The sequence below is a fragment of the Erithacus rubecula genome, assembly GCF_903797595.1.
Source record: "Erithacus rubecula genome assembly, chromosome: 15".
NCBI lineage: Eukaryota > Metazoa > Chordata > Aves > Passeriformes > Muscicapidae > Erithacus > Erithacus rubecula.
This window is the reverse complement of record NC_136667.1, coordinates 15,663,308-15,800,251: the sequence shown is the minus strand read 5'-3', so window position 1 is coordinate 15,800,251 and position 136,944 is coordinate 15,663,308. Positions and strand designations below refer to the sequence as shown.

Genomic DNA, 136,944 nt, shown 5'->3' with positions numbered 1-136,944 from the left:
TGTCCTCTGCCCTGCTGTCCACCAGGCACCTGGAGAAGGGCTGGGAATCACTCGGGGCTCTCCACAGGAGCCCGGGATTGCCCCGGAGCCCGGCCTTACCCGCCCAGGTTGATGAAGGCGTAGCGGGGGGACGAGCTGCTATCGGGGGTGGCAGTGGCCACGCACTGATCCACAAAGAGCCGCAGGGGCACGTGGCCCTCTGAGGTGACATCGGCCTGGAAGCGGAGGCTGTCCCCGAGCTGGAAGCCATTGGAGAGCCTCTCCCTGCTCCACTCATCTGGAATGCAGATCCCAGGGAATGGGGTCACTGTGGGGACTTCCCAGGAGAGTGGGATCTCAAACATGCAGCAACCCCCATGGGGTGGGTTTCGCTCCCAGGATGTCCCCAGGAGCCGGGGGACACGAGGCCACCAGGGCTGCACCCACCATCCATGAGGCGCAGGGAGAACCGGAGCCGCTCCTCCGCCGCCACCGTGGAGCGGAACGGGGCCCACGTGGGGTGCACGGCGCCGCTGCTCACGTTGCTCCTCCTAAAGGGAAGCAATGGGAATTGCCTGGGGTGGCAGCAGCACCTCGGGGCCATGGCAGCACGGGATAGCCCCCACCACTCACCTGGGGTAGTGACATTCGATGGGGACCTCGGCTGGGGTGGCCCTCACGATAAGGGGGTTACCAGAACGCGTGGGTTTGTAGAACAGGGTGGTTCTGTAGATCAGGGAGTCCGGGGTCACCTGGAAGGAGGATTTGGGAAAGGAGGAAAAAAAAAAAAAAAAATCAGGAAAACTAACTCAGCACCATCAGGGACTGTGCTGGACAGAGGTCACATTCCCAATCCTACAGAGCTTTGTGCTGGCATCCCAACAAGGCACAAGAACCTCCAGGACCCACTATAACTCCTGCATGCAATCCCAAACCCACTGCTGGGTGTTCACCTCAACCAGGATATCCATACCCCAAAATCCACCCCAGGCCCGGGCACTCCTCACCCCAAACCCACCAGCACCTGCACCAAGCTACCTCCAGGGGTGACACCTTCCTCCCGTGGCCACCTGGCCACGGTGTCACTCACCTGCAGGGTGCTGCCACACTCGTGCAGCGCAGCCACGAAGGTGACGAAGGCCTGGGCGGGGTTTGGGGACAGGGGCGGGCAGGATGCCGTGCCCAGGCTCAGCTCCGCTGCCCGCACCGGGCGCCCGGTGCCGAAGAGGTCCCGGCTCACGGTGACCGCCAGCTGCCCCTCCTGGCACCGCACGGCCACCGCGGGGTGTGGGGACAGCGCCCGCAGCTGCGACAGATCCACCCGCGCCCAGGGCTGCGACACGGAGGGGACACGGCCCCGGGAGGAGTCACCCCGCAGCCGCCACGGCCCGGAATTCCTCGGGGGAAAACCCCAGGGATCAGAGGATGCGGCCGAAGCCAACACCCAGCAGAGCAGAGAGACCCCAAAGCAGCTCCCAAACCCCATCCTGGCCTCAGGAAAAGCAGCGCATGGCAAAGGGGCTGCTCGGGAGCTTTTTATGGGAGCATCCTGGGGGATTTCCCCGCTGGGATGACGGGATCCAGCTGGGATCCCAGTCGGGATAATCAGATCCAGCTGGACATTCCGCTCGGGATAACGGGATCCAGCTGGAGATTCCACTCGGAATAACGGGATCCAGCTGGGATCCCCCTGCAGCCGTGAATTGTCCCGTTTGTTCCACGTCCTGCTTGGCTGCGGTGGCTTCAATGTCACCCGTGTCCCCCTCGCTCCCTGAGCCGATTGTGGCGAGCGAGGCTCTCCTGGATATTTCCCCCCCGGTCTTCCCGGGAATTCCCTAAAATCCAGGCGCTGCATTCGGAACTGTGGATGTGCCAACTCCACCCGGGCGCTTTGGGATCCGTCCGTGCCCGATTTCCCTGGAATTGCGCCTGGCTAATGATGGCACATAACGAGTTCATTTGCATGGAAAGCAGAGGGACAGAGCTGGTCAGGGCTCAGCAAGCGGAATCCAGAGATTAATTAGCCGGCGTGTGTTAATTGGGCCGATTGGCAGTGCCGCTGGTGGGTACAGGACGGTGACAATGGCTCTGCACAGCTGCGGGAGGGGTTGGGGACACTCAGGGGAGTGGCATAGCCTGGCCAGGGTGTCTCCGTTCCCTGCGGGCATTCCCGGAGAATTCCCACTCCTCCTCCATAGGGATGGAGAGCTGGGAGGGATTTTGGCCTCGGGATTTATCCCTTGTGGGGATTTTTACCGGGAAACGGAGCTGGAGCATTTAAGTCCCTCTTCCAGGATCTGTGGGATGCGTTTGGGATGAGATACTTGTAGGGAATGAACCAAGTTCTGACGTAGTCCGGATTCCTGGTGGAAATTCTTGTTTCAGATCCTGGTGTCCTGGCTTTGTCCCAGGTGTTTTTAGGGATGATGAATAAATAATGGAACACGGAAAACTTCCCTAGGCCTCTCCATGAATTCCACAGGAACGGGGCACATCCCAGCCTGGCTCATCCTGAAGCTGCCCTGGAATGTTTTATCCAGGGGGATGGGGCTGCACTGGGGCCTCCAGAGGGATGGGATGTTCCTGCATCCACAGGGATCCATGGGGATGGGAGATGATACTTCTGCTTCCCATTCCCCATCCCAACATCAGGAATGGCCCTGGAAATCCAGGATTTGATCTGCCGAACCTCTGTGGGACCCAGGTCCCCAGGGATGGGTGCTTGCTCCCAAAGCCCTGTTCATGCTATTCCAGATGGAGGGATCCAGGATCCCAGAGAATCTCGCACAGCTCCATCCTACGCTTTCTCTTTCCAGTGTTGATTTCTCACTCCCTGGAACAGCTCAGCACCTCTGCAGGTGAAGGTCCCAGCCCTGCGGGTCACTCTCTGGTCAGTGCAACAGCCCCAAGAGATCTTCCATCCCGAAAGGTGTCCCCAGCTCCAGAGCAGCCAAGCCCTGCCCCGAGGGTTCACTGGGGCGGATGCAGGAGCAGTGCTGTGCCCAGGAGGAAATGATCGCAGCCCTTCCATTCCGTACAAACACAGCTGAGCCCAGAAGAAGCCGAGCCCTCCCTGAGCCCTGTCCTGCTGCCCTGCTGCTGCCCTCCACCCCTGGGGCGTTTCTGCACCGCTGCTCCTGGGTGATGCTCTCCTCTTGCCCAGCAGAGCCGAGTGCTCTTCCTTACGGATATTACACTCGGCTGGCCCTCGGGAGCTCTGCTGAGCCTCTCCACAGCTGCTCCTCGAGCAGAAGCCCGTGTGTGGGGCAGCATTAAGGCAGGAGAACATATGCTCCAGCACGGGGACAATGAGCCACTCACTGAGCCAGCGGGGCTGTGATGAGCCATTGTCATGACTGATGGCATGAGGACTCTGGGGGGAGACAGATTTTCACAGCAGATAAGCGCTAATGAACAGAGAAATAACTTCCCGTGATGAGGGAGATGCACAGAGTTCCAAAAGCCACAGTCCTGCGAGGAAGGAAGCACTTGATTGCCAGCAAGGCCATGGAGCAGCACCCGGGCAGCAGAGCTGAGAAAGTGCATCTTCCTGCTGGGCTGGAGAGCAGGGGAATGAGCCAACACTTCAGTGGAGGAGGAGGAATAAGAGCACGAGGGGTGGCATTGGAACAGAACAGGCTCACAGGGCTGGGGGCTGCACATCTGCCCTGGTGCTGCAGAGAGAGCCAGAAAACAGCGAAGATAAAACAGCATCTCCTGCAGCACCCAGAACCCCCTGCAGAGGGAAACTGAGGCACGGAGCCAAGGAGTCATTCCTGCAGTTTGAAAGCTTTGAAACTCCATATTGGTCTTTGCAGCTCACAAGTTGGTTCCCATCAGGAAACTCTGCTGTCTAATATTGGCTTGAGCACATGCCACAGCCTGGGAGGAAGCTTTGCCACAGGAGCTGCTGCTGAGCCACCTTGTATTAGAATTTACTACAGCTCTGCCTGGAAGCCTGCCCCGTGCCTTCTATTTTTAGCTGCAGGCAGACTTATTCATATCAGTCAGTGCAGAAACTCTGGTCCTTTCACAGCTTTGGTGCAGTAATTCAGGGCCATGCATGAAGCCAGGTTCTCAGCTTTGAAGACAGCTCACCAGGATAAATAATAAACCCATGAGCTGAGTGGTCTTAGAGCTGGGGGGACACAGGGTGTGCTTTGCTAAAGGCATTCTCATCACACACATTTCCACAGGATCACACCACTGCTCACGTGCAGAGCAAAGCAGGGACTTGAATGTGATTTACCAGCTCATAAACTGCAAGGAGAAATGGGATGAGAGAGAGGCAGGGTCCAGGGGAAGTGGAAACAGCTCCACAAGGTTCCACACTGTGGTGGCTTCCCTGCCTGTTAATTATTTTATCTTAGAATGCTTTTAGAAGAGAACTTCATTAGTGCTAAGTAAAAAATGTGTGCTTTTACAGCTGTAAACATATGGAGGGTAAATCTCAGAGGTCTGCAGGACTCAGGGTGATTTGAGCAAACCAATGCAGCAGCAAGATACAGATGTTTGGTGATGGAGCTCCCAGCCAGCCAGACCTTGTTGTAATGACACTTCAACACATTTCCTCCTTCACGTGTGTGACAGCACGTGCCAGATCTACTCAGGTAGCTGACAGTGTGACAAATAAAAGCTCTCAGCAGTGAGATTGATACTCACCTCCTCCCCAGGAGTGCTGGCATTGCCCACTGACATCATCACTACACTTCATGGCAGCTAAACTCAACCTTGGCAGAGGAAACCTGAGGAGGAGACACACAGACACTGTTAGTCCAGTGCTGAGTCCTGAGCAGGTTGATTGGGACTGATCTTGGTTGCAGGGTCAGGAAATTGGAACAAGCCCTTGAAAAGCCTGGAAATAACAAGGCTCTGGGTCACCCGGGCCCAGCAGTGCAGCACAGAGGGCAAAAACAAAGAGCAACCATTCTGGGAATGGGAAACCAGGGTTAGTGCCACTGGTGCCACCAGTCCAGCAGCACCACGAGGAGGAACAAAGTAAGAAATCAAAGGCAGGCATTTATCTGGGCAATACCTGTGGGCTCAACCCCACCAGTTTTCACAAGAAGGAAACACCTCACTGAGCATTTAAGTGGGATTCATCCCTCCTGGCTGCAGTGCTGATTCCTGCTCCTGTCTGCAGCACTCAGGGAGCCTGAGGCTCTTTGCTGCAGGGTGCTGCAGCCAAAGAGGTGCCAGGAGGGTCCCCAGGCTTGCACACACTGCTGGTCCCCATGCATTGCCCTTGGTCACTCAGGATCACTCAGGATGGCACCTGCTGAAGGCAGCCCTGCCCTCCTGCCCCGAGGTGTCAGCAGAGCAGATGGAACAAATGGGCAAACGCTGCCTCTCCCATCCACTCACTTCCCAGGAGAAGCAGTGTCAAATTAATGGACAAAAAGAGCCAGAAACAAAACAACAAGGTGTGTGTGAGCACATTAAGTCTTTTTCCATCCCCAGTTTATGCTTCAGCTGCTACCTTGAGACTGACACAGAAGCCAATGTGCCATTTGCTCCACACAGCTCCTGGGATCTCCGTGGCACCATTTATGCTTGGGTAACTCAACTTCTGGAGGCCATTAGGCAGGGTAATTTCACCAGTTCCTAAGCAAATGCCTGGAGGGCTCCTTGCAAAGCACAGCTGAGTTATGGAGGAAATGTTTGTTTGAATCCTAAGGAGAAATATAATGACTGCTTTGTAGTAAAGCACATTCAAATCAGCCCCACTTTGGCTGATCAAGGCACAATCTCAACAGCACTCTCCAAGAAGAAATACTTCTGATCCAGAAAGTGAGCTTAACATCCTTGTGGAAGAGTTTTCATCAACTGACAACATCTATTTTGGGAAAAATTAGCTCACAGCATCACTCAGGTGCAGACTTTAAAACAAGGGCAATTTTTTTCTATTTTCTATTTTTTTCTCCCTTTTTTCCCTTTCTTTGTTTGCTTTTTATTTTTTGAAAAGGCACTTTCCATTTGATGGGCCCACCTCCACTGAGATGCCAGCTGGCCAAACACATCTGGGGGCTGTAACCTGTTTATTTGTTGGTGTGTTGGTGAGAACAACCTCTGCAGAACAGCTTCCACATCTGTGTGTGGGTGCTGAGCCCTGAGCAGGGTGGTTGGGACTGATCTTGGTTGCAGGGGTCAGGAAATTGGAACAAGCCCTTGAAAAGCCTGGATGTAACCAGGCTCTGGGTCATCCAGCAGTGCAGCACAGAGGGCAAAAACAAAGAGCAACCATTCTGGGAATGAGGAACCAGGGTTAGTGCCACTGGTGCCACCAGTTCAGCAGCACCACGAGGAGGAACGAAGTGAGAAATCCAAACAAAGCACTCTGGGTTCACTGGAAACTTGTGCAGCAAGGAGAAATCCCTGGTGGGATGTCTGCACTGATGTTCCCAGAAGGACACAGGTGTCAGGAGGGGTGGTTCCCAGCCCATGCTGGCTGACAAGCCAGCTCTGGAAGTGGCAGCAGCTGGAAATTTGTTGAATCTCACTGTTTGGAGTTGCAGGCCCTCCTCAGCAATGTCTCTCACAGGAGGATGGGTGTGCTCCTCACTCTGCCTTGGAAATGGGAAAACAGAGGCAGAGAGCTGCAGCAGTGGGTGAGAACAGCCAAGTTCATCCCTTGGCTGATGGATCTGAGCCTGAGCCTGCAGGCTGTCTCTTCCAGCTCTATACCTGTTCCTCTGTCCAGCCAGGCACCTGCAAAACTGCTTTCCTCCAGCCCCACCTCTCCTTTCACACCCTGCCTTTGCCACCAAACAGGGCAGGAGGGAGGTGGCTTGTTGGAAACTGTCCCTGCACCATCCAAACTTTTGAATATGTAACAAGCATTGCATTCTGATAGTTGTCTGGGGACCTGACAGAATTAATTAAAAGAGAAGGAGGCAGGACAAGTAGGAAAGGGGCTTGTGGAGAGCAAAGGCTGAGGAGATGCAGGAGGAAGACGGGGCCATCAGTGCTCCCACTGCTGTCTTATCCAGACACAGGCTTGGCCTTGGCAGCTGCCAGCACTTTGCTGCTCCTCTGCACGTGCTCCTGTGTGTGATGGCACACAGATGTTCCAACCAGTGTCAGTGCTGTGCCCTGGACCTGCTCAGGCAGAAGCACATGGCAGCAGAGAGCAGGAAACAAACCCCAGGAAACTCAGTTTCCTCTGGCTGTGGGACGAAGTGTGGGGCTGACACAGGCAGTGCTGCCCTTGGGCTGAGTGTCCTGACAGAGGAGCCTGTTCAGGTGGAGGCATCAGTCCAGGAATTGTCCAGCCTTTGAGCAAAGGATTGTCTCAAAAAACAAAGAAAAAAACCAAGAAAACAACTCTTGTATGCAAGTTTGGGTTGAAATCCCTGGTCCCCTCCAGAAAGGGGATTCTTCACCCCAGCAAGCTCAAACCTCTCAAGCAGTGAGTGAGGAAGGAGGACTTGGCCCCTCACTTTGATCTCCTCTCCCAGGGGCTGTGCTGCCCCCAGTGCAGAGGGGCTGCTGGGTGGGGAGCTCAGTTCCAAGGATGGCACAGAGTGTGATTTGCCTTTGGTAACTCCTGCCTACCTTCCCCTGATGTTTAGGGGCTGCTTGATCTGCGTGGGATTTTTTCATCTCCAGCACTGACAATGCTCTAATACTGCCTGTGCTTTTCTTTGACTCTAACCAGAGCCCTGAAGTTGTTTCTCATCTCAAACGCTCCCAGTCAATCTGATTTTCAGAAAACACAGCGTGTCTGGGGAGAAACCTGCAAAATATAGAGCACATTCACCATTTGCATCTGAATGTTGAAAATCCCCATCACTCCTCTATGGCACATCACATCAGCACTACACCCGCCATGAAATATTCATGGCCATTTATTATGATGTTGTTTATTATCCTCATAAAACTTTCCAGCAATCAGTTTCTTTATTTGTTCAGCCTGCAAAATGGATGGGTCCTTTTGTGTCTCCTTCAGTGCTGGCAGTGCTTGAATTAACCCAGGGCCCCTGTCACCATAAGAACAACGCCTCTACTACCCAAGCCCATCCCAGACTGCTTGTGGCATCAACAGAGCACTAATTAGGAAATGTAGGGTGACCATGATACACTCTGCCTGTATTAGGTTGCTGGGATGGAATGAAATTCAACCCAAAATTGACTTTCTGAGCCCAGTGGGACAGCACAGGGAGCAGAGGGATTAAACTGTGCTGCCAGTGCTGTTTGGGTTGGGAGGGCAGTGGGACACAGGGCTGGTCTCACATCCTCCCTGTGAGGTTAAAAAAGAGAAGGGAAGCACTGAGTGAGGACAGCTCCTGGAGGTTTTATGGCAACTGCCAGATTAATGTTAATGTAAGCTGCTAAAAGATTTTCAAGTGGATTAGTTCTCCATTTCCTCCTCAGCACCCTGAGGGTCTGGTGCTGGAGGAACAGACCTGAATCACCTCTGCAACCACAAAGTCCCCTCCTGGCAACAAAGCAGAGGCAAGAGCTGGACCTGGAGGGAGCGTGTAGAAAGAGAGAGATACTTTCTGGAAGAGATTCAGTTTCTTTATAGCAGCTCTTTATAGCAGGACACTTTGTAAGAGTGCCCATTCAGAAAGCTTTTATTGCTCCTGCCAGAGCTTGTGAGCCCTGCCCTTTCTGTGAGGAGGGGAGTAAAAAAAGATCTCCAAAGACAGCAAGAGCAAGAGCTCTCCTTTCACAGGGATTGCAAAGCTGAGTCTCAGTGGAGTGACCTTGATACAACCTCTTGTTTCAAACACACAGCAAACATTTCTGTGTTGAACAAACTGCTGCAAGACGATTCAGGCTCCTCTCTTGCCAATGCTGCTTTTCCCCAGAGCACAGTGCCTTCCAAAGCAAACTGCATCAGCCTCAGAAAAATAAATAAATCTACTTTTCACATCATTTCATCTTCTGATAACAGTAATGAACTCAGTCTGAGGCATTACTGGGAATTAATGACTGCCTGCCTCCTGAGTCACCAGCTCTTCATTGGTTATCATAAATTCCCAGGAACCACTGTGAACCACACATCACCCAGTAAGCTGAAAATAAAGAACCCCGGGGCAAATATCCAGCTGCTAGTGACACCTGGAAACCTGGGAAGGGAGATGAGCTCCCAGATAAACACACTGCTCTGCCCTGATGGCTCACTGGGGGCAAGCACCTGGAGCAGCTTCCTGGGGCTCCCTGCAGGATGCCAAACCTGGTTCTGCATCACTCCCAAATCAGTCCAGCTGAGAGCAGCTGTCCTGGGTTGCAATACAGGATGTGCCCAGCAATGTGGATTCTGTCCCCATCTGCTGCAGCCGGGTGGGGCAGTGCCCCTGATCTCCTGACACATATTATCTGCTAATGGGCCATCTTTAAACCAGCTGGGCAATCATCTTTATCTTTCCACAGCCCATCCTCCCTCCAGCAGATATCTCCTGTTCATGGCCAGTGAGTCCCAGTGCATGACTGATAAAATTCCATCATCCCACTGGGAGATGCTCCAGCCAGGGCAGGAGCCAAGCCTTTCCTACCCAGAGAAAAACTGAGATTTTGGACACCAAGGTACCTTCTTTCCACTGGATTCCAGAGGAAAGCCAGATCCTTCCACATCATCCCTGCACCTTCAGAGGAAACTGCACCTTCTCCAGGAGCACTGCTCCAGCTGAACCACATCTGCCACTGCAGGAGGATGCAGCCACCATTGAATGGGACTGCTGCCACCACCCTGACTGACTGACGGGTGTCAGCTTGGATTCTGACTCTGGCAGGGTTGGGATTGTTCTTTGTAATATTGCATTTCTATTTTAATTTTCCTAGTAAAGAACTGTTCTTCCTAATTCCCATCTCTTTGCCTGGGAGCCTCTTAAATTCAAAACTATAATAATTTGGAGGGAGAGGGTTTACATTCTCCATTTCAAAGAGAAGCTCCTGCCTTTATTGGCAGACACCTGTCCTTCAAACCAGTACAGCAGCACACACCACCCTTGGGGAGGTGCTCTCTGGGTAATTAAACTCACACTGAGTGTCTCACCTTTAACCTTTTTTCCTGGCTAACTCTCTCGATGCTCTTGTCTGATAGATTAAAGAGCCTCTCTGAAGCTGCCCCTGGACACAGGCACTTCCAGACCATTATCATATCACCTCTAACCTGCTCTTAATAAACCAAAAGAAAATGCTTTGTTGCTGAAGCCAAGCTCTGCATCTCACACCTGCTTGGCAGTTAGTGTCACATGCACCAAGCTTCTTGGACTTTGTGCCTTTCAGATCACACAGCTTTCACTGGGGGAAGAAGAGTGGGTAAAATTGGCACATCTCTCTCTATTTATTTAAATATCGAGATTTCCTGCTCTCCCAGTTGCAAATGTAAATTTTGTGTACTTAGATCCAGTAATTAGGGTTAATGACTAAAGAGCATTTGGAAATTGTGCAATTTGTGAAGTCCTCCATCAGAAAGCACTGATTAGGTTTGCTTCTCCTTTTGAAAAATACAAATTTCTGTCACCAGCTATTCATGGGACATGTCTGCCTGGGCTGCTTGTCTCAAGAAATTTAATTAAATTTAGTTAAATTTAGTTAGATTTAGTTATCATGTAATAATTACTCAGATTTCAGTGAGTTCCAGCACTCTTCTGGCAGAAAAGATAGCGCTATGGCCAGGAGTGGAATGTTTTAATCTGGAGGAAATGCAGCTGCTGCATCAAACCAAAAAGGCTGAGCAGCTCCACTCCAGCCCATAGCTGAATTCATTTACTGTTGGGTCTCACTTTTGCTGGAGTCATCCATCCAAACCACTTATTCTCCAAGGACAATTGCTGTGCAGCACGGGCCAGAGCAGGAGAGAGATTTGTCTCCTGACAGATTATCCCCAGGGAGAACCAGCACAATGCTCCAGGGCTCAGAGAAGATGAGGCCTGAAAAATAATTCTGCACTCCAAATGTGTTCTTGTCCCTCTCCACAGGCACCAGCCCTGCCCTGGAGCCCCTCAGAGCAGAGCTGGGCATGCAGGGGCTCCCAGACCAGCATCCATCCCACTGTGGCAAGTGGGACATGGATGTTGGCTAGCCCAGTGGCTGTACCTGCATCCCTCCAGGTCTGTAATTTTGGCAGCTTGGGCTTCCCAAGCAGTGGGGTGTGAAAGCAGCACCTTATAAAACATCCCAGTCCCAATAACACTTCTAAATCAGCTTCCTGGGATGCAGCTGTAACAAACCCCCTGGAGAAGGTTTTATTGGTCCTTAGTTATGAGCTTTGGCACAACTCTGCATCTTCCCTAGAAAAACAGCAAGGAGGAGCACTCCAGCACTGCACCACCTGCAGCTACCCAGGGCTCCCACGAGTGCAACAACTGCAGCCCACTTCTAATTCTCCAAACACCCAGAAATCAACAGTTTCAGCCCTTTCCTCTGCTGTTTTTCTGGTGGTGACCTGTGTAAAATTGGTTGAAGCCGCCTGACACACCAGCTGCTCCCAGGTTCCCTGCTGCAACCCTAAGGAAAGCCAGGTCAGCAGGCCACTGACTGAGAGGTGAACAAGTCCCTAGAGGGGGAACCTCATGATTAAGAGCTCTTTAACCAAACTGAACCCCTGCAGGATCAAAGGCAGTGGCTGGAAGGCTGGAGATGCTCAGAATGGTTAATTGTGGGAGCAATTAGCCTCTGCAAGAATCACCAGGTACACGATGGATTCTCTGTGTCTGGAAGTGTTTAAATCTCAGTGGAGATCTTTGGGAAAGATAAATTTATGTCTGACCAGGGTGGTTGGGCTTAAGACAGGAATAGCCAATTTTATGCAAGAAGAGATAAACAGAATGGTCTTTTGAGCTGGAAAGTCTCTGAAATCTATGAAACTATTAATAGAGAGTGAGACATTTCTAGTGGGTTTGACAGCTAGATGACAAATCTGTGTTAAATTCCACAGGATCCAAAGAAACTGCTCAGCCTCATTTTCTGATATCCTCCAAGGGGTTTCCCAGTGGGGGATTTTAGCTTTCCATTTTTCAGCTTTAGAATAATTTTCCGAGTTGGAAAACTTCTCGAGCTCCCTCCTCTCACCTCCTCCTGCTGCTGCATCCTCTCCTCTGTCTGGAGAGTACATGCCAAGCTGTGTGTGGGTGAACCCCTGGGAGAGGCAGCAGCAGAGCCATCCCACATGTGTGAGGAACACAGCAGTGGGCACAAGTGGGAGAAGCCAAACTTTGCACTTTTCCAGCCCAGAGTGATCTCAGAGCCAGGGCATCACCCCCTTGCCAGCCCTGGAGAAGCCCCACAGCACAAGGAGAGAGGGGCTGCACACATTTTGCTTCTCCCAGAATAGTTTGTTGTCAATATTTCCCTTTTTTACTCTGCTCTGAAGGCTGATCTTCCCAAACCCACCAGGGCACAGCAGCTGTGCTTGGGGCTGCCTTATCCCCCTCCAACAACAAAAACAGTCCTGAGGCTCATGGCATGCTGCAGGTGATTAAGAATTAATTTAGTTAAGATTAATTACTGTTTCCAGGACCAATTGTTTCAGCCAAGGCTGCTGAGTTTGGTATTTTATATGTGTATTGAAAAAATGGCAGAAAATTGAAGATGAAGAGTAACTCCCAGTCAGTCATCACCTTCAGTGGACTTCCATCCCCACCAAAATTGAAACTTCTCACTAAGAAAATGCGGCACCCTCCCTCCCAACCTTCCTCTGCTGTGCTTGCTTAGCAGTGAGACTCTTCAGGAAAGCCTGAAGTACAAGGTTTGACCCTCTCCAGTATTTCTTGCCTGTCTTGAACTCAGCAGCTCCTTAGCAAGATCAAGGAGAAAAAAAAACAAGGGTCAATTGAAAATGGAAGAAATTAATAAAAAGGCAGATAGGCCCATCAATACTAATAAAAAATATAAATGTTTAGGCTATTAAATGTAAAAGCAGTCATCCTCTGAATTTTGGTGGGGCTTCCTGACAGGCATGACAACAGGACCCTATATTGGAAAAATCTGCTCTCTTATGAGGCTGCCAGTCCTTCAGAGAGCAAAGAGGTTAATGAAATAGAGGTAGAAAAAATTGCAATGTTTCCTGTACTTCCTTGTAATTTAAATGTGTGCTAAGTACTGCATTCTTCTAGAAATCCCAAGTGGAAGAAGTAAAATAACAACCACTTGAAGGATTTAACCCAGAAGTCCACAGCTGAATTCATATTTATAATATGAAAGTTGTATAAACACATGGAAACACTGAGGAAAAAAATACATAAGCAGCAGCCACTGCTGAAACTTCTGGAATGGGATAATTTGCAGAAGAACCCAAAACTCAAGACTTGGACAGGCCTTTTGAAGGTGACAGCCCCACTCCTTTCAAAGGGGATTGTGATCATCCTCTGTGCACAACTCACTGTGCAGCACAGCAGGGGCAGTGGGGAAGGGGTCTGGTGGCACAGAGCTGGATTTCAAAAGCCAGGGAGGACTCAGCCCTTGAGTCCTGCAGATCCTGAGGCTCTGCCTGTGCTGAGCCAGCCCAGCCTGGCTGAGGATGCTGAGCCAGGGAGGAGGATCAGCTCAGGAAGGGCACAAAGATCTCTGGAAATGGGGCAGCTCTGGGCTCTGCTGAGCTGCACTGGGATGCAGGAGTGAGCAGGCAAATCCACAGGGCACATCAGCTGAAGCACTGCTTCAGTGGCCATTAAAATCACCCCATAACATTTCCACATGTGTCTTGAGGCAACCTGTGGGGCAGCCCAAGGTGACTGGGGAGGTGACCTCCTGCCATGAGAAGAGCCTCCAGATCACCCCCAAGGTTTCCCTGCCTGTCTGTGGCTGCCTTTTTCCTGCAGATACCACCCAGAGGGTCAGCCTGTCACTGCCCATCTCCTCTCCCTCCCCAGCCCTCTGCAGGAGCTGGCTCTGCCCACGAGCACAGCTGGAAACCTTGCCTCCCCTCCTCAGGAGATGTGTCCTGGCAGTGCACTGACACAGCAGGGCCACAGCTTCTCTCTCTTACTCCATGGGAGCTGTTCCTGCCCTGAGAAAGAGCAGAGGGGAGAGATGGATATGGAGACACAGCAGTGCAGGAGTGAGGGAGCTGCTTGCACTCAGCTCACAGACACTGCCGTGCCCAAACTGCAGATAAGGTACTGGATTGTCCCCTAGAGACACACTGTCCCCTCCTGTCACCCTCTGTCCTGGCCCTGGCAGCCCTGTGAGATGCCTCTCCCAGGTTCTAAGTGACACAAACACCCTGGAAATGCTGAGCTAACAAACAAACCCTGGCTGGGATTCTGGCTTTGCCCACAAAGAAACTGGCTGATAATGACACAGCTGTCTCAGGCAGCAAAGATTTTTCGTTTGATTGGTTTTTCATTCTCTTTTTTATTTGTATCTTGGTTCTTAGCTGGTTCTGAGCACAACCAGGAGTCTGCAGGAGGGGCCAGGCTGCAGTGGGTACATATCAACACAGCCTTGCTGATTCAGAGTGACCAAGCATCTGATAGGAATCCTCCCAGATCAGCAACGTGTGCTCAGTGACTACTGGCACTGCAGAAGTGGAAACCAGGCACAAAGACCCTACAGATGTGATTTCTCATCCCTCTCTGTGGCTTGAGCCCTGGAGCCACAGGGATGGGCAGCATTGCCCAGCACTCCCAGCCACATCCAGGGTGAGGTTAGGGAAAGGCAGATGCTGTGCCAGCTCCCTCTGTCCTGCAGGAGCAGGGGACCCTGTCTGAAAGACAGCAAGAACTTTGGGATCCTTCAGGTCACTCTGGAAGTAGCATTTGCTTCCAGCTCAGCTGACCCCTGCTGCCTCAGTGATGGGGCAGGGTTTGCAGGGCACTTTAACAACCCAGATCCTCCTGTTCAGCTTCTCATGCAGTTTTGGAAGCTGCTATGCCTTCACCCAGGCTGAGTTTCAAAGGCACCAACACCACCAAAAACCAAACCAGGTTCCTATAGCACTCATTAATGATGTCTTGGTCTAAGATAAGGCTGTAGAAAACACTGCTGTTCCATGTCCATCTGTCTGCCCTCCCTCTTGCCCACTAGCTGTGAACAGCTTGCAAGGGAAAACATGCCTGAAAGCTCAGGTGTGCTCCTGACTTGTGGCTGGGAGACACCTGTAAATCAGGGCTTTGCACAGCAGATCCTTCTGGCCCTGCTTCCTCTCTTGCAACAGCAGCAGAGGGTTGGTGGAGCTTTAGAGCCAGCAGACAGTAAATCCACATGGCATTCCCTGCATTGTGTGAAGATTCATGGCTGTGCTCTCTGAAGGTCAGCTTCATCTGCTGCAGGCAATTAGGGATAATCTATGGCTGCTGCTGCTGCTGCTCCAGCCCTGGCCGTATGCTCCTTGTCAGCACCACAGCATTGCTGAAATAAAAGTCACAACTGGTCAGTGTCCTGGAGAAATGCTGTGCCAACAGCAGGAGGCAGAGCTCTTCAGGTCATGATGGGCTCCCAGAGAACTTGAATTTCTGAAGAGCTGAGAGCTAACAGACAGGGACTCTAAGAGTCAGCCTAACCAGCAACCCAAGCCAGGTAACCATCACCAGAAAGAATTATACCCTAACCCTAAACCTTGGGAGGCATTTGTTGAAGTTGTGATGATCCCAAAAGTCAGTTACTAAGGGCTATGGGATTGTTTATGTTAATGTCTCATACACATTCCTAACCCTCATTTCCCAATTAGTTATCTCCACTCCCAGTTTCTAGAATGTTCTCCCTTCCTTGTATCCCCATTGGCCCTCATTTAATGCAGTGTCCCACCCAGCCTACCCCACTGATCCCTGCCTTCCCTTACTCCACCTCTGCACTATTTTCCCCTATATCCTAACCCCTAACCTCAAGTCCAACCCCTCTTACCCCATACTTACACCCTAGACCTTCCTTTATCTGAGTCTTGGACCACTGGCTTCAAAAAAGAACTTGTTCCCTCCATTATCATGTTCAGGTTTTCAGGCCTTGTCCCACATTTGCTTTTCTCATTATTAAAATACTTTATTTTATCCAGTCATTGTACTGCTCTTTGTTTGTTTTCACCATTCCTACCCTAAAAATAGGAAAATCAGGAAACCCAAAAATATTGCCAGAGACCATCCTCACCCCAACAAGGGACAGCCACCACTTCTGTCCCAGCACTGTCCCCACAGCCCTTTGCCTTTTTTCTTTTATATATTCTCTGTATTTTTTACACAGATATTTTCAGCTCTGTACCCTGTTGTATCTGTGACTAGTTTTTTCAGTACTTCTCCCTATCTTTTTCCCAAGCAGAAAGACAGAACACATTCCAGAGCCACCATCCTATCTTGGTTCTTTCTGGGAACCCATGATGAAAAACAGCTCTTTGAGACACATTTCCATCAACAAAGCTTAGCTCCATCTGAGGAGGGAGGATTTAAAAGAGGCTTGAACTGGGAGAGGGATTTCATCACCACTTGTGCTCTTAATTGGTGATTTTTATCAATTATGCTAATTTGCTAAACTTATAGAATTGTATTTACCCTGTGGGGGAGGGTGGGCATTTCATGGATGGAGGCCTCCAATAAATCCAACCTTTATATTGCCTTCTATACTAATATTATTTTGGAAGTGTGTTGGGTTTTTTTTCTAGATTCTTTAAGGCATCAATGCAATTCTCTCCTTTGCATGCAAGACTTGGAGGACCTCAGGGCTTGGGGATGGCATGAGGCAAATGGGCTGTTCTGAAATGGAGGCACAAGGGCAGGGAGAGGTCCCAGATGCCTGACAGACCCTAGTGCCACACTGAGTATGCTGAACTCTGGATTCAGTAAATAACTCTGAGATCTGAGCCTGAAACCCTTGTCTTAAAGTTATTTTCTCATGGTTGCTCACTTGGTAACATCTCTAAGCAGGGTCTCTGCAGAAGGGGCATTGGGATCCCACATCATTTATACCACTGAAAGCAGCAACAGAGACAAAACTACAACCCTGACCTGCTGACCCACAGCTGGGACCAGAGTCTGAGAGTGCCCTTCCAGTGCTTTGGGTTCTGGCATTGCAAAAATTATCACAGAACAGCATATCCTGCCAATGAAGCTAGCATTAAATTCACAAGAGTTTTCTTAAGAAAGCAACCCCAGGTGGTGCAGGCAGGTTTTCACCAGGGGCTGGCAGTGCAGGGCAGTGGTGATGAGGTCCCTGCTGGAGCCACTGGCAGCAGGGGAAGGATGAAGGGATGGGAAATGGGGTGAGCTGGGCACGGTCCCTCCTCCCAGCCCCAGCAGGGAGCAGGAACTGGGACATGCTCTCCCTCTAAATTGTCTCCATGGGAGGAGGAGGCGGATGAGTTTCCAGTCTCCCTGGCCCTGTCTCTCCCTGTTTGTCTGCTGTGGTTTTGAGCAGCCCTCGGGGCTGTGTTTGGAGAGAGGGTTTCATCGGGCAGAGGAAAGGTACAAAGCCGAGTTAATGAGAACGATTATTCAGTGACAGCTGCTGCCACTCACCTCCTAACGAGTGTAAGGTACAGCCTTGCAGAAACAAGGCTTTCTCTGATGATTATGTTCAGGAGATTAATTTAGGAAACAATGCTTAAGACCTGTGGTGATCTTATTTGAAATCTAGTCAATGAGCAGGCAAGTGTAAGGGGAAAACACACCTTGTTTAAAGTTCAGGTTCTGGGGCTGGGCTGGGGCAGAGCAGAGATGTGCAGTCCTTGCTCTGCTGTCCCTGGGATGCTCCCAGCACCCTGGGTATGGGCAGCCACAGGGGATGGTCCACCTGCAGCTCAGCAAGGCACAGCCTGGCTGCAGAAGCATTTTATTGCCTGACAGCTGCAGGCCGCAAATCAAATCCTCTGTCTAAAGCCCAGGGCTGGGGAAGGACTGGACCACGAGCTCCTGCAGGGAACAGTGGCCCTGTGTGTCCTGCAGTGAGACTCCTCTAGAGCCACAGTCAGGTCTGCTAATGGTTATCCCTGTGTCCATGCCTGAGAACTGCTCATCACCAGCCTCCCCACACAGGCATGAGCTGCCCAAGCTCAGCACACAAAGCTTGCCATTTAATGTCCCCATCAAGCCACAGAGAAACCAAATGGACTGGAAAACTGGCCCAGGATCAGTGCTTCCCTTCCAAACTGGCACCCACGGGATGCAGGACTCCTCTCCTTTCCCAGCCTGGCATCCCCAGCACTCCCTGCTCTGCCAGGGGCTGCTGCCTCTCTGCCCGTGCTGCAGCTGCTGGGGTGGCTGTCCCTGCTGCTGGCACAGCTGCTGGGGGGACACAGCCCCACTGCACCACCCTCAGCTCCCTTTGGCATCACAGCCCTGCCACCAGCTCAGACAGATGGTGAGCCAGCCCAGCTCCAGCTCCTGGGGCTCTTTGGCCACTACAGAGAGCTGCTCAGGCCAGCCCAAATTTGGCTGGCAGGTGTCCATGCCCCAAATGCAAATATTTGGGCAGGAGTGCTGAGAGCCCAGTGGGTGAGATGTTTCCTATCCAGACCAGGGAGGGATGTCTGCCCCACAGCAGCTCCTGGGATTTCCTCACCTGGAGAAACCAAACCTGATGCTCAGGAGGCTTCACAGGCTCCTCCTCAGCTGCATTTTGGGCATCCACACTTTCTGCCAGGCTGGTCTCGCTCCCAGGGCAGTATCCCAAAGTACTGGCTGTAGAAATTTGCATTTCCCCTGCTGGCCTCCCTTTGAAACCATTCCTTGGGTTTGTGGCTGTGACCCCTGAGCTCCCACTGTGGTCTGTAGGGAGCAGCCAGTGCCAGTGAAACCCTGGCTGCTTCCACAAAGCTCTGGGTATTTTCTGCTATTTTCTACAGTAATATCTTTCAATTTTACCCCTTCTTCACACCCTCTTTCCCCTCTGGCCAGTCCTGGATGGAGGCTCTTGGAAGGGCTGCAGGGATTTTACTGCTGCCTTCAATTCCCAAGGCCCAGGAATGAAACCAGTCTTCCCCTATACAAATCCATAATATTCTTTGCACAGAGCCAGTGCCTGGGGCAGTAAAACTCCCATCACTAATCCATACTACTCCCCTCCTAGAGAATAGAAAGCAGTGGGGTTACCATGCTCTCAAGGGATGATGAAACCATTGTGGTCTTCTCTATATACCCAAAAAAAATGCCTTTATCAGCCTGTGTTTTGGGCCAGAGGTCTGCAAAAGGCCATGCACTTAAAAATGAAATAAGAAGCCTTGAAGAATTTTTATTTGCTATCTCTGCTCACAGGCAATTAGAGGAGCAGGACATGAGGTCTGGTTTTCTGCAGAGGCTCTTTCTTTTTCTTTCTTTCTTTTTTCTCCTTCTCTTTCTTTCTTTCTTTCTTTCTTTTTCTTTCTTTCTTTCTTTCTTTCTTTCTTTCTTTCTTTCTTTCTTTCTTTCTTTCTTTCTTTCTTTCTTTCTTTCTTTCTTTCTTTCTTTCTTTCTTTCTTTCTTTCTTTCTTTCTTTCTTTCTTTCTTTCTTTCTTTCTTTCTTTCTTTCTTTCTCTCTCTCTCTCTCTTTCTCAATTTGTTTTAACTGCATACCTCTTGTACCACAGAAATGCATCTTGCATGAGAATTAAAGACAGAAAGAACACTCACTCCATAAAAAGTCTAATCAATACCACTGGACAGCCAGAGCCAAAACCCTGTCAAAAGTGAGCTGGGAATTCAAAGAAAGTAACAGATGCCATTCAAAACCCCAAGGCATGACAAAGGGCTGAATCATGCCCTGCCTGGCTGAACAGCCCTGGCAGGATGGGAGCTGTGAGACCAGGGAATTCCTCAGCTTTGGACACCAGGAGGAAGGTGGGGGAGGAATGGAAACCACAGGAGCAACAGGAGGGAGAAGTGCCCAGGCAGCACTGGCAGTGTGACCCTGCTCCAGGAGAAACAGGAGGGATGAGACAACAAGGGCACAGCAGTGAATGGCACGTGGGAATGGGGGCAGCAGGGATGTGCAGGGGACATCACCCAGGGATGGAGCCAGAGAGTGGGGACAGCAGGAGCCACCAGAAAGGGAATAACAGAAGGATTTATGGGCACAGCCACAATGAGAGCCAGTTATCCGTGACCATCCTAAATCTTGTCAGACAGAGGATGAGAGGGACCATCTCCAGTGAACAGGGTGGAAGAATTACCAGCACATTTCCACAGTGTGATCACAAAATGAGCCCCCCATGCTGGTGGCTGCTCCCTGGGCAGGGGACTGTGCCTCCAGGGCTGAGCCACCCCTCAGAGAGGAGGGAGGGAGGTTAAATAACACCAGAGGCACTGCAAAGAGGCCCAGCATCTGTCCCAAAGCCCAAGGAGGCTCAGGATGCTGCCAGCCTGCACTGAAGGGCTCAGGTGGTGACACCAGCAGAACCACACACTCATTCTCCCAAAACACTGCATTTCCAGCCCAGCTGTTGCAGTGCCCCTTGTCCCAGTCCTGGGAGAGAGGAGAGAGCCCCACAGCAGCACCCAGGGGCTGGGAAGGTTCTTTCCTTCCCAACAGCAGGTGTACAATCCTCTGCCCACGCTCAGAGCTCCTCTGTGGCTGGGTCCCATTGCTCAGAGTGTGCTGGGGGCACACACACACTGCCCTGCCTGCTCTCCACACTGCCCAGCTCTCAGCCCAGCCTCAGGTCCTTGCACAGCTGACAGAGCAGCCAGATACGAGTCCAGCTCACAGATATGCCCACTGGGTACAGCTTTCACAGCAAGGACTTGGGGAATGTGAACTCAGTCAGCAACAGAGCAAACCCTCTCCCTGAGCCTGGGGACATGGGTCACTGCCACCTCCCAGGGGCAAGGAAGGCTCCAGCCAGGGCCAGGGGGCATGGAAGGAGCAGTCACACCCCTGCAGCCCCCATACCCACAGAAGGGAGCTGCCTGCCTCCCCCTCTGCAACCAAGCAGCCTCATCATCTGTCCCCAAGAGATGGAAGAAATCAGGTAAGCAATGTCTACAAGCCCATATGGACGGGCTGGGACGCTGCCCAAGCTTCAGCTCAAAAAAAAAGTGCACATTTTCTGGTATAAATATTTTGGTTTGCCTCCTCCTCGCCAGCCCACGGGCTCCAGCACAGGAAGCACAGCAGCAGCCCTCCTCAGAGTCTGGCAAGAGGCTGATCCCCACAGTTACCAATGTGTGCTGCAACACAAGCCCACACACACTGACCTGGCTGCCCACATCCTCCCAGGCTCTGCCACCGAGGAGAGAGGCTCCTGGCAGGGTGCAGCCAGGCTTGCAGTCCCTGGAAGATGCTGCTTCCCAAAGAACCTCAGGGACTGCCACCTTCAGGACCAAGGACATGCCCTGTGACACCATCCAGTCCTGATGGGGCTCTTTGGTACCTTTTGTTCCTGTCATCTCCCATGAATAAAAGAGCTGATTCCTTTCCTTTTAGCAGCCTAAAAGCATGGAATCACAGGTTTGTGTTGGAAGGAACATTAAAGATCATCTCATTTCCTCACCCTGCCATGGGCAGGGACACCTTTGGCTATCCCAGGTTTCTCCAAGCCCTGATCAACCTGTCCTTGGACACTTCCAGGGCTGGGGCAGCCACAGCTTCTCTGGGCACCCTGTGCCAGGGTTTCACCACCCTCAGAGGGAGCAGCACGTCCTCATACCTAATCTCTAGAAATGCTTGCTCTGAAATTCAAACAGTGGCTGTAAAGCAATGAGGGATCTTTTCCACCCTGGCACTCCCAACATGAGCCCTTCCATCAGCAGTGGAGCATCTCCCCAGGTCACATCCACTCTGCTGAGGGTCCTGTCCTTGCCCCACACATCCAGGGGCCCCCCACTCCCCAGTCTCTTACCCTTTTCTCCTCCCAGTACCATGGGAGAAGCTCTCAGTCACCAGAGCTGCTCTCTGCATGGCAAAAGCAGGGTCTGAACATCAATAGGTAGGAGCAGGTAGGGAAGACAGGGATGTGTCTTTTTTAACCACCAGAGCACCCGTGGCCACATGTCACCAGTGCTGAAAATAAAGAGGACCAAGCTGCCACATTCCCACAGAACAACAGTGATTAAATCCAGGTGATGTCCCCAAAACTTTCTCCAAAGGCTTAGGAAAATATGATGGGAATTTGGTGATGTGGAAATGTGTTCATTTGATTAAACAGGAATGGAGAGGAAATCCATCAGGGCCAATCTTCACCAAGTCCTCTTGGAACAAGAATGAGAGGGAAGGAGAATTTGTCAAATAAGAGTATTAAAAGCAGGTTGTCACCAGTGCACACTTTATCTTAATTCTTGAGAAATGAGTTGTGTAGGGTTGATATGGCCAGAAATGTGTATTCTGTCACCATCTGTTGGAGTGGGTGGGGCAGTGACCCTCATCTCTGTGGCACATATTATCTGCTAATGGGCCATCTTTAAACCAGCTGGGCAATCATCTTTATCTTCCCACAGCCCATCCTCCCTCCAGGAGATATCTCCTGTTCATGGCCAGTGAGTCCCAGGGCATGACTGATAAAATTCCATCATCCCACTGGGAGATGCTCCAGCCAGGGCAGGAGCCAAGCCTTTCCTACCCAGAGAAAAACTGAGATTTTGGACACCAAGGTACCTTCTTTCCAATGGATTCCAGAGGAAAGCCAGACCCTTCCATATCATCCCTGGAGCTTCAGAGGAAACTGCACCTTCTCCAGGAGCACTGCTCCAGCTGAACCACATCTGCCGCTGTAGGAGGATGCAGCCACCATTGAATGGGACTGCTGCCACCACCCTGACTGACTGACAGGTGTCAGCTTGGATTCTGACTCTGGCAGGGTTTGGGATTGTTCTTTGTAATACTGCATTTCTATTTTAATTTTCCTAGTAAAGAACTGTTCTTCCTAATTCCCAATCTTTGCCTGAGAGTCCCTTAATTTCAAAATTATAATATTAATTTGGAGGGAGGGGGTTTACATTCTCCATTTCAAAGAGAAGCTCCTGCCTTTATTGGCAGACACCTGTCCTCCAAACTAGGACACTGAGTTTAAGTCCTGCCTCCCCCAGGCCAGCCTTGGCTGTGGGTGCAGCTGGGCAGACCCAGCCCCTCACCTGCCCCAGGGACAGACTGGGAGCAGCTCTCAAGCTGCTGCTCTGCTCTCAGACATCCAGAGCAGGACACCCAACCTGCAACACTCACTCAGACAGTGCCTCCCTGCGTGTGTGCTCCACAGCTACACACCCAGAGCTAAACCTGAGCTCGGGATCTGCACTTACCTGGGCAAACATTTGTTTTGTGCTCTAACAGCAAGGTGAGCCTGCTATTCCCCTGTGCAAACATCAGCTCCTCAGACATAAGCACTTCTGAGCTGTGCTGCACTCCTCTCTTGAAACAGCCACTTTCTGTGTGAAATCCGCTGCATTCTCCTGTGTCAACTGAGTCAGGGCTCAAGGCTGGCCTGGGCTCCTCTGAAATGGCTCTTGTGGACAGGAATAGTTTGAGGGTGTTTATTTATCCATTTTTAGATGCACTCTGCTCCTTGTGCCATCTCAGTGGATGGGTCTGCAAGGCAGGAGCAGGAGGAAAGGATGATCAACAGAGGAGAAAAAGGGCTAAAACACACTGGGTTTATCCTCTCAAGCTAATGTGGTACCTGTCTTGAAAGAGAAAGGCAAAAAGAATTAAGTAATTTCCTCTCTCTGGGCTTAGTGCTGTTCCTCCCTGGGAGATGGTGACCAAAGCAGAAACATGTGGGGAGTGGGAGGAACCAAAAACAGCTAAAAGTGAGTCCTGGAAATAGGAAGCATGAGGCTGGAGGGAAGGTTTCAGCAGAGCTCCCTGCAGGGCAGGTTTGTGATCCATCCCAGGGTCCCATTTGTGACTGATGCTGGGGTTTGAGGCTGCTCTGGGGCCAGCAGGAGCTGCACAGCCCAGCAGCCAGCCTGGGCAGCCTGGAGCCTGGGAGGGGAATGAGCAGCACAGTGTGCAGGGCTCAGGCTCAGGAAATGTTTGCACTGCCCAGCAAGGGCTCACCCATGGGGAAGGGCCAAAGAAAAAATTATCTGAGTCAATGAGTCCAGGAAAGCTTTGATACACTCTGGGTGTGACAACACCTGGGAAGAAAGATGTTTATGGGGTCTAAATGTCAGCTTAGACATTCAGGAAATCCAGCCTCAACAGATGGTGGCACTACACAAGCCCCCAGCTGCTGTTATTTTCACTGGAAAAAATTTTATCATGACTTTTCTTTGTGGTTTTAGGCTCCTGTCAGGACATGTTTGGTGATGTGTGGGTGAGTTATCACCATCCAGCCCACTCTGGATGCTCATTTGGATTGCTCAGTTATTCTGAGCTGCCTGCACTGGCCTGGCACAGGACTGATGGTCCCACAGCTCTGCTGCTCATGTTTCTGTTGAGATGTAAATGCACATAATGCTAGAATGAGCCCACATCAAGGAACTGGGATGAGAAGGAGAAGTCTCCTGTGCCTCCTATAGCACCTAGCTCACCCTGTGCCACAGGATGGGGCACTGTCGTCTCTCTATAGGTAGGGAAGCAAAGGCAAGAAAAGTAAAATTATTTGCTCAGGATCACTCATCAGAAGGCTCTGCACATTCAGGAGGGTTCAAAAGGAGCAGAGAAGGGCACCTGAGTGAGCTGGTGAATGGAGGACACATGGTATAAAAGCATTGTAGAGGAACAGAGCTTGCTCAGCCTTGATAAAGCAAACTGGCAGTGATGTGATTTTTTCTCTATAAATACACCTGGAGGCCAAACACCAGGGAGGGGGGGAAAGCTATTTCAGCTGAAGGACGATAGTGGCACATGAAAACATCCATATTTATGTCTGAGGAAGTGAAAGAGCAAGTTATGGGGAGAGGGAAGGGAGAAATGGATGGCCTGAAGGGTAGGCAGAGGAGAGCCAGGCAGGGCCAAGCAGGAGCTGCCTCTCCCAGGGAAGGATTCCTGTAGGAGCAATGCAGAGCTCAGGGTCCTCACCCTTCCTGCAGGATTAGACAAGTGGGAGAAGAGAGGGGAAGCAGGAGCAGGGTTATGGAGGAGAGGAAGAGATGTTCAGTCCTGGCCTGAGCAGGGTGTTAGGGGCACTGGGGAAGAAGCTGAGTGCCAAACTGCTCCTCACTTTTTGGAAAAACAGATGCCTGGGCCCACAGGAGAAGCTGATGCTTTCCACACACACTTGACAGGGAAGATTCCTTACATCCTGGGTTGTGCATGGGCCAGCAAGAGGTACAGAACCCCCCAAAATGTCACCAAATGTCACCAGCACACCCTGTGCTCTGCTGTCCTCTTGGCTCAGAGTCAGACATTGCTTTCTCACCCCCTCTTCTAGGAGCAAGCTGGGATTTCCATAACCATTAAAACCAAGCCTTTGTTATTAGCCCTGTGAATTATTTATCCTGTCATAATTAATGCAGGGCTGTTCAGGGCCGTGGCAGAGCTCCCCAGCTCTCCTGTCAGCAAACAGCAGCCCTGCTCACCATCAGACATGCAGGGATGGATCAGCACTCTGCTCACTGCCAGCCTGGTCAGCACAGTGCCCTGGGCATGGACACTCCCCTGGGGGAGCAGTGGGATGAGCTGGGGGTGGCAGGGAGGGAGGCAGCTCCCAGGGAGCACAGCTCATCCCTCCATCCCTGCTCTCAGCACTGAGCAGAGACACTGAGCTGCCCCCACATCAATCTCTCCCCTCAGGCTCTGGATTTGTGGCTGCCCCCTCTGTTTTCAGGTTTGGGCAGGATGAGCCCCTCCAAGCCCTCCTTGCTTTTCAGAGATGCCAGCTGGGCTGCAGGGACACTGACCCCAGAGGAGATGCCCACCCTGCCTGGCTCCCAGGGCCATTAGGAATCCACCAAGGGCTGATTCCTCTGCCTGGAGTGGCTTCACAGGTTTTAATCAAATGCCTGCAAAGAAGGAGGGAAATGAGGAGTAGCTTGCCTAATTAATAAAACAAGAGGAAACCAACAGCTGCTATGGATCTGCTGGACTCTTTTGCTCATTGCTCAGACCAGCCCTTAAGAAGTAAAGCAATTTCAGATTATGAGGCATTCTCAAACTCAGCAGGCTTTTAGGCAGAGTTGTGCTGGGAACCCGGGGAGCAGGATCCCCTAAGGACAGGTACCACAGGCACTCTGTTACAAACTCACTGATTGACACAAAAACCAAATCCAGGCTTAGTGCAACAAGTCGAGCTGCAGGGTCCAACACCTGGATGCTGTTACTCCTAATTCCACCAAAATCCCCTCCCATTAACTTCCCCCTGCCAGGCTGGGTCCTCCAGGACACTCTGTACCTCAGCATCCCAGTTCTGCTTGTTTTACACCTTTTTCCTTTTCCAAAACTGCCACTCATAGATTGCAGTGACAGGGCCCAGACAAAAGCTGGTCCCAATTGCAGCTAAGCTGATTTAAACTCAATATATGAATACAGAGCACATAAATTTGAACAAGAAGTTGTAAGGGCAGCAGTTTTGCAGCCTGGCTCCATGAAATTGCTCCAAGCAGCCTTTCCCTGGCTCAGGTGGTGCCTGAGAAAGGATGATGCCAAAACATGCAATGAACTGACTCTGCCAGGGAGGTCTGAACCCATGGCATGGGTGGAGCTGCTCCCATCCCACTCAAGGGGTTTAAAACAAGGAGAGGAAAAAGGAAGCATTGAAACTTCTTGTGTGGATTAATGCTGACCCAGCAGTGAAGTGCACTCATAATCACCCTTCTCTCATCTGATATTTCTCTTATTCGAGGATCTTTCTGGCTCCAACATCTATTTCTCTGTCAACAGCCCTCAGTGCATCTCTCTTGCTATCTTTAGGCTCAGTTTATTGATCCCTCATTCCTATCTATCCATCTCATTCTTTTGTGCCTGTCACTCGATTTACTGCAGGACACCTCTCCTGCTTTACAACGTGCAGCTCATTTCAGCCCCTTTTTTCCACATTTCCCCTTCCCTGGTGAGCAGGGACGTGAGGCAGGGAGCTGCTGGGGGGCCTGCAGTGCCCACCCAGCTGGGAGATGAGCAGCCTGGCACACAGAGCTGCTTTCTGTGCAGAAGCAGCCCCCTTTTAGCAGGTCTGGAACATCCCCTCGACCACTCCTGGGAGGGAGTTAAATATAAACCAGCACAGGAGCTGTGGTGTCAGACCTTCTGCCCTGCCCGTCCTGCTGTGGCACACCTTATCTGAGGAGATTAGTCAGAACTCTGTCCTAAAGCTGCCTCTGAATCCCAAACACCAGCCATACCCTTGGAGATAAGGGCAGTGTCAGCACCCTCAGTGCTGCTGGATCACAGAGCAAGGAACAAGGAAAGGCAGGTGAATGCAGGGGAAAAAAAGACTGAGAAAAGGGGGAGGATGAAGGTGTGCCCTCAGAGCTGCCCTGGTTTTGTTTTCACCTTTCATGTCTGGAAAGGTGAACTGGGGAAAGAGAGGCCAGGAACAAAGCTCCATCACTTACCCTGGCTGGTTAACTTATTATCCTTAATGTGTGCCATGCTGTGGCAAGCAGAACAAGGTGAAGGGTTTCCTGCCTCAGAGCAGGGAATAAAGTCCCTCCTGCTCAGCAGACAGCCACTTTTCAGAGGGTTGAAGCTAAGGGATGCCCAGACTGTGCAGACACCTCTCCCCAGGCTTGGCAGGGCTGAGACCCTCACAAAGAGAAAACCAGATTTCCTAAGGATGGATTATAACTCCAAAGCACCCTGCCCTCCAGGCTGAGCCCAGCAGGGACACACACAGAGTCTGGAACCACCTGGAAAACCAGCTGAGAGACCAATGCCTCAGCCTGAATTTTGAGTCAGAAAATCTCAGGGAATCCCCAGATCCTGAACTCACCACGAATACAACGTGGAGCAGTGATAAAGGCTGAGCTCCATGAAAACATGGCCAAGGGAGCTGCCAAACCTGGCACCCCTCTCAGTGGGAAAGATACACCTCAGGGCAATCATTTCTAGAAAAACTTAGGGGGTTGCACTGAAGAATGACCTCTAGAATATCATCCATGAGAGCACAGCACTGCAGATGTGTCCTGAGTCACAAAATCCTTGTGCAGCAGAAATCTCAGGGCTGAACCTCATGACCCAAAGCAGCTGAGGGGCAGAAAAGCTGCTCTCTCCATTCCTCTGCCTGAGCCAACACATTGCCCCTGCTTGGGCAAGCAAGAAACAAAGATACTGATGCAAAAACCATTTTTTGTCCTTCTGACAAAGCCACAAAAGAGAGAGATGAGGAAACAGCCATTCATGGCAGATAGAGATTGAAGAAGATTCATGTCCCCAGTAAAATCTGTCTCCATGTTGTAGTGCCAGCAATTCAAATGGAAATTGTTTTTACAGAAAAAGGACAATAACAGGGAGGCTGCAAGGGCACATGCTTGTTTAAGAAGTCCTGTTGAGTCCTTGGGAAGAAAAGGAGAGAGAGAAGGGAAGGGAAGAGAGAGAAGGGAAGAGAGAGAAGGGAAGGGAAGGGAAGGGAAGGGAAGGGAAGGGAAGGGAAGGGAAGGGAAGGGAAGGGAAGGGAAGGGAAGGGAAGGGAAGGGAAGGGAAGGGAAGGGAAGGGAAGGGAAGGGAAGGGAAGGGAAGGGAAGGGAAGGAAGGGAAGGGAAGGGAAGGGAAGGGAAGGGAAGGGAAGGGAAGGGAAGGGAAGGGAAGGGAAGGGAGGGAAGGGAAGGGAAGGGAAGGGAAGGGAGGGAAGGGAGGGAAGGGAAGGGAAGAGAGAGAAGGGAAGGGAAGTTACTCAGCCTTAATTAGCCTCATCAAATATTAATCTGGTAATTTCTCTGAATTTACACAGAACATTAGCAGCATCAACACAACTCATGTGCTGCACAGCAAAGCCAGGAGCTGCCATGGCAGAAGCAGAACATGCTGTGCTGGGACCAGAGGATGGGTTCAAGGGTCAGGGCACAGAGCTCCAGCAGAGCTGGGGGTCACTGCAGCACTCCCCAGGCCAGAGCTGGGTTTGGAGGTGGCAGCTGAGAAATTTTCTGGGCTCAGGAGGCAGCACAAGCTGTGCTGGTGAGCAGGTGGGAAACACCTCAGCCTGAGGTCTGCCAGCAGCAGAGCCTCATCATCCTCCTGTCCAAAAGTGAGGCTGGAGCAGGGAAAAGGAGTGACAGCCTCCATGCAAACAGGTCTGTCAGGCTGAGCTCCCCAGGAAGCACAAGCTCTCTGTGTCTGACAGAAAGCAATCAAGCCAAGGCCAGCTTACAGGGAACCTTTGCCATTGCTTTGCAGTGGAAAGATTTCCATAAACTGCTGGTTTGGTTGTTTTTTTCATGAGGCATTTTGTCTCAATTTGTCTTTCCCTAAAGGTCATTCTTGCAGACAGCAGCTCACTGGCTCCCATCAGTCAGAGGCTCTGACAAACCAGAGGATCTGTCAGACCACATTTTGCCTCCCAGCTACATTCAAGGTTTTACATCCAACATTTTTAATTCCCCTAATGGAGTTTTCCCTTCAAGGCTAGCACACTATCAGAAACCAGGGAGCACCAGCACAAGGCAGAACATGGCACAGGAAAAGTTAAATCTTGCAATCCCTGTTACTGTCAGGGAAATGCAGGTAGGCACAGCAGGAAAGATCAGAGCTTCAGGTAAGAGGGAACAGAACCACCCCAAATTTAGGAACATCCAGATAATGGTGAGATACACAGGGATCACAGCAGCTTGAAGAGGAGTCAGGCTCTGTGTGATCAGGCAGGGAAAGGATCAGGAGATGGCAGAGCCTTGTCTGGAGCAGGACATGTCCCTGTGTCACCTGCTGGCTGCAGAGACCCTGGTCACACGGTGTGGGGTCCTCTTCCAGCCCTAAGAATGGCAAAGAAACTCCACAAGAAACTTGTTCTGCTCCTGTCAGTCCTTCTGGAGGGCAGCACCTGAGCAGGGACTGCAGCTAGATGACCAAAAATCCTGCACATGGCAGCACCAGCTCCAAGGAGAGTTGTGTCAGCACACAGCATCAAGTTTACACTTAATTTTACACTTAATCATTTACACTTGCTTTTGTTGAGGTGCTGGAAGGCAGGCATGAGCTGTGCCTGGGCTCACAGGTTTATTTCACTGGGGGTGTGAAAGGTGGCTCTGGATACCTCAGGACAGTGACCTGGACCTGGGGACCAGAGATCTCAGAAATCTCTGTGCTGTGGAGCTCAGCACCATATTGTAATTCAAATACAATATTCAATATTATAATTTGAATATTATAATATTCAATCTTCTTGTTCAAAATAATCATATAAATAAACTATTTAGAAGCTGTGGTAGGGTGAACCCCCTAATGCCCCAGAATAAGCTGCAGAGCATTTCCAGCCTGAGTCTGGAAAATGTGGTCAGAGATGATGTGGTACCCCCAAATCTCAGGGATGGCAATGCAAACTTGTGAGCTGAGCAGAATCCCCCTCTGGAGCAGCAGGAGCCTGGGACAGGAGCTGTCCTATGGATGTGCAAGGGAACAGATCAAGTCAGATGCCACACAAACTTGCAGAAAAATTAAGAGTGACATTAGCATAAAACCTGTTGAAAAACACATAAAGCCTGTCCCAAGAGGAAGAAGAAACCCCCATGGTGAATGGCACAGTGCTCCTGGCAAAGAGCTGAGGAGGGTGGTGGCTCCTTGTCCCTTCTGGAGCCCAAGGCCCCTGGGGGAGCCCAGTGCCAGGGGCACAGGGGAAATCCTGGCCCTGCCTTGCAGAGCAGCTTGAGCTGCTGATGGCATTTGTTAGGTATTGATTGCACAATCAATAGGCTGTCAGTGTTAGTAGCATTTTAACTGGACTAATAATAACAACAACCATTCATTGCATTTTTGGTTATGCTGCTAAAACTTTTAATCAGACAAACAATAAGTTTGGGCTTGGCATAAGATTTGGTTTTTGGTAGATAACACCCTCCAGCTGGGCTAACACATTTCTGTGCCACCCTGCCTCTCAGAGGGGATGAGTTCAGGATATCTGACCACAGGAAAGAGCTCAGCCCCACACCAACCTGATGCAGGGTCCATCCCTGCCTTCTCCACCCCCTGCAGCCCTCCCCAGGATGCTTCTGGGGACAGCCCCCAAATTCTGCCCCAGTGTGGGGCTGCTCAGCCCTGGCAAAGCCCCTCTGTGTGCCCATGACCTTCTCAGTCCAGAGAGTTTTCCCACCATGAAGATACAGAGGAGACTGGCCAACCAGCACAGAGCTGCTTAGCCCCAGGTCCCTCATCTCAAATAGAGACTTCATTCAGCTTCCCCCAGCAGCCCAAATAAAAAAAAAAAAGCCATGCATTTCTCATTTCCTCTGCATGCCCTCCCCTTCAACTCCTCTGACCCCCTGTCCCAGTGACTGGCAGCATCTGAGGGCTTCAGGGGCAAGAAACAGCCTGTGCTCACAGCCCACCCAAGGTAACAGCCCAACACAGCATGATCACTTTTAATTTGCTTATCCAAGCAATAAAGCAGAAATGAGGAATGGCAGCTAATTAAAATTATTGATTAATGTGGCATTCAAAACTACCCAGACCAAGTCAGGGTTGGGAAGGAGGGATGAGGAGCTTGGAAAAGAACAGGGGAGCAAGACTGCAGTGCTGCAGTCAAGTGTGTCCTTGCTCTCTGTGATTCCTATATGGGGAGGACTCCTCTGGTCTAACAGCCCTCTCCTACAAGGCACCAGCCCCAAGACTCTGGGTCTTTGCTTTACCAGAAAAATCTCCAAGATTCCCATTCCCTTGGCTCCATGTGTTTGATTTGCCCCATGTATTTTTAAGGCTGGCTGGCATCAGGCAGACAACCAGCCAGAAACGGGGGGAAGCACAGTCAGGATGTGTTTCTGCACTGAGGCTCTCAAAGGTCATGCAGAGCCCTCTGACCTTCACATCAGCACAGCAACACAGGGGAGATGTTTGTCTTTGTGACTCAGGTACATGCAGGATGCCTGGGGCCAGAAAATCCAGACAACTTCCAGCTCACCTGCTCTGCTCACCACTGCACAAGATGGTTTTCTAAACCAAAGTCAGTGTCTGTCACTCACATGGGGAGTGGGAAAGAGGGGGGGACATCACCAGGGCCTCAGGTGTCTCTGAGAGAATTGATGGGAATGGATTCAAGCTGAGAGTGGGTTTAGATTAGCTATTAGCAATAAAATTTTTCTGTGAGGGTGGTGAGGCACTGGCACCAGAGAAGCTGTGGATGCCCCATCCCTAGAAGTGCTCAAGTCCAGGCTGGATGGAGCTCTGAGCAGCCTCTGTCTCTGTATACAACAGCAGGGCTGGAACCAGATAATCTTTAAGGTCAACCCAGGCCATTCTACACTTCTATGAAGAGGAAGATGCTCATGACAAGAGCTGTGGTTGCCTGAGCCTGGCCAGTGTGGGTCTGTCTGGAGGGGAAGGTGGCTGCTGAATCCTCTCTTCCCACAAGGGTAAAATCTTTGCATCTCAAGAGACAAGCCAAGTGAGGAGCATCCAGACAGTGCTGTGCCAGAGACAGAGCTGGGAACAGACTCAGCAGCATCCACAGCCACTCATGAGGTAAGAAACTGTCACTCTCTCTTGCTCTTAATTGCCCATCCCATCATCTCCCCATCCCTCTGTGTTGCATAGCTGCCACCAGCTGTACTCATGGGATCATAAAAGAGCCAAAACTCTGGCTGAATGCTTGTTCCCTGTCCCTCTGACCTCACACAGCAAGCAGATGCCACCATGGAGTACAAAGAAGCAGAGTCCCCAAGTGCATCATCCCCATCTAAGCACTTGGAAACAAAGAGGAACCTGCAGGAAAGGACTTCTGCTCTGAACATGCTCCAAAAGCCTCTCAGAGAAGGGACAAAGTTCCTTCTCATTTTTAGAACTGCCCTGGCAGCCTCCTCAGGGAGGTTTGCACCCACACCTGGGCATGGACCCTGGGGGATCTCCATCCTCTGCCTGAGGTGTTGTCAGTGCTCCCTCTGAGCCCTGTGGGGACTGCAGGCACAGCTCGGGCTCCTGCTGCTCTGCTTCCTCTCCTGCATTCCCCACGAGCAGCCTGCTCCTCCCAAGCCTTTGAGGACCATCCTGCCCTGCCAAGCACCCAGGCAGCTCTGCCCAGAGCACAGCCAGACACAGAGAGGGCCAGTGGCCACTCCACATCACCCTGCCCCCATCCCACCCCACACCTGGGGATCACAGCGCTGGAGGGGATCAAAGATCCTGCTACAACTGCAGGTAATCCACCCAGGCAAGCAGGCAGAGGGATTCACTCTCTGTGACAGACTTTATCTGGCTCCAGGAAGGATAAACCTAAATCCTCTCCTGTATTTCCCCTCTACTCTCCAGTCCAGAAGATGTAATGTGACATGTGGCCAAGACCAAAAGGCAACGTTTAGGAACAAGCAGGGCTGGGCTGAGGAGAGCACCAGAGAGTGCCCCATGATGGGACAGAGATTTCACCCTCAGAAGCCCCAGGCTGGTGGGTCAGGGGGAGAAGGGCTGTTGGGAAGATCCCAGGATCTTCCACTCTATCCCTCCAAGGGAGGTGGCTGGGATGGCTTCACCTCCTGCTCACCCATCACCCTGAGCTGCTGTCATGGCAACACACACTTGGATTCAGGATGGAACAGGTACTTCTGCTTGTTTACCCGAGAAGGAGGCAGCACCCTGGTATTTGGAACAGGAGAGAAGAGGGGGAGTGAGCCAGCAGTCAGCACAGGAGCTCACAGACAGACTGACCTGGGCCTGCATGGAGTGCAGGTCTGCAGCCCCCTGCCACCCACCAGAGGGGTGCAGCCTTCATCCACTTTGGTTCTGCTGCTCATGGCTGGGAGATGTGCCCATGGGGATGGGGACAGTCCCCACACCACTGGGACCCCACATGAAGATGGGTGATAGAGGGCTTTGCCTGCACAAGACAAAACTGGGGCATGCTGGGTGCTCAGCACCAGCTTTGCCCTCCAAAGAGGGGACCACACCTCGGAAAGATCCTCTAATACTCACCAGGGGCTGCAAAGGAAACACAGATTGCCCAGTGCTCTGGCAGCAGCTCCTGCCTTCTCCAGCAGTTTCCCAAGAGCAGCCCCAGGACACAGCACATCCAGCACCACCCATGGGCCAGGAGAGCAAACTGAGAGCTGAGCCTTCCTTTGGAACCTCATCCTGCCTGCAGGAGAAGCAGGCACTGCTTTAATTTCAGAATCCAAAGGAGCCTGAGCAAGAAATTTCCTCCTCCAGGGAACAGCTGCATGGGAGGCTGGTGACCTTCTACACCACCTCCACATGCCAGCCCCTTGAGTCAGTGCCTCACTCCTGGGATAGCAGCACCAGCCCCAGCAGCAGCCCTGGTTCCCCTGTGTGCAGAGGAGGCAGGAGCTGGGGAAAGAAAAGCTGTCTAGGAGCTCTGAAAGAGGTCCAGGCAGGAGGGTTTGGAGTTGCCTCCAAACTCTCCTGATTTTCAAGAGATTTGGGTCCAACCATCCCATAGGACAGACACAGAGTGGTCAGGACAACAGAGCAAGATTGGAGCTTGCCCCTGTGCTCCACACCATTCCCCTGGCACACAGATCCTCTCACCAGGCCGAGCCTGCTGTGCTTCAGGCTTCATGCCAGACCCCGGGCTCAGAGCCAGACCCTCTCTGAAATCCCTAAATCCACTGCTCCAAACTCACACGAACCTTGTTTACAGCTTGCTGACCAAACTTAGCTCTGGAGAATGGGCAAAGCCCTGCTGCCCACAGCCTAAGCAGAGGCTATTTTGGGGCTCACTCACTACCACCAAAATGGCCTCTTCATGAATACCTTAAGAAAAACAAGAAGCAGGCAGCTGGGAGGCAGCAGTTATCACCAACTGTGTCCTGGCAGGCTCTCTCCATTTTCCCCAGCTGTGAAATGGGTACTTGCACTTCCCAGAGGTCGATGAGAGCTTTTTCTGGGTATCATCCAGCAACAATCATTTCGTTCCTGGAAGTGATGCTCACAGGGGAGGGAAATCCAGTATGGCACAGTCACGGTTGATTCACCTGAGCATCCCAGGCCTTTTCCTGCAGCTGGTGATGTACATGTTTTACTCTGGCATGACCTCTTCCAAAGTCAATATATTTGCTCTGTATTTGATGTCTCCCACCCACAACACAGGGCTGAGAAAATCCCCTGTATAACAGAAGCTATCTTCGGAGAAAGCTGAAAGAAGGAAATTATTAATTATATATGGACAAGGCAGCTCAGTACATTGTGGCACATGGGCACATTTCTGCAGGGCACTGAGCAGACCCTTTCCGTGGGATTTTCCTCCTGGATGCCTTTGGCAGCTGCCTGCTCCCCATCTCCAGGAGAGCCTCAGGGAAACCACCTGTGAAATGGGCAGCAGCCAGAGCTGGGTGTGCTGAGCCCCATGTCCGCCCTGCCGGGAATTCAGGCAGCCTGCAAGAGCAGCTGTGCCATTGTGTGCTCTTCCCGCCAACATCTGCCTGTCCTGCTCACTGAAAAAAACCATGGAGCTGCTGCTAATTTCATTAGCAGGCCCGTCAAGCAGTTCATCAATCCATGATTTCCTGGCTTGCCGCCTCGAGGAAACAAGCGGGATCTGCTCTGAATTCACAAAGCCATCCCCTGGGGTCATTTGTCTGAAGGCTTAAAATTTCCCGAGTGCATTATTATCTCGGATTAAAACTGGGGGAGGGAGGTCTTGATTGGTTTTGTCCCCATCCCCGGGAGCGAGGCAGACCTCCCTGAGTCTCCCCAGCAGCTCCCGACCTGTGCGGGGCACGGACGGAGCGGAGCCCCGGGCGCGGGTCGGGGCGGCGAGGGGAGGAAAGGACATGGGGAAACACCGGTGGTGGCACTGCCAAAGGCTTGGCTCTCCGCCCCGACCGGCTGCGAGCCCGCACCGAGGGTCCCGCATGCAGGGTCCCATCCGCTCACAAGGAGGGTCCCCCACACTGTCCCCTCGACCGCACAGAGATGTCGCACTGAGGGTCCCCCCTCTCTCACGGGGGTGTCACACTGGGGATCCCCCCTCTCTCACGGGGATGTTGCGCTGGGGGTCCCCTCTCTCTCAAGGGGGTGTCACACGGAGGGTCGCCCCTCTCTCACGGGGATGTCACACGGAGGGTCGCCCCTCTCTCATGGGGACGTCGCACTGAGGGTCCCCCATCCCGCACAGAGATGTCGCACTGAGGGTCCCCCCTCTCTCACGGGGGTGTCACACTGGGGATCCCCCCTCTCTCACGGGGATGTCGCACTGGGGGTCCTCCCTCTCTCACGGGGATTTCGCACTGGGGGTCCCCTCTCTCACGGGGGTGTCACACGGAGGGTCCCCCCTCTCTCACGGGGGTGTCACACTGGGGGTCCGAGGGTCCCCCCCCATCCGGCCCGGAGGGTCCTGCGCGGGCTCGGCGGTTCCGCGGGACACAGCGCCCTCTGCCGCCCGCCCGCCGCACCCGCAGCGCCGGGATGGGGAACGGGAACGGGCGGTGCGGGAGGGAACGGGCAGGGCGGGATGGAACGGGCGGTGCGGGGAGGGAACAGCGAATGGGCGGTGTGGGAGAACGGGCAGTTCAGGACACCAACTTCAGCCAAGAGCATCTTGATCGTAAAAGGAAAAAAACACCAATCTCAGAAGAGCTACAGTTTAATTCAGAGATGACAAGAAAACTTTTGTTCTTACCTCAACTTCTAATTTTGGTAATGTAAACGTTCCTACCCCTACAATCCCAAAAAGCAAGGCCATTATTTTTAAGTGGAAAATGTTCATTTAAAATACAGACAGGCAGTTTTAGGTTGGAGGGAAGGAAAGAACAAAGGAAATACTCTCAGTTTTCCACGATGAACCCTTCTGGATTGATATTTCCCCATGTGTCCTTCCATCATTTTAACCAAACTCTTGGCTCAATTTGAACCAGAACATGAATTCCCTTCTCTACCAGATATTCCCCTGCTTGGAAACCAAGCCCAGCCTATGTATGCAGTGGGCTCACAGGCACAGAACCAAGAAATGAAGTGTCATTCTCCAGTGCCAGCACCTGCCCTGTGCCCTGAGGCATGAGTTACACTGCTGCTTGCACTGGTGCTGAATGCTGCTGCTGCTTGCAGGAATTTGGGGCTGTTCCTGCACTGTCCCCTCCCCATCAAGCTGCTTACACCATGGAGCCCCCAGGGCTGCAGCACAACCCAGCAGAGCTTTGCTGGCACCCTCAGCGGTGCCACGTTTCCACCCTCACACGTGTCCCTGTGGCTCTGCCACTCATCTCTCCTCCAGAAGGCAGGGGCCTTTGCAGCCTGCAAAGCCCCAAAACTCCCACTGAGTACAAGAAAACCCCCTGCCTAAGAAAATAAATGTGTTCTGCACTCTCTCCAAGCTACCCACAGCAAAGCAAATATGGGCACAGTTGGCTCCCACCATGGCTTTTTTCCTTAAAAACATGTTATTTCAGTCAAGCCTCTCCTGGGACATGTGGCTGTCATTAGATAGAGGAGAGAGACACTCTCTGTGTGACTCCTGCTCGTAGCACTGCCAGCACTGCACCTCTGCATCACATTTGTCATGTGAGACAGCCACAGCCCAAACAGGAATCACGCTGCTTCCACAGCAGGAGGGCTTGGGAACGCTGTCCCCAAGGAGGTGCAGTGCTCAGGGCGCCAAACCACCTGCACCAGGTGCCCCTGACAGCACCAAACAACAGCAGAGAGGCAGTGCCCTGCCAGCTCAGTGCCTCAGCCAGGGAGGTGGCCAGGGCAGTGACCCAGACCCTCTCCGCAGATGCCAGAGGCACAGTTTGGCTTTCTTGGCAGAGTTTGGGGATCTTGTGGGTAAAGAGCTTCTGGGTGCAGACTGAGCAGTGTTTGCAGACACTCACTGAGGACTGATTGCCTGAAGTGAGTTATAAAGGTTGAACCCAAAAGGCAATTAAAAAAAAAGTGACAGGTGAGAGGAGGAGCCGGGACAACCCCCTGATCTGGTGCCACCTCAGGGGCTGCCATCCAGGCAGTGCCAGCAGCAGGACCTGAGAAAAGGCCCTGGCAAGGCAGCCACGGGTTTCTGTGTTTTCTGCCTTGTGAAACAGCAAACACTGTCTCAGCACAAGGTCAGACATCATCCAGCTGACTCTGTTCCCCTTCACTGCATCCCACCAGGTGAAGCTTTTTCCTCATCCTCAAACAGACTGTCTGAGCTATCAGAGAAGAAATCCTCCAGCTCCTCCTGCCTCATCTTGGACTCCAGAGCACTGATGCGCTGCTTGAGCTTCATCTGGGCGTCATTGTACTCAGCCAGGAGCCGGCCAAAGCGGCTGTGCAGCGTGTCCAGGCTCAGGGCCACCCTGTCCAGCCTCTCCTCCATGCTCTTCCCTTCTGTGCTTTCCTCTGCAGCTGACTCATCCAGCAGCCCTTCCTTGATTAGGATCTCCCTGCCACGCTCCTCCAAGATCCTTTTGGCATCAGGGTACTCTGTGACTGCTTCCATGAGATCTTCCTTTGACAGGCAGAAGAGATCAGAGTAGCCCAAGCTGCGGATGTTGGCCGTGCGCCTGTTGCCCATTTTGCTTCCTTTGATGTTGAGGATGCTGATCTCACCAAAGCAGCCCCCTGCAGTGAGCAAAGCATACTGTGTCATCCCATCCTCTGCCACCACGGCCAGCTTGCCCTCCTTGATGATATACATCTCCTTCCCAATGTCCCCTTTCCTGCACACGTAATCCCCTGGGCTGAACACCTGAGGCCGGAGCTTCAGCACCAGCTCCACCAGCAGTCCCGCCTCGCAATTCTGGAAAATCCTCACCTTCTTCAGTGTCTCCAGGTGCACATTGATGGCAATCTCTGCCCTTAACTTATCAGGGAGGTTCTTGAGGACCTCCCGTTCGTCCACTGCCTTCTTGTTGGTCCACAGGTAGTCGAACCACTTGATGACTTTGGTCTCCAAGTCCTTGCTCACCTTGCGGAACTGCATGTAGTGTTTGACGGCGTCGATCCTGGCCTGGAACTCTGCCCTGGTGGCATTCATGTTGGAGATCATGGAGCCCACGTTCCCCACGATGGTGGCAAAGATGAGGACGCCGATGAGGAAGTCAAAGATGACGAAGAGGTACTCCTCATCCCGCACAGGGGGAGGCGTCTCCCCGATGGTGGTCAGCGTCAGCGTGGACCAGTAAAGGCAGTAGACGTACTCGCGGGTCAGAGAGCCGTACTCGGGGTCTGTGACGTTGGGATAGACCCAGCTGTCCTCCCCAAAGCCTATGGCCTTGGAGATGGCATAGTAAATGCAGGCGTTCCAGTGGATGATGACCAGGATGTAAAGAACCAAGTTGCAGATGCGGAAGATGTTGGGGTGGCTGGTTCTGGTCTCGGTCCTGTCGAAGAACTCAAACATGCGGGAGAAGCGCAGCAGCCTGTTGAAACGCAGCTCGGGGCAGTGCAATCCCACCCAAAAATAGACCAGGTCTGTGGGCAGGGTGGAGAGCACATCCAGCTTGAACTGGAGTGTGTGGATGTAGTTATCCTGTAGCTTCTTTGGGTCCTTAACCAGGAGGCCCTGTTCCAAGAATCCTAAAGAGAAGCAAAATTACAGGATTATCTTGATTTAAGTTTGACTTTTCTGCAGGTTTTGTGAGCAATAATTTATGGTATGCCATGGATTTGCGTGCATAAATACACAGGGTCACCCAAATATTACCAGTTCCTGCTCCACTCAGTTTATCACTTCCTCTGGCAAAAGCCACCCTAAGATATAACCCAAGGATTTAGTCTGTAGCCACAAAATAAAAGGAACACAAAGGTTTCCATCCTCCAGATCATTAATTATTGCAGTTCTGTCAGCAAACGTGCAGCCAAGTGCTGCCTTCCGAGAACATTAAATTCTGCCATTTTTCCATGCAGATAATTCATTAGCTGAGCTGATGCAAAATCAGAGATACAGACCTTCAACCATGCCCGAATACTAACAGTAATGCAGGTAATTTTGTACAATTATTCAAAGGTGAAGTTGAAAGCTGGGATGATTAATCTTTCATATTGAAACTTGCTCTGTTTCTCAGATCTTCTAATTAGATTCTTTCTCTGGAGACTGCTTCGCACTAGTGAACGCCAAGGTAGGCAAAACCTTTCTCCTAATGGAAGTGTGGATTTGGCCTGTCCCTTGCAGCTCATCTCCACTTTTAAGGGATTAAAGGAAAGCCAGGATGCTGCTCCTGCTCACCTGTGTGCAGGCGGATCACTGTGTCCCCGAGATACAGAGCATCTGAGATGTAATCTAACACCAGCCACAGCACAAAATAGGTCTTTTGCAGGTCAGTGAAGCAAGCCCTGGAGGAAGGTCATCAAACAGGGTGTGAGACCACAAATCCCCACATCTTCTCTAATTATTACAGCTGATCCTGAAGCACCCAGCTCTGCAACAGAGCTTGGCCACCGGGCACTCCTCTTCTAGGAATGAAAACTCCCTGCTCTGAAAAATCTGCCCTCCCTTGATGTAGGTAAAGCAACATCTTGAAACCACCTTCCAAATGACCCTGAAACCAGGACAGCTGGAATTCACCACTCTGAGTTCACGGTGATAGTGGAGGGTCTCTTTCCTTCCCGTGCCCACCAACCCCATAACACCAGCATCAGTTTGATCCTGGCTGAGCCACAACAGGTGATGAGGAGGGTCAGAGCAGGCAGGAACCCTACAACAGCTCACCTGGCTACGAGCAAGCACCAGTTGTAGAGGACAGGAACTGCAATCACACCAAGCCAGTGGTAATACCAGTCCCCTGCAGGGTCCACCACAAAGAACAGCCATTTCCTCCTGGAAGCAGAGAGAAGAGCCAGAGCTGGCAGTGTGTGTGGAAAACAGGGCTGGAGTGAACAACCTGAGCCACATCCTTCACACCTTCAAACAGAGCTGCAGCTTGGGTGCCAGTCTGTACATCAAACCAATCCCAGCAGTGCCGAATCCCAGCAATTTTGAGTTCCTTTATCCCTAAAACTGAGCTGAGAATGCAGCAGAAGAGGAAACTGTGGGATGGTAAGGCAAAGCAGGTGGCCCACATGACACAGCACCCCAGTGGCAGAGCCAGGAACAGATGTATGGAAGAGGGTGAACAGAAAAGTTCTCCTGAGGTGACATGTCATTGCATCTCCCAGGTGAGGCAGGGACCAGTGCCAGGCAGATCTGAGGAGAAGATTAATTGGAGCAGGAAGGAAAGAGTGCTGCACATCAGTGGCAGCACCAGGAGGGGCAGCTCAAGCCCCAGAGCAGTGGCCAGGGGGCAGCTGGCATGGCAGGGCTGCCTCCTGCAGTCTGCACAGCCCAGCTCCAGCCTTTGAACTGCTCCCAAGTGTTTGATCCTGCTCGTCTTGGGACTCTGAGATAAGAAGTGTGTGCTCCACTTGCCAGATTCACTGGAGGAGCTGGGGAAGAGAAACTCTGTGGCTGGGCTGATAGGCTTATAGCAGCCTGGTGGGGCAAAACACCCTCTCCCTCCTTCCCTCACTCCCTCCCAGCTTTTAAACATGCAAAACTCCCTCCAGTGATAGGAAAATAAACAACCCACTTGCCAACAGATTCCCCATGCCCACCCCATTGCTTCTGGCAGCTTCAAAGGCAGAACCCCTGCCTGGAAATCTCCTTTCCCTGGAGCAGCCAGTGGCTGGAGTAGGGGACTGGCATTCAGCACAAAGCCAGCTCCAGTCCCTCATGTTCACCCTCTGTGCACTCACAGACAAGTGGTGGTCCAGCCTCCCCATTAAAAAAGGCTTATTTTTAACCAGAAAGTGCAGTTTGAACATTTATTTGTTGTTTGGTTTTGTTTTTTTTTTTTTTGAGAAAGGGACTCTGCTGCCTAGGACATACAGCACTGCCACAGGGGAAGCTCTGACTCACCTGCAGCCAGCCCAGAGAGATGTAGCACCCACAGCCACTAATAACATCAACAGTGCTGTTAATGATGCTGGTAATTTCAGCTTTAAATCACCAGTGCTGCCATGACAGGTGACCACAATCACTTATACTACACTGACAACACGATCAGGGCTGGAAAAACAGGGCTCTGGGTTAAGAAGAAGAGGGAATAATCATCTGCCTCTTCCCAAAGGCTTTGCACTCTGACCTGAGGACCTAGAAAACCCCAGAATCTCCCACTGCATCCCCAGAACCCCCTGGCACTGAGCAGCCCTTCCACAGAACACTCCAGCTCCTCCTACTCATGAACAAGCTCCTCTTAACCCCACAGGGCAGAACAGTATTTTCTTCCATTACTAGTAAAGACCAAGATACAAGGCTCAGATTATTTTTCTCCTACAGAAAACAATTATTTCTTGGTGTTTTAATTACCATGTGCAATGGTAGGGTCCAGAGCAGTCTGTGACTTTGCCCTCTAATTAGCCAGCAGAAGAAAAGCCAGGTTATTGCTTCTCACCAGGAGTGTGAGCTGAGGAGATGAAAGGGCTGGATTTGAAAGAGCCTTTTCAGAAAGCTGCTCTTTGTGGGGGCACAGGCAGCAAACACTCCCTTCATCCTGCAGATGGTGAATGGGACTGGCAAATCCCAGGTTTGTGGTTCCAGGGTGGGGTGCAGTGGTTGCAGGGTGCAGTCCTGCACCCCTTGGCTTGTGTCCAGCCCTTCATGTGCACAACCTGCAGGTGCTTCTTATTACAGACCCAAGGCTGGCTCCAAAAACAACCCTAGTGTGGGACTGGTATGAAATTGAGGAGATCTGATGTGTTTCCCACCAGGGCATGGACCAGAAGGGAGAAAATCCCGTGGCAGAGGGACAGACCACCAGGTGCTGTGTGTCAGCAAAACAGCCCAGGCTGGCTGCCCCAATAGGGCTGGAGAGGGCAGGAGAGACCCTTCCCACCACTCCATCCCATTTCCTTCTTTCCCATCCCCACAGGGACCCTCCCAACCCCACACACAGCTGATCCCCAGCCAAGGACAGACAGAACCACAGGAAAAGAACCCTACTTTTTGTTTAACTTCTCAGTCTCCTCATCCTCAGGTCCATCCCCAGTGCCTGCAGCCACTGTCAGGACCTCAGGGCCCTGAAAACGCTCCAGGAAGGGGTCTGGCCTCTGCTGCTCCTCGTGCAGGCTCTTGTTGGCCCAGTCCCTGAGCACCAGCACCAGCCGGACTATCCTGGGCAGGGAGAGAGGCAGACACAGAATTATTAACAGTGCAAGGACAGAGCAAAAGCTTCAGACCCATCAAGGGAGCTGCAGCTGAAAGGAAAACTCTCACAGCTCCCTCTCAAGCACTAGAATTATTTTTCCCCCCTTTTAGCAATGATGTGGGACCAAAACTATACAAGCAGTAGAGACCACCCTGATAGAGTTCCACAATTTCTAGCCCAGCCCTGCTGTCAGTGTCATGGGAATATGAGGAGCAGTGGGTGACTGAGGCAGAGGGAAAGGAGCCTCTGAGCCCAGTGGGGGTGAAGCCATCCCCTACCAAAACCCTGTCCATGGGCACTGGGGCACAAAAAGCAGCATGCACAGACACTCATCCCTGCATCCCATGAATTCCAAACAGCAGAAGGGGATCCTGACCCCACAGGAGGCCCCAGTGTCAAGGGCAGGCTCACCCCATGCCAGTGGCACACACAGGTACCTGGCCAAGGCTCCCTGGCCTCGGAAGGCATGCTCAGCCCTCTGCTCCCCCCCATCCAGGCTGGCTCCTCTCTGCAGCTCTGAGGTGCTATCATCCTGGGTTGAGCAGATCCTGCAGTGGGGGAAAAGGGGGGATCACATCCACACTGTGCCACCATGGCACTGCCACAGCCAGGCACACTGCAGGAAGCTGGCAGCAGAGATTGGGCATCACAGCCATGCCCATGCCAGGCCTTTCCCTCCCCTGGCCCACCACAGCCCCCCTCAAGCAAAGCAGGACAGCCTGACCTGCTGGTGCTGAGCCCTGTCCCCCCGGTGTCAGCCCTGGGCTGGTGGTTGGCTGGGGAGCTGTGCAGACCATTGCTCTTTGCTGGCATCTTCAGTGTGAGAAGACCACAGGAAGACAGCCAGGGACCTGCAAAAAGACAGAACAGCCACGAGCAAACACACACAGGACACATCAGACACGGTTTGAGCACAGAAATCCAGCACAGCCTGAGCAAAGAGGGTCAAATACCACAGCATGGGGTGCACCATGATTCCCATGACTCCATGAGGAGTCTCTGTACTCTCCCAGAGATCCTACAGCTGCCTGGGGCTATGATGGATGCTCTCCTCATCTTTCAGATTCCTGTGTGTTCACAGGAACACCTCTCTTTCCTTCTCTTCCCTGGTTTTTGCTTACCTCTCCTCTGCCTTTCCTACTCCACTTGCCTTCTGTTGCCTGGCCTTACCTGTCCCTCCCTTCCCATTCCTTGCCTTGTGTACTCCTCCTTTTCCCTGCCTCTCCCTGCCCCTCTCTTGCCTTGCCTTTCCCTGTCCAATTCCCTCCTTTACCTTGCTTGCTTTCCCCTCCCTTGCCTTGCCTGCCTCCTCCTCCTCCTCCTTTGCTTTGGGTTGCCTTGCCTGGCCTTTCTCTGCCTTTGCTTTTCTACCTTCCCTTGCCTTTCCTTTTCTATCCTCCCTTATCTTGCCTTTTCTACCCCTGCCCTGCCTCCCCACCCCTCTTTGCCTTTCCTTTCCTTGCCTTCCCCTCCCTGCTCCTGCCTTGCCCTGCCTGCCCCTCCTTTCCACACCTCCCCGGGCCAGCGCTGCCACCCCCCAGGTGCCACCAGCGTCCACTTACGAGTCCAGTGTCCCCGCAGCCTTGAGCGCTGTGCTGCAGCCTCAGGGGCTGCCTGGGGAGCATCCCTGCCCCAGGAGCTTCCCGGGGCTGCCTGCGGAGCTTTGAGAACACGAAGCTTGCAGAACAAGCAGAGGTGCCCGGCGGTGGCAGCGGGGACAATGCACACAGCCGTGTGTCTGTCACCGCCCTGCTCGTCCCCCGAGCATCCTCCGTGCCCTGAGACACTGACAGCAGCCAGCCTTGTGTCTAGGGATGAAAGGGGAGGAGGGAAAGTGCAGCTCGGGGATGCTCCATTTCCCTGTGCAGGTGTGCCCTTCTCCCCCACCCATCACCTGTTCAGGGCTGGAGGGACCCCAGGAACTCCAGGACAGTGCTCAGCTGGAGATCACAGCCACCCTGAGCAGCTCTGTACCCAGTCCCCACTGTGCACCCAGGGACAGGCACAGCCAGCACCCCCAGGTGGGCTCAGGTCCTGTCACACCAGGGGATGCAGCAGGGTTCTGCTCCCACTCCCCTCCCAGCCCCTGCCCGGGGGAAAAGCAAAGATGGTGACTGTTCCCCTGCTTCAGAGGCTGTGCCACAGCTACTGCCAGGATGGAAAACTGGAAAAAGTAAACAAATTTTAACACCCTCACATCCTCTTACCTCTTCTCCTGCTGGCAGAGCAGGGGACCAAAAGTGCTGGAGTCCCATCAAAGAGAGCTGCAGAGTTTGAAGGTGATCATGAAATGTACTTTTGACCAATTTCTGCCCTCTTATTTTGCTCAGGAAGTCATTCTAATACCCAGTTAGCAAAAAACCTGCATCCCCAAGGCAATAAGGAAGAGGTCAGTTTTTGTCTCTCCCTCCAGGGTGTAACCATTTGCAGTGGCTGAGGCTGGATCCATCCCTGATGGGCACATGGAGTCCTGCACCTTGTGCAGGGCTGATCTGAAAGCACCAACACAGAAAAATCTTTCATCTTTGCTATCAAAGGTTTACCTTTTATTTTGCCCTTCAAAGCCTCAAATTTCACTTGTTCTGATCTCACTGAGCACCTGGGCAGCAGGGAGTCCAAAGGAAGACACAGAATCTCTCCTTTGGCTGGGGCTGTGGCTCCTGGGTGAGCCCCCAGCAGCACAGGATGTCACCCTGCTCTTGTCCCCACATCACAGACTCCAGGTGACATCTCACCATGAGCACTGGCAGCAGCTCCCCCTTCCAACTCTCTTTTTGCTCCCTGCCTGCAGCTGCCTCCAAAAGGAACATGGGAACTCCAGGAGCTGCTCCCTCGAGCACCATCATGCACAAAACACTTTATTTGCTGTGCAAGTTGTTGTGGCAGCAGCCCTGGGGAACACCCAGCCCTGCCACGTGTGCTGCCTTGGGACAAAGCAGCCAGGAGGAGGCAAGGAAGAGAAAAAAAGGGAAATAAAAGCATCAGACTCCAACAGGGACAGCATTAACCAGAAGATTTTCTCCTCATGATTCCCCATCAGCCAGGGCAGCTGGGGCTGAAACACCCACAAGCAGGAACCTCACCTGTTCCCACTTACTGGGACACCAGGATCAGACTCCACAGAAAAGAAACATGTGCAGAACACACAGAGTTTATTAAAATATGCATTTTGTGGTCAGTGTTTCCAGATTTACACCAGAATTTATGCCTTACATAGAAGTCATATTATATCTTCCACAACCTGTCATGAGCACACATCCAGTTTGACCACCTCTCCTCCCAACACCTTCAAGCCACGCTTTGAAGGTGGTGTACCCTCCCAAATTCATCCCTTCTCACCCTAAAATACAGCTTAAAATAAACCCCAAACACAAGCTTCCTCCAAAACACATTAAAACCTCTCAAAGGAGAGAAACCAGCTAATTTATCTCACACTCTTTATACACAACAGTTGTGTAAGGTCCTCTGGTGACCCTGACCCCAACCCTGGGCCACAGGAGACACCCATGTGTACATCCCCCTGCCACAGCACAGCACACTGAGCCCACCACACCATCCTGGCTCTCATCTGCAATAAATCCCAGCTCAGCAATCAGCCACAGGTTGAGACCTGCAATTACTTTGGGACAGTTATTTATTAGTCACTGTCCAGCTGCCAGATTCACAGTCACGGACGCTTGATGTGGTGTCAAGCAGAAAACACCCCAGCACTGATGTCTGTAAATAAGCTATTGGGACATCTGGATGACATGTAGATCCAGCTATAATTAGGTACAGGTGACACAGAGAGGTCCTGTTAAGCCTTGCCAAAACCTGCCCCCAGGGCCTGCATGCACAACTCCAGCAGATGTGCTGGATGAACCAACAAAAACATCTCAAAGTCACCTCAGAATTGAGTGTTACTAAACTCTAGAGAAGGGAACAAACAGAAAAGCTGTTGAACTGAGCTTGTTTGTGGCTAAAGAGCATCTGGGTCAGGGATTTCCCTCACCCATGTTTTTGCACCATCACTGAAGTTGCAGCCTGGCAGTAAAACCTGGGAGAGATTCCCCCACACCCCTCTGCCACAGGGAGCCTAACAAACACCTATTTTCCCTGACCTATTTGGTGCTGTTGCTGTTGGTATGAGGTTTTATAACCCACAGAGTCACCATGGGGAGGTTTCCCATGTAAATCTCTCTGGGATAAGCCCAGATGTCAGCAAGGCTCTGACAGTCACTTTGGACTGAACAAACCTGCTGTGGCTGCAGGGGTGGGAGCTCCTGGCCCCTCCAGTTTAGTTTAGAAAGTTTAGGAACACTCAGTCACTGTACAGAAGATGAGGAATTGCCCACAGCACTTGGCTGAGAACTTTTATGGGGTCAGAGTTGAGATGTTCAAGGTGGGATGTGGCCAGGCTATGACTGGAGCAGAACCCCATGTCCACAAACACCCCACACCTCAGGTTTGCATCTCCTCTGGCAGCCTGAGGGCAGCTGCACAGAACAGTGTCAGCCACAAGTTCTAGGGAGACCTCAGCCCTTCACAGCAGCTTCTCACACCTCCACTGCCATCAAGGTGTGAAGGACACAGATTCTTGAGGGCCCACAGTGCAAAAAGCAGTCCTAGTCAGGAAAAAAAGAGTTTCACTGCTGGCAAGTACACGAGAAATGCTCCTCTGGCAGGTGAGCAGGGGAGGTCAGGCAGGGGCTGTCATCTTCTGAGCCAGAGCCAGGTGTTGATGAGGCAAGCAGAGATCATCACAGAGTAGAGCAGAGCCTCCTTCTGCCTCCAGGCATGGCACTGCTCCTCCAGCACACGCAGCCTCCCCGAGATCCTCGCCAGCTGCAAGGGAAGCAGGGGCACTGTCACTGCTGCACCCCAGAAAACTGGATTTTTTGAGATTTCTGTGCTTTCTGGCACTGATCCCATGGAGAACACTGCTTTTGACCTGAGCCCTTGGAGAAGGCTTCAAAATTTGAGTGATGGAGTTAAAATCACAGGTGTGTAGTTAAATAGAAGTGTGTGATTTCACATAGTAAAATGTTTTAAATATGAAGCTTTTGTAATATAGTAATAGGTGTGGGACAAGATGGAGGAATTTGGGTGGTGTCCCTTTCTAGTGCTCATATTCCTTCATCATGGTTTCAAGTAGTAGTTTCTGGTTGGACAGTTTGTGCTGCACTGAGGGACATGGGAATTTAGTTATTGGGTTAAAAGTATAAATAATATAAATATATTAAGTGTTAATTCTCTACTGGACAGTTCAACCTTGTAACTAGCTAAGTTCAGCTCAGTTTTGCTCATTTCTAGCTGGTGGCTAGAAGTGTTGCTGAACTCCCTGTACTTTTGATAAGATTTAATAAACAACCAAGCCTGAACACAAGAAAGTCTGTTTCCTTCATGTGTTTTTTAATCCTCTAAGTGAAGACAGAAGAGATCCAGACAAACCACTAATTAAGTGCTGCAAAACACCACCACTGTTTCATGTCAGCACCCCAGAAGCCTGGGACAGCAAAGGGATGGAAAGATGGGAGCTGCTGCCTCCTTCAGGTCTTCTAAAGCAGCAGCTACCTCTGTGTGAGAGGAGAAAGAGGCACCTCAGGGCTGCAGCAGATGCTGCAGGAAAAGATTCCTCCCATCAAAGAGCACCTGAGCCCCTCTCAGTGTCACCAGAGGGGTCTGGCTGTGTCCTGCAGCCCCTCAGGGTAGGAGCTGGATGGATTATCACAATATAAACCCTCTCCTGCCTCTCTGTAAGGTGGGACCAGCTTGACAGCACCAGCCCACCAGGACTGAGCAGCTTCCCCCCTCACCCACCCTCTGTGGCTCCCCCAGAAAGCATCTGCAGCCCTCCAGCCCCATCTCACCTGCCTCCTCATCACTGTCACCTCTGTCACCCCAGCCTCCTCCAGGGTGCTCTCTGCAGCTGGGATGGGCTCCTGGCAGCTGGGGAAGGAAAGCAGAGATGAGGTGGACAGGCACTGCTCCTGGGGTGCAGCTGACTCCCCACAAATGCAGCACAGCCAGGGGGAGCTGAGCCATGCAGGGAGTGAGCCCCAGGCTGTGCTGCACCAGGAGAAAGCAGACAGCACCTGCACAGCATCCTCTCACCTCCTCCTAACCCCACCATGCTCACTGGTACCCTCCAGCTGCCCCCAGAGTGCTCAGGACAGACAGACAGCTCATGCCAAGGCAGCTAACAGCAAACACTAGCTTGTATTTCTCCAGAGGTGCAACACAGAGAAAACAGATTTGCTAAGCACCCACCCTCTGTAGTCCCAGGGATGCACTGAGGGCTGGATAAAACATCTTTAGACCCAGTCAGGTAGACAGACATCACAGAATCAATGCTGAAATGGAGGGGTGATCCTATTCACATCAGCAGGTGAGGAACTGCCATCAGCTGCAGGGAACTATCACTTTTTGCTCTTATAGCCAACTTTACCTGTAATTTGGAACATAATCAAGCAACCCAAATGTTCACCACTTTCTTCTCTCCCTGGAAACACAGAGCTCCCCACTGGAATGAGATGCTGCCCTGGCAGAGGCAGCACAGACCACTGATCCCCAGAACAGACCCTGGAGGCACAGCCACTGAGTCACAAAATAAAGTAGATCCACAGTGAGAAAAACAGAAATTCCTGTCATCATAGGCTAGCCCAAAATCAGCTGTTCTATAACCAAACCCCCCCCCTGTGCACACAATAACTCACACAGGCACTCACTGATCCCACAGGGGTTAACAAGCACCTAACCCCATTCCTTGGACACCCTGGGGAGGAGAGGGGGTTTATCCCTGTTTGTAACATGATGCTGATCTCACTGAAGACAAGCCAGAGGAGCAGGTAAAGATTCACTGAATCCCCTTCTGAAACTCCATTTGTGAGATAATGCCTCCATAAAATGCAGCTGCAGTGTAAAATGACAGTCACAAGAGAAAGAAAATGCAATTTTCCCCAGTAGAGAACCATGAAAAAGGACACATCCTGCAGCTTTTGACTCAGAACCCCAGTTGATACAGGTGAACACCCTTTAAAGCAGAGACTAGAAATTGCCTTCTGGTGACTCACACCCTTCAAGAGGTCACTGTCAGCCAGGTATTCCAGCCTTTGTCTGAGACCAGCCTTGACTAAAATTTCAGGACAAACAGGTCAGCACAGTCTTTTTGTTTATTTTATTGTTGCACAGGGGTACAAAGCTGTCATATTGAAGAGATGTCTGCATCTAAAGGGATGTAAAGTACTAAGAAGAGGTGTTTGAGGGTGGCTGGTTTCAAAGGGAGATCAAGGCCTGGGGAGAAGCCCCAGAGTTATCCCACTGCATTACAGCAGCTCTGCAGACTACCATGCCCTGAATGTCCTCCACTGCTGGAGGGAGGAGGAAGAAGGTCTTTTGTAGCCACTAACCAGATCTCTTGGTCATTAAGAAATTAAAATGATGTTTGAAGGCAGCCTCAGCCTACAGTTTTTAAGAGCAGAGACATCACTTTGGATCATCAGCAAGCATCAGCCAGCTGGGGAGGGAAGGTAGGATGTGCCACAAATGATGGATGTGATGATGGATGCTGGTTCTCCTCCCTTTCTGCCTGGAGGCTTTGCTCAAGGAGAATGAGAAGTATTTAGATGTTCCTCCACTGCTCAGCAGCCTTAGAGCAGTGGGGACACCTTAAGGATGTCTTTGAACAAAGAGAATTTACTGCAGCGGCACAGATAAGGGTGTGGAGATGGCTTCTCCAGCACATCTGGAAGGATTGAGGCCATGCACATCTGCTCCAGGGAGCACAAAGGGACACCACAGCCTGGCCAGGGGCTTTGGCTGTGGGATGAGTGCTGCCAGCTCCTGGAAAGGCTAATTAAGAGTGATCAAAACACAGGCAAAGGTGCTGGAAGCCTGCAGGAGAGGCTGTCTCAGGGACAGCACCTGGATCAGGCTGGGTGCTCTAGATTTTGGTTCCTTTCACACACCCCTCTCCAACAAGCTATGAAAGCATACAGAAAAATCAGTTCTTGCTTAGCAGCAAGCCCCCAGCAATGCCACAGCAGCACTGGGTCACTCAGGGTGCCCAGGATTAATCTGAGCAGCAGACTCAGCCTGGCTGGGTTAGTGAGCTGCACCCAGAGCTGGCAGACAGGACAGCTGAGAAAAAGCCCAAGGCAGTCACACAGGAGCACCCTGCAGCCCACAGCTCACAGAGCTCGTGCTGGCTCATGCCTCAGCAAGGCACAGCAGTCCTGGCAGAGGGACAGAGAGCTGGCTCAGGACTAGCCAAAGTCACCTGGACTGTGCTGGGGCTCGCAGGGAGTCCTGGACACGGTGGAAGAGCACCTGGCCCAGCAGGCACATGGTCTGGAAGATGTTCTGCATGGAGTAGATCCTGCCTGCCTCGGTGAGGAGGGGGAGTGGGGCACTGGGAGCAGGCAGAGGGCACGAGTCTGGCCTGGGTGCACACAGAATCACACCTGTTACTCCCTGGTCTCACACAACAGGGCACAGCCTGGCATCAGGCACTGCCCCTCATCCCTGGCACCCAGACCCTGATGGCATCAGCTGGGAGAACCCTCCCCAGCAGCCCCCAGACTCAGAGGCAGCCCCTGCTTCCTCCAAAGCCAACCATGGCTGTGTGCCATGCTGCTCTCCTGCCACCCAGGACAGCTCTGGACTTACGTGGGACTTAAGTGGGACAGTAGTCTCTGCTCCAGGAGTTCCCCCACTGCAGAGACTCTGGAGCCCCAGGCCATGAGCAGAGGCCTGGGGAACAACACAGCTGCCTCCAAAGCTGCCCAGCACAAACATCTGGCACCTCATGGATGAGCAGGACTTGCCAGGAACTGCACTGCTGTGATGTGGATCCCCCATGCCCCTCTCAGGACACCAACACCAGCTTCAAACCAGCCCAGTGAGAGGAGATGCTGCTCCCCACCCACCCTGGTGCCTCTGGGCCCCTGCTCACCCCTCATGCTGCTGTCCTGGGCTGTGCAGGGCCAGCTGGGCACAGTCACTCAGGGTCCTGTCCCTCCGTGACCTGCTGCTGGGATGGCCCTGTGGAATCAAACACAGCCAGGTTAGCACAGAGCTGGGCCCAGCCTGCTGCCCTGTGTGGGCTGTGGGGCCACTCAGTGCTGGGGGCACTACAGGAGCACCAAGCTCCTGCTGCTGCTGCAGGTGGGACAATGCTCAGAGCAGAGTCCCCTGCACCAATCTGCTGATCTGAACTCTAGCCAGATCAAAACCCCTGAACCAAACCCATCCAGGATCAGCTCTTGAATTTCAGGGAGGTTAAAGCACTTGAGGAGGCAGAACAGCAACTCCAGCAGCAAATCAAGTCTTTGCCTGCCCATGACTCTTTGCAAGAGTCTCACACAAGTGTTAAAATCTGCCTTTGGCTCTGATCCCAGATCCCTTTGCACTGCTGTGATGAACCAGCTCTAGCTCACACTTCATCAGGAAGAAAAATAGGTTGAAAAAGGACTTTGAGAGTAGCAGCAGCAGCAGCCAGTGGTGGGACTGCACCTACCTTAGCCCACCCCCTGCCCACAAAACACAGCAGCAGATGCGGCTGAATCCAGGTGCCAGCACACAGGTGTGCACTGGTTCTGGGTCAGAAACATCTCTCCTCCCAGCCCCCTCATCCTAGTGTCCCCAGGGAGATGAATCCCGGCGTGGAGCCCCCTGCAGATGCCCAGCGCGGGGCGGCTCCCGCCCTGCGCGCCGTACCGACCGCCGGCGGCGCTGGGCGCCGGCTCTGCCGGCTGACGGCAGCAGGGACACGTCCCCCGAGGGCTCTGGCGACACGTGCACCACCACAGAGGGCACCTTCCTCGGCTGGCTCAGCAGGACTGGCCTCAGACTGGTGTCTGGTGTCTCTGCAGAAGGGAGAGAGGGGAGAATTAAGCCAACCTGAGTGGCCTCAGGAGAGATGCACCCACGTGGAGAGTCACTGTGCTCCAGATGGACAAACACTGTGCCCTGGGGTTTTTGGACAGCCCGGAGAGGCAGAGCCATTGCTTCAGAACAGCAAAGTTTCAGAGCTGTTCATCAAAGACAGAGCCAAATGTCCTGCATTCCAAAACAGGGAACCTACAGAGACATGGAGGGAGATGCCTCCACATTTTGCTCCTCAGCTGTTGGAATTAAGGCCCCTCCAGACTTCTGCTGGTGACCTTTGCCCACCTCTTCCCAAGCCATCCACCATCCTGCCCTACATTCCTGAAGAAAAGTGCCTGCATTATCTGACCCATCCTCTCCTCCAACAAAGCAAATCAGATTTATAAAAGGGTCACACTCCCTAGGATGTTGTGCCCCACCAACGTCCAGTCACCCCAAAAGCCAACCCACGGCTCTACCTGCCAGAGAAATCCTATCAGGGATGTGCATCCGAAAGGACACAGGGACATCCTCTGTCCCTGTCCTCCTGTCCCCAGGGCTGCAGCTCTCTGCCACCTTCAGCCTGTTGGGAACCTGCATCCTTTGGTTGATGGCTTCTGTGAAGAGCAGGTCACAGCGCCCCCGGCTCAGGTCCAGTCCCCAAAGTGGCCACATCTCTGCAGGTGTCCTCAGATGTCCTGGGGTGGTCACAAAGAGGGAAAGAAAGCTGCAAAGTGGCTACAGGAGCAGCACTTCCAAAAGTGACAATGGGCAGCTTTTCTTGCACCTGCACAGGGACAACACCAGGTGCTGTAAGAGCTAAGATACAGGCAGAAACAGCCCAAAAGGCAGAGACAGATTTATCTGGGAGAAGGGGATGTCCCACAGTGCCCTGGCAGGGACAAGGTGTCCTGGGAGCCATGTATGAGCTTAGCACCCACTGCCTCAGCTGACAGCAGGGAAAGGGCTCAGCACACAGTTCACTGCACCCTAAAAACTAGTGAAAAAATTATTATTATTCCAGAAGGAATGTTTTTTTGGAGATCACATTCTTGTGTTCATACACACCTTTGAGTAAAAATTAAAGCAAAACACACTTTTTGGTGATGAGCTTCCAGGTGACCACAGGAAAGGTTTTGGTGCTCAATTTTTTCCCACACACACACATTCACTGCAGTATCCCCAGGGCCACACCCCATGCTCCCCACGATCCTGCACTCCTCAGGTGACCCACATCCAGCCAAGGAGGGACTGAGCAGAGCTGCCAGATGCTGAACCACCCTCCCAAAGGGGAAGGAAAACCACACATTCTCAGCTTGGAGCAGAGCCCCCAGCTCAGCTTTCTCAGCAGCAAGGAGGGACTCAGCCCCAGCTCTCACTGCTCCTGGGAGCAGCTGACAGCAGGACCAGGACATGGGACACAGACACCACCTGGGGCTTTGCAGCTCTCAGGACACACAGTGGCCCCGTGCCTCAGTTTCCCCTTTGCCAAGTCACAAGTTTTAGAAGTGCTCTGGGGCCACAGTGTCCAAAGACTTTCACTGAGCTACACAAGCAGAGGGCAATCAATGTACACTTTTGGGAGAGAAGCCCCAAAGTCACCTTCCTGGCTTCCAGCGTATGCAGTCTTTATTCCCTCCCAAAAAAGCTGCAGCTGAGGAGAAAAGTCCAACAAGCAAGAGGTGCTGAGGCTGGAAGAACCCAGCCTAACCCCAGTGCTACCCAGGCACTCCAAACATGCATGCACAGCACCCCTGCACCCTCCTTGCTGGCACCTTTTGATCTCACTGTGCCCAAAACGTCCTTCTTTGCTTCTAGGAAAAAAAAGTCTCCACCCTAAGAGGGGCCAGCAGCAGCCAGGGCTGCTCACCACCCCCCTTACTGCTGCTCCTCAGGACACTTTGGACCCCCTCACCTTCCCCAGCCCCCTGCAACCCTTTAGGACTTCACCCAGGGGAAGCCCTTTAGGATTTTTCACCCAGGAGCAGAAGGAAATCCCTGGGGAAGGATCACAGACCCATCCCCTGCACCTGCCAGGCCTTGAACTGGGTACAGGAGGGTGGCAGAACCAGCTCAGCACCTGCCATAACCAGCACTTCCAGTGATTGCTCACCTCGTGCTGCTCCCTCCTCCTCTACCATTAAAAACCTTTTAATTACACAGGGATGTGCCCAGCATCAGCAGTGGTGATTCCCTGCTGCCAGCTCTGCAGACAATGCATCCCTGTCCCACACTGGGTCTGTCCAGGAGGCACTGCTGGGGACACAGTGGAGATCCCCACCACCCTGCCCTTGGGTCTCATAACACACCCCTGCCTCTCCCAAAACTCCAAAGAAAGTGGATTTTTGTAGGCATCTCCTACTCAGAAACAGGACAGTAATTCTGGGATGGCTCCAAAATGTGTCAGTCTCACAGGAGAAACCTGGATCAGACCCCCAGCCAGGGTACAGCACCATGGAGACACCACCAGGTTTCTCCACATTTTTGGTGCTTCAGAGGAGTGAACACCCTGTGTTGCATTCCCAGCCTGTTCTCTGGGAAACCAGCATATATTAATAGCAGTAAATCTGGAGAGGGCAGATCTGTTCATTTTCTAATCACCTGTGAAACCATTGCATCTCCCAAGGAACAGAGGGATGGGAAGGGGTGAGAAGCAGGCTTTGAAACTAAGCTATTAAGAAAGGGAAAAAAAAAATCAGCTGTCAGAAGTCATAAAAACAAAATGTTTAAGTGGTTGGATTTCCTCTTTAACTTTCTTTAGGGCTTTTTGGAGCTCTTGCCAAGCACCCCCAGTCGCCTGGAGAGGCTCAGCCTCTGCTTTGGCACTTCTCCTTGGATTTGCAGTGACGGCGAATTTCCGGCTCGCTAAGCCGGAGTAGGTTTAAGTCCTGCAAGCCAGGAAAACCTGCCCTGGGGAGGGAAACTCCACAAGCTCCCTCTGTCTGCCTCTCTCCAGCCCAGGCCACCCCAAACAGGGGACGAGCCTGGTCCAGCACACCCCGTTCGCCTCTCGGGGTGGGGAGTGGAGGGAGCAGTGGGTTTGCTCCGGCTCGGGGTGAGCCTTGTCCCGGCAGAAAGGGGACATTGGCAGGGAAAGGGGCAGAAAAGGGACACCGGGAGGGAAGGGGTTCCTCCCCCGGCTGCCCCGGGATAGCTCCGGGCACACCGGGCGCTGATCCCGGCGGGGACGGAGGGGACACACGGGAGGGGACATGGCCGGGAAAGGCACAGGGGGGTCCCAAACCCTCCCGGTGGGGCCATTCCAGCCCTGCTCCGGCCCGTGCGCACGGACAAATAGACACTGCGGGACAGGGGAGGGACACTTACTTTTATCGCAGACCGACGCAACTTGTCGGACCTGTAAACAGCCGCGCCCGCCGCCGGGACGGGGCGGTGCCGGCGGGGGCAGCCCGGCCCCCCGGTAATTAGCCCTGCCCCTGGTAATTAGCCCGGCCCCTGGTAATGAGCCCAGCCCCCTGTTGTCCAGCCCTTCCCCGAGTGTCCAGCCCTTCCCACGGTGTCCAGCCCTTCCCCGAGTGTCCAGCCCTTCCCCCTGTGTCCGGCCCTTCCCCGAGTGTCCAGCCCTTCCCCCGGTGTCCAGCCCTTCCCCGAGTGTCCAGCCCTTCCCCCGGTGTCCAGCCCTTCCCCGAGTGTCCAGCCCTGCCTCCCGGTGTCCCTCGGGTTTCTCCTCGCTTAAAGCCGCAGCCGGCAATTAACACGTTGCGACTCATCCTGGTGCCACCTCTCGAGGGAATCCTCCCGTCTCCCTGCTCTGCCTTGCGCTGGAACACAGGGATTGCTCTCTCCAGGGGCAGAGCCAAACCCAGGACCGTGTCCCCGTGTCCCCGTGTCCCCGTGTCCCCGTGTCCCCGTCCCCGGGACTGTCGCGGACAAACCCCGCAGCCCCCGCCCCGGGGCCGGAGCTGATCTCTGCCCCTCCGCAGCGATAAAATGATCCTTTGGGATTAACGGCAGTTTTAAACACTTCTGAATGGGGACAGGGTCCAGGACCTGACCATAAAATCTGGGTTTGAAAGGACTTAAAATAAATCCCTCGCTGCCCTAGTCTTGCTATTTAAAGGGGATTATCTAAGGGGTTTAGGAGCACACACAGGACAGCAGGACAACCTGTGCACCTCAATCCCCTCAAAGACCCTCAGAAAACCTTTCTGCATCTCACCTGCCAGCAGCTCAGGGGTCACAGGACACCCTTCAGGTTTCTCACCACACACCCAGGTGAAGTTCAGAGCTTCAGTTGAATGTATGGGGTTCACTGCCAGATGCTCTTATCCTCACTGGGGAGGGTTATTGATGTCACTGTCCCCACAACACCCTTCGTGGGAAAAAGTCACCCTGTGCCACTCAGACAGTGAGGGTTTTTTAATAAATACCTTTTTTTTTTTTTTCTTGTTTTTTTCTTTTTGCACAGAAATATACCAAGTTTTACAGAATACAAACTGCAGGGATAATGACCGAGCATCAAAGACAGAGGATGCAGAGCACCCTTGTGTCTCCCTCCAGTGTTCCCCAGGTCGCTGTCAGGTCTCCCAAAACCTGCTAAGGCTGGGGAGGGGACAGAGGAGGTGCCAGCATGTCCTGCCCAGGAGCAGCCACACTGGGGAGCCTCAGCTCTGGGCTGAGGGTACCAGCTGAGAGCATCACTGGGGCCGAGAGGGATGCAGGCCACTGATGGATGGACAATAGCCTTTTGGTGCTGGTGGACTCTGGTGCTGGGGGAACACCAGGTGGTGGCAGTGCTGGGAGGTTCTGGGCTGCTGCTGAGGGCTTGGAGCACAACCCTTGTGTTAATCCATCAGACATGATTGGGGAAGGACAGCCCCGTTGTCCAGGCAGCTGCCCAGGGAAAGGGGACACTGATCCCACAGCAAAGCACCTGGCTCTGCCATGCCCTGCCCTCACAACCACCCAGGCAGGGCTTGGCCCTGCTCCTGACTGTCCTATGGCTCCCACCTGTGTCAGCAGGACTTCCATGCCACAGCCCTGCACACCAAACACTCAGCCCACCCGAGAGGTCAGGAGGAGAGTGGGGTCTCGCATTCCACTTTAGCTGCTCTGGAGGACAAAGAGCCCCAAAGAGAGGGGCCAGGCAGGGCAGAGAGGTTTGGGGCAGGGAGAGGAGAGGTTTGGCCTGTCTGCAGGCTCTCAGCTCTGGGGCAGACACCAGACAGGCCACGCTCCAGGAGAGAGTTGAATCCCCATCACTTAAAGCCATGAGACCACACTTGGCTGGGGGTCAGAGACAATCTCCTTGGCCAGTTCTGCAGCAGCCAGACCTCCAGCTGCTCAGCACCCACAGGGGGAAAGCAGAGAGCATCAGGAAAAGGCTCTGCTACTCCAAAGTCACTTACCTCAAGTACCAGACCACCACACAAGCCCTTTCTCCCTTTCTAAAGGGATCTAGGAGATCAGAGAGCACCGTCCTGACTGCTCCTCCCTGATCACCACACAGCAAATATCACTACAGGCACCACAGTGTGGAGCAGGCTCCCCACTCCCACTGGGCAACAAATCCATCTGGGGGAAGCACCATCTCCCCACAGAGCTGGCCCCACCAACTGCAGGGATGGACAAAAATTTGCCACACCCATCCTGTATCTCCATCACCTAATCAGAACCCTGAGCAGTAGAACAGGGTCCAGTGAGGACATGGGGTGAGGCTAAGCAGCAGCCCAGGGAGGCAGCAAGGCTGCTCTAATCATGGGAAATGTAATGTCTGTTTGAGGGGCAAGTGAGGAAATCAAATGCACCACGGGGAGACCCCTGCATTGAGCCAGGAACAAGCCGCTGCTCTGCTCTGGCTGCTACAGCACTTACGTGAGTAGGGAGGGAGGGGCAGGAGGTGGCTGCGGGGCCATCCCACAGCCCTGCCTCACCCCACCTGGGGACACCTATTTTTGGTTAGGAGGGTAAGGCTATTGTGTGATGGCACCAGATCGTACAGGTGAGATGGGGGCCTGACGGACACCTTCGGGGGTCCCAGGCACGGCGAAGGGAGGGTGGCTGGGTGCGTGTGAGTGTGTGCAGAGGCAGGAGGGAGGCAGAGCCGCTATTTGCCCGCGGCAGGGGCGGTGGCCACGATCTCCTCGTACTTGGGCGGAGGCTCGCTGTAGGAGACGCTGGTCTCCTCGCCGCTGCTGCTCTCGGGGTGCCCCGTCACCTCCTCGTAGGAGGGCGGGGGGGTGGCACTGGACAGTCTGGAGAGCACGGAGACGGAATGCTCAGGCGGGCACAGGGTGCTGTCTGGCTGCGGGGCGCCCCCGGCTCTGCCATCCCCGTTTGCCCTGCTGCTGGCCTCCCGCTGGCACTGGCTCTCCCCTTGGCTCTGCGAGCGCTCCCGGTACACCATGACCCTGGGGAGGCTGCGGCCCGTCCGGCTGGCCAGGTAGCGGCTCTGGGCGTAGGAGGGGCGGTGGCGGGTGGCTTTCTGCAGCTGGCACCTCCAGATGATGAAGAGGGCGATGACTATGAGGAGAGCCACTCCCAAGAGGGGCACCACCACGTACATAGCGTCAGAGCGCTCCGTGCTGTGCCCGGGGTCCTTGACAGAGTACACAGAGCTGGTGTAGCCTTTCCAAAACTCCATCTGCAAGGGGAACAGAGGAACGACATCACGTGCTGCAGGTGGGAGAAGGACCCCACCCACCGCCAGCAATAATCACTGCCCTCCCCACGCCCACAAAAGGGATGTTCCCGGGACTGTGTTAGTTCCCACAGAACCTCAGGTTGAAAGGGTGGGAACTAACACAGAAAGTCATGGGAACATCCCTCAACAACACCAAATTTACTCCACACTAAAATTTATTCCACACCAAGCTCAGCCTAGAGAATCATGGACAACAATACACCTGCCCTGGGAGTGCCAGCTCAACCTGCAGCTGTGGGCAGGGCATCCTGGCAAAAGCAAGGTGAGGCCATTGCCTGGGAAGGGAAAGCCATGCTGGGAAGTGAGGCCACAACACGCTGCCTGCAGCCAGAAGAGGACAAAGGGAACAGGAGAGGCTGTTCCCCTTGCGCTTTCCCCGTGCCCAGCCTGCTGAGGTGTGAGCCCTCCCACACGCAGGGAACACGCACCGTCTTCTCCTTGTTCTCAAACACCTCCTTGACCTCCTCGTAGCTGCAGACCTCCTCCATGCACTCCCGCTCGATGGTGCCCTGCCGGATCTCCTCCAGGAAGCCATTGGCTCTGGGAAAGCGTTTCAGGAGCGAGTGGGCGGTCCTGGCCCCCAAGAACACTGCAACACACAAGGCAGAGACGTTCTGAGCAGGGACAGCCCCATACCTGCCCTCTGCCCGAGCTTTTCCTGACGCTACATGCATTTCCAACACCAAAAACCCAGGGCTGCAATCAGATAGGACGGCAGGTAGGACAGCCAAAGGGGCACAGGATTTTTGGGGTCTGCCCAGAAACATGGCACCAGGAGCCCTCCTCTCAGGGCTGAGGTGCTAGAGACATCAGAAGCAGCAGCTGCAGCCACACAGGGCAACTGAGGAAGAGAGAAAAGGCTCCAAAAATATTTGTTACCAGCCTTCTGCCCCTGATGGATTTCATCTTTCTGCCCCTTTGCTGCATGGCAAGGGAGATCCCACCAGAGAGCAAAACCCCACAGGGCTGGGACACAGAGCTGTGCCAGGACACGGGGCCAGCACTGAGAGGGACTCAGAGCACACAGATGAACACAACAGCCTGCTGGGAGCTGCTGTCCCTGTGCCAGCTGCTCAGGGGTCATGCAGGCTTAGGTGGCATCAAGAACTCTGTTCAGGCCCCAGAGAAACTACTGTCTTCTCCCAGGCCCAGAACAAGGGCAAACATCCCCAAAATACAGGGACAGCACAGGGGGTTATGAGTCAGGGGCCTGAGCAACCTCTCCTCAGCATCACATTCTCATTCCCACTGTGTTTTGATGCAGAGGCCTCAAACTTTCCTCTGCTCCAAAAGCCTGGGAGACTCCTCTAGTCTCCCCACAGCACATGCAGTCCTGAGGCCAGACAGAGCAGGAGCAGCACCTGCCTGCCAGACATTAAAGCCTCTCCCCCCATCCTGCAGGAGGGACACCTCCAGGGGGTGCAGGTGGCAAGCACCTGCCAGGACCTGCAGCAGCACAGGAGGCAAAGGAGCTGCTGCTCAGAGAGCAGAAACTTTACATAAAACATGATCCTTCCAGGATCCAAACACACATTTCATGAATGAGTGTTTCCATAACAGTTCAACACAGTCAGCTGTAGGCTGGTTCCAGCTCTTCCCACCAAGCCACAAAATCCTGCTGCTTCCCTTGGGAAGATGAATCAGTTCAGCTGGGTGACCCACAGGAACCTATTTACTTCCTTCACCCTCAGGCTCAGTCTCCCACTGGACCAACAAGGTGAAGCCATTCACACAGCAGCAGCATCAAAGGAGGCAGGGGGACAGAATCTCCCATCAGACCAGCTTGGTGCTAACAAAATACTCCACAAGCAAAAGAGTCAGTGAAAGCCACCAACTTCTTTCCTTTGGAGCCTTCGGCCAGGGAGAAAAGTCAAGTTTCCTCCTGCTTTACCTTCCGTGTATCCTGCTGCAGAAACAATACAATGTATTTGTGAGAGTATTTGGAAATATCAACAGGGACAAGATCATGGTGTAAGAAATAACTACTACTATGCTACACCATCCTGGGCTTGGAGGATGAGAGATGCTGAGCTGCTTTTGTGCTGTGTGGGTGCATTTTCCCCTCGTGATTTATTAATGCCTTGCTTCTGTGAGAGTTTGCAGAGGGCTGAACCACTGAGGTGTGAATGAAAAGCAGCATGAATGATGTGAGTCACAGATCTTCCCTCAGAATCGACTTTATTATGCAAACCATTTTTTTTTTTTTACAAGGACAACCGAAAAGCATTTTCAAGAGGCACAGAAGGCATCTTGCAGAAGGGCAGGGATCAGCTTGCCTTGGCTTTCACAGCTGAAAGAGGCTGGAGAGGGAACAGGCTGCCAGGCTGACTTGTCTTGAGCCTTTCCAGAAGGAGATGAAATTTTACAAAGACAACATTCATCCTGCAAATGTCCCATACTTTGCTGGAGAAGTCTGGCCTCACCTCCTTTGCCTCCCACCTTGATCAGGCCGTGGTATAAACTCTCCTCTCCTTGGCACTTGAGTCTGAGACTCGGATTTCAATTTCCTCAGCACACCTCAGAGCAACAAGCTTGGCTGCAGATCTCACTGTCAGTGTTTTCCAGTCACTGGACCCCTTCCCTGCTTTGCCATGCTGAGCTGGCCACTAAGGTAGGAAATAAAAACAGACACACAGGCAGGCAGGTATCACAAGCACTGTCCCAACTGCAAGCATGCTCTGACAGAGGTGTATGTTTTTCCCCACATGCAACTTCCCTTAGGGATGTAGAAATGGCAGGAGAGCAGGAACTGAGTCACTGCTCCTTCCCCTTGAAAGTGCAAAGAGCTCCCACATGGCTGGGGACCAGAGCAGAAAACCACTGGCCTTTGGAAAATGAGCCTCTCATCTCTACTGGATCCCCCCTGACATCAAGAGCAGCCAGCCAAGCAGGTCCTGCCCCCAGACCACAGGGCTGAGGGGACCTGCCAATGCCCAGCAGCCTCAGTGCTGATCCCCTGTGCCTCTCCAAGCCTCCCCACACCAGCTGGAGAACCGGTGCTCAGGAAAGATCAGAGCTTTAGGCAGGGGAAGCAGGAGCAAGGGCTGGGTTCACCTCATCCCTGCTGGGTTTCCTGGGGTGCTGCTGGCCCCTGGTGGACACCACCCCAATGTCTCAGCTGCTCTACCTGGGGGGGACACCCTGGGGCTGCTTCTCTGGGGCAGGACTGTGGCTGTCCCTGCAGAGGGACAGCCAGGGATGGCAGGGAGCTTGTGGTGGAGATCCTGCCCATCACCACATCCCCTCCTGCACATCAGGGTCACCATGAAGGGGACACTGCCACCACAGGGGACACCTTGTACCACCAGGAAATGGTAGTGAGCCAGCACCTGAATTGTGGGAAGGAGACAAGGCAGCAGTGGGAGAAGGCAGGGACCCAGCTGGGCACCCTCCTGATTAAGTGAAGATTAAAACAGCCTTTTAAAAACCCTGCCTGAAGATCTCTGCTCCCTCCCGCCCCAAGCACAGCACAGATAATGAAAGAAGGCATACCTGTCATCCCTGGGTCCTCCTCCTCCCCAGTGTGGCTACTGCCTCCACCTTCACAGCTGGCTCTGGTGACACTCCGAGCAAATCCTGAGATCCCAGGCAGATCTCTCCATCTCCCCCTTCCCTGCAGCCATCCTCCTTAGGCTCCCATCACACTGGGGCACGCAGCCTCCGTGCAGGCTGCCCAGGAGAGTGAGGAGGGAGGCTGGAGCCCAGCTCTGGACAGACCACACACCCCTCTGCAGCCTCAGCAGGCTCAGCCCATCTCTAGTGCTGGCCCAGCCCTGCTCTGGGTGTGCCACAGCGAGCTCAGGGTGGGGCACAGAGCCCCGGTGCCACCGGCCAGGCAGGGCAGTGTGGCCACCAGGGTGGGCACTGGCAGGGTGCCAGCCATGGGCATGAGGAGCACTGCTGGTGAGAGATGTCAGCACAGACAGGCAGCCCAGAGAGCCCTGGGGAGGCCTGTCCTGCACAGCAAGCACCACACAGAGAGAAATGATGCAGAGGTTCCACCTCCAGCACCTCCTCTCGACTCCCACCTTGCAGAGGGGAGAGAGAAGCACAAGTCAGGCCGGACCCCAGACCTCACCCAGGGCCAACAGCTGATGGCAGCTGCTCCCCACAGAGGATAACACCCCCCAAAATGCACAGGCACCCCTTTCTTGAGAGGTGGCTGTGAAATATCCCCCTCCTCTCCTCCAACACCACCACCACCTCTCCTGGGGAGCACTTACTTGCCATGCTGCCTCACTCAGCCAAGGGGGGCTCCTGCCTACCTGCAGGGGAGAAAACAGGAGAGTCACTGACAGCTTGAATTGCCAGCTCAGTTTCAAATCCCAAACCTCCATCACCCAGATCAGATTGATGCAGAAAGCATGGTGCTGAGTGGTGGACCCATGACAGATCCCACCCAGCCGAGCAGTGCCTCTGCAGAGAGCCAAAGATTCCAGCTGCCTCTCCACTCTTCACCTGCCTGGAGGGGCTGGAGGGGCTCAGGGCACCCGCAGCTCCCAGAGTGCTGGGGCAGGTGCCAGGGAGAAGCAGGGCCCTTGCAGACCAGCAAAGTAGGAAGGGAAAAACTGGATGAAGGATAGACTCCATTTCTCACCAGCAGATGAGATGATCTGCTGGGAGCAGCCTGGTGCTCTTCCCTTCCACAAGAGATTGATGGATACAGGTGAAGCAATCATCTTATTTTAGAGCAACTTCACAGACGTGCCAGTTCTCATTTCTGCAACTCCTACCCACAATCTGGTTGTTGGGCCAAGCTAAGGGCAGCAGCAAGAGTGACAGAGCTCCCTGCACAGCCAGGACAATAGCTCTCCAGCTGGACAAGCACCTTTTGTGCTCCAAAAGCAAAACTAAACTAAACAAAACCCCACAGAAGTTAAACAAAGCCCTACAGAAGCAGGGGATATCTGCTTGTTTTCCATGTTTTGTCTTCTCCCTGTGCTCAATGCCCTGTGGGTCAGACTGCCCTGGGCTGACTATTGCTGCGTGTGACACTTGCTGTGGCAAAGCTACAACTCTGTCAGGAGACAGAGGGACAGAACTGCCCAGCTCCTACAGGGATTTATTGCAGATGAAGGAGCAAGCCTGGTTAGAAACAGCAGGAACTAAACCACATGCTGGTCTCAGGCTCAGGACTTTAGATACCCAGTTATTCCAAAAGCTGTGGATCTGCTCTGCTGGAGTGAGGTCAGGGACAGCACAGAGCTGTTCACAGGGTCAGCAGGGCTGGAAACATTCTCCTTTCACATCAAAGGCAGGCAGACAGAAGGGCTGATGCTGCACACCAGCACACCTCACAACAGCCACCTTCCAGCAAATGGAGCACCCCTCCCTGCCATCAGCAGGTTTGCTGTGCCTTCCAAGTTCCTACACCATAAAGTGGCAAGAGGGCATGCAAGCCTGGAGCTGTGTCCAGAGAGAGAAAGCAGCTTCTTCCCAGCAGTTTGGGAAGCTCAGATTGTAAACCTTGATTTGGAGTTGAAGCAAAAGTGAGGGAAAGCACCAGAATTACAGAGGAAGGATCTGTTGCCCCCAGTGCTCCACAGCCCAATCCCACTACTCTGAGCCCTGAGGGGGGATGTGAGAGGCCTCTGGATCCATGAATTCCCCACAGGCTCTGAGCAGCACTTCTGCTGTCATCAGTTTTTACAAAGAGACCCAAAGCCCCAGGATAAAAGAAAGCACAGCACAGAGAACACGCCACAGTTTCCACACAAACCCTCGTTGTTAGAGGCATTCTCCCCCTCTGAGGGACAGGAGAACAAAGACACAGAAAGAAGGATATTCTCACATCAAACTCCAGGCAACAAATTTAATGTTGTTTAATTTAATTCACACCCTTTCACTTTCTTCCATGTATCTGTGTCAATGCACCCAGTGCCACAATCAGGGAGGTGCAGACGAGCCCCCGAGCACGACCAGTGCCAGTGAGAAGGGCAGACGCCCCAGATGCTTTATTTTCATTTCCACATGCAAATTCCTGACTCCAGCGAGCAGGGAAAGCTGGAGCAGTGCACAGGCTGACGCCGAGGGGAGCAGCATCCCTCCTGCCCCCACGCACGCTGAGAGCAGCCTGGAGCTGGAGGCTGACCCAGCAGACGCCCACCCATCGCCGATCCCCCCCTCCGGCTTCCCATCCTCTATAAATACCCCATCGATAGGAGGTTGCTAAGGCAACCGTGAGGAGGCAGGAGGGATGCAGCCACGGCAGTGAGGATGCTGCAGTCGCACATTCGTGTCTCCCCCAGGCTCCCCCCATCTCCGCCCCCGCTCCCGTCACTGATGCCAAAGGAGGAAATCGTGCCGGGAAAACACGGTGTGTGCGTGTGGAGCCGGGCCCCGCGGGGAGCTGGGGGTCCGCACTGGGAGGTGGCACCTCCTGGACAGGCTGGGGGGCACAGGTGGGGGTCGGGGGGATCCACAGCCCCCAGTGACGCGCCGCGGCAGCGGGGAGGATGCTGACTGTGCCAGCATCACGTAGCCGCGGTGCCAGCGGCTCCGCTGGATCCCGGCAATATTGGGGGTTTTCCGTGCCAAGATTCACGGCGAGGAGAACAGGCTACACCCGCTACGCTTGGCAGGGCAGGAAGCCTCGCCCTCCCAAAGCAGCCCTGACACCCCACCCTGCTCCCTGGCTGCTCCTCAGGCTGTCTTGGCAGCCCCCAGCCCGGCCCCTCTCTGCCCAAACCCAGCTCCAAATTATCCCCACTGCGCTCAGCTTCCAGAGCCACCCCACGGCAGGGACCCACAGCTCATCTGTCACCCTGCAGCAGGGACCCCCAGCCCACCTGCCCAGGCGTGCAGGGGCTTTCCAGTCCCTCCTCAGCCTTCAGTGTCACCCCACGGCAGAGCCTCAACCCTGTCACCCCAGAGCCGAGACCCCCAGTTCACCTGGGACCCCACAATGGGGACCCCCAGCCCACCTGGGACACCATAACAGGAACCCCCAGCCCACCTGACACCCCATAGCAAAGCCCCACAGCCTACCTGTCACCCCATACCGGGGTCCCCCAGCTCACCGGTCGCCCCATAGCGGGATCCCCTTCCTCACCTGTCACCCTACAGTAGGGACCCCCATGTCACCTCTCACCCCACAGCGGTGCCCCCCAGCCCACCTCCCCGACTCCGCGGGATCTTTCCAGCCCCACCCTCGGCCCCACCGACACATCCTCCTCATCTCCGCCGCTCCGCTGCTCGCCGCGCGCCCAGACACGCCGCACCAGTCCCAGAGCTCCCGGCTCCCCGCTCCGCGGCACCAGCCCCTCCCTTCCCGCACCGGCCCCGCAGCCGCGCTCCCTCAGCGCCGCTCTCCTCCCCCCGGCCCCGCGGCCGCGCCCCGCTCCCCGCCGGTACCTCATGGCGGCACCGCGCCCGCCGCAGCCGCTCCCTCCCGCCGACGGGCAGGGGAGGCCAGGCCCCGCCCCCGACACGCCCCCTCCCGCCCTTCGGCCAATCGCGTCCCTCCGCGGCCCGCGCGCGCCGCCTTCCTCCTGCAATGGGGGTGCGGGGTGGGGCCGCACGCTCCTCCCCCCAGCTCGGGATGGCGCGACAGCCAATCAGAACGGGTTGCGCTGCCGGGCGGTGCCGCGGTGGCCGCTGGGAGTCGTAGTCCTGAGCCGCGCCGCGATCCCGCGGAGCGCGGGCGCGGTCCCGGGAGTTGCCCGTGGCTCCGGGCGGGTCTGGCTGCGCTGCCGCACGCAGCGCTGTCTGCCTTCCCCTGCCTGCTGCCTCACGCCGGCCTGCTGGCATACCGCGGGTGGCCCGCGCTCACATCCCCTGTCGCCTCCTCCTCTTCATCATCCCCCTCTTCATCTTCCTCCTCCTCCTCCTCACTGCCCGAGTCCTCATAAAAGAAGAGGGTGGCCTGCACCGGGAAGTTCTCCAGCAGCTTCTCCCCCACGCTGTACAGGTGGTCAAAGGCCTTGGACTTGGGCCAGAGGAGCCTGCGTGGGGAGAGCCGGCGTGAGCGCCGCGCCCGCCGCGCCCGCCCCGCCCCGGCCCTGCAGAGCACCTACCTGACCGGGTGCTGCAGGAACGGCAGCGCCTTGCCGGGACCGCCGTCCGCCTCCGCTGCCCGAGCCTGGGGAGACACAGCCGCTGGTACCGGGGCTCCCGCTGCCCCTCCCGCAGGGTGCGCGGGCTGGTACCGGAGTACCCTGTGCTGGTACCGGGGTACCCTGTGCTAGTACCGGGGTGCCCTTGTGCCCTGTGCCGGTACCGGGATGTCCTGTGCCGGTACCGGGGTGCCCTGTGCCGGTACCGGGGTGCCCTTGTGCCCTGTGCCGGTACCGGGGTGCCCTGTGCCGGTACCGGGGTGCCCTGTGCTGGCGCCCCACACACCCAGCAGCTCCCCCCTCCCCTGCCGCTGAGTTGAGGCACTCACAGCACCGCGAGGAAGCTGGCATTTCCCCCCACAGCCTCCTGACAGGCTTTTTGCCAGGGTAATCTCTCCCCCGTGCTCAAGAGCCGGTGCCCAGGCATCCCACTAACCCCCTGAGGAATGCCCGCCCCGCTGGGAACAGGCGGCCCTTTCAGGCTGCCCTGGGGGGGCTGTGGTGCCCGTGTCCCCCGGGGGGGTCAGCCTGGCCCTGCCCCAGGGCTGCGTGGGGAGCGGGGCGATGCTTCAGGGCGGGTGGGCACGGCACCCCCGTGGGACAGAGGACCTGGGGTGACTCTGTGGGACAAGAGGCTGGTGTTCTGCCAGCAGGGACCCCAACCTCATGGGCATAGGGACAGACAGACACAGCGGGGAGTGCCAAACTCACAGGGTCCATCTCCTCCCGCCGCGCCGCGGGTCCCTCCTGCGCTTGGGGCAGCCACGGTCTCCAGAGAGGAAGGGCTCTAGGAGAGAGAGAGCGGGTTCAGCGCCACAGCCTCTCGCCCTCACCCGCTCCCCTTTGCCTTGCTCGCCCTCACCCGCCTGCCCAGCGCTGCTCGGATCCCAGCACCCTCTGTCCCACCCCTGGCCGCTGGGATCAGAGGTGTCCCCAGCACCGCAGCCTTCCCCCAAACCCAGCGGGAGCTCCCCCATCCCACACCCGGGCCGCTCCCCCAGCCCGAGCAGCACCCATACCTCGCCCCTTGCTCCAGCCCCAGGGGTGGGCAAGCACCGGCCACAGGCACCCGGAGCCCGGCGGCACTCAGGCGACAGGCAGCAGCTTGCATGGTGGCAGAAGACGCTGTCCCTTCTGACACTGTCCTCCGTGGTGGGGACACATTTATAGCTCTGCCTCGGCCGTGACTCACAGATTCTTCGGGGCAGGGGAGCGAGGGGCTGGGGCTGTGGAGACAGCGGTGTGAAATTTGTCCCAGTTGTGTAAACAGAGGGCCGAGGGGAGGCTGGGGGCGGAGGGGCTGCGATCTCTGGTGGAAAAGCAAAACACAAAAGGGAAAATTTGGACACCATTTGTGAGAAAATCCCCGGGAGGGAACAGAGGAGGGTAGAGACAATTAACAAGGATGATTAAGTGCTCTTTGTAGCCATTTGCATAAGGGAGTCGAGGGAGATGGGAAATGGTGAGGTGGCTGGATGGGTATGGGATTGGGACAGTGCAATGGGATGGGACCACAGGTTGGGCATGCCACGGGGACAGTGTGGTGGGCTTGTGATGGGGACAGCACAAAGGGCACGATGAGAACAGTGATGGGCTACAGTGGTGGCAAGCACAGAGCCACCAGGAGGCAGCTGGTGACTCGAGAGGGGCTCAAGGGCAGACAGAGAGGGAAGACACGTGGCAGGGGTGGACCCCAGGCACTATCAGGGGTCTTGTTCAGGCAGCCATGGCCCATCACCCCAGGGAGCAGCCAGATCCCATTCCACAGATGGAGAACATGTACTCGCCAGTGCTCCCTGCCTTCTCCTTTAGTTTCTGAGATGTGGCCCACACCAGCAGGTACAGAGAAACTCCTCAATGTGAGGGTGAAAGGCTGATGGACCCCTGGCCCCAGCAAGGCCACTCATCCCATCCCTGCTCACAGTTCCTGCCCAAGCACTCGAAGAAAAGTGGCACTGGCAGGCCAGTCACCTCCTGCTCCTGGGAGAGTTTCAGTTTGGGATAAGGAAAGAAAATAGCAAATGGTGCCTGCTGTAGCTCTGCTATCAGCATCCAAACACTGCTGTCCAAACGCTGGCAGAACCCTGCTCAGCTCCAAGCACAATTTGTCACCCCAGGCCCTCCCTGCTCCTCTCCATCTGTGGCAGCCGGTGAGCAGGAGGGGGCACGGGGCCAGCACAGCTCTCATTACCTTCCCCATTTGCTCCTCATTTGGGCCAGTAGTCTTACAACAACAAACCCCGTGGAGGACAAGCATGGCCAGGAAGAGTAAACCAAAAGCTCAGGCTGGCTCTGAGAAGTGGGGAGCTCAACCTGCTGGCGTTTCACTGCCCCTCGAACCCCAATACAGGCAGCACAGCCCAGAGTGGAACATGGATGGTGGCGCAGTCACCTGGAGCCACTAAGGCTGTCCAGAAGGATGAGAGCAAGCCTCAAACCTGAACCCATTAGGTGAACCTGCCCTGGTAATTCATAGACAACAAGCAAAACGAGGCATCCCAGCTCCCCAATCCTTCCCGACACCCAAAGGGTTTAATTCTGATCTGCAATAAGCCTCTGATCCGGGCAGAGATTTGCAGGTGGATTGTGCAAAGCTGTAACTAAACAACTGCAGCCCCTGATCCCCTGGGCTGGGGCCCAGGCTGCTCACCCTACCCTGAGCAGCCGCCTCCAGTCCTGGGTGACCCCCGGCTGCAGCCACGCCGGGTCCCACCCTGCACCTCCAGATACCCCGTAAGTACCACAGAGCTCCCTCCTGCACTTTCTGCCAGCACCCTGAGCACCCCAGGTGCTTCTTTTCCAGCGACTCAGACGGTGTGGGAGGTCTTGGGAGACGGAAAGCTGGGAAACTTTGGTGCCAAGCATTTGAGGTGGCAGCGGGGGGCACGGGAGCAGAGGGGACGCCCTGGGTGGTGGCAGCACGCTCAGCCAGGAGCGTTCCCAGGGTGAGGGAGGCCACTGGCCGCCGGGCCGGGGCTCGGGCTGGTTTCGCAAGGCGCCACAGAAGGAGGAATTTTTAAACAAAGCAGAGGGAAAACAAACCAGTCCTCTCCACCAGCTCTGCCAACCTCTCCGCCTGTGTACAGGGCTGTGGGCGGGAGGTGGCACCTGCACAGAGACCCAGCATGAGCTACACCCCAAACCACTTACCCATCCACAGGACAGGTTGCTCTGCTTGGCTGGCACGCTTTCAGGATGCATCCCAAAGGAGATGCCAGCCCTGATGTAATCCTGCTCTCTGTGGGCCTCCAGGCTCTCCTGGGCATGCAGGTGTCGCTGTCACATGCATCCTTCTCCATCCTTGTCCCCAGCAGCACAGAAAGGCTGATATCCATGGTTCAGTCTCAGGTGGCCATGTCCCATTGTCCCAAAGGACTGCGGATGCCTTGGGTGAGCCCCATGCAGATGGAGACGAGGTGCCATCCCCTTTCCTCAGCTGGAGGAATTTTGGGTTCACCACCTGAAGTCACCTCCAGCAGGTCCCAAATTAGTTGATGCAGCCATAGCTTTTTGGCTTCCTCAGCTCGAGGCACCACAGAAGACAAGGGACCCGGAGGAAGGCAGTGGGCACTTTCCCCTCACCAGCAGCTGGCTCTCCATCCCTGCCCGCGGCGTCAGTGCAGGGGAGGGCTTTGGCGTCCTTCCTGGGCAGCACTGCTCTGCCTCTGGAGCCTGGCTGGGGAGATAGCGGAGGTGAAAGGGCACTTGGCGCTCCTCCACGGGCTTGGGTCAATCGTTAATCGGGGAGGGATTGCTCTCCACTCTCGCAGGTAACCTCCCCGCGCTCCCACCCGCACAAAAGCAGCACCCCCGGCAGCGGGGTGGAGCCGCAGCGCTGCGAGCCGAGCCCTCGCAGGGCCATGGGAACGTGAGCACACCGGAGGGACCTGGGCGACGAGCTGCGAGCCCTGCGCAGGTGGCAGAGGTGACAGACGACCGCCACCATGGTGTCCATGGGGCTCCAGCTGCTGGGCTACACCGTGGCCTTCCTGGGCTACATCGGCACGCTGACAGCCACTCTGCTGCCCAGCTGGAAGATCAGCTCCTACATCGGCTCCAGCATCGTGACAGCCATCAGCTTCACCAAGGGGCTGTGGATGGAGTGCGCCACGTACAGCACGGGCATCACCCAGTGCGACATCTACAGCTCGCTGCTCAACCTGCCCGCCGACATCCAGGCGGCACAAGCGCTCATGGTGAGCTCCTGCGCCGTGTCCTCCCTGGCCTGCCTGCTCTCTGTGGTGGGCATGCGGTGCACCGTGTTCAGCCAGGGCTCGCCGGGCAAGGACCGCGTGGCGGTGGCGGGCGGCGCCGCCTTCGTGCTCGGGGGGCTGCTCTGCTTCATCCCGCTGGCCTGGAACATCCACGTGGTGCTGCGCGATTTTCGCAACCCCGTGCTCCCCGACAGCATGAAGTTCGAGCTCGGGGAGGCTCTTTACCTCGGCATCATCTCCTCCCTCCTCTCCCTCATCGGCGGCTTCATCCTCTGCACCTCCTGCCCCGCCCGGGATACGACCGCCGCCTACTCCAGCGGCTACCAGCCGCAGCTACTGGCGAGCAAGAGCCCCCGGCCCTCCGTCAGCCAGGTGCAGAAGACCAAGAGTGAAGTCAATTCCTACAACTTGACAGGATACGTGTAGTGGCTGCAGGTGGGAGCCAGGCTGGCACCTCTCCGGCTCCCCAGGGCTGGCACCAAGGGAACGCGGTAAGAGCAGAGGACACGGCGCTCAACCCTCTCCTGTGCTTGGGGGGGTTGATCCCGCTCTCTCCCTGGGATTCTGAGAGCCCTGTGACTGCTTGGAGATCCCAGCTGGTGGCTTGCATTGACCCTGAATCCAGCTCCTGCTCTTTACTCCCTGTTGCCAGCTCGCAGGCAGCCCCTGGCACAGCAGGACCCCAGCCTGCAGCCCCAATGAACCTACCTGGAAAGGGGAGTGGGCTTGTGGCCCCAGGGACTGGCTGCTGGCCATGGAGGCATCGCAGCAGGGTCAAGGGCGTGTGTGTGGGTCTGGAGCCACTGCTGGGGGGTTGAGTGCTGGCTGCAAACCGATGTTGCAATAAATCCGTCTTTCTAGCCAGACTGTATCCGAGCTTTTCTCTGGCACCGAGGCGGTTTGGAGGGGGCCAAGATGTGAAAGGTGCCCCTGGCCCTTGCTCTGGCCTGCCTCCCCCACCCCACAGCTGATGGCTTTGTCAGGCAGGAGCCCAGGCAGGTGGGAGCTCTGTGAGGGGGAGGAGAGCCACTCCCTGGCACAGTTTGTCCCTGGGCACCATGCTGGGAGGTTGCCATGCACCACGACTGCCAGCGTGCCAGCAGGGACAAGCAGAGCTCCCTGTGGGATAATAGCAGGCAGCACCTTCCCTCTGTCCCCCCAGCCCTTCTTGCTTCTAGGAGTGCAGGTGTGATGAGACTGGGGTTCCCACAGGGAGATCATTGCCCCTGTGTGTGGCACATCCAAGTCCCCAGGTGGGGTGCAGCCCTGGCATTCCCACATCCCCATCCCAATGAACACTGGCACCCCTAGGGCAAACACGGTCCCAAGGACCAGAGGCAGCTCCTGGCTGTGGTGGAGCCCTTGGGGCAGGTCCTGAGCCCCAAGGTCCTTGAAGGGTCTGTTTTGGGAGAAAAATGCTACCAGTGAGACACTGGAAAGCTGCAAGGGATGGGCAGGCAGGAGCCAAGGCTGTGTGGCTGCAGCCCTGCACAGGAACAGCAGCATGACATCCACACAGGCTGCTGGTGGCACTGGGGGATGCTGGGCACATGCCAGGGCATGGCAGGAGAGGAGGTGCAGGCAGCCCAGCTCCACAGCCCACCAGGGAGCAAGAACCTTTAAATCCATCTGATGTACCACTGCCCCAGGTGAGAGAAGCCCTGCCCTGCTGTGCCACAGCACAGGGCACCCACAGACCACCTTGCCCTGGCTCCCTGTCCCCCAGGGAGCGGGAGACCTTGGTCTGCCTGCTGACCCCTCATAAAGCAATTTAGATTAGGTCATGGAGAGGAAGGGACCGTGTTCTGCACTTCAAACGTCACCACCATCACCCTTGCACCAGTGAAATCATGTTTGCTGTGGGGTTAACACGCTCCTGATAACGTTGGGTTGTGCTTTCTCCCCTCCTCAGAGAGCAAGGAGCCCACAAGGACCCATCCCCAGGGTGACACTCTCTGAAGGAGACCAAGGTGGATCTCAAGGCAAAGGCCAGTGACCCTATTTCCACAGCCAAAGCACAAAGCACAGCATCAGCCCTGGGCCAGCTGAGTTATTTATTCCTGCCCTGGGGAAAAGAGTGCCCTGGGGCATGCAAGAGGATTAACCTGCTGGCTGCAGCCCCCAAGGAGATGCTGCAAGTGCTAAGGGTCCTTTAGCCATAAATGTTTTTTTTTTATTCTGGGCAGCTGGTGGAGAGAGTGGGAGAGAAAACAGCACAAAAGGTCACACCTTAAAGAGGAGGAATTCCTGGGCACTGGGTCCTTGCCCCTCGCCTCCCACCCCTGTCTGCGGACAGAGGCTGTGCTAATTAAACAAAGGGGCATTTGAAACGCTCAGAGCTTGATTAGTGCTGGGCTTATTAATGCTTTAATTCAAGGAGCAGAGGGAAAGCTTCCCCCAGAAGGAGAAAGGCAGCTGGCACAGGCAGAGCTCAGAGCTCGGGTACAGAAACACCCATCACACTGGAACAGGGACCAGCCCTTCCCCAGGCCCCCAGGTAACCAGCCCTGCCACAGGGGAGCCCCTGCATTAAACAGTGAGTGGGTTCAGGAAGAGGAACGTTTCTTCCCTCTTGTTTTCCTGGCCTTCAATGTGAATGCACCCAAAGATGTGAAACTTGGCTGCAGGGCAAGGCAGGTTGACACAGATTTTCCACTTGGGAAGGAGGATGGGGAAGGGGAGGGGAGGACACTGGGTGCACAGATGTGGCAATGGTTATCTCTGCATCATGCAATAGCCATTATCATTATTGATAAACCAAGTTCTTGAGGGCAGCCTGGATGTGGCCCAGCCTAGGGACAGAGAGGATAGGAGCCCAGACTGTCCCAGGGGGCAGCTCTGCTGATGGCAAAGGTGAGTGAAGGGATGGAGCTGAGCCAGCCAGCAGAGCACAGAGCCAGCCCCTCAGATGGCCTCTTGCCCCTCACCAGCTCAGTGCCAAAAGCTGAGTCTGCTCCAGGATCCCCTGCAGGAAAGGCACAGGGGAGCACAGCCAGGTTCAGGACAGGATGGGCAGCCAGGGGGAAAGCAGGGGTGGGAAGAGCTCTCTCCATCTCAAGCCTTCACCTTGCAGTCCAGTGTGGTGAGTGGGGAGCCTTGCAACCCTCATGGAGGGCCAGACTGCAGTGACTAATCCCCTGTCATAAGGAAATGGGTCCTTCTCCTCTCCTCTTCTCTCTCGATGATGCCTGGATGGAAGGCAATAAAATACTAACGTGCCCTTATCTTCAAAAGTGATAGAGGCACTATAAACACTCAGTACACCCCAACCTGGGATCAGGGACTGCAACCTCATCACGAGAAACATGAAAAAAGTCACGACTTCTTCCAAAGAGGGAACAACAGTCCATCTCCAAGGCCTCTGCATCCAGCCCCTACCCACCAAGCACTGCCCCAGGTGCAAGCAGAGCCTCTTCTCGTACAGACCACTGGGCAGGGATGCCCAGGTAAAAAAGGGCAGAGGTTTGCCCAAGATCCACCAGGATCACACATCTCCTGCCTCCCTGGAGCTCTCCAGGCAAGCAGAGCTCTTTCTGGCATTCCCAACCTGCTTCTCATCTCTGCCTAGCACAGTTGACCTGAAGCAGCAGCAAATAATCCATGCAAACTCTCTGGGGAGTATCAGGCCACGTGCTGGGAGGGCCCATCTCTGCCTGCAGCCCCCAGGAATTGCTCAGATAGGAGATTTGGGAGGGGGAAGGAAATTCGGGCCAAACTCCTAATGGGCTGAGGCACTTGGAAAGGGCCAGCACATTCCTCCACCCTCTCCCCAGCCACAGCACACTCCCAGCTGCCTCCCACGCCGTGTCAGAGCCTCCTGGCCCCTCAGCAAGCCAGGGCTGATATGGAAGATTGCCCATGGCTTTGCAGCAGCCTTTTCAGGAGCAGCACAGGACACAGGGGCTGCTCCCAGACACCCCAAATCCTGGCTGAAGTCACACACTGGTAGGAATAGGAGAGGCATTCCATGTCCCTGAGCCCAGGAAAGAGCCCTGTGGATTCACCTCTGGGCATCTGTGGTGCTCAGCTGGCAACTGCTCTCCCATTTTACCTGCTCCTGAAGCCATGGGCATGGTCCTGTCTGGAGTCAGGGCAGACAGCACTGTTGGTGCCTGGCTCTTCTGGTCCTGGTGGGACACCTTGCAATGAGGTGAGAAACAAGCTCCTCTTTGGAAAACAGCTTCTATCAGAGGAAAAACTGGTGCACAAACTGGTAGCTTTCCACAGCCTCCCAGAGAGCTGTTTAAAGGCACTTTAAAGGATCTTTCAGTCTTGAAGGGAAGGTGTGAGGGAAACAGAGCAGAATGAACTCCACGACACTGCAGGGGACAGAGGCCTTTGGGTGCACCAGAGATTGCTAGAAAGCACCTTCCTGTTTGAACAACAGCTCAGAAATCTATCAGGAGGGTTGTAAAAGGTGTTTATCTCTGAAAATCTGATACCTGTGGAGAGGACACGGAGGTTTGATTTTCCAGGTATTGCATTAACATCAGAATCAGACTGTTCCATAATAATTTGAGTCTAATCTCTACTGGAAGAGCTTCAGGTTAGTAATCTCAGCAAACTTCATGTACTTGCAATCTGTAGCAGCAAAAAACAGCTTTGTAGTAGAACCCACAGCAATTCAGTGAGCAAGACATACATTTATAGTGGTACAAACATAAGCTCTTCCATGGATTTTACAGAACTATTGGAGAAAACATACTCCATCTGCCAAAATCTTTGGAGAACTGGTTTAGAGAATTGCAGATTGTCCTGCACCCTCAATAGCTCCACTGCCAAGTGATGTCTCCACAGCACCACACTGGACAGAAGAGAGGAAGACCAGATGATCCCAAACACCTTTACATGGACAAACCACCTTAGCAAGTCTAGAGAGTCATCCCAAGCAATCCCTGCATCCTGTCACCTCCATGCTTGAGGGCACCAACAATTTGGCAGCTGCTAACAAAGGCTCACACCTGGAAGATGTTCAGACCCCAGGCACAGCCAAACCCCTCCAGGTTCTCTACTAAGCACAACAAGTCTGGAAGAAAGAAATCACCCCATAAGCAGAGAAATCAGGGGGGCTTCACCAGCTTTGGGGTTGCCTTTTATTGCTACCCGGGATTTCAGGGTGTGCTTTGGATGAAGGCTTTCCCACACTGGCAAACTAATCTTTCCTCAAGTCAGGTGTCTTTTTTCACAGAACTTTCAACACCCTCTATTTCTGGGATGTCCAGCCTGCTTAAAAAGGCTGAAAGCAGAACAAGGCTCACGTCAGAAGCAGCATGATTGCCTCGAACTGGCTTTCCTAGAAAAGCTGTCTCTAGGTTTCTCAGGTCACTGGAGCAAAGTCCCACAGCCCCAGCTCCACCTGGCAGGTGCTCCCAAGATTTCTCCAACAGATGCATTTTCATTACCCGAATATTTAGCCCTTTCCTTTTGAGATGGTGGGCACAATTTTCTGGGCATAGAAAAGCCCAGAGACCCTGCAGGCATTACAGAGCTAAGGGCAGACCTCAGCTATCCCTGGACCCACTGTGATGCTCCCTTGCCCTTTGAACTGTTCCAGCACACCTTTACAGGAATGAGAGCTCTGCTCTTTGCCTCTGGTTCTTCCCCAGCTGCCACAGAAGCCAGGCATGCATCTCACAGAGCACTGGGAGCCTCAGACCCTCCCACGACTGAATGCCTCCTCCTCAGCCTTCTGCCCTTCCCAAACACCCTTTATTTTCATGTTTCCAGATTGTGAACTGGCAGAATGTTTCACCCAGGCCTGGCTGCTGGCTGGGGCAAGGCTTGCTCCACCTCTGTGCTGCCTGGGGAGGCGGCAGGGGAGAGATACCAGGGAGAAAAACAATTAGCTGCTTGTTTTCAAGGCAAGGAGAGCAGGCTTTGGGTCCAGGGACAGCCTCAGCAAGGGGAAGGATCTCCCAGTTGCAAGGCAAAGCCCCTGGAAATGGCTCCCAGAACAAAGTCCCCATAGCCCAGCCCAGGGTGCTGCCAGAATCCTGCTAACACAATAAATTCCCATCTGCCTGGGCTGGTCTTGTTGTGGGTTTTGGTCTCCTTCCCCAAGCTCAGGGAGTCCCATCTCCCTGCTGTGCTAGGGTGACCAAGGGGCTGATTTCTGTCTTGGGATTCTGCAGGTGAAAACAGGTAAGTTTTTCCTCACAGGTCACAGGCAGATGCAGCTAATCCACTCAACTTCAGTACTGAACAAAATCCTCATGGGGAGTAAAAGGGAATAAGCAGCACAAAACACAGTGTAAAGGCAGCCCAGTCCTATGTGGGCAGATAAGTTTACCCTCAGCTGTCCCTGAGTGCAGCTGCCCTTTCCCATGGAAAATCTTTGCAAAGCAAAGGGAGGCTGCCCAGGAAATGCAGGACTAAAGCTCCCAGCTCAGTGATGGGATGAAGAGACCCTTCTGTTGAGTGCCTTCAGCAGTGTGAGCTGAGGGGAAGCACAGCACTGCTTTTCCCTGTCTCCTTGCACCACTGCCTGCCCCTGCACACCCCCATGCAATGCTGGGACCAAGGGCAGGACAGGCTGGACCCCCAGGCTGTGCCAGGGCTGCTGGGGCACAGCGTGGTGCTGGCACAGGGGACACAGAGCTCTGGGAGGAGAAGGCTTTGCCAAACATCCTTATCTCTGAAGATGCCTTTCTGACCGACTCACCTCCAGAAAGTGTTTATCTCCACTACACAACTTAATCCTCCCAAACTACTCTGGCAGCAGCTGCTGGTACAGGCATCCTTGAAAGTGCTTTGAAAGATGTGGAAGAGAAGTGCCAGGTTTCAAACCCAGCTAAGCTGATACCAGCTTGTCTAAGGAAAATTAATAGCTGCAGTTTGCCAAGCTACATCCATTTAGGAAACACTCCATCACAGAACTACTTTGTGTGTTATTTCCTCACACTGTGGAAAACAAATCAGCACAAGAAATGCCAAAAGACCCATGTATTGCTGTAAGGAGCATATATTTTTATCTTGCTGCTGATGTCAGACACAGAGAGGTGAGAATATGAAGCCTGCTAACTGTTCACAGGCTGCTGCTTCCGTAGGCTCACGGATCTCTGCTGATGGATGCTTGCATCAAAGCTGGCCTTTGCTCACCACCTCCTCACTCAGCAAAGCCCATTCCTCTCACTAACCCCTGTGTCTGTTTTCTGTACATCACTGTGCTGGTTTTGGTTGGGGTAGAGTTAATTTCCTTCCCAGCAGCTGCTGTGGGGCTGGGTTTAGTTTTGTGCTAGAAACAGGGTTGAACACACAGGGATGTCTGAGTGTCACTGAGCAGGGATTACACCCAGCCAGGGCCTTTCCTGCTCCTCACCCTCAGCAGTGAGGAGCTGGGGGCACAGCCAGGATCCCAGCTGACCCCAGGGATATCCCAGGGCACGTGGCATCACCCTCAGCACATAAAGCTGGGGGAGAAGGAGGAAGGGAAGACATTCTGAGTGTCTTCCCAAGTCACTTTTACATGTCATGGAGCCCTGCCTTCCTGGAACACCTGCCTGCCATGGGAGGCAGTGGATGAATCCCTTGTTTTGCTTTGCTTGCATGCACGACTTTTGCTTTAGTTATTAAACTGTCTTTATCTCAACCCACAGGTTTTCTCACTTTTACTTTTCCAATTCTCTCCCCCATCCCACTGGTGGGGAGGGAGTGGCTGCGTGGGGCTGAGTTGCTGGGGTTAAACCATGACAATCACTCAAACATGTTCTCCTTTCCCTGGGTGGCAGAAATAAACCAGGAGACAGGTTTTAGCCCAAGGGCTTGACACACGCCATGAAAAACTCTGGGGATGTCTGTGAATAATCTTCTGAAAAAGAAGGTCAAGTATGTTAGGGATAAAGTTCAGATCACAGAGCTACTTAAATGGGAGGAAATAAAAAAAGATGCAAAGAGGAGGAGCAGCAGCAGCTAAGATTACACATATGTGCCGTGAAGAACATTGAGATCAAATCTGAAGGAGGTGTGGACATTTCCTGCTTTAGAAGCAGCTTTGGAGAAGAAAAGAAAGGTCTGTCTTTTCATCCACCCAGGGTAGATGCTTCAAGGGATGATTGGCTTTTGGGATAAAACTTCCCAGAATGGTCAGAAGCATGGATGCTCCCAAGATCATTGGCTATTCTGTACTTCAGAAAACATATTTCATGTAACCCTAAAAACTGGTGCAAGCATCCCAAACACTGCTAAAGTAATATTCTGGTTCATTGCAATATCCTGGTACAGATTCAATATCCTCAACAGCTTTATTGAAAATTGAATATGTTTGGGATGCAGCCTGTGGTTTGAGGACCAGCTGGAGAGATGTCAGAAGCAAAACACCAAACATGAATGAAGGGAAGAATTGCTACTTCCAAACCATGAATGGAGGGAGATAAGGGAGCTACCTTCAATCTCAAGTGTTCCCACCTGCAGCACTGACCTGAAGACACAGTCTGAAAATGTCAAGAGAGGTCACAGAAACAGCTCTGAAATCTTGAATGATGAGCTGGAAATGAAACAGGGTTCAACCAAGCAGGAGATCAGGAATGGTAGACACAGACACAGGTCCTACAGGCTGCAAAAAACCCTACAGCTGTATAGACATGTTCTTTCTGCCTCCAACAGGAACAGAGCAAGTCCCTTCTGTGCTCATGCGTAAGTGCAGTCCTGGGGCAAGTGGCATGGCACAAGCCTCACCATGCAGGAGAGGCACTCTGGCCACGGCCACATCACCGTGTGACTCAGCTCTGGCTCTTGGGCAGCACACAGCACACGTGTGGTGATATCACCTAAGCACTGCTTTCTGTCACATGCTCTCATGCTTTTCAAGGTAAAATGAAGTGTTTGAGTCAAAGGAGTGATGCTGTGCTGGCCATCCACACACCCTCTCCTCCTTATCCATGACCTGGAGAGACAATGTGCTTCAGGAGGGACAGGGAATGTGTGACTGTAAGGGTGGGTTCTCCTCAGCTCCTGGAGTCCAGTCATTTTATGGTATAAAGGAGGAAATCAGGTTTGATTCAAGATGCTTTTGCAGTGAAAATAAGCACAGATTTGAACAACACTGAACTACTTGCACTTGTCCTTATTTTCTTCACACAAACCATATACTGCAGGCAGCACAGGGAGTTGCAGCATCTTTTGGGTGCAGCCTCTCCCCTTTGTCACATCTGGCTGCTCCCAAACCCCTCATCTTCCTCCAAACTCCCCATCATCCTTGACATTTCCCAGGTTTAAGGTACAGTCATGCTGCTGGCTAAAAAAACAAGCCTAAACAAGCTGCCAGGCTTGGACAATGGAAGGAGCAGGGCTCATCCAGGCTGACCCAGAGCCTTGCAGCAGATCTGACAGCAAGCCCAGCGTCACCACCCCGGCTGTTCCCATGGCTACACGGGAAGATAAATTGAGTTCAAGGAACCTCGTGTCGCTACATTATTTAACAAACAGACAGTCACGCTCAGAGGAAAACACAGGCAGGGACCCAGTTTAGCAGCTGCGTGGGCTGATCAGACTGATGGATGCCCGAGTGCCTCACAGGGCTCAAATCCTCAAGCCCAGCACCACGGAGCTCTAGCCCAAGCCAGGCAGGCTGTTAGCCACAAAGAGAGCCCAGCATGGCCACAGAAGAGCCTGCAAGACCACAGCTGTTTGTCCACAAACACAGCCAGACCTTGAACCTGACAGAGCCCTGGATATCTGACCCATTTATGGAACAATCCAAAGCCTGACTTCAGGAAAGGAAAGGAAACACACCTGCAAGTCTGTGTTCTCAAAGGTAGCCTTGGGCAAAGAGGGAAGGAATGTGGGCACAAAGAAAAGCATAGGAGGAAAGAAGAGTGTGGAGGAGTTATAGGGGTGTGGAGAGGGATGAACTGGCTTTGGGGGCAGAGGTGCTGTGGAGAGTTTATGTTTGGAAAAAGTGGTTCAGAGGAGAAGCAAGGGGGTTGTGGGGGGGAGCTGAAGCAGGGAAAGCAGGAGCAACAGGAGGTGTTTGGCCCCATGGCTGCCTGAGCCAGCAAGGCATGAGCAGGACTGTTCTCACCACAGTTTCCAGTGCTGGTGTAACCCAGCACCTTCTCCCTTCCCCAAAATCCTGCAAGGAGGAGCAGAAGGTGACCCAGATCAGTCTGATTCACCAACCAGCTGCAGAGAGCCGTGGTTCTGTGAGATGCCAAGGTCCAGTGGACTGTGCTCAGGACCCTTCCCTGGGCAGGCAGTGGGGACACGAGCAGGACACAGCCAGGCCAGCAGTGCCACCGTGTGGGAGCAGGTCACCTCCTTCTGCCAGGACAGCAGCAAGGGCTGCTGGAGCACAAAACATATACATACATAGATAAATTCAACTCTCACCCTCCTCCCCCCATCCTGAAACTTATAAAGAATGAGAGATTTATCCAGAGAAATTTTCTCAGCCAGAAATCTGCTCCTTGCTGGAAGCCAAAAGACTGTGTTGTCTCTCAAGTGTTTTTCAATAATGCCCAGAAAAATAACTCTCTTTTCCCAGGCACTGAAGTGTGACTGACAGGGCTGTAATTACCAGGGTCTTCCTTGTTGTCTGTATTGAAAAATAGGACTTTGGACAGCTTCCAGTCTGTGGGGACCTCTCCAGGCTCTCAAGACTTAAAAAATAATGGAGAGAGATCCTGTGATGACAGGGCCAGCATTTCCAGTACCCTGGGATGAACCCCATCACTCCCCATAGACTTATGTGCAACCAGCTGGAGCAGCAAGCCTCAAACAAGTTCAGTTTTGGCTGGGAGTTTATTCTGCTCCTAATCACAGTCCTTCAACACAGAGCTCTGGGGGTGCCAGGGCCCAACAGTGAGGTTAATGACAGAGGTAAAGGAGGAATTAAACATCTCTGCTTTGTCCATGTCCCTATCTGTAAGGTGTCTAACCTCATCAACTGCAGACTGAGGTTATCTCTGATCCTCCTTTTGCTGTTAACAAGTTTTACAAGTCCTTTTTGCTGTCCTTTACAGTGCTGGCAAGCTTGAACACTAATCAAGCTCTGGCCACATGAATTTTCTCCCTGCATGGTGAACAGCATCTCCCTAATTTTCCTATGTAACCTGCCCTTGCTTCCAATGTCCATGCACTGGGACTTCTGTTCCCCTCAGAAACTAGTCCCTATGACAATAACCAGTCTTTTTTATCTCCACAAGAGTGATTTTGATAAGAAATCCAGGTCAACATGACCTTGTTGATACCTCCAACCTCAATGGAGCATAGTCCTCAGCACTGGTTCTACTTGCAGAACTTGGTATCTCTGACCCAAGAGCACCTGAGAAGGTGGGGTAATCCCAGAGGAGTGCACAGAGAAATGCACTGTAACCCTTGTGTGCAGCACAGACCACTAGGAACAGCTGATTCCAAGGGAAGGCACCAGCACAGCCAGCAGTTACATGGAAACAGTGTTAGGAGAAGCTCTCTCTAGGCACCACTGTACATTTGTCTTGGTGTCCTGAAGCACAAAGTAAAAATCTGGCATGTAGGGGTTTAAAATGTAACTCTCATTTTTCTGGCAGCCACATCTACTGCACAGGTGTTTTCACTGGACTGTCCAACACAATCTAAGATCTCCATCCTCAGACAATGCTTCCAAATTTGATGTTGCTTCCTTCTCTGTTGAAAAGTGCCTTTATTATCTAGTTTCTAGGTTATAAAAACAAACTTCTTGGCCTCCAGAGCCAGCAAATTTCCTTTATACTTAATGATTAAGGTTATCTTATCTGGCTTTATGGAATGCTGGACTTCAACAGCTAACAGCCATCGAGCTGTATGAACTGGTTGCACCCTGGAATTTCTTGATCAGAGAAAAGAATTTTCCTTCAACAACATCCAGATAATTGTCCAAATTCTAGCAGTTTCTTCCTCTAAGCGTTGAGCTGAAACTTTTGGTAAGGAAGTAAAGCTTCTTGTTCTGCAACAGGTCAGGAGTTCTGGAGAGTAAATTTATTTTACGATTAGCAGTTTTGCCAATGTAAGTCAATCAGCACATTTAACTAAAACTCACACAATTCTCCAGAAATTATCTAATTTAAATGGACACATTCCTATGGAATGAAAGGCTGTTATTTTAAACAGGAAAAAAAGAGGTCAGGCACTGATCAAAGAAAGCAGGCACTGATAAAAAATTCATATTTTAACATGGCCTGTTGAATGAGACCTGTACTGACAGGTACATGTCCCTTATCCCGCACACTCCGCCTGGTGCCCCCTGTCCCACATCCCTGACCCGGTGCCACTTGACCCTGCACCGCCAGCCCGGTGACACTGCTCCTGCAGCCGCGGCCCAGCCCCTCACTCACTCTGCAGCCCCTGTCCCACACTCCCACCTCGGTGTCCCCTCCCTTGTCCCTCACCCCGGCCCGGTGTCCCCTGTCCCTCACCCCGGCTCGGTGTCCCCGCTCCCCGGCCCGGTGTTCCCTGTACCTCACCCTATCCCGGTGTCCCCTGTCCCTCACCCTCTCCGGTGTCTCCGGTCCCCGCTCCCTCACCCGCGTCCCCCGTCCCCACAGCAACGCGCTCACGCCCCGCCCCTCACTCCCCCACAGCCAATCGAAACCCCGGCGCCGCGAGTGGCGGCCGCGCTCACCAATGGGCGCCGAGGGCGGGAAGGCGCGGGGCGGGGCAGGGCGCGGCGCGGTGACGCCATCGCCGCGCGCGCCGTCGCCGAGCCGCCGCCGCGCCCGCCGCAGCTCGGCCCGCGCCGCCGCCGCCGCCGCGCCATGAGCCAGTTCAGCTTCGGGGCGGCCGCGCCCGCCGCCGCCTCCAGCGCCTTCAGCCTGGGCGCGCCCCGCGCCGCCGCCACCACCGCGGCCACCAGCGGCTTCTCCTTCTCCGCGCCCGCGCCCGCCGCCGCCTCCGGCGGCTTCAGCTTCGGCAGCGCGGCGCCGGCGGCGGGCGGCGGCCAGCCCGCCGGGCTCTTCTCCTTCAGCAAGCCGGGCGCGGCCGCGCAGCCCTCCGGCTTCAGCTTCGGCGCGGCCCCCGCGGCCCCCGCGGCCCCGGCAGCCGCCGCCTTCCCGCTGGGGTGAGAGCCCGGGGCGCGGGCGGCGGGAGGAGCGAGCGGCGGCGGGGGAGCTCCCGTGGCTGCGGGGCGAGGGCTCTGCGGGGACTCTGCACCGGCGAGCCTTGCTCCTGTGCCTGCGGCACCCGGCACCGATCGCCCCGTTGGGCGAGTGCTCAGCGAGCCCCGGCACCTGTTCCGGGGATGCTTTCATGGGGCAGCGCTTACACGTGCTGGGAAGGAGATGTCCCACGGTTCCGTCTGGAACTGGCGTGAACGCGCGTGCACAAAGAAATGCTAAAGCTCTGCTGCCGAATATAAAACGTCGTGTTTTTTCTGAGCCGAATCTGGAGTGCTCTGCCTGTTTCCTCGGCACTTTGGGAGTGATTTGTCGTTAAGGAAAGGCTGCGAGTTCTGGAGCGGTTCTGCAGAACTGCTGCTGTCAGAGCTTGCCAGATGGGAGCTGTGGGAAGGGAGCTCAAATGGGGACGAGCAGAAAAAAACCAGTCTTGTGTAGAGCGAGTGAAAATGGTGAGCTGAGAGAAGGAGCAGCTTCACATACACTGCCATAAAATGTCCTGTGGTGCCTGGGTGGGTGGAGGTAATGAAGGGAGAGTCAGGAGAAAGAGCCCTGACGGGGGATGGCAGGTGACAGCAGCTGGATGGAGTCTGTTGTCAGAACTGGACACGAGCCTGTGCAAGGGAGGCTTCTGCTGTCAGCAAGTGGTCATGGAGAAAGCCTGCTGTGTACTTGAGTGGATGTGTGTCTCAAGCAGATTTTCTTCTTTTTTTTTCCCCTAGTGCAAACACCCCGAAAGTGAACTTTGGAGCCAGCACTGCCACTTCAGCTGCTGGAATCACGGGGGGCTTTTCTTTCGGTTCCCCTGCCGCAACCAGCACACCCTCGAGCCAGGCAGCAGCCCCGACTGGCTTCACCTTTGGCTCTGCTGCCGGCAGCAGCAGCAGCAGCAGCTCGGCTCCCTCTGGGGCCACAGGAGGGTTCACCTTCTCCAGTGGCAGCACGGCCCCGGCAGGAGCAGCCGCCTTCAGCGCCGGCACCGCGGCTCCGCAGGCAACGTCCGCAGGGCCGACCTTTGGCACGGCCCCCGCGGCTGCTGCCACCAGCAGCACGGCCACCCTGGCAGCTGCCACCCCGTCAGCAGCGCCCTTCAGCCTTGGGGGGCAGCCCGCAGGTGGGGACAGGGCTGGGGGGCAGCTGGGGGCTGGGAGCCTTTGGCAGGGGGGTATCTGAGGGTGGAGTGCAGCTCTGCAGCCTCTGGCTTCTGCTGGGGCAGGATGGAGCGAGGGGCTGGAGCCAGAGGTGTTTCTCATTGGCCTCTCCAGGGTGGCCAGTGCTGAGGAGCAATTGCTCTTTATCCTTTAGTAGGAAGAAAGTCCATCTTGTCCTTTTGCTCCTGCTTCCAGGTCTAACCTTTGGGGCACTGCCTTCAACAGCAGCCGCCAGTACAACCACGGCAACGCTGACCACAAGTACCAGCCAGGCACCCACCCTCACCTTTGGAACCAAGCTGGGAGGTAGGAAGCTGTTCTAGAAAACAGTTCCTCAAGGCTTTGTGAAATCTGCAGTCCTCCTGGCAATATTTGTGTGTTGCAAGTAGACAAATATCTTATACTGGGGTGGTGAAGGGACCAGAAGTGTTTGTTCCTGTCAGTTTCCTCTGGCACTGGGGATCTGTGACAGCTCCCAGAGCCATTGGACAGCGTGTCCTGTGTTTCTGATTGTGTCCCACATGCCAGAGTCTGTTTTGTGCTTGTGTGGGGAGCACAGTGGAAGAGAAGCACAATCTTAAGTGGCACATTGTGAAAGAGAGGGAGTGGAGGGAGCATCAGAAGAAAAGGAAGTTAAAATGCTGACATCCCCAAGAGCCAGGGCAGTTTGTGTCACACTCCCAGCAGGGTTGTTAAGCAGTGGGTGGGAGCTCAGCATGCTCTGCCTGTTCACATGGAGCTGTTTGTCTCTGCAGTCACATCCACAGCTGCCAGCACAGCCTCCACCACCAGCACCAGCTCAGTGCTGGGCTCCACAGGCCCCTCCTTGTTTGCATCTGCGGCCACTTCTTCAGCCCCAGCCTCCTCCACCAGCACCACGGGCCTCTCACGTGAGTCTCTGCAGCAGCTTTGTCCCTGGGCCAGTCAAGGAGCAGCGTGGCTGCTGCTGCTGCTGCTGTGGCTGCTGGAGCTGCTGCTGCAGTGGGAGCTGGGAGCAGGCTGGGCACAGCTTTTCCAGGGGACCCTGCATTTCATGGCTTAGGTAACCTGTTAATGGTGTCTTCTCTCTACAGTTGGTGCCACTTCCACTGGATCCACTGGCACAGCCAGTCTGGGCACACTTGGCTTTGGATTAAAAGTTCCTGGAACAACAGCTGCCACAACAAGCACAGCCACTGGTAGGAACGAGATGCTGAAAGGCACTGAAGAGAAGGGAGTTTGAATGCAGTGCTCTGTAGAAGTGTAAAGGGCCATGTGAGAGTAGAGGCACAGCAGTTATGATTTGGAAAGCCCTGGAGTAACTGAAAACAGCACAGTTTGTCTTTCTCTGATCCTTTTCCATCTCTTGGTGAAAACATAAATGTTCTCTCATCTGCTGCAAAGGAGCAGGGGTGGAGCTGGGTGTGCTGGTAGTTATTAGCCCTAACAGTAAAATTTGAGGATATTGACAGGGGTGTGGGCTAGGGATGTTTTCATTCCCTCCTTGCCAGAGGTGGGATTTGCTGCTGTTCCCTTCAGAGGGATGTAGTGCAGCTCCTGCAGCCATGGGCAGTGCACCCTGGGCCTGTTCTGTGTTTGTGAGGTACCAGGTGTGTGCTCTTCTGTTGCTTGACTTGAATCTCCTCCTGCAGGGACTACTTCTGCTTCTGCCTTTCCTTTGAGTCTGAAGCCATTGACTACAACTGGTGCCATTGGAGCTGTGACCTCCACAGCTGCCATAACCACAACCAGCACAACCAGGTGGGTGTTTTGTGCCCAGGGACCATTTCCTGCCTGGGGCAGGAGCAGCTGCAGTGTCCATGCTGGGATCTGGAGGAGCAAGGGGAAATGAGTGGGTGTTGTGGAGTTTCTCTTTGCTGACCTTGTGTCCTGTGCTGCCCCTCACTCCCTCTCAGTGCCCCCCCAGTGATGACTTATGCCCAGCTGGAGAGTTTGATAAACAAGTGGAGCCTGGAGCTGGAAGACCAAGAGAAGCATTTCCTCCACCAAGCCACACAGGTCAATGCCTGGGACCGGATGCTGATAGAGAATGGAGAGAAGGTGAGCTGCCCTCCAGGGGAACCTCATTCTGCTTGCTCAGGTCCTTGAAGGCCTCATTGTTACAAGCCATCCAGTGGGAATTTCTGCTTGGAAAAGCAGAAACAGATGTGAGCTCCACCTGGGTGCTTTTCACAGTGTCTCTGTGTGTCTGTCCTGGCCTTTAGGCCTTGGAGCTTGGAAATGTGTTCTGTGACTTTGCTCTGTGATGCCAAGTTCTCTTAGGGGGATCATTCCAAGCTGACCCTCCCTTATTCCATCTTTGGTCTGTAAATCTTTATGTACCCATCTCTTGTTTCCAGTAGAACTTGCATGGTGCTGCTTTCTCTCTCCCACCTCTCTTCTTTGGAGAGAGGACTTCTTGGTTTTCAAGGTGTAATGAAATGTCTTCTGCTTCCAGATTACTTCATTACACAGAGAAGTAGAGAAGGTGAAGGTTGATCAGAAGAGGTAGGAGCCTGTGAGCACCTGAAATGATTGAATTTCTTCTCTGCATTGTCCTGCCTGCTTGTGTGACAGCTGTGCAATGTCTGCACCATGAAAGGGAAGCAGTTGGCATTTTCTCTTTGCAGACTGGATCAGGAGCTGGACTTCATTCTGTCCCAGCAGAAGGAGCTGGAGGATTTGCTGACCCCTCTGGAGGAGTCTGTGAAGGAGCAGAGTGGGACCATCTACCTGCAGCACGCGGATGAGGAACGGGAGAGGACGTGAGGCACAAACCTGCTGGGGCTGGGGGATGAGCACAGTGCTGTGCTCACAGCAGTCTGAGGAGACACAGCTGGGATGTGGGACAGGATTCCACAGTCAGTGGCTGCTGTCAGATATTTAATCGTTTTACACATGGCAATTCAGATTTTACACATTAGAAACTAGAACTGTGAATGGAAGCCCTTGAAACAGCATTAAAAGCTCTTTGGAAGTTGGTGTAATCAACTGTCTAGGAAGAGGTTACTAATTTTGGCATAATCTCAGAAAATTAATTATTCTTCAGTGACAGAAGTGATGAGAGCAGAGTGAACTGTGTGTGGCACAAGCATCCTCATAAGCCTTTAGTGATGCATTATAGCAGGGTAATTGAAAGCAGTGTTTGAGTGATTCAAGAGATGAGGAACCTTGAATCCAGGTTTGCTGCTTCCTTTAGTTCCCACAAAGTTTTCCAGGAAGTTCTCTACTCTCTATATTGTCCATAGATGTAGGGAGACAGGGGGTGGCAGTCCCTTCATGTGGGTGATGGAGCTCTCTGCCAGCCTTGGCTGCAGATGTGGAAGCTCATTCTCATTGCCCAGAGCTGGTGTGACTCTGAGCAGGTCTTCCAAGTTCTCAAACATTCTGATGTTGTTTCCCTTGTGCTCTGCAGCTACAAACTGGCTGAAAACATCGATGCTCAGCTGAAGCGCATGGCACAAGATCTGAAGGACATCACTGAGCACTTGAACACATCAAGAGGCCCAGCAGACACAAGTGACCCAGTAAATGCAAGCTTTTATTTTTTTATGAGTTATAATAAATTGATTTTGATGATCCTTATGGCTGTATCAGCAACTTTTTTTATTCGGTAAATATTTCCCTTCTGTATTGCACAGTTTTTCCACATTCATTTTGAATTTTGCCATTTCAAGCCTAAGCTGATCAATGTTCTGCTGGTTCCTATGCCTGAATTAAAATAAGTCAAAGCCACAGCCATATCATCTAAACTGTGCAGTTCTCTTGCTGCTAAGGAGAAGCAAAGTAGCAGCTTTGCTGCACATGCTTCCCTGGCAATGTTGTTGCTGCCTTAGGGAAGCTGTGCAGGGAGAAACTTGCCTTTGACTCCTCTTGCTGTTCATGCAGTCTCACAACTGACTTGCTCCTTCTCTCTCTGCTCAGCTTCAGCAGATCTGTAAAATTTTGAATGCTCACATGGATTCCCTGCAGTGGATTGACCAGAACTCAGGTGAGATTTACCTTGCAGACTTTTGGGAATGTGAATGGAAAGCAGGAGCTTGTGTGTGAGTGTTTGAGGAATCTTCCTCCTCTCCTTCAGTGGCACTGTCCCTTCTGGGTTTGAATTCTCCTGCAGTGCTTGAATAGAGGCCTCTGATGAGAAATTCCTCCTGGCAATTGCTGGTGTTTTACCAAAAAAATGTTTTTCTTTATCCTGCGAGCAAACCTGTGCAGGGTTGTGTTCTGGGGTGACTGTGACATTAATCCCTTGTTTCTCCCACAGCTGTGCTGCAGAGAAAGGTGGAAGAGGTGACAAAAGTTTGTGAGAGTCGCCGCAAGGAGCAGGAGCGCAGCTTTCGGATCACCTTTGATTGAAACATTCCCATGCTCACAGGATGTACATGAAACCTCCACAGAAAACAGGTGTTTGAGGTCTGAATGATGACCTGACTTTGTTTCTTTTCTTGGAATAAAATATGTTGTTTGTTCCAAAGACAGTCTGGGGTGTGTATGACAGAAGCTGAGAAACTGCCTGAAGTCTTTGTGGGAAGTGTGGTCTCTGTGCTTTAGCTCTGCCTGCAGCCTGGTGAGGTTCACAAATGTTGCTCTGGAGGGCTTGGGGCATTCTCTGTCTGCAGGGGAGCCAGCAGCCCTGGGAGGCTCCCAGAACTGAAATATGGACACAGTCCTGCAGCAGCAGAGCACAGCACACGTGGCTGTAGGGGACTTGTGGACTATAAACATAAGCACACACTAAATAAATATCACAATAAGTACATTTATTTATCTGGCCTCTTTCCTCCTTGCCACAACGTTGTACAGGCAGGGCCCATCTCTCAAGAAGAGCCCACTTGCCAGCTCTCCCTCACTCTGAGATCACTGGACCTGCACATTGGTTCCTTCATTGTCCCAGGTTCAACCAGAGATTTCCCAAGCTCACTGAAATCCACAAGGCAGGTTCCCCATCCCTCACGTGGCAGGAGGGTTCTCTGCAGCAGAGGAGCTGGGGAGGGTGGAGTCAGCCTCTGGCAAATGCTTCCCGCTTTTCCCAAAGGCGATCACCAGGGGCTTCCCCTGCAGCTGGTACCCGTTCAGCAGCTGCAGGGCACTCTGGGCTGACTCTGTGTCTGCAACGAGAGGGCACAGTGGGCACAGGGCACCCAGCAGGTGCTGGCACAGGGACACAGGGTGTTCTATGGGTGTTCCCATCTGATGGCCACTCTAGTGCAGTGAGGGGACCCTCCAGCCCCACTGACAAGCTGAATGAACACTGCATGTGACAGACCACATATCACTTCTGCCCTGCTACATCTCTTCAAGCTCAGGGAAAGGACCATAGCACAACAGGAACAGAAAGGAGTGAATTCCCCTGCTTCTCCCTGGAAAGCAGGCTTGGCAGCAGCATAGTGCCCTGCAGGAGGATGTGACACCTCTGGGAGCCTGGGAAGAACTGAGAGGCACGAGGCAGTAACTCACCAGGGAAGGTGATAAAGGCCTGATCCCTCATCCGGCCGCTCAGGAGGCGGAACTGGATCAGTGGGCTGTCCTCCCTCTGGAACCGAGCAAACAAGGACACCAGGTCCTTCACTGTCACTCGGGGGCCCAGGTTCTTCAAATACAGCACCTGAAACAGAGACACAGAGGGTTGGTCAGCCAGCCTTTGCCATGCAAAGACACCTTTCAGCCTGGTCCCAAGTCATTACAGTTCAAGGTGTGAATTTGCTCAACCCTCACACTCACAAGCTAATGATGGCACTTAGAGGACAGGTGGGTGTACAGAAGAAAGGCAGCTCTAAACTCAAGACATCATCCTGCTTGCCTGCATCAAGCACTGACAGTTTCAGTTTATTATAAAACAGTTCAGTTTATTTATAAACACAATAATCTCCAGCTACCAAACAGGCACGGTTTTAGTAAGGTGGCAGCAGGCCTCAGCCATGCCTGAACAGACAGAGCACATCTTGACAGGTGATCTGCTGGAGCCAGGGAGGGCTGTGCTCACAAGTGCAACTCTTTGCCAGGCTGGTGACTTCCCATCAGAGCGCAAGGTTCCTTTTTCCCCCAAGAGTGGAGGCTGCTCTCCCCCTGGGCCCAGAGGATCAACCAAGCAACCACAAGGCAACAGCAAAGAGGAGCCTTTGCACACTGCCAGGGCTGCAGGGCATCCTGCTGAGCAAGGAAAGAAGCTGGCTCATCTCAGCTTACCTTGCTGGGCTCCCCTGGATGGTAGGATGAGAACCTGGGTATTTTCCGGAGTTCCTCCTCTGAGAGGCGGTTCTTGAGGATCTCCTCCTCTGGGACAAACTCAACTGGCTCTTTGATAACCACAGGCCTTGGAGGGGACTGGTGGGGCTTTGTTGCAGAAACACTGGGACTTGCTGCCTGTTCTGCTTGCTCCTCCTGGTCTGGAAGTGATGACTCCTCAGTCACAGCCCCCTGTGGGGCTGGGGACAAGCAGGGGTCACTTGTAGCAGACTGGACTTTTTCAGGGCACTTCTTGCTCAGCAGCTCTTGGTAAACACTGTCCAGATGAACCATGGGGTCCTTTTCATCTGTTCCCCTCTTCTGAGTGTCATCTAATTCATAACAGAGATAGGTGGTAACTATCACAAATAACCTGGAAAACACACAGACTGCAAGATGAGACACAGAAAAGAGAAACCCTGTTTCACCCCAGCCTCTGCAGGTTGTTTAAAACAAGAGCAGCCCCAGCAAGTGCAGGTTCCCCAGCTCAGGAAGAACCTGCAGAGTGTAGCAGCTCCACCCATGCCACATCAGAGCTCTTTTCTTCAGATGCCCTCACTTGCTTATCTGCAGCCATATTTCAAGCACTTGCCAGTGACTCCTTCAACACACCTTCCTCCTCCTGCATGTGTGGCCAGGATGGACCACTCTGCCTTCCTGTACCACTACATGGAATAGAAACATTTTGCTTTCAAGGACATCAGATTAAGCTCCTGGGTTTAAAGATGATCCCTGACATGGACTGATCAATGATCTCTTTTAATTCTCTTCAATGGAAATGAGCACAAATGTAAGAGCAGCACCTCCCAGCCTTCAACTGGATCCAATTCTACTTCAGGGATGAGGCTTTAACAAGTTATTCCTCCTCTTACCTGGCTCTGTGCCTTTGTTCCTTCTCTGAGGTAACTGAAGGGGGTGAAGGAAGCAATCTCCAGTTCCACACAGGCACTTTGTATAACTCAGACCTCGAAGCTCTAACCAAAGCATCACCCTGGCTCTTCTCCCACACCCTCAGCAGGTCTGCACTACATGCAACACATCAAGAAGATCCACACTCTCCAGAAATGGACTTTAAAACCTCTATATTAAACCCTTCACAGAACCAACTGTCTGCTCCTGTAAGAGAGGAAAATATCTCCTCCCACACAGTACCAAAGCAGAACCACATCTTCAGGGACAGACAGAAATGTGTCAGGCTCCCACCCAGGCTGTGTGCTGGAGCCAAGAAGAGCCCTGAGCCCACAGACCTTGGTGGTAGAGGGCCCGGAGGAAGGAGTGTCTGTCTGTTCCCTGGAAAAGGGCGTTCTCGATCTCCATCTCCCGCCGGCTCAGCTGCTTGCTGCCCGCAAACCTCTGCGGCAGCGCCAGGATGCGCCGGCGCTCCTCCAGCTTCTCCCGGATGGCATCCAGCCGCTCCTGCGTGGCCTCGGGGGCTGCCCCCAGCCCAGAGCCCTGCAGAGCAAAGCAGCACGGCTCAGCCATGGCACACACCTCCTTCTCAGGGCAATGGCACAGCCCAGCCCGGCGGCGCTGCCATTAGGAACCAGCCCCCAGGGCACCAAGAGTCCTGTTACTGTAAGGGCAGGACAAATACAAGCAGGCAGCGAGTTCAGTTCTGGAGGGAAGTGGAAGTGATTTACCAAAATACGAGTATTGGTCTAACACTCAGCTGTGACAGACAAAAGACTCTCTAACAGTTTAAAGTTAGAAAGTGTATGTTTAGTCAGCGCTGGGCAGCACCGTGAGATAATCCTCTAATATCACTGCAAAATCACAGGTGATCACAGACCACTCTTTATTGGCAAAGGATTTAAGCAAATACATATTCAAAATACCAGCACCCACCCCGCTTCCTTTGGTAATTAGCTTGAATAGCTAATAAGTATGCGTGATTGACTTCTTAAATTAAGTCTGGGGTCATTTTAGTGGGGAGGGGTCTTAAAAGAAGGAAGTAAGGTGAGTCTTCCTCACCCTAAACTCTTGACCTTTTCTATCAATGACAATACAGATGATTTCTAGGGATACTCCAATTTTCCAAAGAAAGTGTTTCTGGTTGCATTGTCTATGTTTCTTTGGCTCTGCTCATTAGTTTTGTCTTTTCCCATTGTAAGCACAGCTGAGCAAACATAAAATGGCAGACAATCAATTATTTAAGTTTCAGATAACTACTCCCTTCTAATTATTTTCAGCAAAGTAACTAAAATCCTAATTTTCTAAGACGAGTGTTTCAGAGGAACAGCTCCTTTCTCATGACCTGTCTGTGCTGCTTCCCTCTCCCTGTCCCTGCTGCTTGACAGCTACAGCCATTTTCCACAGCCACCTTCAGTGACTGCACAACCATCCTCTGGCAATTCTTTCCCCACACCTACAGCATCCCCGAGCTCCAATTTCTACCAAGCTTTTAGTCTGCAACCTGAGAACTAAACCCCAACAAACCCTGAAATCACCCTCTGTGGCTTCTGGCACAGCTCACCTGAGAGGAGGGAGCATCCCTGGGTAAACAAACCACACCCCAGCTTCTGGAAGGACATTCCTGCTCCCTCATCCACCTCAATCAGAACACAGAGAATAAGCTTTTATGGGGCTGTGGGTGGATTTTCTGTTCTCAAATTCAGTTTGAGAATTACTGTGGCAGATCCTTCTGCCTCGGGCAAGAAACCAGACTTTCTCCCTGCACTGAGCACAACCTAACAGAGTTTCCCATGGTACCTCTGCCCCACATCTGCACAGCTTCTTCCATTCACCATTTCACAGCTTCCCTGAGGCACAAAAGGCTGTTTATACAGAAAAGCAATTCCCGGAAATCATTTGTTGTACTTTGTTTTCAAAAAAGAAGCCACTTAGCAGCTGAAAATAACATAAATCTGCACTCAGTACTTTGCCAAGAGCTCCCCAGGCAATCTGAAGTTCTCTCTGTCTCAGCTGACATTATTCATCACTCATGGTGGAATCTTTCACTCAGAGCCTCCACCTCCAAAGCTGCTCATCACCACCTGACTTGGGTTTTCTCCCTAAATATTCTTCTCTCAGAACCTGTACAAGACATACCCTGATGTCAACATTTTTTTCTGTCAGAGTAGTATTTTCCATACACATCATTTTTTCTGAACATCCCAGAATTCATTTCATACCAAATATAACAGCTGGTACTGATGACATTGATTCTCATTCTTAAATAAGCACCACCCCTCCCTACAGCAAGATTTAATCAGGGCTGGATTTGCATTTAAACACCAAAGTAATGACTTCAGCTGAAAAAAGGCAAACCCCTGATACCATAGACTCTCCTGCACACAGCTATCACTCAGGAAGAGGAGACAGAGGGAAGCCAAGGATCAGCCCAAGTCCTGATTTACATTTTCTAGTTTGGCAAATTAAGAGCAGGATATGCCAGTGCACCTGACATAGAACAACCACAAAAACCTCTTGTCTCTGGAATGTGAATTTAAAAAAAAAGGGTGAAGGTGAAAAACCTGCTAGAACATCCAAGGAGGAGCCAAGGTATGCCACAACACACTGGGTCTGACAGCTCTGCACTATTTTCACTGCTGTGCCTGTCCCAGGGCCCCTGAGGCACCTGCAAGCCCCTAAGGAGAACACTTCCCACAAACAGCCATCCCAAACCAGCAGTGGGATCCAGGGATTTATCAGGATACTCAAAGGAGGTGCTTTGAAGTATTTTCTCCTTCTCTTCTGGTATTTAAATCCCTTAAATACACAGGTGTAAACAGATGAAATGATTTGAAATCAAGGCAGAGGCAGAAATATATTCATGTGTTCCAAAGGACCCACTCCTGTCTCCACCACATATTTTAACACTGATCATTCCACCAAAGAAAACAGGCCAGAAGAAATGTAGGATTTGTGCTACAAATGCAGAATTGGGCTAAAGTCAAGGGATACAAGGAGTGGCCATTCTTTACCAATGGCTTACAAAGGACTGGAATTTTGTACCAGTGTGCCAGAGGATCAGAGGAGCCTGACCCCACTGAGGAGAGCAGAGCATGCCCACCTTCCTTGCTGAAGCCCTGTTCTTCCACAGCAGAATCTCTGAGTCGGAGAGCCCCAGCTCCCGGAGAGAGGAGGTTTCTTTGTCACTCTCCTGCAGGGCCTGGAACTGTGACAGGGACAAAGCCCCTGCAGCCTCTTCCCCAAAAGGTTTGTAAAAAGCTGCAGGAGCAAAGCATCTCCGCTTTGACTTGCACCTGTGAGGCAGAGCAACACAACAGCACAAACAGCTCAGCACTGATGAGGACAGCAAGGGGCTGGTCTCTCCCAAACCTGGGCCAGATCAGGACTTACTGCTCGATGGAGACAGTGGTGTCAAGCTGCTGGTGAAGGAGGCTTTTCAGCTGCCTTTCTCCTTCTGTCTCCAAGTCCTCCAGGAGAAGCTCATCACTGGACAGGCTGCTGTTCACCCTGGGGCACACAACCACAGCACAGGCACAGTCAGTAAGGCAACAGGGGAAACACTGCTCAAAACACATCCTTGCTACAGCTCTTCCACCTCTTGGGCTGTTTTAAAGGGAGGATTTTTTTTAAAAAAGGAACTAAAACTACGTGAGCAAAGCTCCATTTAAAATTACTTGAAAAGTTGACCGATTTGGGACTACTTTGAAAACATTAAAGCACCCCGAGGAGTCTTTGGGCATTTTTGTATTGGTGGGGGAGCGGGTGCTTGTTTACTTTAAAATCATATGCAATCCTTTTTATCGACTGGAATTGTCTCAAATGAGTTAGGGAAGAAAGAAATGAAACCGTGACGCCGAGGAGGAGGAACTGTGAATTTCAACAGCACTCTTCCCTTTCCAGGAGCAGACAGTCCCCAAATCCACCCAGCCCAGAGCCGGAGCGGGGCCGTGCCCAGAACCAGAGCGGGATCTTGCCCAGAGCGGGGCCATCCCCAGAGCCAGGCCGATTCCGTGCCGCGCTCCCGCACCGCCCCTCAAAGAGCGCTGGGGTGGCACCGGGCCCGCTCCGTGCCCGGCGGACGGGCCGAGCCCCTGAGGGCAGCCGGGGCAGCCCGGGCCCCGCGGATCCCCGCTCACCGGCGCATGGCCCCGCCGCTCCGCGCTCCGAGCCCGCCCCGGAAGGAGCGGCGCGCACGGGGGAAGCGGCGGGGCCGGAGCGCGGCCGAGCCTCGGCGGGGCTGGCCCGGGAGGGGTGCCCGGCACCCCCAGAGACTCTCTGTGCCCTCCGCAGATAAACACAGGAGAGAGAATTTAATGCGAGGTTCTTGGGTTGGGATAAGGACCGGAAGAGATTTCTCATCAAATGCCGTCACGGGCGATACAGGCTCAACTTAGAGGTATAAATAAAGGTATAATTATTAATTTAGTTATTTATATTAAATTTATAGTAATGAGTTTAATATAAATTAAATTTAATCAAATTTAATATAAATTAAATTTAATAAATTAAATTTATAGTAATAAGTGTATATTAAATTAATATACATTTATTACTAACTGAAGCAGAGCAGGATAATGGGAAGTAAAATCAGCCCTTAGAAACACCTTCCCCTCCATCCATCCCTCCTCCCCCAGCAGCACAGGGAGACGGGAAGGCGCACATGGTTTGTTCATCATCGTGTTTTTCCCGATGCTCAGGGGCAGGAGTCATTCCCCTGCTGCACTGTAGGTCCAGGAGACAGTTCTCTGTGAGAGGGATGACAGATTTGTCTTTACAAACTGTGGGTCTGCTGGTAGATAAGACTAGCATTGAGATATAAAAGAAACAATGGGAAGCATTCCACTGATTGATAAATGAATGGGAAAAAATATATTTGCCTTTACAACCACTAGGTTTGCTGACAAATGAAATTGGATATTGAAAGCTGAAAGAAGTAATGGGGAAAAACCATTAATTCTGTAAGAACTAAAAAATTAAAGGGGAGGGTTATATGTCAGAGGGGAATCTTATGTATCAAGTGTTCTGGGAAGTACCTCTCAAGTACCTCAGCCAGTAGGGAGAGAGGGAAATGAAGCCAGGAAAACAGGATAAAAAGTTAAAAAAATTTTGAGATCCCAGGGGAATGCCCCATGGCCTCTCCCTTTATTGGAATAAAGTAAAAGGACTCCTCTGTCTCCTTTTTGGACATAAACCTCTGGTGTTTGTGGATTAATTTTCCTGACAGCTGTGAACTTGTCTGATGTGAGGCCATCTCTCAAGCACCCCCTCAAACTGCTGCAGTGTGGGTCACTGCCACAGAGTTCTTCAATGACACCTCACCAGGGGCTCACAGCCTCCTCTCAGGCATGCCCTGATCTGGCATGGGGCTCCTCCAGGGGCTGCAGGAGCATCTCTGCATCCCAGTGGATCTCCAGGGGCTGCAGGAGCACAGCTGCTTCACCACGCTCCTCACCACAGGCTGCAGAGGAATCAACAGTGCCTGGAACATCTCTTCCTCTCCCCTCCTTCTCCACTGACCTTGGTGTCAACAGAGTTGTTGCTCTCACGCTTTCACCCTGCTCTTCTCTGACCATAATTACAACTGAGCCATAAATTTTTCTTTCTTCTTAAATCTGTTTCACAGAAGCATTACCACCATCTCTAACTGGCCCAGCCCTGGCCAGCAACTTGTCTGTGTTTTGGAGCCACCAGGCACTGGCTCTGCTGGACATGGTGGAAGCTTCTGGCAGCTTCTCACAGAAGCCACCCCTGCAGCCTCCTTCCAAAAGTGTGCAAAACCATGCAGAGCCCTCCAAGGCAGCATTTCTGTTCTCTCACCAGTCTGCAGACACAGCTAAAGAACAAAGAGCACAAACTTCATCCAGTTTCTGATGGGAGCAGGTGAAATCCACTCCAACACCACAAGGACTAAATCTGAACAAACAACACATTTTATTGTAAGAAAAGAAAAGAAAAGTTTCAGTCCTCAGCTGCCAAACACCTGTTTTCTGTGGAGGTTTCATGTACATCCTGTGAGCATGGGAATGTTTCAATCAAAGGTGATCCGAAAGCTGCGCTCCTGCTCCTTGCGGCGACTCTCACAAACTTTTGTCACCTCTTCCACCTTTCTCTGCAGCACAGCTGTGGGAGAAACAAGGGATTAATGTCACAGTCACCCCAGAACACAACCCTGCACAGGTTTGCCTGCAGAAAGAATGCTGACAGTCACTCAGATTTGACAGTGGACAAAGCAGGAGGAAAACTCAGCCCAAAGCACTGCCAGTAAGACAATTTCATTATTGAATGGCAGAGGTAAAACTGGGTCTCCTTTCTAGGAAAATTTAAAGGAAACAGCTATTTTCACACACATTCTGTAAAGAATTCAGGTGGCACAGGAGCTGTACCAGATTTCCTGAAAAAGCATGTTTGGAATGTGGATCTTAGCATAAGTGTTCTGAAAGAAAACCCCTAATCAGACCCTGACCTAAGCCAATAATTCCGTGTGGGCATGGAGAACAGCAGGCCTGGTTTTACACAAGAAGTTACACCAGGTGTGAGCATTTCACAGCATTGCAGCCAGGCAGTGCAAACTGGGGCTGCTGAGAGGAGAGCTGCTTTATTCTGCCATGCCCCCGTGTGGCTGCTACCAGTTAACATCCAAACAGCACAAAATTCCACAACCAGGAGGCACTGCCTGGGAGAAAAGTTCATTTTTTCTGTCTTGTTTTAGTATGGCTGAGTTAAATGTGAATCCCAAACCAGAAACGGACACTCCCCTATCAAGTGTTCACTCCTGAGTACACTCCATGCTCTGCACTGGATCTCAAGCTATTGAGGCTGTCAAATTCTCACATTCTTCCAGAGCTACCTCACCTGCAGATCTGCTCCATGTTACCTAACTCTGGCTTTTCTGTTTTCAGAGTGAGGATGGTAACAGGCAAACCCCACACTCAGAAGTTGAGCTATTTAACATTAGTTTGACAGAATGAAGAATAAGGTTTTCAAGTTCTGTGCTTTGCACTGATGTATTTCAAGCAGGGATTTTTTTGGTAAAACACCAGCACTTGCCAGGAGGAATTTCTCATCAGAGGCCTCTAATCAGGCAAAGAAAGTAGGAGAATTCAAACCCAGAAGGAACAGTGCCACTGAAGGAGAGGAGGAAGATTTCTCAAACACTCACACACAAGCTCCTGCTTTCCATTCACATTCCCAAAAGGCTGCAAGGTAAATCTCACCTGAGTTCTGGTCAATCCACTGCAGGGAATCCATGTGAGCATTCAAAATTTTACAGATCTGCTGAAGCTGAGCAGAGAGAGAAGGAGCAAGTCAGTTGTGAGACTGCATGAACAGCAAGAGGAGTCAAAGGCAAGTTTCTCCCTGCACAGCTTCCCTAAGGCAGCAATGACATTGCCAGGGAAGCTGCTACTTTACTTCTTGGCAACAATTCTTGCAAAATTTAGAGGACATATCAGTGGCTTTGGGTTATTTTAACTCAGACCAAGGAACCAGCAGAACATTGATCAGCTTAGGCTTGAAGTGGCAAAATTCAAAAGGAATGCGGAAAGACTCAGCCTGCATTACAGAAGGGAAGTTTTTACTGAAGAAAATCTTTTCAGTAAAGCCACAAGGAGCATGAAAATCAATTAAATAGACCTTAGAAAGAGCTGGTTATTCAGATCTTGTTTTATGGGGATATAAAAATAGTATAAAGAAAAAGTATGAATGGAGTATCCACATGGGGACAAATGAAGAGTTAGAACTATTTCAATATCCTTTGCCTCTTCATCAATATTAAATAAAAGCTTGCATTTACTGGGTCACTTGTGTCTGCTGGGCCTCCTGATGTGTTCAGGTGATCAATGATGTCCTTCAGATCTTGTGCCATGCGCTTCAGCTGAGCATCGATGTTTTCAGCCAGTTTGTAGCTGCAGAGCACAAGGGAAACAACATCAGAATGTTTGAGAACTTGGAAGACCTGCTCAGAGTCACACCAGCTCTGGGCAATGAGAATGAGCTTCCACATCTGCAGCCAAGGCTGGCAGAGAGCTCCATCACCCACATGAAGGGACTGCCAACCCCTGTCTCCCTTGATCTACACAGAGACAGAGACAAGCAACAGTGTGCAGGACTATGTGTAAAATCTGAATTGCCACGTGTGAAACAGGATTAAATATCTGACAGCAGCCACTGACTGTGGAATCCTGTCCCACATTCCAGCTGTGTCTCCTCAGACTGCTGTGAGCACAGCACTGTGCTCATCCCCCAGCCCCAGCAGGTTTGTGCCTCACGTCCTCTCCCGTTCCTCATCCGCGTGCTGCAGGTAGATGGTCCCACTCTGCTCCTTCACAGACTCCTCCAGAGGGGTCAGCAAGTCCTCCAGCTCCTTCTGCTGGGACAGAATGAAGTCCAGCTCCTGATCCAGTCTGCAAAGAGAAAATGCCAACTGCTTCCCTTTCATGGTGCAGACATTGCACAGCTGTCACACAAGCAGGCAGGACAATGCAGAGAAGAAATTCAATCATTTCAGGTGCTCACAGGCTCCTACCTCTTCTGATCAACCTTCACCTTCTCTACTTCTCTGTGTAATGAAGTAATCTGGAAGCAGAAGACATTTCATTACACCTTGAAAACCAAGAAGTCCTCTCTCCAAAGAAGAGAGGTGGGAGAGAGAAAGCAGCACCATGCAAGTTCTACTGGAAACAACAGATGGGTACATAAAGATTTACAGACCAAAGATGGAATAAGGGAGGGTCAGCTTGGAATGATCCCCCTAAGAGAACTTGGCATCACAGAGCAAAGTCACAGAACACATTTCCAAGCTCCAAGGCCTAAAGGCCAGGACAGACACACAGAGACACTGTGAAAAGCACCCAGGTGGAGCTCACATCTGTTTCTGCTTTTCCAAGAAGAAATTCCCACTGGATGGCTTGTAACAATGAGGCCTTCAAGGACCTGAGCAAGCAGAATGAGGTTCCCCCGGAGGGCAGCTCACCTTCTCTCCATTCTCTATCAGCATCCGGTCCCAGGCATTGACCTGTGTGGCTTGGTGGAGGAAATGCTTCTCTTGGTCTTCCAGCTCCAGGCTCCACTTGTTTATCAAACTCTCCAGCTGGGCATAAGTCATCACTGGGGGGGCACTGAGAGGGAGTGAGGGGCAGCACAGGACACAAGGTCAGCAAAGAGAAACTCCACAACACCCACTCATTTCCCCTTGCTCCTCCAGATCCCAGCATGGACACTGCAGCTGCTCCTGCCCCAGGCAGGAAATGGTCCCTGGGCACAAAACACCCACCTGGTTGTGCTGGTTGTGGTTATGGCAGCTGTGGAGGTCACAGCTCCAATGGCACCAGTTGTAGTCAATGGCTTCAGACTCAAAGGAAAGGCAGAAGCAGAAGTAGTCCCTGCAGGAGGAGATTCAAGTCAAGCAACAGAAGAGCACACACCTGGTACCTCACAAACACAGAACAGGCCCAGGGTGCACTGCCCATGGCTGCAGGAGCTGCACTACATCCCTCTGAAGGGAACAGCAGCAAATCCCACCTCTGGCAAGGAGGGAATGAAAACATCCCTAGCCCACACCCCTGTCAATATCCTCAAATTTTACTGTTAGGGCTAATAACTACCAGCACACCCAGCTCCACCCCTGCTCCTTTGCAGCAGATGAGAGAACATTTATGTTTTCACCAAGAGATGGAAAAGGATCAGAGAAAGACAAACTGTGCTGTTTTCAGTTACTCCAGGGCTTTCCAAATCATAACTGCTGTGCCTCTACTCTCACATTGCCCTTTACACTTCTACAGAGCACTGCATTCAAACTCCCTTCTCTTCAGTGCCTTTCAGCATCTCGTTCCTACCAGTGGCTGTGCTTGTTGTGGCAGCTGTTGTTCCAGGAACTTTTAATCCAAAGCCAAGTGTGCCCAGACTGGCTGTGCCAGTGGAGCCAGTGGAAGTGGCACCAACTGTAGAGAGAAGACACCATTAACAGGTTACCTAAGCCATGAAATGCAGGGTCCCCTGGAAAAGCTGTGCCCAGCCTGCTCCCAGCTCCCACTGCAGCAGCAGCTCCAGCAGCCACAGCAGCAGCAGCAGCAGCAGCCACGCTGCTCCTTGACTGGCCCAGGGACAAAGCTGCTGCAGAGACTCACGTGAGAGGCCCGTGGTGCTGGTGGAGGAGGCTGGGGCTGAAGAAGTGGCCGCAGATGCAAACAAGGAGGGGCCTGTGGAGCCCAGCACTGAGCTGGTGCTGGTGGTGGAGGCTGTGCTGGCAGCTGTGGATGTGACTGCAGAGACAAACAGCTCCATGTGAACAGGCAGAGCATGCTGAGCTCCCACCCACTGCTTAACCCTGCTGGGAGGGTGACACAAACTGCCCTGGCTCTTGGGGATGTCAGCATTTTAACTGCCTTTTTCTCTGATGCTCCCTCCACTCCCTTACTTTCACAATGTGCCACTTAAGATACTGCTTCTCTTCCACTGTGCTCCCCACACAAGCACAGAACAGAGTCTGGCATGTGGGACACCATCAGAAACACAGGACATGCTGTCCAAAGGTCTGGGAGCTGTCACAGATCCCCAGTGCCAGAGCAAACTGACAGGAACAAACGCTTCTGGTCCCTTCACCACCCCAGTATAAGATATTTGTCTACTTCCAACACACAAATATTGCCAGGAGGACTGCAGATTTCACAAAGCCTTGAGGAACTCTTTTCTAGAACAGCTTCCTACCTCCCAGCTTGGTTCCAAAGGTGAGGGTGGGTGCCTGGCTGGTACTTGTGGTCAGCGTTGCCGTGGTTGTACTGGCGGCTGCTGTTGAAGGCAGTGCCCCAAAGGTTAGACCTGGAAGCAGGAGCAAAAGGACAAGATGGACTTTCTTCCTACTAAAGGATAAAGAGCAATTGCTCCTCAGCACTGGCCACCCTGGAGAGGCCAATGAGAAACACCTCTGGCTCCAGCCCCTCGCTCCATCCTGCCCCAGCAGAAGCCAGAGGCTGCAGAGCTGCACTCCACCCTCAGATTCCCCCCTGCCAAAGGCTCCCAGCCCCCAGCTGCCCCCCAGCCCTGTCCCCACCTGCGGGCTGCCCCCCAAGGCTGAAGGGCGCTGCTGACGGGGTGGCAGCTGCCAGGGTGGCCGTGCTGCTGGTGGCAGCAGCCGCGGGGGCCGTGCCAAAGGTCGGCCCTGCGGACGTTGCCTGTGGAGCCGCGGTGCCGGCGCTGAAGGCGGCTGCTCCTGCCGGGGCCGTGCTGCCACTGGAGAAGGTGAACCCTCCTGTGGCCCCAGAGGGAGCCGAGCTGCTGCTGCTGCTGCTGCCGGCAGCAGAGCCAAAGGTGAAGCCAGTCGGGGCTGCTGCCTGGCTCGAGGGTGTGCTGGTTGCGGCAGGGGAACCGAAAGAAAAGCCCCCCGTGATTCCAGCAGCTGAAGTGGCAGTGCTGGCTCCAAAGTTCACTTTCGGGGTGTTTGCACTAGGGAAAAAAAGAGAAGAAAATCTGCTTGAGACACACATCCACTCAAGTACACAGCAGGCTTTCTCCATGACCACTTGCTGACAGCAGAAGCCTCCCTTGCACAGGCTTGTGTCCAGTTCTGACAACAGACTCCATCCAGCTGCTGGCACCTGCCATCCCCCGTCAGGGCTCTTTCTCCTGACTCTCCCTTCATTACCTCCACCCACCCAGGCACCACAGGACATTTTATGGCAGTGTATGTGAAGCTGCTCCTTCTCTCAGCTCACCATTTTCACTCGCTCTACACAAGACTGGTTTTTTTCTGCACGTCCCCATTTGAGCTCCCTTCCCACAGCTCCCATCTGGCAAGCTCTGACAGCAGCAGTTCTGCAGAACCGCTCCAGAACTCGCAGCCTTTCCTTAACGACAAATCACTCCCAAAGTGCCTAGGAAACAGGCAGAGCACTCCAGATTCGGCTCAGAAAAAACACGACGTTTTATATTCGGCAGCAGAGCTTTAGCATTTCTTTGTGCACGCGCGTTCACGCCAGTTCCAGACGGAACCGTGGGACATCTCCTTCCCAGCACGTGTAAGCGCTGCCCCATGAAAGCATCCCCGGAACAGGTGCCGGGGCTCGCTGAGCACTCGCCCAACGGGGCGATCGGTGCCGGGTGCCGCAGGCACAGGAGCAAGGCTCGCCGGTGCAGAGTCCCCGCAGAGCCCTCGCCCCGCAGCCGCGGGAGCTCCCCCGCCGCCGCTCGCTCCTCCCGCCGCCCGCGCCCCGGGCTCTCACCCCAGCGGGAAGGCGGCGGCTGCCGGGGCCGCGGGGGCCGCGCCGGCCGAGCCGAAGCTGAAGCCGGAGGGCTGCGCGGCCGCGCCCGGCTTGCTGAAGGAGAAGAGCCCGGCGGGCTGGCCGCCGCCCGCCGCCGGCGCCGCGCTGCCGAAGCTGAAGCCGCCGGAGGCGGCGGCGGGCGCGGAGAAAGAGAAGCCGCTGGTGGCCGCGGTGGTGGCGGCGGCGCGGGGCGCGCCCAGGCTGAAGGCGCTGGAGGCGGCGGCGGGCGCGGCCGCCCCGAAGCTGAACTGGCTCATGGCGCGGCGGCGGCGGCGGCGCGGGCCGAGCTGCGGCGGGCGCGGCGGCGGCTCGGCGACGGCGCGCGCGGCGATGGCGTCACCGCGCCGCGCCCTGCCCCGCCCCGCGCCTTCCCGCCCTCGGCGCCCATTGGTCAGCGCGGCCGCCACTCGCGGCGCCGGGGTTTCGATTGGCTGTGGGGGAGTGAGGGGCGGGGCGTGAGCGCGTTGCTGTGGGGACGGGGGACGCGGGTGAGGGAGCGGGGACCGGAGACACCGGAGAGGGTGACAGAGGACACCGGGCCGGGGAGCGGGGACCGGAGACACCGGAGAGGGTGACAGAGGACACCGGGCCGGGGAGCGGGGACACCGGAGAGGGTGAGGGACAGGGGACACCCGGCCGGGGTGAGGGACAAGGGACACCGGGCCGGGGTAAGGGATCGGGGACACCGGATAGGGTGAGAGACAGGGGACACCGGTCAGGGTGCCGGACGGGGAGGAGACTCCGTTCCGTGGCTGCGGGCTCGAGTTGCGGAGGTTCCCGAGACCGGGGCCGCGGTGACGAGGATTTGTCACTGCGCTTCTCTTCGCCCCCACCTGCTCCTGGAGCTGTCCGGTCCGGGGGCTGGCGGGTGGGCAGGGAGCCTTAGAAGGGTCCTGCCAGGTTACCTGTGGCACGGCTCTGCCGGCGGTATTTGTAAGGCTCGAGCTGTGCTTGGAATTAAAGGCAGCTGAGCAGATGGTCCCTAGTCTGGGCCCAGGGGAAAAGGTTGGGTGTTATTCCCTCGGGATGGCAGGACCCGAGGGAGCCGCTCGAGCTCTCCCAGGGGACGTTTAATTTGGGTATCGGGAATGGTTCTTCCCCGAGAGGGTGGTCGGGCCCTGGAACAGGATCCCCATGGAAGTGGCCACAGCCCCAAGGCTGGCAGAGTGTAAACAGCATTTGGAGAATGCTCCCAGGCACGTGGTGGCATTCAGGCTGTCCTGCACAGGGCCTGGGCTTAGACTCACCCATACAACTCTGCATATTCTTTGATTTTGTGTTCCATTTTACATGTTTTGTCATCACGCATACAGGAACTTGGCTAAACTTTTCCTTTCCAAACACACAGCCGGAAAAAATGTGCTTTACAGTCTGTTTCAAGCACATTTGGTTCCTGCTTCATCTGTCACTTGTTTATTCTGCATAGGTGAGCAGTGGGGATGGACATGGACAGCGTGTTCTCAGGCTCCTCTCTGCAGTGCCTTGCCAAACTGCTGCGTGATGCTCCAGAAGAGGATGATGATGATTATGATGATGTGGTGAGCCTTTCATACAAATTTCTGCTTCTTTTTTCTGCTTCTTAGCCTTATCCTGTTAATCAAGGAGAAGCAAATCTCTTTTTCTCCAGAGCAAGTAAAAACAGAATTAAAATCTTAGAATGTTTTGGACTGACTGAAACAGCTCGAGGACACTTTCAGAGTAACGAGCTCTTGAGGGAGGGAATGAGCAAGATGCCCCAGGAAAACAAGGAGACATTGTGAGCACAACATATGAAGGAAGTTTAGTTTTTCAGCCTGAAGGAAATGAGAACATGGAGTTGAAAGAGCTTTAGATGCTTCAGACTTTCCCCTACTTTTCCCTGAACTTTGCTGGAGATGAAGGCAGTTGCAACCAGATATGAGGGGAAAAATTTATTGCTGAGCTTCTGAGTAAGGACCAAAATATCCAGAGGCAACTGAGTATATTAATTGTATATATGTCAGGAGTTTAAGAACTGTGGAGATAATTGATCACTGAAATCTTTTGGTGGTTGTAAAATAGGGAAAGGTGAACAATCATTCCAAGGTGCATGATCTGAATTAATAATAAGATAAATACCTAAATGTATTCTTCTGTATCATTTCCTCTCAGGGGCAGATGAAAATCACAGTGTTTGGAGAACATGTATTATTCCTGCAACACCTGCTTTCATCTATGTGCTTATCTGCTTTTATCTATTTATGTCTCTGTGCTGGAAAGAAATATTCCCAGGAGCCCCACAGGTGCCAACAATGTAGAAGGCCTCTGTGAAGGCTCAAAAGTTTGCCAAGTCTCTCAGGATTTTGGACAGATCATAATATGACATGGATAAGGGGGAAAAAAAACCAAAAAACAGATGACAAAAATGGCAAATGCCTGAGTGTTACTCCAAATCACTCCTCAACAAGGAGCTGACCAGACCCAGTAGTGACAATGCAAGTAATATTTGGGATAAAAGGGGTGCATATCCCTTGAAGTTTTCTTTCAGTGGATTACAGATGTGGTCCTTCACATTCCAACTATCCTCCAGCTGTTTAATGCCTGCCTTTTAAACCCTGCATTATTGCTGTACATCTCTGCAGTAAACATCCTGATTTTAAAAAGAATTTGTTTACATCTTATTAATAAAATAAATGATACTTCAGAGACAGAAATGGAAAATTGCCACGAGGGATGTCAATTAAGTCTGAGTCAATTTGGGTAAATTGAAATCTTTATTTTGATTTAATTTAATGCTCTGTGCATATGAGGCACTTTTATTGAACCAAGGAATCTTCATATATAGAGAAATGCCTCACATTGGCCTATTAGCACTAAATTGATTCATAATTAGAGGAAAATGTTGTTGCCACATGATCTCTACTGTAAAAAGGAATCCAAGTGCTGTGATGGGGCTTTCATGTGGCACCCTTGGTTTTCTGTAATACTTTCATGGCAGGCAAAGCATGGAAATTTTGCCAAAATGCCATGGAAACCAAAGCTCATAAAGCACATCTGTCAGTATTCTGGGCTTCCTGCTTAAACCCAGTGTGTCAAGGTCACTTTCTGCTGTGTGACAGTGAAGAAAAGAGAATGTTCAGTGGTTCAGTCATGAAACTGTGGGGTAATGTTTTTTCAATTCTATCAGGGATTTGTTTGACCTTATATAATGTGCTGTATTTACTGCCATTGTGGTTATAACCAAGCTTGGCTCTATAAAAATTGATTTAAATCCTCTTGTCTTTCTTTGCAGCCCTGCTGTTCTGTTGGTGCCATGACTCCTGGAAGTGTTGGACCAGTAAAGAAAGAGACCACCAGTAAGGAGTATTTGTGTTTTGGCATTGAGTCTCACATCAGCAGACTGTAACAGCTGTGGTAAGATACCACTGCAATAAAAGAATGGTCACTGATATTTGAGATGGGCACAGCATGACAGTTCTTACAATTACACTGTAAAATTATTCCTTTCCAGAAGTCTTAACTCTAAAACATGCAAAGAGAAGCAGAAAGGGTAATCCAGGGCAGCCTCCAGTGGAGATAACAGTTCAGAGCACAGCCTGGTCAGGGGCTGCAGGGATCATAAATGAGCAGCAAAACTCCATATGAGTACTCAGGGAAAACAGTTTTGTTAAAGATTTGGCAAAGTTAATGTTAAGGGTTTTTTTTAAGCTGATGCTATCACATTATTGAGCAGCTTAGTTAAGAGCCCTAAGAAAGGCCAACAAGGGCCAGGAAAGGAAACTGTTTGCAGGAAAGGAACTGTGATGAATATATTAGATTATTTTTGCTTGCCATTCCAACAACAACCAGAAATTCTACTCTAAAAAACTTCAAGTTTCACATTTACCAGCTTACTAAAAAAATATTTTTTCATGCAGGACAGATGTAAACCATGCTATTCTGCTCATAAACTTTCATGTGTCTTAAGCACCTTGTCTGGACTGTGCCCAGGAATTCATGGGAAGAACTGGATTTCTATGTGAGGAGGTGGTCCTCTTGTGATTGACTCTGCTCACTGAAAATCTCTTGTCAGGGGGCTTGTGGAAGATTAGTATTTCATCCCTCTACACTTTACTGATTTTTAAGTGCTAGATATTATATGCCAGAAAGGAGGATTTCCAGGAAATAAAGGTTGGGTAAAGGAGATTTAAGTGAAAGGAAAACATCTTCCCTCTGCAAATCCTCATTCATAAGATAGTGAGGTGAAGAAGACTGCAATCATTACCTAGAATGCTTTTAATGCAAAGATTTTTCTAAAGCCTAGAAACACTTTTCTAGGCTTTAAAAATGACTTATCTTCCTTTTTTTTCATTCTTGAAAAATATTCTAAGCTTTCAGCAAGCCTTAAGGAGCAAAAACATTTCAAAATGAGTCAGTGAGATTTTTCTCCTCACTTACAGGTACTTTTCAAGTGAAATCTGAAAACAAGAAAACCATTTGGAATACAGAGGAGGTCCCAGAAGGATCTGAATTTGATGATACCTGGGACCCTAGAGAAAAGCCAGAGTAAGAGAGCTGAGACTGCCTGTGTGGGCTTTACATAGCATTAATGGAAATGAGAGTTAAACAGCATGTACAGCCAGCTGAAAAGCTTGTGTCATGCAAAAAGAAAGAAAAGATATCAGTGTTGCATCTAAGCAACATGTGAGCAATGGTTTTAATCCCTCTCTTGAAATCTTCTGATCTCAGAATACAAACTTAGTGTTGGTTTTTCCCATCATAAGTTTATGTGCAGTGTCAGTTACTTGTATAAAGTGGGATTAGGAGTGGAAGTAGGTCAGGAAAATGATTTATTAACTTTAAAATATGCCATTTGTGTGAAATACCTGCTTTTTCCTACTGCAACTGAGATGCATCCGTTTTTCCATACTAATAAATTCATAAAGTACTCCAATGTATATTTGCATTTCAAAGATTTAAGCTCTTTAGAGACAAATAGTACTGCAGGAAGAAAAGCTGTGTGCAGGCAATTTTGGGCTCTTAAATGCTGTCATTCAATCTTAGTCTGTCAAAGCACAAACCCAGAGCCTTTTCCCTTGCCAATAGAAAAACAGTAGCAAAAATATTATTGAAATTAGGCATGTAAGTTGTAGTTTGTAGAGATCAGAAAGCCCTGAGAGTCAGTCCATAAAGCAGTTTTTGCATTTTTAATCATCTTTTCAGTGCTATGTCCTGAAGTGTTGAATGCTGGAGTGTATGGACTGCAGCCCATGAAGCTGCACATTGCACACCAGAATCTTCACTTTTTCCTGCATGTAATGTGGGGTGTCCAAATTTCCAGTTAAACACAGGATCTGAGACCCACCTGAACAGGGACTCAGCCTTTCTGAAAATGAGGTTATCAATTTCCCAGTTAAACACAGGACCTGAAACCCACCTGAACAGGGACTCAGCCTTTCTGAAAATGATTTGGAATTCACCCTCATTAACAGTTGTCCTTGAAATGGTCACCTGTCAGATACAGAACACACTCCCTTTGTATTGTGGGCACAAAGAAGCTTTTCTCTGACTCTTCCCTCTGCTTTGCTTCTCCAGCCTCAAGCACTTGTGACCCATGTTGCACAGATGAAGAGAGAGTATAAGTCTTTATAATAGTTCATCAAATGAAGCAAAGAAAATGTCCTAAAAGGAAAACAGATGGCTACAGAGGTGCATCCAGAGCTATTAGACACATTTGTCATTGACTTAGGAGTTATTACATATGCAGATGCACACTGGAGATGTGAAACAGCTTACACAAGTGATCCACCCCAGTAATTTTGCTGAACTTAGTAGGAATAGCATATGTTATAAATACAAATTCAGTTTTCCTTTCTTCATTAATTAATTACGAAGAGCAAGGGAATACATGATTCTACATTTTGTAGACGTGAAGGAGAAGAAAATAAATGTTGGCTGAATGCAAAACAAGTACAATCTGGCTTTAGAGTGTTAAGCTTAGGCTGCAAGAATATGCTAAAGGACAGAATAGAACACATGTAATTGTGACATCCCCCTTTCCAAATCCATTCCCCAAGAGTTTGTGGTGTTTGACTGATTGATAAGCAGCCTGTCCACTTAGGAAGCATTTCCTGATCCTGCAAAGGCTGGTTAGGGAAGCAGAGGCAGCCTGGTGAGTGCTTTGGAAGGTGGAATCAATGATCTTCACCTATTTTCCAGCTGTCTCAGTCTTGGCTCTGAACAGAAACCCAGTGCAGATGGATTGGAGCCTTGAAGGGAGGATTTCCAGTCCTCTGAGAACCAGTTCCTTTAGTCTCCTGCTCCAGTGTCATTAGGCAATGGCTTCTCCTTGGCAGGTATGAGATTTCATTCAAGCAGCACGTGGGAACAGAGGATGTCTTCTTTGGGATGACTGGGAAAGACCCCTCCACTGCCTGCTGTGAGGATATAGTGGTGAGCTGAGCTGAGCCTGGAGCTCTGACCCCTTCTTTGTGCCCTTTCTCTGCCCTTTTCCATCTCCCCATCTTTCTGAGGGACAGAATGTGAACACCAAGGAGCTTGTGTATCTCTTCAAGGACCAAGTGTGTTCAAGGGAATCTGTGCAAATGCATGTGTCCCATAGAAACTTAAAGGGAATAAAATGTAGCAATAAAATGAAGTTCCTTATCTGGAAAGGAGAGGGGCTGGGAAGGAGATGTTTTTTATCTTCCTGCATTTTTTACAAGGTGTGTGGGCTAGCAGAATGCTACAATGCTGACAGCCTTTAAAGTTCCAGCTGTCAGATCCTGCCTCATCATTATATAATCAAAGACCTCCCTGGTTTCTGAGCTCCAGGACAGGTGGAACTGCTGTGTTATCTTTCTAGCAGGAGCAAACTGCCCCTGCAATACACAAAGCCTGAGGCTTTTGCTGGGTGTTGAACACCTGTCAAGCACATTAGCAGCTCAGGATCTGGAAAAGAATAAGATATCAATACACATCACTGAGCTATTGAAAGCAATCATTATCACTGTCGTGTTTGCTCTGATACAAATTACCTACTCAAAACGTTGCTCTTTGATACTAGCATTGAAATATTCATGAAAATGAGCTCTTCTATGGCTTTTAGGGCAACATATGTAATCACAGCTTTACCTCTGCCCATCATTTCAGATTAAAATCAAGCTGCCAGAGACAAAATACTCAGACATCACATTAGACATCCAGGACAAGGTTCTTGACCTTCGAACTCCCAAAAAGTAAGTGTAGCACAATTGATAGAAGCACAGTTAATGTCCTGTTTGAAATGAGGTTTGCCCAAGCTTTTAACTGCAGTCTGTGTGGAAAGCAAAGCTAAAGATTGTACTATTAATTGCTAGTGAGAAATAAATATAGAAAGAACAGCCATAGTCCATCCATAGGTGTACAATCTGCTGGCTTTGAATCTGTGATACTGACCAGTAAATAGCTTTAGCACAGATTTTGGCTACTTAAACAACAAGCCTTCAAGGGCTCAAAACATCTGGCAAAAAGCTGCCCAAGGTCCTGAAAGACTTAGTCTAGTATTTCTAACACTATTTTGTACAAATATGTATGACTGAAGATGGTTTAAAAAGTGCAGATAAATATTCAGGAGCTGAAAGCCAAATTATGGACGTGTCCAAGCACAGATGCAGAGATGGAAATGTTACAAGGTTTCCTAAAGATATTTCCTTTGATTTTTCTTTTTTACAGGGCTATTTCAAGCCTACAAAGATGATCAATTGACTGATATACTCTTGGATTTCTCAGTCTTTCTCCATCTCTCCCTCAGTGTGCTATTCCCCTGCCTGAGATTTCCAGATAATTCCTATGTCTGTTTTGCTCAAAGTCCTTCTTCACAAAGACTGCTTTTATGAGAAACCTTAATCTTCTCTGGGCTGACTTGCTGCACTGAATGGGATGTGGGAAGATCTATATGTGAATAGCTTTCTGCAGATAAATTCAAGGTGCAGGCCATGGATTAAGGCCTAAATAAGTCTCCAGTAGCCTAACTATAGAAAAGCCACTTTTCTCTGCCAAAACCAGGCAGAGTCAGTTATCCTGTGCTTGGTTTAAACCCAAGGATGCAACAGGATTGGAAGAAGGCTTGGAAATGTTAGTTTTGAAACTGGAAAATTGTGAGGAATAATTGTTCAGCTAATGACTTGCTTAACTTATGGATAGTAAAAGAAGTAACTTAATGCAATGCTGCAGATGTAGGAAAACCTCAGCATCCTTTTCCTTTTGCAATTCTGTCTTTTTGGTGACTCAGATCTGCCATTATCTTCTCAGTACCCAGCTGTCTCTAGTCACAAGCCTAGCAAATAAAAAGTTCACCATAAATCTGATGGTTGCTTGGGTACAGCCTGAACCAGTGCTGCTTTCACAAATATAAGTGCAAGTCTTCTCAGTATGAAAGAAACAATCAAGTTGTCAAGTTCTACATACTGAAAAACTTTGTTCTCCCAACAAGCTAAGCCAAGCTGCTTTTAAGTGATGGAAGTATTCCAGGGCCAGTGTTGCTGTGTGTGAGCTACTGCAGGAACCATCCCAATAAAGAGTTCTATTGGAATAACATTGCCTGCCATACTGACTGAGGAATTGCAGGAGTAGCTTGCAATGACATCTCAGCTGCTCACCTGATCTGAGACTGCCATTCACTGTGTCCTTTTTTTACAGGAAGCTGCTGCTGCACCTCCCCTACCCTGTGAACAGCAAGGAGGGCAGAGCTCGTTTTCTCTCTGAAGAGGAGATCTTGGAAGTCACCTTGAGAGTATCAAGGAAATTTGAGCTCATAAATTTTTCTGATGGATAGAGAGATAGTTTGCAAAAGCCATCATTCTGGTTTGAAGTCTTTTGGAAACCCAATTTGTTCTGATATAGTTGATTGTTTCCCCTGAACAGTCCAGGGGAATGTCTCTGGAGAAATGAGTCAAGAGGAGCACAGCACCCACAGGTTCTAGCAGCTGATGCTGTCTGGCTCTTACACTGCTCTGGTTAACATTCTGCCTCCTTCAGTCTGATACAGACCCTGTGAATCAGAAAGTGGGAGATTTCAGTTCTGTAAGCCAGAGAAAGCCTTTTGTGTGGTTGTGGCTGAGAAGAAGCACAGTGAAGCTCTGGACAATGAGTCTGGTGCTTTGGTACCCTTTCAGGACTTGTCCTTGCTTGGCCTCCAGTGCTGGAACTGGGGCCAGTATAGAATCCTCTCTTGCCTATTTCTTGGTGAGAAGATCAAAGTTCTTCATGGATCCATATCCACATGTGAGGCTCCTTTACACTGACAGAACAAGTTAACCAGCTATAGTTGGATTGCTGAACATAGCTCTTTTGAACAGTTTTTTGACAATTTATGGTTCAGTGTTATCTATTCATCTGCTGTCCCTCCACCCATTTTTCTGATCTTTCTTGATTAATAAAGTAATAAGTTCTAAGGAACAGTTCCAGTTATCTTTGAGTCTGCCTTCTCTACATTATGCTCTGAGAGATCTCGTAGAAGTTGAGATAAGAGGAATTTTGCATAACAAAGCTTCTCTCAAAGGACTGCAAAATCTGTTCTTTGGCCTTGAGGTCCAGTCTAGAGACACAGAGATGGGTAACCAAGGCATTTCTCTCAGTAGCTACTGGGCAAATATATTCATGTAACACTGTTAGTCCTGCAGGAAGCAAAGTAGTTCCTCAGTGATCAAAGTGGAGAGGACAAGCAGCATGTTAATGGTACATTTAACCAAAAGCCTGTGAGTACTTTCAGAGCAAAATGGCTTGAGTGCTGCATTGTTCTGGGGTGTAAGTAGAAGAAAATAATTGACCAGCTAGGCTGAAGACAGCACCCATGCAGCTAAATTTGTGGCAGGCTGTAATGAGAGGATGGATACTCTGTGATGGATTGCAGACATTGAGAGTGAGTTTAAAGGTGTAGTCACAGAATGTTTGTAATACACTGTTATAACTCCAGGACAAATTAGGCTGATGTCTGGGCATTTCAACCACTTCCCTGAAAAGTGAACCATTGATTGGGTCAGAATAATCCTAATCAACTTCTGCTTTAGCCTTAATGCACTGGAAAGCAGATGCTTCAGTTATGATTCATCACAAGCTATGAAATATGCTGATAACAGTCAGGGGCTACTCCAACTGGTCTGCTTAAGTTTCCATAAATTAGATCTGAATGTCTCTTATTCCAAAGCTGTGGTTGAGCAGGACAATGTAAATGTATGAGAAAAGGCTGACATCATTCCTCCTGACTCAGTTTTTTCCCTCCTGTGCTTGCCAAACAAGCTGTTTCTTGGAAAAAGGTTGGCTTTGTGGTCCCTAGATAATATGCTGTTTAATTTTTGCATTTCTTATACACATTACAAGAAAAGTGAGATTGACCATTATTTATACACATATGAAGATAACATTTGCCCAAATTAATTCTGTACCTTTGTGGCAGGGTACAACTCTTCTGAGCCCTACTCCAATGCTCTATCCAGAAGGTTATGTTGCTTTTATAGTTGGCAGTAGTAATTTACTAAGCCTTAAATCATCAAATTCTGTTAATGTCAGTGTTTGATACTAAAAACAGTGATGAGTCTGGCTCATTGTGCCTCTCACCCATGTTTCAGTTTCTTATGGAAATGAGCATATGCCACACTGGTATCCATATTTATCTCCAAATATTTTTTAACCTGAGGGCATTTTATCAGCATTCAGGAGACAAAAATCTGAGGCAAGTACATTCTGTAAGAAAGCCAGCTGCTGAATAGAAAAGGGAAATACAAATTTGTAGTGCTCAAGGGGGAGTTATAATGTGATTTCTTGTACCTGCTGGCCACTCACTCTGTACATCCACCTCCAGGCTCCTGTAGGACACCCATGAGGAGGAGCTGGCAGGTTGGTGACACTGGGTAAGAAAAGGGAGAGGCTGAAATCACAGAGTGAGGATAGAGCAACACAGGGGACAAACTCATAAGGAGCCAGGCTTTATGTGTTCCACTCAGGGTAAGCTGTGCTGCCCTTTTCACTAAAGCAGGGACACAGCTCTGGGGGTTTGCTGGGATGCACTGCCTGACTGCACCTTCATCACCTGGAGAGCCTCTCTCATTCTCACTTTCCTCCTGTCAAGGACACAGAGGCTGCCCTAGGCAAGAGTTTGAGTTTTAGGGTTTGGATTTTTTCCATATGTCCTCCCAAGAGGAAACAACTCCCAGGTTGCCAAAATTCCCAGGAATCTGGAGGCTATTACCAGCTACAAAAATTGACTTTTTTGCACAGGCTTGAGGGCAGCTTTGCTTTGCTGAAGTAGGACTGGCAGAAATCCTCCAGGAGGGGAACCCCCTTTGCCTCTGAACATCAATGCTGCTGCTGAAGTGCCACTCCAACCCCTGCAAGCATCTTAATTAATCAAAATTATGAGCCCAGTTAAACCACCTGGCCATCAAGCATCATCAAGCTTTATTTGGTTCCCATAAGAAGCAGCTTGATTAAATGTATTGCAGTTAAGTAGAGGGTACTGTAGATGTGGAACTGAGATAGAGGTTTGGAGTAGTATCCCAATAAACTGCAGGTTCTCATCTCACCTTGTTCACACATTCTGTGCTTCAGTTATGGTTGGAGTGCCACCATCCCCATTTTGACTTGTTCCTGCCTTCTCTCAGAGCTATGGTGGTGTGCTAAAATATGTGTACAAAATACAGAGCCCAGCTCACTCTCTGAATTTCACCTCTCTTCATATTGCCCTTTGTCCACTTAGTGCCCTGGGGCCAAGATACTTGACTCATTCAATTGCTTGAGGAAGAGAAAACCCAGATGAGTTGCTATATAGAAGCACCTGAGACAGTGCAAGAACTTAGATTTAGATTTTTGCCTTAAACCTGCAGCATCTCATTCTCACCTTCCTCCAGGTCTGCTGTAGATACCATCATAAACCCCTTTTATTTGCCTTGAAAGACTACTTCATTTTTCTGCTGCTCAGTTTCAAGTTTGTATCCAAACTTTGTGTTCTCCTTGCCCTGTGTGAAACACTGCTTTATCACTATATCCTTCCCTCCAGACAAAGTTTATCTAAAATGACTAAGCTGTATCTACGTGCACAGACAGACCTGTCTCCCTCATGCTGGAGCAGCTCCTTTTCAACCTGCAGGTGTTGGTGTAGACTTTCATCCTCTGCTCTGCAGCACCTGCAGCTTGGATTCCTCCTTGTTCTCTGGGATCCCCTTCAGGAACTGCTGCCACAGACATTTATTGTTGTCTGCCTGTGGTCTGGCTCCAGGGGAGGTGTCTGGAATATGCTGGGGGCTGTTTATTTTTTTTCCTATGATCTCCACAAACAGATTATTTGTCTCTTGGTGTCTCTATTTGCTCTCTTTGAGTCTCTCTTCATTCTGTTTTCTCCTTCAGGCAGAATTCACTTTCAGATTGTGATGAATTCATCAGAGGATGGTGAACAGCATCTCTTTTTTTTTTCCCTTTCCCTCACAATTGTTTGTTCTGTGCTCTTTTCAGGGGACTCTGATTTCTTCTCTCCTTCCCTATGTGCTTTATCTCCCCTGATTGTTCTCACATTAGGACATTTCTCACCAGAGCCTCCTGGCAGGTTGCAGGTGATGGATCTGACCCTTGTTGGATGTGCCTAAGGTGGGTGAAGTGTGTGATTCATTTCCCCTCTCTCGGATCAGGGCTGGGTGAAGAGCTTTGTCCTCCCTTGGTGTGTGTCTGCTCTGTGTGGGTGGCAAGGGGACACAAGCACCACAGGCAGAACCTGGAGTGTGTTAAGGCACTTGTGGGGAAGGACCATGGCACAAAAGTAACAGATGCTGTGTGAGGAGTGTTGACAAAATTGAGAGGCCTCTTGAGCCCTTGCTTCAAATGCAGCCAGTACACATGTCCCTGGTGGAGTCTGGTTATGTAGAAATGAACCATCAGAATCATTCAGAATTTCAGCCTTCCCCAAGGCCTGAAAAGTTCCTCTCTGCTTCCTGCTCTGTGTCCCCACATCCCAGATGAATACTTAAAGATGTTTTTGAAATCCATTTCAGGGCAGCAGTGACACAGGCAAGACAGGAATGTCTTTGGTTCTGGAGTACTTCTCTCAATCCTTAGGAATCTTTGATCGTTTGGGGCTTTCTCATCTCAAGGCCTCCCTTTCATCTTTTTTCTCTGCCTCCACACACTCTTTTCTGAGGAGAAGATCATAGGGAGGCTGCCAGAATGATAGCAGATACTGTCCACCTACAGTGCTTAGAGACCATCTCTCTTTAATTGGGTGTCTCCTTTGTTGATCCCAGCAGCCTGGAAACTCACTTCTGATGCTGATCAATATTTTTTTTTAACCATGCCATTTTAACTTGATGGTATCACAACCCAGCAAACGCTGCCAAGAGTGCTATGTTGTATTTACTGAAACAATTCTCTGATTCTGTTTGGCACCCTGTCTCCTGCAGCTGCTCAGCAGAGAGAAAGAGAGCCACACACCTCTTCTGGAAAAGCCTCATCATGTTGGAAAGCTGTGTAAAAAGGAACAGGGTAGGAATGGAGATGGACACAGCTGATTTTAACTCATCAGGTGATGTGGGCAAGGTAGAGATTTATCCAACAGGCAGATTAGGAACTACTCTAAGCACCAATACTTGAGTTAAATGATGCTGTGAGCTCTTGGTGGGTTTCACCCCTCACAGGGACCCAGGTAATGAGAATTTACCATCCCCTGGTGATATCTGTGACTGGGAACCCTGGTGCTGGGATCTCCTGACCCAGGTTCCTGTAGTTATATCCCCAAAGCTGCTCCTGGGGGACACTGAGGCAAGCTGGCAAGTATATAGTATACAGGGATTTACCTGGGATAATCTGCTACACCTTTTTTCACCTGAGCCGATCCCAAGGTGAGGACTCCATCCAGGATGAATTAAATGGTGAGGAGCAGCTCTGTGAGGAACTAGGTGAGCAGGTGCTGTGTTTAAAGCAAACTAAATGGTGATTGTGGAGTGAGACACTGAAAGTGAGGGAGTGATGTGAGCTGGGCAAAAGCACAGGTGGGAGAAGAAAATAATTATCAAAGTTTCTTTAAAACCACTGTGTTGAAAGGGAAGTTCAGAGCAGACAGCCACCCTGGGCTTAGGGCTGATGAGATACCTCTGTTAGAATGTCACTAGCTCTGAAAATCCTGTGCCAACAGAAGCAGTGGGAAGGGGACTGTGCCTGGAATAGCTATGAGGTTTCCAGGAGGCCCTCATGGAGATTTATTGGGCTGGGAACCTTGTCTCACTCTGGGGGTCAGACTAAGGTGGCCCAGTGCAATTACTTTTATCAGCAGCAGATGAAAGGGGAATTGGTGTTGGGAGTTCATGAACCCTCTCAAATGCTCCCAGCAGCCTGAGTCTGTGATGTCCTCACAACACCTATTTCTGGGTAAGCAGAGTTGGTGTGTGCAGTGCCTGGGTGACAGATTGCTGTGCCCTGACCTGGAACAGGGGATGTCACATCCAGTTTTAGGACTACATGCATATGCATGCTTGCCTCCATCCTTTTTCCCTATTTAGAGCAGCCCATGTTTATTTAAAAAAAAAAAAACCACACAAACAAAAATGAAAAACAAAAAACCCACCCACAAAAATAAACAAACAAAATGTCATCATCTTTTTCTCTAAGATCAGTAGGTAAATAGATAAGTGAAGACATTAGAATTGCTATTCTGGAGCCAGGTGCTAGCTTCAGACCAGGGGTAGGGCATCTCTCAGATGAAGAGAAAGGTTTCACCATCTGGAAAGATTCTGCAAGGTTGTCTTGAACCAGTGCTTGGGTGAGAGAGCTGAAGGTGATTAACTGCTTGCTGTGATACAGATGCTGAATGAAGAGAATAGCTGAAGTAATAGAAAAACCCATTTATGTTCTCTTGCATCATAAGTTCCCAAGTTTATGCTCAGTGAGTTTATTTAAATTGGATCGCTGCTTCTATTTGGAACTAATATTTTTGTTTTCTTCAATAAAATGTGTTTTCCAATGTTGTTGCCCCTCCCTAAACCACAGCCAAACAGCATCTCAGCCTACTTTCTTAAATCAAGAGAATTGTTTATGTCCTTGGGAGCTGGCATAATAGCATCTGAAGGAAGCAATGAGACACAACAGGAATTCATTCATAAGTTAATGAAAGCTGTGCAGTACAGCATAAGGATGATCAGGGCAGGTCTTAGGCAGCATTTGTCAAGCTAAATTCCTTTCTGTTGAAATTGTTCTCCTTGGAAGAATCATGGACTTAAATACTTAATAGAAGCAGCTTAAATACTGCTTGTATACAGGTTTGTTATATAGTATTTCTTGGTACAAAAATGTGTAATAGAACAGGGTACAGGACAAACAGCAGAAAGTTGATATGGACCAAAAAAGAAAGAGAAAATTGCTTAAATCCCTATCAAAGTGGGAAAAACACCACCTGGGTAGTGTGGCATGTTTTCCATGGAATTTGTTACCTGGAAGCAGAATGTTTTGGTACTCAGGGGACTGACCTGGAGATGGAGCTGATGCCAGACACCTGATAAAACCAAAGCACATGGCCTGAACCCATCTGAAGAAACACCAAAAGAGCTGGGAAGGAGTTTGTGTGCAAGATCTTAACCAGAAGACGAGCTACAGTGAGCAAGGTCTACTCCCCCTGATTTGGGATTGCTCTCATGGTGGGAGAATGAGGCCCTAGAGTAAATATGGACTTGAATGCTAAAGCTCAGAGCAGGTGGACAGAGCAGGCTGTGGTGGAATATCACAGCATCTCCTGGGCTGTGAGTCACACCAGACTCGTCACCATCACGCAGCTCTCCCGTCACAAGGACGAGTTTGTCCCCTCTCAGATCTGCCATCCCCTCAAGGAAAAGGAGCTACAGCTCAGCTCTGTGCTTCTCTGTACCCCAGCAAGGTCTGCAGCAGGACACTGTGCCCAAAGGAGCAGCCCTGCTCCTGTTTCCCCTTGCTGCAAGTCCAAGGGGATGTGTGGGAATGGAGGTGCCCATGGACAGGTGCCCTCGAGGCACAGGCTGGCAGAGAAGCTGGGGCTGTGTCCTGGTTTGGAGGACAGGTGTCTGCCAATAAAGGCAGAAACTTCTCTTTCAAATGGAGAATGTAAACCCCCTCCCTCCAAATCATTATTATAATTTTGAAATTAAGGGGCTCTCAGGCAAAGAGATGGGAATTAGGAAGAACAGTTCTTTACTAGGAAAATTAAAATAGAAATGCAGTATTACAAAGAACAATCCCAAAACACTGCCAGAGTCAGAATCCAAGCTGACACCCGTCAGTCAGTCAGGGTGTTGGCAGCAGTCCCATTCCATGGTAGCTGCATCCTCCTGCAGTGGCAGATGTGGTTCAGCTGGAGCAGTGCTCCTGGAGAAGGTGCAGTTTCCTCTGAAGGTTCCAGGGATGATGTGGAAGGGTCTGGCTTTCCTCTGGAATCCAGTGGAAAGAAGGTACCTTGGTGTCCAAAATCTCAGTTTTTCTCTGGGTAGGAAAGGCTTGGCTCCTCCCCTGGCTGGAGCATCTCCCAGTGGGATGATGGAATTTTATCAGTCATGCACTGGGACTCACTGGCCATGAACAGGAGATATCTGCTGGAGGGAGGATGGGCTGTGGGAAGATAAAGATGATTGCCCAGCTGGTTTAAAGATGGCCCATTAGCAGAGAATATGTGCCAGGAGATCAGGGGCACTGCCCCACCTGGTTTAACAGATGGGGACAGAATACACATCAACCCAACACAGGCTGTTATCAGCCCTCTCCCCCATGGAGGTGGCCCTGTGCTTTTCCTGCCTGGGGAAAGTTAAGCACAGTCAAATATGTGAACAACCCATCTCAAATGAGAGGAAGGAGCTGAGTTACCAAAGCCTTTTTTCTGTGGGTCTGTCCTGCAGTGCACACAGGGGGATCTCCCAGGGCTCTCAGTGATCAGAGCTCTGCTGCAGGGCAGGATGTGCCTGTCACCCACATGGATTGAGATGCCTGAATCAGCACATTCGTTTCCCCAACAGTGGGAGCATCAGTAGGTTTATTTTCCATCTAGATGCTTGTTGACATGCATGGTGTAAACCCATCATTCCAGCTAACACTGACAGAGGCAGAGAGGTCTCTTAGTAATTAACCACCAAGCTCAGATGTTGCTGAGAGTGGGAGGGGAGAGGAGCTGCAAACAGCATACTAGCATCAGCTGCCTCTCAAAAAAAAAATAAATCTGCCAAACAAGTTTAAATTGCTTAGAAAGCTCTGGGAGTTGGAAATAAAAAGAAAAACAAAACCAAAAAAAAACCTGCAATTACTCTGGGGAAGGAAGAGAGAGGCAGATCTGTGGTACTCTAACAGAGCTGCCAAGAGCCCAGCTCAGAGTAGCTGGAGGAGATAGACATCATGCTTGCAGTGACTGCTCAGACTGGAAGGGGTTAACCAAGCTGTTAACTTTTCCATTCCAGCACCTCAGGCTACAAGCTAAAGTTGAGTTCCCAGGAAGGACCCCTCATCTGCAAATATTGGCAAGCTGTAAGATACAGATGGTGTTTGGCTGAGACTAATCCTTGAAAGCCCAAATGCCAAGGCTGATCACCAGCCTGAGCCTCAAAGGAAATATCCACCTGCAGCACCTGAAGCCCCTGGACTCAGGTAGATGGAGGCAGAGGCTTTTTCATTTTCTGCTATACTGTTTCTGCTTTTTAGGGAAGGAAGAGTTAGTGGATGGTGGAGCAGCACTCTGGGCACTCCTCAGGACTGGGCTGCAGTGCAGGTGGGGATGTCATGAGTGGTGTAATTTACCTTACCCCTGTCACTGACCCAGACCCTGCTCTGCTCTGTGCAATCTCAGGGTGCAGCTACACGAGTGAGGCAGCCCAAAATCGCAGGTTTATTTTCCTGTCTGTTTTATCTTCCTGAGATCTGCCTGCTGCCTCCTGGCCTGGCACTCTGCAGGCTCTCAGTTGCCAAGGGAAGCAGACATTCCTCCCCAGGTCTCAGCTCTGCACTTGCTGCTGCTGTCTGAACTCGATTAAGATAAGGGGCTCTGTGGGCAGGGACACAGCTGCCCTCTTGCTGATGCAGTGCCAAGCAGGCTGGGAGCTTTCAATAAAAAGTAATTAATGGTGAAACAGACTCCTGCAATCCTGCAGTCTCTTCTATTTCTGTTACTTAGGTTTTTAAAGGCAATGGGATCGCAGTGGTTTGACTTCCTTCTCTGGCCAAAAAAAGGAAGAACACTTAATCTGGTGACCTCACATCCATCTTCTGCCCTTTATTAGCACCATCTGTCTCCTTCTGCCTGCTGAAAGGCGACTGTGCCCATCCTCATGGCTGGGACAATACAAATATTGCTCAATTGCAGCCATGCTCCAAATGCAATTACTCAGTTGCAGTGTTAATTGAATTATTTGAGTTTAATTATTCCATTAGGACTTTTGTCAGTACAGTCTAAGCTGCTTGCTTTCTCTCTGGGCTGGCATCACAATGCAGCATCTGGCCACACAGGGAAGGACTGGTTTTACTCACTCAGACCTAGTTAGGCTAGAGGAAAGTCTGGCACTGTTCAGAAATGATGCTCTCGAGTTCAAGGAGAGTTGTCAAAGCTGCAGGGACCTTCTTTACTCCAGTCAAAGCACAATACTTACAAACAGAGAACAGGGACTATTTATGCAGAAATAATTTTGTGCAAAGAGCTAGTGGCAAAAATAACTTGTCAGGGTTTTGTAAGTGAAGGAATCAGCCCTAAAAGATGCTTGGCAGAAATCAAAAGGAGCAGTTGCACAACATGAGACTGTAATAAGGACAATATAAAGTCAGTGAGACAGTTGCTAAGGGCTGCTCACAGTCACGGAGGGGCTGAGATGGGGCTGCAGTATGAAGGTGTCCAGTTTTTGTGATAAATTCATCCAGGCAAACAGAAAAACTACTTGGAATTTATTTCTGATTCCTATCCCAATATCCTGCCACTATCACCAAAGCACAGAACTGTTAGGGTAGGAAGGAGATAATTTAATCAGTCCCATCATTGGGTTTTCCTCACTCTTAACATCACCCAGAGCCCTTGACTCCTGGTGCACACTATTATTAAAAAGTGTACTCAAATCTTTCCCTCCCTTCAGCCATATGAGCTGCCCTGGCTGATACACAGCTGAGCTTTGGAAACCCTTCACTTGCCTTAAAGCTGCTGCCCTTGCAGCTCTGGGAGCAGCAGCTCCTGGGATTTGCAGGAATCACCCTCCCAAGGGACAGCAGAGTGCAAGGCAAGGGTCTCCCAGGTGGGAACAGCTCCTGGGGTCTTTTGGGGCTGTGCATCAGATGGACCTTTTTCTGATGGGAGCCCCTATGGAACCCTGTGGGGTTCAGGTTGCTGGGACAGTGTTTCCTCAATCCCTGGTGACTGGTGATCCCAGGGAATCCATCCTTTTGTCTCTTTGCTCCATCACCCCTCCCTCACATTCTCCTGTGCTGCAGGGTTTTATTGCATTGGTTTTATTGACCCAGTGAAGCACAGGAGAGGGAGAAGAGGTGAGAATCAGGGTGGGAAATTGTAATTTTGTGACAGCTTCAGGTAAAATGCTCTGCCCTAGCTGCCAGAAGTATCAAGGGATCATGGTTAATCACAGATGGAAGGAGATTAGGTGGTAGACACAGTTGTGCTTTAAATATTTTTTGTAAACATGGACTTTATCTGCCATGTGCCTCATTAACAGTGCAGAGACATTGGCACTTTGATCCTGTCTGATGTGGTGGAGTTTGAAGGAGGCAGGACCCACTGTGGCTGTGATTTCTCAGTCCCACTTTGCAAACATCCCTCCCCCTCTGAAGGAGAGGGGGTTTTCTTTACAGGGTACCAAATCTCATCCATCTTTGGTGAGCACTGTCTCCATCAGACCCTCCTGGTGAGCTATTTGAGGCTGGAATACTTGGCATGGATGTCCTGCCCTCCTGATGGATGTGTGACTCATTACTGAATTCACCCTCCAAAAAATAGAGAAGTTATGCCCAGAGAAAAGGATGAGCCTTTCTGGGACAAAGCAGTGGCTAAACATTCTACAGAATAACTGCAGAGAATTGTGAAAGCAACTCCTAAGAAGCCTCAGAGGCTGAGTGACCCTCAGGGCTGCTCCAAATAGCCTGGGTGCCACTGTGGCTACAGAGCTCTGTTTTCTGCTCAGCGTGCATGCAGCCCATTGTGTGGCACTGGTGGTTTGAATTTCCCAGATTCTTTGCTGTGTTAATTCCTACATTCTCCAGGAGTACACCTGGGGCTCTGTCCAGCCTTTCCTCTCCATGCCCATGTGTGGCTGTCTGCATCTCCAGCCTGCAGCATCATCCCATTTGAGAGAGGACACCCCATCAGCATTACCATCAAAGCCCTGCATGTTCCAGCTAAACAAGGAACTGGATTTCCATGCCTGCAGTATCTCAGCATCTCTGTACCTGCCCTGTTTCCCTGCCTGCTCTCTGGGATGTCTCTTTATTTCACTTCTGGCAGATCTCAGGTCTTTGAAGCTCAGTTTTGCAAAGTTGCTCCAGTGCAGGAGAGGCACCAAGGCACAGGCTGGGGCTTCTCACAAACCCCCTCCTGCTGGGGCTTCCTGGCTATTCCCCTGGCAAAATGGAGTGGATTTATGGCCAAAGTAGTAGCCTGGCACTGAGAACCCTTCATCCACTACCCTGCTGTGCCCCAGCTCTGTGGGGAGCTCTGGGTGCAGACAGCCTCCTGTGTGAAGCAGGAGGGAGCCAGGGGGGCTCTGAGCATCACCAGGGCCCTGGAGTCAGGCAGCAGCAGCCCTGCCTGAGGCTGAGGGGTGTGGATGTGCAGGAGCCACCCCTGTCCCCTGCCAGCTCTGGTGGCCCTGCTGGGCTGGGTTTGCCATAAATCCATCCCTGTGTGCGTCACACGCAGCCAGAGCCAAGCCCAGGGGGCATTGGAAAGCAGCTCTGGATTTGTAATTTTGTTCTTCTGACTCTAACACCTCATTTAATATTTCACAGCCCCGGAAATGCATTCTGTGCCAAAGGCTGGCTGCAGGTTCAGCCACTAACATTTACATTATTAGGCTGGGGCTCCAGAGCTTGTGCTCAGCCAGGTGAGCAGGGTTCTTCCTGTGCTCCTAACTGGAAATACAGGGCTGGCAAAAACTTTTGGCACTTGGCTTTTAGTGCTGATCCAGCTGATGGTTATGGATGGTGGAGAAGAATCAGGATAACATTGCTTTTTGGAAACTTTGCCCCAAGTTTTCTTTAAATGCAAAGTCTGGATTAGGGTGAAGCCATCTAGAAGAGTGTTGGGCCCACACAATCCCTTTTTGTGGTCCTGTTCTGAACAGCTTCCAGACCCTCTAAATACACAGGTTTAAATAATTGCCCTTCAGTCTGGAAATATTGGCTCCTCTCTTGTATCAAATAACACCTAATGTCATTGTTGCTGAAGGCAACTAGGATGAAATTGCCTGCCTTATTTTTCCCAGTGTGTTGGCTTTATGCATTTGGCAGCATTTGGAGTCAAATCAATCTTGCTTTCCCCTCCTGGACAGGTACTTAGTTTTGCTGATGTCAGGGTACAGCTTTAGTGCAGAGAAGGGAGAGGAGGCAAACCATGGCTGAGAACACAGGGAACTGGGTTCCAAAGCCCCACAGGCTCAAGGAAGCTTCAGGCTAGTGCATTAAATCACAGAATGGTGTGGGTTGGAAGGGATCTCCAAGACCACCTCATTCCACCCCTCTGCCATAGGCAGGGACACCTTCCACTGTCCCAGGCTGCTCCAAGCCCTGTCCAGCCTGTCCCTGAACATTTCCAGGGATGGAGCAGCCACAGCTTCTCTGGGCAACCTGTGCCAGAGCCTCCCCCTCACTGTAAAACATTTCTTTCTTATGTCTAATCTGAACCTGCCCTCTGTCAGTTCAAAGCCATTCCCCCTTTCCTATCACTCAATGCACTTGTTTAAAGTCCCTCTCCAGCTCTCTTGGAGCTCCTTTAGATACTGGAAGGGTGTTCTCCAGATTGACGAGGTTATCCAGGCTGGACAATCCCAATTTTCTCAGCGTGTTTCCACAGGAGAGGTGCTACAACCTGAGTTTCCCAGGCCCAGTGCTGTTACCTTCTGCAGAAAAGGGCTGGCAGAGGTCTGGAGAGCTCAGTTTTGGGAGTGCTGCTGTGCCACAGGCTTGGGGATTTGGTTTTGGTTTTTTTTTTGCTGCAACCCAGGAGGTGTTCCTTGGTGTTCCCCCTATGGCAAAACTGCCTTTCAAATAAAGGGCAGTGGATATTCTGAGGAGCAATTCCAAGGGACAGCCCTCCTCACTAAAGTACCCCAGGACCTGTGTTGACTCCTGACCAGTAGACAGGGTGGAAAATCAGCTTTGAAAGGAGCTCAGTGGATGCACTCTGCTTGTGTCAGGCCTTGGGACTCTGGCACATGGAACACATGTACAGCATCCCCTGGGCTGTGAGTGCCCAACTGCTCACAGAGCCTTTCCCTTTCCTTTTCCCTTTCCCTTTCCCTTTCCCTTTCCCTTTCCCTTTCCCTTTCCCTTTCCCTTTCCCTTTCCCTTTCCCTTTCCCTTTCACTTTCCCTTTCCCTTTCCCTTTCCCTTTCCCTTTCACTTTCCCTTTCACTTTCCCTTTCCATTTCCCTTTGCTGTAGATGATCCCTCTCATCCTCTTCAGGAGGCTTTCCCTCTTGTTTAAACACTGCAGCCCATTCCAGGGGCTGATAAGGCTGAGCATGGTGAACATTACAGCTCTCCCTCTCTGTCAGGGGCTGGGGGTCACAGTCCCTATGGGTGCCCACAGGCAGGCTGGTGGCAGCTGTGCCACAGGTGCTGAGGTGCCCAGGGGTCACCCCCCTGGGCACACAGATCTTTAGGAGGCTGCTGTGCTGCCCAGCTGCTGCTTTGCTTTGTTAAACTGCTTTCATCTTGACCCATGAATGTGTTTTTAAATCTTATTTTCTCCTCCCACCCCATCCCATTCCCTCTCCTGCTGAGGAGGGGAGGGATAGAGCAGCTTGGTGGGTACCTGGCATCCAGCCAAGGTCAGCTCACCACAGGAGTGCAATCTTCATTCCTTGCTTTATTTGTGCTGTGGTTGCTTTGGGCTACAGTTACCTTTAATTACTGGCTCTGCTGAGGCTGGTTGAGTCTTTTCCAGTGAATGGTTTGGAGGTCCTTGCTCCCAAACAATGAAACCACTTAGCATCACTTATCTTTTAAATCAGAGTTTATATTTAGCTGGTGCCTTCCATTCAGGCTGCTTCTCCACACCTGCACAGAGAAAAGCCCTGCAATCCTGCTGCTCCCAGGAGGATTGGAATGCTCCCCATCCCTGCTGCTGCAGCTGAGTTGGGGTGTGACACCCAGGAGGACATCAGGCCCCGTGCTGCCTGCCTTGATGCTGAGCTCAGTTTTGGCAATTCCTTCACTTTGATCATCGTTTTAGTCTTCTAAACGTGTACAAAGCCATTAAACTCACACAGCCACCACACAGAGAGAGCAGCTGACAGTCCCCTGACTGTGTGACAGGAGCTTCTCTTTCATGGGAGATGGAAGCAGAGCTCAGTGAGGGGACAAACTGTCTGCTCTGGATCCCAAAGGGCTCGAGATTTCTGAAAATAAGTGTCATAAACCAGAAGATGGGATTGTTTGTCGTGAAATAACTCGGGTTTAATGCAAGCTGAAGGGAACTGGGAGCAGCCTCAGCATTCCCCAGCCTGTTGTTTCCCTTTACACACAGCCCCAGGAGCAGAAACTGCTGCAAGAAATTCCTTCAGCCAGCACTGACTCCAGCAGCAAGAGCTGGCTCTCAGCAGCACTGCACAAACTGGGGCAATGAGCAGGGAAATCATTCATCCCACCCACCCCACCCCACTGATCATGGCTTTGGGACAGCTCTGGGGAGACTGGAGGACACACAACTTCAAACAGGATCCATCAGACCCTGTTGGTCCAGAGTGACCCACATCCAGCAGCCAGGACTCTTTCCCCTCTGCCAAGGCCACCTGTGTGGTGTCTCCTTGGAGCTGGGGGTGACTGAAGCCCTGTCCCCCATTTCCCAGGAGAGAGCAGTGTTTGATCTGCAGCTGTGTGCCCAGGGGATGCTCTGCACAGTGTTTGAGGTGCAGCTGTGTGCTCAGGGGATGCTCTGCACAGTGTTTGATCTGCAGCTGTGTGCCCAGGGGATGCTCTGCACAGTGTTTGAGGTGCAGCTGTGTGCCCAGGGCATGCTGCACAGTGTTTGATCTGCAGCTGTGTGCCCAGGGGATGCTCTGCACAGTGTTTGATCTGCAGCTGTGTGCCCAGGGGATGCTCTGCACAGTGTTTGAGGTGCAGCTGTGTGCCCAGGGGATGCTGTGCAGTGTTTGATCTGCAGCTGTGTGCCCAGGGGATGCTGTGCAGTGTTTGAGGTGCAGCTGTGTGCCCAGGGGATGCTCTGCACAGTGTTTGAGGTGCAGCTGTGTGCTCAGGGGATGCTGTGCAGTGTTTGATCTGCAGCTGTGTGCCCAGGGGATGCTCTGCACAGTGTTTGAGGTGCAGCTGTGTGCTCAGGGGATGCTGTGCAGTGTTTGATCTGCAGCTGTGTGCTCAGGGGATGCTGTGCAGTGTTTGATCTGCAGCTGTGTGCCCAGGGGATGCTCTGCACAGTGTTTGAGGTGCAGCTGTGTGCTCAGGGGATGCTGTGCCCTGTTTGAGGTGCAGCTGTGTGCTCAGGGGATGCTCTGCACAAGAAGCAGTGTTTGGAGCTGCAGCTGTGTGCTCAGGGGATGCTGTGCCCTGTTTGAGGTGCAGCTGTGTGCTCAGGGGATGCTGTGCCCAGTGTTTGATCTGCAGCTGTGTGCCCAGGGGATGCTCTGCACAAGAAACAGTGTTTGGAGCTGCAGCTGTGTGCTCAGGGTTTCTCTGCCCAGCTCCACATGCCATGCTGGCTGCCTGACCCTGCTCCACACAGGACTAAATGCCAATGAGAGGGCAAAGAGCCCTCATCTAATTATTATGCTATATTTGTACATGGGATAAGGAAAGTGAGGAAGAGCCATGCTGATGCTGGGAACTTGATGGCTTTAGGTGAAAGGAGAGACATGGCACTCCAATTAAGGCTTCTTTTTCCTTTTTGCACACAATTCCTCTCTTTTCCCCTGTCTGCCTGGGCTACCTGCAGTGTTTCCCATGGCAGGAGGGGGCTGTGGGGAGTGGGGTTGTGCATCCCTGGGAGGAAGCAGGAGGGGTGCAGGGACAGTCAGGCAGCCTCAGGGGACAGCCTGTCCCACCAAGGGCTTTATGGTAACTCCCTTCTGGCTGTGACCATGCACAGAGAGAAATGAAATGCACCGTTCTCTTGACGGTGTTTCAAAATGCCATTAAGGGATCAGAGCATGCTCCAGTCTGGGTGCTGGCAGCAGGCAGGGGAGTGAGATAATTGATTGGCTTCTCCCTGCGATCCAAAAGGGTTTGGATGTCAGGCCATTCATTGTGGTGGCTGGAATGCCAACGCAATCCATGGGAGCTGCGGGCGCCAATGGGTGACTGTGCTAATGGCCCATCCTGGCTGATGGATGGGCGGGGGGAGATGTGCTGCTGAGTAAGGAGGAGGCAGCAAGAGCATAGTGAGGCAGCAACAGGCACTTTCCAGCCAGTGTGGGAGCTGGAAAAGGGAGGAACTGGCCAGGCAGCTTGGGCAAATATCCATGTCCTGGCCCCTCTACTCAGGGTGGTCACAAGAGGTAACATCTGAATTTAGCCACTTGATTTTTGCCAGGTCTGGACTACAGAGTAACAAAGAGATGGGAAGCTCTGTATCTGTCCTCCCTGAAGTGCTTTTTAAAACTCAGGTATATTTCTTTATTTTAAATTAAAAGTGCACTGGGATTGCCAGCATCTTCAGGTAAATGAGGGACAAAGCTGAATGCAAAAGAGAGGGCAGTAAGAAATAATGAGATTAGCAATCCCAGGGAGGGCAGGCATGGTAATTAGCAGCAGACAGGGGCTGATGTGCTCCCCAACACACCAGCCCAAACTTCTCGTGAATCTACTGTCTGCTGCTGCCTCCCCAGAGGCACATCTCTGTGTTTTGGGAGCATTGCTGCTGTTTGCACTGGGCTGAGCAGGAGAGCTGGTGGCTGTGGTCCCCCTGCCCTATTTCAAGGCCTGGCTTGAAGGGGATGTCCACTGGGAAAGGTTTGGCTGCATCCCAGCCCCAAACCATGGCTGTGATGAGGATTCAGTTTGGTGGCTCATAGGAGGAGGATTGGGGCTTGTCAGACCCCTGGTTCAATGTGCATAAAGGGACCATGCTGGACTCTCCCAGCAGCACCTTTCCTCCCCAAAAACAGCTTCCATACCTGCAAGGGAACAGATTGACTTTAAATGGTTGCTGCTCAAGGAGCCTCTCTTTGTTATTGATCACCTACTGATTACTCCAGCACTTGGTATTCAGCTTGTAAATAAGATTACAGGGTAAATCTAAAATGGAAGCAGAGGGATGATAAAACTCTGCTCATTTACAATAAACTCAAAGAAGTTTCCCCCTTCTACCCCCCCTCCAGCTTTATTATGAAGTCCAATAAAATACCCTGGGGACAAGAAGGAAGAGAGAGTAGCAATTCAAAGGCAACATCAAAAGGCATCTCTATTTATTTTAGCGTGTCAACAGGCACAGAGAGATGCTCCCAGCCCCTTCCCTGCCATCCCCAGCCTGCTCTGCTCAGCCCAGGGCTTCACCTGCTCTGTGCTGCAGACAGGCACAATCCCATCCATTTCCTTCAGATCTCAGATAAGTTTCTATTTTGATGGCAAGCACTTCAGGTGTTAGATGGGGAGTTCAATGCCATAGACTGTTCTCACTGCTTTCAGCCCATCTCTGCAAAAGAGAAAAAAACCAAATGCTCTGTGGCTAAAAATAGGTGTTCCTCCTCTTTCTCCATGCTGCTGCAGGGCTGTCCTTTGGGCTCCTGGCAGTGCTGAGTGCCCTGGATCTACCACAGCAAGCTGGAGACTGTGATTCAATGGCAGGGTATTTAAGAGCTATGCCCACCTTTGCCAGCCTTGGAAACATCACTCTTGTGATATCCAGTGGCTGGAGTAAGGCCCAGCTGCTGGAGTCATGGAAATTCATGAGGATTTTGAAATCTGAAAGAATCCCAGTCTCTTCCACTGGACAGCCAGGGGAGGTTTCTCCCAGCTCCATCCTCTGAGGAGAGGGAAAGCGTTTCCCTGCTCTGAGAGCAGCCAGGACATCTTCACAGGGACTTTGCCCAAAGGGCAAAGCTTCTCTGCACCTTCTTTATGGATGCTGCTGCTTCAATCAAGGGGAAAAAAGTCTCCTGGAGTTAATTGAGGACCTGAGACCACCCAGCTCCAGGTGCTCCAGCAGCAAGGCTCAGGAGGATGGGCTGTCTTGACTTTCCCCTGTGGGGTCTTGAGGAAACTTGGGAATTTTGTCTAAATTGTGCTTTTCCCCAGGAACTTTTGAAGTGATTTGCCCTCAGCAGGAATTGTGCCAAGTTGTAATCCTTCATTGCCACGTCAGGGGAAGCTGTGGCCCCCAGCCCCTGGGAAGATTTGGACTCCCTGGTGCTTAGAGCAGTGTCCTTGCTGTCCTTGTGTCCTTGCTGCTGGAGGGGACACCAGCACTGTCCCCTCCCTGGGTGTCACACTGAGTGCCAGCACCAACACTGAGGACAGAGTACTTTTGTGGCAGTGTTCCCTCAAGAATGAGGCTTTTAAATATAGCAGGATTGACTCGAAATCCCAGATTAATTCACTTTTAAATACCAGCTCTTGGATTCTCATCCTCTGCCTCTAGGTGGGTATCCCCGAGGCTCAGCAAGTGTTTATGAGATCTTGAAATTTAATCCTCGAAGAATACATTAAAATTTCAATTCCTTGTGCAGTCCAGTGATTTTGGAGGCTGAGGCCTGGAGGAACAAACAAACATTTTGAGACAATCAGAACCAGCAGGTTTGTGCTGGTGGGACTGGGCCACCAGAAATGCTGATCCCCCTGGGGCAGTGACAGCCTGCACAGCCTGAGGCATTTATTAGGTGGATTAAATGAGGGTTTTCACAGCCTTTGAGTAGCCACTGAATTCCTCCTTTTCCCTTTTTAAGAGAAGGCAAAATCCTCCTCTTCCTTCAGGGCAAGAGCTTCTGCCTGTGATCCACAGAGCCCATGGATTATTTCTTGGGGTAAGGAAAAAAGATAAAGTGTTTGAAGCCTCTAAGTGCAAGGGTAAATTTCCAGAGGGGATTGTGCCTCCTGGAGAAACTTCAGTGGCATCAGCAAAGCCTTTCACAGGCAGTTTCTGGCTGCCAAGGGATGGGGCACCTGAAGGTGTGGAATCATTGGCATGAAGCTTCCAGGTATTTGCAAGCCCAGCTGAAGGTTCCCTCACCCTCTTCATGTTTTCAAGCTCACAGCCTCACCCAGCTGCTGGGGAATCTTCAGGTTTTCAGAGAAAAAGGTTCCCTCAGGACCCAAAGAATACCCATCCCTCTCCACCCCACTGCTGCTGGGCTGGAATGGCTGGGGAGCAAAACCTGCAGCCTCATTGCCCCAGCAAGAAGAGCCCTCTCCTGCCTCCAAAGAGACCACAGCAATTCACAGCCACCCTGAGGGAAAACAAAAAACAAATAAACAAACAATCAAAAACCCAAAAAACCAAAAGAAAACCAAACAAACAAAACAAAAAAACAAACAAAAAAACCCCAAAACCTAAACAAACAAACAAAAAAAAAACACCCCCCCAAAACCCAAAAAAACCCAAAACCAACCAACCAACCAAAAAACAAAAAACAACAAAAAAATCCCAAAACAAAACAAAAAAACAAAACAAAACAAAACCAAACCAAACAAAGAAGAAAAACCAATCCAAACCAAACCAAAAAAAAAAAAAAAAACCCGCACAAAATGCTACCTCCTCTCCAAAAAGGTGAAAAGACAGGACAAAGTTAAAAGCAACTCCAAAAATGACTGCTGAGAAATATCCATGTGTAACCACGGCTTCCTCAGCATCTACATGCCTGGAATGCATGAGCTGTGCTGGCCTTGCTGTGCTGGGAAGTGGCCCAGAAATGCTGCACTGCTGGGGCTGGGGGTGATGCTGGGGACTGTGATGTCCTCAGCCCAGGGTGGGGTCCCTGTGCTGAAAGTGCCTGAGCAAGGGGCAGAGAGGTGAAAACCCCAAATGACCTCTAGTGCCAGAGGTGCTTGAAGGAGCTTGGGCTTCTCCTGGCAGAGCCAGCTTCAGTGAAGGGGCTTTCCTGGGGGTGTTACACCCACCCTCCCCTTGGGAACACAGCTAAAATCCCCTGGGACAGGAAAAGGCCACTCTGCCCCCAGCACAACCTTCATTTCAGCCTGTTGGGTGCCCTTGGATCCAGCCAAGAGGCTCCCTGCACACCCCAGACCCACAACCCTGCTGCCACCAGCTCTTCCACCCCCAGCCCCTCCACCATGGAGGGATTCATCCTGCAGGCAGGGAACACAAACACGTGCCAAGACTGAGAATGCCAATATCTGAATGCCTTCAGTTCCTCCCTCCAAACAAATCACTGTGTATCTCTAATTATCACACTTGCCCATGGTACACACCGGCTTAATATGGAAAATGAGCGTGGAGGATTTATTACTGCTGATCCTTGATCTCTCTTTTTTGATATTAAAGCATGTTTAATTCATTGCAATGTAGATTGAAGTAAGGTAGGCTGTGGTTTGTTTGGGGAGGGTTTGGTTGCTCCTGCTCCCCTCCATGCTGACTCTGTGTCAAGCCCTGGCTGAATCATGTCTGCTTTCACCACCAGACTCTCTCTGCACGTGGATTTATGGTTGTTTAGACACCAAGACTAGGGAGACTGCTGTAAATGTGTTATTTTCACTGAAGGGACAGAGCTTATAACCCTGCTAGATGCAACAGCAGTGGTGGTTTCTGAGGTTTTAAGCTTTCCTAAAACGATGGCCATCTCTGTCAGTATGAATCAGCTCTTGCTTTCAGAAAAACTTTCTTTTTTTTATATTGTTACAAGAGCCCTTGGCCTTCAGTGACTAGTTTGCATTGAATCTTCAGTGATTGTGAATTTCTCACACAGCCTGGGAGTGTGCTGCAGAGCCCAAACCTTTTCTGCCCTGTTTTGCAGTGTGGCTTCTGCAGCGAGTTGGGACCTTGGCCACTCACACAGGGCCCTGCTCGTGGGGCCTCACAGGGATTTTCAGGGCAGGGGAGGGAGCAGAGAGGGTCTAGGCATGAGAAGACATAGTTTATTAACCATTAAACCCATATTGTTGAATTGTATACATTGATCTTATCCAAGCATGAATTCTTGTAATTTTCATAAGGTCATCCAAAAATCCATTCTCAGGATTCTTGTTACAATTACATCATTTCTCATGATTCTTATTACGATTAAACAATAATTATATTAAATTACCAATCATTATATTTACAAATCACATTATTTATCCTATGATGATTAAGCAGGTGCAGACAAAGCTCAACATTAATTCCCAGGCCCCAGTTCCCTTTCCCAGGCTTACCACACCCAACTTTTCTTTCCATCCCCTGAATCTATTGTATACAATTCCTGTTTTAGAAACAAAATTTTAACCCTATGCTGTCACCAAGGCAGTTGCACATCTCAGAACACCCACGAAATGCAAAGGCTGGTGGGTTGGGTTGATGTGGCCAGAAATGTGGATTCTGTCCCCATATGCTGCAGCCAGGTGGGGCAGTGAACCTGATCTGCTGGCACTAATTATCTGCTAATGGGCCATCTTTAAACCAGCTGGGCAATCATCTTTGCCTTTCCCATGACCCACCCTTCATCCAGGAGGTATCACCTGTTACTGGGCCATTATTTAAAACTGGGTGTGGCAGCGATACTTATCACTGTGGGAGATATCTCCTGTTAATGGGACATTGTTTAAAACTGAGTGTGGCAGTGATCTTTATCTCCTGGCACATATTATCTGCTAATGGGCCATCTTTAAACCAGCTGGGCAATCATCTTTATCTTTCCACAGCCCATCCTCCCTCCAGCAGATATCACCTGTTCATGGCCAGTGAGTCCCAGGGCATGACTGATAAAATTCCATCATCCCATGGGAGATGCTCCAGCCAGGGGAGGAGCCAAGCCTTTCCTACCCAGAGAAAAACTGACATTTTGGACACCAAGGCACCTTCTTTCTACTGGATTCCAGAGGAAAGCCAGACCCTTCCACATCATCCCTGCACCTTCAGAGGAAACTGCACCTTCTCCAGGAGCACTGCTCCAGCTGAACCACATCTGCCATTGCAGGAGGATGCAGCTACCATGGAATGGGACTGCTGCCACCACCCTGACTGACTGACGGGTGTCAGCTTGGATTCTGACTCTGGCAGGGTTTGGGATTGCTCTTTGTAATACTGCATTTCTATTTTAATTTTCCTAGTAAGGAACTGTTCTTCCTAATTCCTGTCTCTTTTCCTGAGAGCCCCTTAATTTCAAAATTATAATAATTTGAAGGGAGAGGGTTTACATTCTCCATTTCAAAGAGAAGCATCTGCCTTTATTGGCAGACACCTGTCCTTCAAACCAGGACAGCTGGCATCCATTCCTCTGATTGCATCTGGCCAGAAAGTGTCTGCATTTTGGGGCACACGAGGAGGGGGAATGCTGGAGGAAACCACCTGTGTTAGCTGGCTGGAGGGAAATATCAGTCTCTGGTGCATCAGAGCATTTTATCTTCCCAGGCCCCCTCCTCAGCTCGGTAAAACACCACTCTCCTCCTACCACCACTGATGAGAGAGGAGCTGGTTCAGCCAC

At 51.8% G+C, this 136,944-nt stretch overlaps 9 protein-coding genes across 27 annotated transcripts in view; 3 read left to right on the top strand and 6 right to left on the bottom strand.

Annotated features, from left to right (window-relative positions):
- Nucleotides 1-1,484, bottom strand: part of LOC306808449 (zona pellucida sperm-binding protein 3-like) — a 2,847-nt gene extending 1,363 nt beyond the window's left edge. Inside the window, exons 1-5 of the mRNA XM_079319062.1 lie at nt 1,070-1,484; nt 613-731; nt 427-530; nt 100-277; nt 1-29 (exon numbers count right to left, since the gene is read on the bottom strand). The exon at nt 1-29 is cut by the window's left edge and continues 92 nt beyond it. Of these exons, the coding sequence (XP_079175188.1) occupies nt 1-29; nt 100-277; nt 427-530; nt 613-731; nt 1,070-1,465 (826 nt within the window). The 5' untranslated portion in view covers nt 1,466-1,484. The remainder of the gene's footprint in view (nt 30-99; nt 278-426; nt 531-612; nt 732-1,069) is intronic.
- A 35,360-nt stretch (nt 1,485-36,844) lies between these two features.
- Nucleotides 36,845-45,872, bottom strand: CNGA2 (cyclic nucleotide gated channel subunit alpha 2). 2 transcript variants are annotated; one of them, XM_079318773.1, is made up of 7 exons: nt 45,092-45,872; nt 43,609-43,735; nt 43,322-43,432; nt 42,680-42,850; nt 40,412-40,519; nt 39,929-40,035; nt 36,845-39,279 (listed from the first exon to the last, which is right to left on the bottom strand). In XM_079318773.1, the coding sequence occupies exons 2-7, from the start codon at nt 43,695-43,697 to the stop codon at nt 37,856-37,858; spliced, it is 2,010 nt and encodes a 669-aa protein (XP_079174899.1). In that variant the 5' UTR covers nt 43,698-43,735; nt 45,092-45,872; the 3' UTR covers nt 36,845-37,855. The 2 variants fall into 2 exon arrangements, with proteins under 2 accessions (XP_079174899.1, XP_079174900.1); XM_079318774.1 differs by lacking the exons at nt 40,412-40,519; nt 45,092-45,872 and having other exon boundaries at nt 43,609-43,876.
- Nucleotides 45,873-46,107: 235 nt separating this feature from the next.
- LOC306808334 (mitochondrial fission factor homolog B-like) lies at nt 46,108-56,204 on the bottom strand. Of its 8 annotated transcripts, XM_079318810.1 has the most exons (9): nt 56,189-56,204; nt 56,058-56,149; nt 55,332-55,401; nt 53,210-53,428; nt 52,581-52,729; nt 51,817-51,905; nt 51,142-51,303; nt 48,734-48,812; nt 47,543-47,708 (listed from the first exon to the last, which is right to left on the bottom strand). In XM_079318810.1, exons 4-9 carry the CDS (start codon nt 53,403-53,405, stop codon nt 47,577-47,579), a joined length of 807 nt encoding a protein of 268 aa, XP_079174936.1. In that variant the 5' UTR covers nt 53,406-53,428; nt 55,332-55,401; nt 56,058-56,149; nt 56,189-56,204; the 3' UTR covers nt 47,543-47,576. The 8 variants fall into 8 exon arrangements, with proteins under 8 accessions (XP_079174935.1, XP_079174936.1, XP_079174929.1 ...); XM_079318803.1 differs by lacking the exon at nt 55,332-55,401 and having other exon boundaries at nt 56,189-56,192; XM_079318804.1 differs by lacking the exon at nt 56,189-56,204 and having other exon boundaries at nt 53,210-53,517; nt 56,058-56,075.
- Nucleotides 56,205-57,019: 815 nt separating this feature from the next.
- Nucleotides 57,020-71,009, bottom strand: PRRG3 (proline rich and Gla domain 3). Of its 10 annotated transcripts, XR_013775973.1 has the most exons (8): nt 70,599-71,009; nt 68,468-68,757; nt 68,160-68,235; nt 67,410-67,474; nt 66,748-67,337; nt 63,618-63,659; nt 62,887-63,063; nt 61,554-62,000 (listed from the first exon to the last, which is right to left on the bottom strand). XR_013775973.1 is itself a non-coding variant. In XM_079318816.1 (6 exons), the coding sequence occupies exons 5-6, from the start codon at nt 59,880-59,882 to the stop codon at nt 58,798-58,800; spliced, it is 597 nt and encodes a 198-aa protein (XP_079174942.1). In that variant the 5' UTR covers nt 59,883-59,983; nt 61,834-62,000; nt 62,887-63,063; nt 63,618-63,659; nt 66,748-67,064; the 3' UTR covers nt 57,020-58,797. The 10 variants fall into 10 exon arrangements, 5 of the variants coding, with proteins under 5 accessions (XP_079174942.1, XP_079174938.1, XP_079174939.1 ...); XR_013775974.1 differs by lacking the exons at nt 61,554-62,000; nt 62,887-63,063 and adding an exon at nt 63,383-63,422 and having other exon boundaries at nt 68,468-68,674; XM_079318816.1 differs by lacking the exons at nt 67,410-67,474; nt 68,160-68,235; nt 68,468-68,757; nt 70,599-71,009 and adding exons at nt 57,020-59,334; nt 59,823-59,983 and having other exon boundaries at nt 61,834-62,000; nt 66,748-67,064.
- A 190-nt stretch (nt 71,010-71,199) lies between these two features.
- On the top strand, nt 71,200-72,526 carry CLDN2 (claudin 2). The gene has a single exon (XM_079318817.1). The coding sequence runs from the start codon at nt 71,393-71,395 to the stop codon at nt 72,086-72,088; it is 696 nt and encodes a 231-aa protein (XP_079174943.1). The 5' UTR covers nt 71,200-71,392; the 3' UTR covers nt 72,089-72,526.
- Nucleotides 72,527-84,297: 11,771 nt separating this feature from the next.
- On the top strand, nt 84,298-90,330 carry LOC306808323 (uncharacterized protein). The gene is made up of 12 exons (XM_079318781.1): nt 84,298-84,671; nt 85,449-85,840; nt 86,073-86,183; nt 86,633-86,767; nt 86,951-87,055; nt 87,509-87,617; nt 87,773-87,917; nt 88,315-88,364; nt 88,487-88,621; nt 89,272-89,383; nt 89,781-89,847; nt 90,121-90,330. Exons 1-12 carry the CDS (start codon nt 84,370-84,372, stop codon nt 90,210-90,212), a joined length of 1,755 nt encoding a protein of 584 aa, XP_079174907.1. The 5' UTR covers nt 84,298-84,369; the 3' UTR covers nt 90,213-90,330.
- A 266-nt stretch (nt 90,331-90,596) lies between these two features.
- On the bottom strand, nt 90,597-97,227 carry RBM41 (RNA binding motif protein 41). The gene is made up of 7 exons (XM_079318792.1): nt 97,130-97,227; nt 96,384-96,500; nt 96,094-96,286; nt 93,329-93,533; nt 92,043-92,413; nt 91,314-91,461; nt 90,597-90,964 (listed from the first exon to the last, which is right to left on the bottom strand). The coding sequence occupies exons 1-7, from the start codon at nt 97,135-97,137 to the stop codon at nt 90,807-90,809; spliced, it is 1,200 nt and encodes a 399-aa protein (XP_079174918.1). The 5' UTR covers nt 97,138-97,227; the 3' UTR covers nt 90,597-90,806.
- A 1,674-nt stretch (nt 97,228-98,901) lies between these two features.
- Nucleotides 98,902-105,577, bottom strand: LOC306808644 (uncharacterized protein). The gene is made up of 12 exons (XM_079319398.1): nt 105,209-105,577; nt 104,041-104,432; nt 103,698-103,808; nt 103,118-103,252; nt 102,827-102,931; nt 102,265-102,373; nt 101,965-102,109; nt 101,518-101,567; nt 101,261-101,395; nt 100,786-100,897; nt 100,208-100,274; nt 98,902-99,113 (listed from the first exon to the last, which is right to left on the bottom strand). Exons 1-12 carry the CDS (start codon nt 105,502-105,504, stop codon nt 99,022-99,024), a joined length of 1,749 nt encoding a protein of 582 aa, XP_079175524.1. The 5' UTR covers nt 105,505-105,577; the 3' UTR covers nt 98,902-99,021.
- Nucleotides 105,578-105,720: 143 nt separating this feature from the next.
- On the top strand, nt 105,721-114,634 carry DNAAF6 (dynein axonemal assembly factor 6). Of its 2 annotated transcripts, none has more exons than XM_079318744.1 (7): nt 105,721-105,735; nt 106,674-106,785; nt 108,498-108,561; nt 109,645-109,750; nt 111,541-111,637; nt 112,337-112,422; nt 113,864-114,634. In XM_079318744.1, the coding sequence occupies exons 2-7, from the start codon at nt 106,687-106,689 to the stop codon at nt 113,997-113,999; spliced, it is 588 nt and encodes a 195-aa protein (XP_079174870.1). In that variant the 5' UTR covers nt 105,721-105,735; nt 106,674-106,686; the 3' UTR covers nt 114,000-114,634. The 2 variants fall into 2 exon arrangements, with proteins under 2 accessions (XP_079174870.1, XP_079174871.1); XM_079318745.1 differs by having other exon boundaries at nt 105,724-105,735; nt 106,674-106,782.
- The last annotated feature ends 22,310 nt before the right edge of the window (nt 114,635-136,944 follow it).

Coding starts and splice junctions, on each gene's coding strand:
- RBM41 (XM_079318792.1), bottom strand. Junction 91,462..92,042: donor ATCCAGGGGAGCCCAGCAAG/GTAAGCTGAGAT, acceptor TCTCTGTTTCAG/GTGCTGTATTTGAAGAACCT. Junction 90,965..91,313: donor GGCCTTTATCACCTTCCCTG/GTGAGTTACTGC, acceptor CTCTCGTTGCAG/ACACAGAGTCAGCCCAGAGT.
- CNGA2 (XM_079318773.1), bottom strand. CDS start 43,697: ATGCCAGCAAAGAGCAATGGTCTGCACAGCTCCCCAGCCAACCACCAG. Junction 43,433..43,608: donor ACAGGGCTCAGCACCAGCAG/GTCAGGCTGTCC, acceptor CCCCCACTGCAG/GATCTGCTCAACCCAGGATG. Junction 40,036..40,411: donor TGGTGCTTGCTCGTAGCCAG/GTGAGCTGTTGT, acceptor ACCTTCCTCCAG/GGCTTGCTTCACTGACCTGC.
- LOC306808334 (XM_079318810.1), bottom strand. CDS start 53,405: ATGTGGCCACTTTGGGGACTGGACCTGAGCCGGGGGCGCTGTGACCTG. Junction 52,730..53,209: donor TGATAGGATTTCTCTGGCAG/GTAGAGCCGTGG, acceptor TCCCTTCTGCAG/AGACACCAGACACCAGTCTG. Junction 48,813..51,141: donor CGAGCCCCAGCACAGTCCAG/GTGACTTTGGCT, acceptor TTCCTTCCCCAG/CTGCCAGGAGCCCATCCCAG.
- LOC306808644 (XM_079319398.1), bottom strand. CDS start 105,504: ATGAGCCAGTTCAGCTTCGGGGCGGCCGCGCCCGCCGCCGCCTCCAGC. Junction 101,396..101,517: donor GTGAAGGTTGATCAGAAGAG/GTAGGAGCCTGT, acceptor TTCTCTTTGCAG/ACTGGATCAGGAGCTGGACT. Junction 100,275..100,785: donor CAGCAGACACAAGTGACCCA/GTAAATGCAAGC, acceptor CTCTCTGCTCAG/CTTCAGCAGATCTGTAAAAT.
- CLDN2 (XM_079318817.1), top strand. CDS start 71,393: ATGGTGTCCATGGGGCTCCAGCTGCTGGGCTACACCGTGGCCTTCCTG.
- LOC306808323 (XM_079318781.1), top strand. CDS start 84,370: ATGAGCCAGTTCAGCTTCGGGGCGGCCGCGCCCGCCGCCGCCTCCAGC. Junction 86,184..86,632: donor CTTTGGAACCAAGCTGGGAG/GTAGGAAGCTGT, acceptor TTGTCTCTGCAG/TCACATCCACAGCTGCCAGC. Junction 86,768..86,950: donor CAGCACCACGGGCCTCTCAC/GTGAGTCTCTGC, acceptor TTCTCTCTACAG/TTGGTGCCACTTCCACTGGA.
- PRRG3 (XM_079318812.1), bottom strand. Junction 59,335..59,822: donor TTGAGAACAAGGAGAAGACG/GTGCGTGTTCCC, acceptor TTCCCCTTGCAG/ATGGAGTTTTGGAAAGGCTA.
- DNAAF6 (XM_079318744.1), top strand. CDS start 106,687: ATGGACATGGACAGCGTGTTCTCAGGCTCCTCTCTGCAGTGCCTTGCC. Junction 108,562..109,644: donor AGTAAAGAAAGAGACCACCA/GTAAGGAGTATT, acceptor CCTCACTTACAG/GTACTTTTCAAGTGAAATCT. Junction 111,638..112,336: donor CCTGCTGTGAGGATATAGTG/GTGAGCTGAGCT, acceptor CCATCATTTCAG/ATTAAAATCAAGCTGCCAGA.